General features: G+C 35.7%; 3 protein-coding genes and 1 non-coding gene across 4 annotated transcripts; 3 read left to right on the top strand and 1 right to left on the bottom strand.

Moving 5' to 3' along the window:
* Positions 1 to 4,444: 4,444 nt before the first annotated feature.
* On the top strand, positions 4,445 to 4,980 carry LOC149082615 (chromatin accessibility complex protein 1-like). The gene has a single exon (XM_089235881.1). It carries the CDS (start codon positions 4,445 to 4,447, stop codon positions 4,802 to 4,804), a length of 360 nt encoding a protein of 119 aa, XP_089092007.1. The 3' UTR covers positions 4,805 to 4,980.
* On the top strand, positions 4,684 to 20,036 carry LOC149082616 (molecular chaperone MKKS-like). Its single transcript, XM_089235880.1, has 6 exons — positions 4,684 to 4,824; positions 7,873 to 7,998; positions 10,093 to 11,131; positions 13,614 to 13,789; positions 15,837 to 15,947; positions 19,123 to 20,036. The coding sequence occupies exons 3-6, from the start codon at positions 10,117 to 10,119 to the stop codon at positions 19,558 to 19,560; spliced, it is 1,740 nt and encodes a 579-aa protein (XP_089092006.1). The 5' UTR covers positions 4,684 to 4,824; positions 7,873 to 7,998; positions 10,093 to 10,116; the 3' UTR covers positions 19,561 to 20,036.
* A 14,646-nt stretch (positions 20,037 to 34,682) lies between these two features.
* Positions 34,683 to 76,180, top strand: LOC149082617 (acid phosphatase type 7-like). The gene is made up of 12 exons (XM_089235882.1): positions 34,683 to 34,933; positions 37,767 to 37,958; positions 44,245 to 44,427; positions 44,775 to 44,800; positions 45,127 to 45,227; positions 45,455 to 45,517; positions 49,746 to 49,863; positions 63,312 to 63,425; positions 67,367 to 67,489; positions 70,627 to 70,698; positions 70,806 to 70,943; positions 72,535 to 76,180. The coding sequence occupies exons 1-12, from the start codon at positions 34,792 to 34,794 to the stop codon at positions 72,667 to 72,669; spliced, it is 1,407 nt and encodes a 468-aa protein (XP_089092008.1). The 5' UTR covers positions 34,683 to 34,791; the 3' UTR covers positions 72,670 to 76,180.
* Positions 60,922 to 61,009, bottom strand: TRNAY-GUA (transfer RNA tyrosine (anticodon GUA)). The gene is given in 2 exon segments: positions 60,922 to 60,957; positions 60,973 to 61,009. It is a non-coding gene; the product is annotated as a tRNA-Tyr (tRNA).
* Positions 76,181 to 130,980: the final 54,800 nt, after the last annotated feature.

Here is a 130,980-nt window from a genome sequence, read left to right on the forward strand (position 1 = left end):
TGAAAATTCAGAATCACAGAATTTATGAAAATTCGGAATCGCAGAATTGATGAAAATTCAGAACCAACGAATTCATGAAAATTCAGAACTAACGAATTGATGAAAATTCAGATTCAACGAATTTATGAAAATTCAGAATCGCAGAATTGATGAAAATTCAGAATCAACGAATTGATGAAAATTCAGAATCCCAGAATTGATGAAAATTCAGAATCGCAGAATTGATGAAAATTCGGAATCGCAGAATTGATGAAAATTCAGAATCAACGAATTTATGAAAATTCAGAATCAACGAATTGATGAAAATTCAGAATCAACGAATTGATGAAAATTCAGAATCAACGAATTGATGAAAATTCAGAATCCCAGAATTGATGAAAATTCGGAATCGCAGAATTGATGAAAATTCGAATCGCAGAATTGATGAAAATTCAGAATCCCAGAATTGATGAAAATTCGGAATCGCAGAATTGATGAAAATTCAGAATCAACGAATTTATGAAAATTCAGAATCAACGAATTGATGAAAATTCAGAATCAACGAATTGATGAAAATTCAGAACCAACGAATTGATGAAAATTCAGAACCAACGAATTGATGAAAATTCAGAATCAACGAATTTATGAAAATTCCGAATCACGGAATTGATGAAAATTCAGAATCAACGAATTGATGAAAATTCAGAATCAACGAATTGATGAAAATTCAGAATCAACGAATTGATGAAAATTCAGAATCACAGAATTAATGAAAATTCAGAATCAACGAATTGATGAAAATTCAGAATCACAGAATTAATGAAAATTCAGAATCAACGAATTGATGAAAATTCAGAATCAACGAATTGATGAAAATTCAGAATCCCAGAATTGATGAAAATTCGAATCGCAGAATTGATGAAAATTCGAATCGCAGAATTGATGAAAATTCGAATCGCAGAATTGATGAAAATTCAGAATCAACGAATTTATGAAAATTCAGAATCGCAGAATTGATGAAAATTCAGAATCGCAGAATTGATGAAAATTCAGAATCCCAGAATTGATGAAAATTCGGAATCGCAGAATTGATGAAAATTCAGAATCAACGAATTTATGAAAATTCCGAATCAACGAATTTATGAAAATTCCGAATCAACGAATTGATGAAAATTCAGAATCAACGAATTTATGAAAATTCAGAATCAACGAATTGATGAAAATTCGAATCGCAGAATTGATGAAAATTCGAATCGCAGAATTGATGAAAATTCAGAATCAACGAATTTATGAAAATTCAGAATCACAGAATTGATGAAAATTCAGAATCCCAGAATTGATGAAAATTCAGAATCACAGAATTTATGAAAATTCGGAATCGCAGAATTGATGAAAATTCAGAACCAACGAATTGATGAAAATTCAGAACCAACGAATTGATGAAAATTCAGATTCAACGAATTTATGAAAATTCAGAATCGCAGAATTGATGAAAATTCAGAATCAACGAATTGATGAAAATTCAGAATCCCAGAATTGATGAAAATTCAGAATCGCAGAATTGATGAAAATTCGGAATAGCAGAATTGATGAAAATTCAGAATCAACGAATTTATGAAAATTCAGAATCAACGAATTTATGAAAATTCAGAATCAACGAATTTATGAAAATTCAGAATCAACGAATTGATGAAAATTCAGAATCAACGAATTGATGAAAATTCAGAATCAACGAATTTATGAAAATTCAGAATCCCAGAATTGATGAAAATTCGGAATCGCAGAATTGATGAAAATTCAGAATCAACGAATTTATGAAAATTCCGAATCAACGAATTGATGAAAATTCAGAATCAACGAATTGATGAAAATTCAAAGTTCGAGAATTTGCGAAAATTCAGAATTTATTTAGAAGGACAATTCCAGATATGGTGAGAATTCAGAATTTATGAAAAAAATAATTAAATAATTATATCTTTCCAGATGAAAAATGTAGATTTTTCTAGAACCGATGAAAATTCAGAAATTAGCATAATAACATTAGTGTGGCATTAGACATAATTATTCGATTTTCATTAATTATCATGTAAATTTGCGATCATCACAGCCTCTGGATGATAAATATGTTTTTTTTAAACTAATCTAAATCTCTGTGTGTTGGAAATGGATAAATTTGATTTGATTTGATTTGAATTTGGCGCATTTATTTTCCGATTATTAGAATTTGTGCTGTCATCTATTTATTTTTGAAGTATTCAGAAACGAAAATTCCACTCGAATACATTCGAACACTAGATGGCAGAAGGTGTTCCATATCTTCAATCAATCCAGCTTATGTAAGGTAACCATACGTCCCGTATTTCCCGGGACAGTACAGGTATTTTCTGTTTTTTTGGCCGTCCCGACTTTTTGGCAAAAGTGTCCCGGTTTTTCCCGTATTTTACACGAAGCCTAGTTGAATTTTTATTCATTATTGAAGTCAAAGATTGACATTATTTTTCAACTCATAAATTATTTTATGATAGTTACATCTATATATGAGAATACTAATCTCCCACATTTGCCTTGGTGAACGTTTTTTTTTTCGTGGAATACATTTTAATCTACTGCAATTTGCAGTAATGCATCATTTCCCGCCATTGTGATTGATCCGTAATTTCAACGTTATTTGGCAACTTTGTGTGGTTTTGGCGTCGTTTTTGGCGATAATTGGCGATGTGCCGTATTTTCCCGTATTTGGAATCCCAATGTCCCGTATTTCTCACGAGGAAATATGGTCAGCCTGAGCTTATGTTACTATATATTGTAATATATATCCAGCTTGAAATCTTTCAGTCAAATTTTGTTTCATCAAGTTCTCAACAGATAGCAAAATGAGGGAGGGATTGATGAAATTTGCGACCATATTTTATCACAAAAACAATATTGAACTGTCGTTGTCAATTGACAGTGAATGAATATTTTTCTTCATTTTTTTTTGACATAACACGTGAAAGTAGCGAAAATGTTCCAAAAATGACTGTCACACCAAGTATCCTTCCGAAGGTTGCTTGAAAGATTCCTTCTATACATAGGCTGACCATATTTCCTCGAGAGAAATACGGGAAATTGGAATTCCAAATACGGGAAAATACGGGACATCGCCAATAATTGCCAAGAATGACACCAAAAGTGAACAATGTTGCAAAATATTGCTGATATTACAGAGAATCGCAATGGCGGGAAACGAAGCATTACTGCAAATTGCAGTGGATTCCACGAAATAAAACGTTCACCAAGGCAAATATGAGAAATTAATGTTATTACTTGTAGTTTTAATTATCATAATATAATTTATGAGTTCAAAAATAATTTCAATCTTCAACTTCAATAAGAAATAAAAATCCAAGTAGGGGCCATGTAAAAACGGGAAAAACCGGGACACTTTTACCAAAAAGTCGGGATGGCTAGAAAAAGAAAGAAAACCGGGACTGTCCCGGGAAATACGGGACGTATGGTCACTTTATCCATACTTCCGTACTGTATACTGAAGAGAAAGAGATATTTCACCTATAGCCTATAGGTGAAATATAGGTCAGCCTATAGGCTGACCATATTTCCTCGAGAGAAATACGGGACATTGAGATTCCAAATACGGGGAAATACGGGACATCACCAAAAATGACGCCAAAACCGAGCAAAGTTGCCAAATATTGTTAAAATTACGGTAAAATCACAATGGCGGGAAATGAAACGTTACTACAAATTGCAGTGGATTAAAATGAATTTCACGAAAAAAACGTTCACCGAGACAAATGTGGGAGATAAATATTCTCATTTATAGTTGTAATTATCATAATATAGTTTATTAGTTGAAAAATAATTTCAATCTTTGACTTCAATAAAGAATAAAAATTCAAGTAAGCGTCGTGTAAAATACGGGAAAAACCGGGACACTTTTGCAAAAAAGTCGGGACGACCAAAAATACAGAATATACCGGGACTGTCCCGGGAAATACGGGACGTATGGTCACTTCACCTATAGGTGTTTTTTCATTTGACTGACAGATGGAAGTAAAAGTCCATGAAAAATCTATAATCAACAGACTCATATATAATTTGAATAACTTATAATTAAGAAATAATATATCATAATATAAGAGAAAATATATGAATCCACAATAAATCAAAATTTAAAGACCATCGATTAAAATTAATTTTTCATGCTTGTCAAAAACTCAATCATCATCAGCATCTTAACAAAATAAATCTTTTTTTCTGAATTTCTTCCTTAAACCCCTGTCTAACGCTAAAGTTTTTTAAGTCCATTCCTATTGCGTAACAAAAAAGTGCAATATTTGGAGGTGTTTTTTTTTTTTACAAGAGTTTTAGTTTGACTTTATTCGCCATTGTTTGCGTTGTGTAAGACAGAAAGAAACCCTATTATTGTGCTAGTGTCACGTCCGGCCGGTAGGCACTGGCAGAAATGGCTGAAAGAGGCCACAGGGACAAGTATATGAAGGCATCGCGACTTCCAGTCTCACGTGTCAAGACGATAATGCGCAGTTCTCCGGAGGTGACGAACCTCAGCCCGGACTCGATCTTTTTGGTGACGAAGGCTGCCGAAGTGTTCGTCGGGCATCTCGCTCAGAAGGCTTGGGAAAACAGCGGACGCACCAACAAGGTCGACTACTCGGACTTGGCGAGCGCCGTCAGCACCGAGGAGTACCTGTCGTTCCTGGTCGACATCATACCCAAGAAGATCACCGCCAAGGAGTACTTCAACATCCTCAAGAAAGTCGAGGCCAAGGAGGCCGAACTCCGACAACAGGATGATAACGCCTAATTTCCTTTAAAATCATTATAGTATGTGTCAGATGTACTCTTGTATCATGGATTCATTATACATGTTATGTGTGTGCACGTGTCATTTACTATATACTTCAGAGATGTCGCTGCTCAAACATTTTTCCTATTGATGTTTCATTTTACAATGCGATTATTATAAAATGATTGATTTTAGGTGGTTTGAATTTACTCTTATTTTCGAATAGAATCCTTTTTTTTTTATGTCGGTAAAAACTGAATTTAGTCACCCTTCTTGGGCGTCAAGACCTTGAGTTGCAACCTTGAGCATAACTTTGGCAAGTAAAAAAAAGTATTTCTACCGCTCCCCTATATTTCCCCACTGCAGTAATCCAACAGGTATCCACAATAGCCACACGTGCTCAAAAGCCACAGAATTGAACAAACGGTACACATACTGGTACTAATCAATTTTAAAAAAAATCGAAAATAAAATTTAACATTAAAAAAAAATTGCTGGGTTTTTGACGTTGCGAAGCCCAACAGAAGTAGTTTAATATTGTAAAAGCAAATCGGTGCTGAAAGAGGACTGTGAGCAGAATAGGGTAATTTTCCGTAAACATGGTCATTGTCAACGTGGCGGTAACTTTTTTCCACACAAAAATCGGAAGCCGTGATTGTGGAATCAGTGTTTGCTAGTTCTGGCAACCCTTTATTGAACCTCATCACTGGCTTGCTGTATGTCTTTTGGAAATGATAAAACAAAGAATTATGTCTATGTTTATAATTATGGGGGGGGGAGGATTTGTACAGTAACTAAGATGGTGGGATGACCGTGTTAACCTGCACAATTCCCGTATTTTTTTATATTATAAGTAGCACGATGTGATTATATTATTTTGTCATGACGGCTGGCATTGGGTGTGTTTCACTCGGGGATCCACCACTTTACGCAGCAAGTGTATCATGACCATTCACAGCAGAATAAAAAAGGTGATCTTCCGGTGATGACAATGCTTAATATCAGCTTCGAATGTTTGTGAAAAATAGAGAAATGAAGCTGAAATAATCTAAAAAAAGTAAGTAAGAGGGGGGGGGGGAACACTACTTATGATCAGGATTCTAACCCTGCCTCTGAAGCAGAATATTTAGCATTGTGTAGCAACGAGCCCTCAGCTGACTGAAAATGTTCTGCATATTAGTGTTTTCTGCACTGGAAAAATACTATTGTTGCTGGAGGTGGTTTTTTTTCCCATCATTTTTACCTTACTTGGCTGGTATGAAGTTTTCAGGCAAGGATGCACAATTAAGTAATGAGCACTAATGACAAAAGGGCCAAGTCCTCCTGACAAAAAAGAATTTAAAATGAGGCTTAAAATATAGCAGGTTGGCTTGAGAAATATTTTGAGTACCTATGAAAATTTTCGAAGAACTAAAGCACCAAGGTAAACTATGGGGGTATTCAATTTGGCACCTCAATCTTACAGAGTCAAAGCCTCTCTGAAATGCTTAATGTTCACAGAATACGGGTCTCATTGAGAAAAAAACTTGTATCATAGTACACGGGAGGGCTTGCTAAGTCCCAGGTCGCCATGGTGACTGAAAAAATAATAGCCCAAATATTTCTGCGATGTGATTACTAGCTTGGGCAAAAGAAAAATGCTTATCGCCTAAGATATTGGTTGAAAGAAAATGATTTGTCGATTCCTGAAGGTGAACTGCTTTTCTTTCCACAGATCTGTTTCAGCATCACATCCAGAGGAAAAATCAAAAACATCTCTTAATGCAATTGCCACCAGGAGGACAAATTTCTGTACAGCGCTTCAGACTAATATTGTATGTTAAAAATAAGGAAATTAAAAGTGTCTCTGGTGCATTGCTTAGTGCACTTGCCCTGTATGCAAGAGGCGTCAGGATTTGATTCCAGAGAGGAGACAAATCACTTTTTTTTCAACAATTTTTTTTGGCATAAAATCTGGAAAATCGTATCTCTCAGTATATTTTGGGCTGAAAAACATCTCTTTAGCGGTGATTCTTGTTTTAATAAATTACAAAACCTTGAGCTGGAAATAATGTAACAACCTTTGGTTTAACAGAATACATAATTAGAAACATTCTACACTTTCATTCCCCAACCAATTGTTGGACATAATACACATTTGCAGAGTATTGCTGCCACTGGAGGAGACTTGGTAATTTTCTCGACAAACATTATTCTAACTAACTCAAATTTGGTGTTATACTTAACATTATTAATGATGGCTGTAGCGTGCCTTGTCGGGGCAGAAATTTTCTTCTAGGCCCGTTTAAAAGGGAAAAAGTTATGCCAAATATACATTATTTGTGAGACTTCCCATTCAAGCCGGGTCCATGAGGGCAAATGCCCTGGTTGCCCTAGCCTAGTTATGGCCCTTATCAGTGACCCAAACTAATACATTTATTAAAATGAAAGATTCAGACACACTACTGCAAGGCTTGGCAAATCTCAGGAATGAGGTTTGTATGAGCACTAGAAAATTGGTAGTATGATCTTTCGTAACAGGTTGAAGAAGGTTCAGGTGGATCATGTGTGCGTGCGATGATTTTTCCTATCCGCGCCTGAGAGAAGGTAGTAGAGGCAGGCATCTCCTGCTGCAAATAGAGTGTAGGCAGGCATCTTCAGCTGCAAATGGAGCATAGGCAGGCAGATCCAGGATGATGTGTCAGAAGGGGTGAATTGTATAAGTTCTCTGAATAATCCTGTATTTTATGGGACACATTTTCCCCCACTCTTATTATTCGGCTCTCGACGATCACCCTTCCTTTCCCCCTATCGAAAAATATATTTAAATCAGTTATCACATGGCCATAGAATCTTCACTTTTAACCCTAGAATACTAACTCCGAAAAAAAAACCTATAAAAATTACATGTTAACTGTCTATATCTCTACGTTTCTGAGATGCAGAGTTAGTATTCTAGGGTTGAGGAGTTTTGTTAGTTAAATGATAACCCAAAGATTTTTCATCTCCTAAGTAAATTGTTTGTTCTGTACTGCTTTGAAATTGATGTAAAATTATGTGGTATTTTCATTTATCTGACTCATCATGGCGTTTTTTATTGGTTTTAGGCTATATTCTCCCCTCCAATCAATGTTTACTATATCTTCTATGAAAGACCAGATTCTCTCAAGATACATTAACAATCCTACAATGTCTATGGCTTGATGTCAATTAATACTTAAAGCAACTGAAAGGTAAAGAATGTCATTTTTGCTGGATTGAAAGTGTGTAATCCTTGTATCGTTCCTGTGATTTTGTTCAGAAATACACTTATTCAAAACTGTTATCAAACACACAGATGCAGGGGTCTGGGCAGCCGAAATTTGTGTCTATTTTCTGGACCCTTTACAAAATTCCAAATCTGAAAAATTTGCCATTTGCAAAATACAAATTAATGGAACGAAAAGTTTTAAATTTAATTGCTTTTTTGTACGAAACTCATTTATTTATATAATTAATTCACGAAAAGCAACTCATGATGTTGCACTCGTATCAGGATGCAGATATTCATACACAAAATTTAAGCAAAACAGAAATAAGTGCCGAGCAATAATAGTTATATACATATATAACAATTATCGGAACAGATACCTTCAGGAAAGGCTACATATCAAAAGCCGGAAGATGCTTAAAATACAAAGAATATGTAGGGAACACAGGAACATGTCTGACAATAGGCTATTCCAAACTCTACCCACCCCATATAAGGAGTACTTTGGGCAGTTTTTTCTTGCAAAAGGGATATGTATATATGTTACCGCTAAAGCTCGAAAGCCGTTAATGTGCACATTACCTAGCTAATCTGCAGATTAACTGATTTGATACCTAGATAATCTGTAGAATAACTTATTTCTGCACTTTAGAGGTAACATATACACAATGAATGGCTTTTGACAAGCAGAGTTTGTCAGTTGCATTATCTCTGAGAAAGGTGAAGTATATGTGAGATCAGGAATTATTTGTACATGATGCGTATGTCGATATCAAGGCAGTGCCATTGCAAAGAATGTTCACTTGAAAACCTCGAACATTTGCAATGGGAACGGTTGTATAAGTAAGACAAATACTTAGCGAATAGTTTCTGAGTTTGTTAAAGGTTCTTTTGATATGATTTTCAACAATGGAATTTATTGAATCTTATAGCAATCAATTGATATTTAATTTCTCTATGCAAGGAGGATGATTCTACATGACCATCGCATCCTCGTCTACAACAAGTATACATACCAATACAAAACAGAGTATAGAAAGGAGAAAAGAGGAACTGAAGCTAAAGAGCGTGGGTGATCTTTTCCTGGAACGTTGTTGAGAGAGAGAGAGGCCCCTTCTGGGTGGTTTATCCTTCGTCTTCCCCAGTGTTTTGCAGCGAAGTCTTCAAAACAGCTTCAACCTAGTTCACGACCAATCTTTCAAGAACTTTGAACAAATCGGAATAAAAATTTAGACAAATTCAGTAATTTGACAATTCTGACAAATTTCTTAGGAGTCCAGCATTGTTTTTCCCAAGAAAAAAAAAATCATAAATATTGTATTTTCGACTTTTTGAGACCTAATGACCCCCTTTTCATGTTAGAAGACACAGTGATTATAAAATCGGAAAATTTTGTCATTATTTGACTCTGACTTGGCAATTGTGCATAGGAAATTTTAGGTGCCAATGATGATTTTTTAGCCACCACGGCAACTTGGTGTCTGGGATTTGTCCAGCATTGCTGTAAAATAAGCTGCACGTTCTATCAAAAGCAATGTGTTGTTCTTTAATGTGCGTGTGATTGTAGGTGATATAGTGCCATTTCACGTTCTAAGGGAGGAAGTGTCATAGTGACTGACTTGCATCGACCTGGGTTCAAGCCCCACCATTGCCACAGTAAATTGGTGGTCGGCTGAAGTTGGTTTTCTGTTATTCCCAGCTTTGAGGCGCAAATGCAAGCCGATCTCCCCATTTAAGAGTCTGGCTACAGAGAGCAACAGTCCTATAAACAATACAGGTATTCAGTCATTATACTTCACTTCTGAAATATAGATGGCAGCTCTGAAAAATCTGACGCAACACTAGATACACACTCAGACTATTAGGTACACACACTTACACGTCTGGCACAGCTCACTAGGTAGTAAATTGCCCATGGCGATAGACTTGAGTTGTGCTTGGTTCGAAAAAAAAATTCTAAGGTAGGAGTCCTTATAATAAGAAACAGTACTGCGGTCACCACATGATTATACAAACTGACTCATTTTTTGTGAACTTCATTACTTCTCGTCATTGAATTTTTTAATTAATGTTTCAGGTTGTGATATTCAAAGATAAAGATATGGCTGAATCTTCCGTTGCACCTGCACAAATTTTCCAATCAGAAATAGTGGTAGCACCTTTACGATTCACACCAAACATATCAGCGATTGACACCTTCCTGAGCATTTTGAAAACTTCGATCGGACCAAATGGCAAATTAAAAATGATTCAAAATTTTCCGGGCTCACATGTAACTGTGACATCATCATCATCAAGACTATTTCACATTGTTCCGGTGAAGAATTTGATTGTGAAATTCATCATCGCTGCAGTGAATGCTCATTTGAAACATTTCAGAGATGGTGGTTTGTATTGTGCATTGCTTACGATGTACTTACTGAGAAATGCAGAAAAAACTGACATAGACCCTATAATTATCAGTACCTTGTACAAAGAGTATGGAAAAATATTTTATGATGTATTAAATTCATCTCACAAACTTTTCTCGGGTAGTGTTGAATTGTCGAACATGAATAACCTGCTCTCTGTTATAAGGACTACAATTTCATCAAAACCAGGTTGTACCATTAAGGAATGTGAAAAAGAACATTTGACATTACTGTTGATCAAGGCATTCGTGAACTCAATTCCAGAATTCTCAGAAATGCATCCTGTCATCATGAGGCATAGCATTGTTTTCTATGCAAACTGTGGCCGTTCACCAAATCACTCAAGATTGTTGAATGGCCTGCTGTTGAAAACCGGAGATGCCAGCCAAAAATTGATCTCAAAATTCAATGAAATCTTTAAATCATCAAATAAGATTTTTAAATTGGCTGTATTTTCAGTCGATTTATCTGGTGGCAGCGACTCAATTCCGGGTAATCTGAAAGAGGATTCTTTGGTTTCAATTAAGAACGAAGTAGCCTTGCATCTCCAGAAAATAGCTGTGAAATTGATTTGTGATGGCGCTGAGGTAGTCTTATGCCAAAAGGGAATAGAGCATGATATGCGACAACAGCTAGAGGATAATGAAGTATTAGTGATCGAACGGTTAGGTGTGGAATTGACGACTAATTTGCAACATATGACAGGTATATACATTGAATGATAATTGATTTGATAATCTTATTTTTTTTTTTGCTCCACCACGGGTCTGGAAAAATTAAAATATTTTCGGTGCTAGCCAAATTTCTTGAGAGTCAAGCATTTTGTGTTTTGAAAGTGGAATGATCTGAAATAACATTTTTTTAGACTTTTCGAGGTCATATGATTTCCAAAAACTTTGGGTTGTCTTCAGACTCCAATTAAGCAATGGTACGTAAGAAATTTTATGTGCTGATGCCAATTTTTTAGTTGCGATGGTGACCGGTTGCTTGAAATTTATAAACCCTGGTTCATATTGAAATGTGTAAATACCATGTAGCGTGCATATGCAACCCTCTTTTCCCCAAAAATCGCGTCCTAAAAATAGGGGGTGGTTCTACATGGATATTGTTATAGATATTAACAAATTATTCAGTTCCTTGAAATTTATGCGATCAGGGCCACAACTAGATGTTTGTTCACCCCTTGTAATGTTGAAGGAGAGGTTTCAGAATGAAATTGCGCCCCCCTCGTGTCCAGGGCACGAAACCCGCCTGCTACCCCCTAGTTGTGGCCGTGTATGCAATATTTGATATTTAATGTATGCCGCTGTGGTGGTTGAGTGGTTATAGTGACGGACTCGCGATGCGAGGATCCGGGTTCGAACCCCACAGTGGTGGTCGGCTGAAGTTGGTTTTCTGTGGTTCTCAACTTCAAGGCGCAAATGCGAGCCGATCTCCCCGTTAAAAAGTCTCGCCACAGAGAGCAACAGTCCTACAACGATAAATCATTCAATCATAACACTTCACTCATAGTTAGAAAAACTGGTGGCAGATGGCAGCACTACACATAACAAGCATTACAGAGAAACAAAAAACTTCACGTCAGGTTTCACTACACGTACACGCACATTCCTGCATGTACCGATTCGTTGGGGGTTCCGCGGGGGGGGGGGGCGGGGTGCATGTGTGGTGTAGCAGTAGTAGGTAGGGCCTCCAAAAAATGGCTCGGGGATCCATGATGTTCTTAAGTCAGCCACCTCGTTGGGCAATTTGCCCGTTGTGGCGTTGTATTTGTATTTGTAAGTGAAGAACTTGTTGCATGGTGAGAAGCAATTATAATAAAGGTAATAAGCTGTAATAAAGACATAAGTAAACAAATGAAAGTCATAAGCAGCGCAATACAAAACTCAGAAATTTGCTGTACAACAATGGATGCAAACAGAATCGATTATCACACAGCTCTCTGTATTTTGTAATTCCAAAAATAAAATTATACATTTTAAACAGGTTTAAAATAGCAAAATTTAACAAATCAATGTTATTACCAATGTACATAGATCTTATATCAGAATAGAAGGATCAAGAGTTAGCAGTACACGAGACTAAGTTTCTGTCTCCAGATTGTTTGAAATTGACGGTGCAAATAGCCTGGGGTTTAATCCTGAGAAATTTTACCTTTAATAAAGGAATCTAAGTTGTGTATTAGGCTTGTCTCTCATCCAAATATCAGTTTCACCTTTTATAGTACAAACATACAAAATATATTTTTGATGATGTAGAAAATTTGAGGAATTCACAATTCTTGACACATCAGTCTGAGCAATTTGATTTAACAGTATTTAGGATCGATGGCAAATAAAATTTAATGTCTCTACGTTCAGGTGTGGATATGAATATGACAGAGAAATGGAAATCCACAGTCTCCAAATATATATAATCCAATCAGGAGTTTACAATCAGAGTGACTGGTGATGGTAATGAACTTGTTGATGTAGCTGATTGCGATGTATTTAATGAGAGTGATGAGGAATATAATGGTTTCTGTGAGGAATGAAAATTATCTTATTTTAAATAAAAAATATCTGCAATGAGAACATTTTTTCAAATTTTTTTAGCCCAAGTAATCGGGGAGTGGGGGGGGGGGGTGTCTTTAATCACATTAAAATATGGTAATAGCTTAATAAATACAAATACAAGGCCAAAACAGGCGAAATTCCCAATGAGGTGACTGAGAGAAAGATCCCAGTCATAACAAATATGGATGTCATATGTTTCTAAAATACAGCTGCCCAATTCAAAATATAATCATAAAAGACTATGTATGTATAAATCATAAAATGTAAACATTGTCCATGAAAAATATTTATGGTTGTTTAGATTGGAATCACATCATTAAATTTCAGTGCCTAAATTTCTGCCTTTTATTTTTACTAACATTAGCACACAGATAAAGTGATTGGTTGTACTGTGCTTTCAGTATACCAAACTTTTTCTTTGTCTCCTGAGTTCTCACATAACCCATATAACTAAGGGTTATTATAAAATTTTATCAGTTTATTTCAATACAAGGCAATCTTTGGCATAAACACAACATGTGTGTGCACATTTAATGAATCTTCCACTGTGTTCTACTCTGTGTTATAGCTGCTATTTTTGAAAGGTTTATTGTTGTGTTTTGCATCTCAATAATTTTAATAATTTTCAATAGGTTCTGTTCCAGTTTCGTCTCTGTCTGATGTAACAAGCATTACATATGGTTTTGCATCATCTTTCGAATCCATGGATATTGGAAATAAAAGTTATGTGCTGATCCAGGATGATGACAGACCTTTTCAAACTGTACTATTATGTCATTCAGATGAAGAAGCCTTAGATGAAATGCAGGCAAGATTTTTTTTGAAGCATTTATTGGCAACAGCTTGATGATTTTTTTCATCTACAGTTGTTATTTTCACAAATCTGTGCACGCTTGAACAATGAGTTCTTAAATGGAAAAGACGTTGAACAAATTGCATATTGTTTTAGGACCGGGTGACTAGTTTGTTGATCAGTTGAAAGTAGACATGTCAGTTCAGGCTAAACTACAAAGAATGGTTTGTATGGCCATCTCTGGCTGTATGAAAACCACTCACTCCTACTGAAGCACTCAAACTTTTACTCTGGATGTATCCTCTACACATGCATATAGAGGCTTAAGCAATCATCTGTTTGAAAAGATTCAAGAATTTGGATCATCGGAAAGAGTACTCACAGTACTTATTTTGGGGTGGTCTTGATGTAAATATTACACAGCATTCATATCTCAACATGGCAAGTGATGACATGCTTTCCAAATTTGCATTTAATAAGCCTTATATGGTTCAGTTCCCTTCTAGGGAAGACTGGGGCATTGCTCCTACTCACAGTGATAGAAATCTTATTTGGTATACTGATGGCTCTATGCTTGGAAACAGTCCGGAGCTAGAGTATGCTGTCCTGGAGATGGTACAGTTATATCCTTTAGGTGACTACACCACTGTTTTTCAGGTTGAAATCTTTGCAATTCTCATGTGTTGTAAAATTTGCATGGATAGAGGTTTTAGTAGAAGATGCATTTTTATATGTTCCAATAGTCAGGCTGCACTGATGGCTCTTCAGAAGTCTGAAATCACTTCTCATGTGATCTGGGAGTGTTACACTGTGCTCTGTAATTTATCCAACAACAACAGAGTCAAGCTTTGCTGGGTACCGAGTCATTCAGGTATCTCAAGTAATAAATTGACTGACAAGCTGGCTGGAAGGGGTTCTGGGACTCCGTTCATTGGTCTTGAGCCCAGCTTTGGGCATTCCATGGGAAATCGATCAGAAATACTGTTTTCAACTCATTCAAAAGAAAACAGTACCAAGATTGGCTGAACACTGATGGTCAGCGACAGGCAAAAGAGATAAATTGTGACTCTGCTCTAGTTTTAGGCAGAAGGATCTGATGAAGGTCAGCAAAAATGGTATTCGTATAGCTGTTGGTCTACTTACTGGCCACTGTACTCTTAAAAGGCATCTTAATGTCATAGGAGTTAGTAGTGACTCAACCTGTAAAGGTTGTTTATATAAGGAAGAAACGGCTACTTGCTTTCTTTGTGAATGTGATATGTGCTCTGCACACAGGTTTGAGCACTTGAGTCGTCATTTGATTGAACCATGGGAGCGGTAAGACATTCCTATTAGAACTCTGCTGAGCTTTGCTTCAGCTACAGGTCTCTATTAAAGACTTCTATTTTCTTTTGGGGATAGTACAATAGACCTCTGTTTGCAATGCTAGGTTTTGTTGAACCACCCACCCATAAGTCTATGTCTAACGTAATAAAATTCAACACACTCTTTCTTTCTCTCTGTGTGTTGATCACAGTATTTACTTGATTCTTATTTGTGAGCAAGGACTAACAAAGACTGTTTTTCTGGTTTTTGTTTTTTTTTCAAGATTAATTCTATGAATTCTCTGTTAGGTAGTGTTCCAACTGCTTATATAATCTACATAAGTTATAAATGATGCTCATATGAGTATCTTGCTTTTGCTAAAAATTTAACATTTGTAGCATTTTAATTGTATGTATTGTATTGAACAAAAATTGTTTTCTTACTTAAGCAAGATATGCAGCCAATTTTCACTAGATTGTATATCTAGATTCATCTCTAGATTTTATAAAAAATTCAAAATGCTTTTAGGTATAATTCCCTTGCATGTATTCCAAATAATATTCTTTAGAGCTGTTTACTCGAACCATTTCTGTGATAAAATTATTCTTTCATGTGAATACATTTTAGAAAACCCAAAGTTCAAAATTCTTGTCTGCATTCTCAATTCTTAGCTATTCAGAATGAATGATTCGTCTCTATTGTAAGTGAAATTAAAAGTGTCTCACAGAAGTTTTGAACTGCATTTTCTGCTTTGCAGGTTGTCTGTAAACAAGCCATGGATACTCTGTATCGACTTGTAAAAGATCCTCGTGTTTGCTGCGGGGGAGGGTGTACTGATATTTGCATATCACAACTGATGAAAAAAGAGGTTTGTGGCCATCTCATCTTCTAATTACTATGCTGAATTTGAACATTATTATCATTCAAATAAAAATTTCATTTCATTGATGCTAACTTGATATTTTACTCATGCATAATGTTCATTTACAGTCAGACTTGTTGTGGTGATAATGTGATCAATGTCTTAGAAGTATATGTATTGTTTAAATAAGGTCAAGTATGTTTAATGTTTTTACTTACACATCATTACCAGACACTTTAAAATTTTTATGCAACAATTAGAAGAACATCAACCCTTTTTGGCCCTATGTCAAGGTAGAACAGAAATTAAGAAAAAAATTATATTTAATTGTTATAATGACCTCCATACGATTACAGGAAGACTCCTTGCTAAATTGGTTTCTCAACAAAACTTGTGAGCTATTCAAAAAATGCAATAGCTAGCATCCAGGTGCCTTCCTGTAATCATGATTGCTGGGTGCGCTATAAAGTATAACTTATTAAAACCAGAGTACCTAAAAACCTCTAAGCTCAAAAGTCGAACCCTGTTTTGTAGTGCCCCCTGATGTGCCAAACCTGCTTAGCACCAGAAATTTTCAATGAACAAATCTTTCATTTCAAGACCTTACACATGTAAAACCCATGTTCAATAAAATGTCAAACTCGTCATAGTGCCAGAATTCTGCAAAATAAATGGTGCATTAAATCGGTGTTTGACTACTATCTAGCCTGAGAGCTTTGTTTTTAAACGTTCATCCAATCACGTTGTTTTTTATTTTTCATTTGTAAAGAGGTATACATGGCCTAAGTTTCCATGGTATATTCAATGGATTTGAGTAACCACAAAGACTGACATCCAAAGATCCAAAGAAATTGTGAAAACAATCATATACCATGATTCGCTTGCTTATAATCTGTGGCATTGTGTATAATTTGCACATGCAAGTTTTGCTGTTGGGAGAAAAAAGTGCTCTTTTATATATAACTCATAGCAACAGTTCATCTCTGAATGAAATATCACTACATGAATGTCCATTAACATATTGTGTGAAATAAAAGAACCACCTACAACATTTTAATTCAAACATACACAAAATAAGATTAGATCCTTAGTAAATCTTGATGTCAGTATTCTGGTACCATTCAAAAATTCGAATATAATGCTCGGTTTCATTCTCAAAAAAGGTCTTTTCACATTCTCCTTAAGTGATCCTTCCACTTTTCCGGGACTAGGTTCATCCTGGATTGGAGTATGTAGTCAGGTTTTGGAGACCATACTTACAGCCGGGCATTGCCTTAGTCGAGGGGTTGCAGAGAAGAGCCATGCATGCTCTTGATCGCACATAGGGCTTAAGCTATGAAGAAAGACTTGCTTTTTTAAAAATGTTTGCATTGGAAGAGTGCAGGTGTCAGGGGGGGGGGATTTGATCCCGTTGTTTAAAATTTTCAATGCGACGGATAAAGTTGACCACACACACACATAAGTTATTAATACATCTTCAATCAACTGCTTTGACAAGGGAACACCAGTATCGATTGGTAAGGGACAATTCTAGGTTGAGGTGTTACAGGGAGTTTTTCCCTTATAGGGCTGGGAATAAATTTAATAGCTTACCTCTGGGGGTTGAGAATTCTAACACAATTACATGTTTAAAAAGAAATACGATGAACATATTCAATCGAGAAGCTATCCATACTTTTATGAGATAACCATAATTTTTTATGGGCCCAGTATATTTATATTTTATCATAATTAGTTTTTTATTGCTCAAAGGGTTGCTGTATTTTTGATATAGTTTAGATATTTATTCGACATCTATATTTTTTTATGGGCATCTTTTTTCAGCCACGTCATTGGATATTTTGTCTGTTGTAGCCTTTGTGTTTGTATTTATTGTATTCTGTATTTGAAAAAATCTCTCTCTCTTAAAGAAGGGGTTGTTGATCACGTTTCTAGGGGGGGAAGGAAAAATGTTATTCTCTCTCCTCCTACTTGCTTCTGTAAGTCATATTTTTATTCCAACCTGAAAGCAAGAAAAAAGAAAAGTTGTAGGTAATATGCAGCAAATTATAATCCTCTTCAAGAAATTCAAATTTTTTTAATGTATGTTCACCAGATTCTAAGAGTCTAAGAGGCCATTCAAGTATTACGTCAGCATTGATGTGTGGGGAGTGGGTTTTCGATTTGTTGATTTTTTTTTATGACAAGGGGAGGGGTTGGATAATGCTTACGTCATCAACCACCCTTTATGAAAATATGAAACATTCTTAATGGCATCTTACTCTGTGCGCCAAAAATGAGAAAAACCTTTCGATAGTTTCTGCACACTTGAAGTAACATCCCCCCCATTAATAAGTGTCCTACAGAACCACTTTAGTCCGGGCCACTTAAGTGATCTGAAACTGTGCCACGCATCCCTCAAATGATCCGTAATTATATGCTGCGGATCACTTAAATAATCTGAGAATGTGCCGTGGGTAACTTGAGTGATGTAGAACCGCACTGGGGGGGGGGGCACTTAAGTGCTCTAAAACTATGTCACATGTCACTCAAGGGATCTCTGTGTCACGGATCACTTAAATGTTCTGGAACTGTGTCCCAGGTCATTTAAGTGATCTGAAAATGTGCCACGGCCATTTAAATGCTCTGGAATTGTACCACGGGACACTTAAGCGTTCTGTAAATGTGCTGCTTCGTTCATTTTTAGAAAATTAGGTTTGAGGAGGGCAGGCCGCATCGATAACCCCCAGGGCCATATTTGGTCCAAGTGCCTTTATGCGATTTATCATTATATGGCTTAGAGGGCAAGTCGCTATGAATTTATTAAAGGTAAATTTTGAGTTCATAGCCTTCAAATAACATTGAAATTAACAGAAATTGATTATAACATCATATAAAGGTATTTCCTTCAGAAATTTCAATTAAAAAATTTTTTTGCATTAAAAACTAAATTTTTGATCGTTGGGGGGGGGGCGGATACAGAGGGGAGAGCTGATGAAGAAGATTTGCTGACAAGGGGGGGTCAAAAATGGCTAAAAATTTGCTTACATAGTACTTGAACGGCCCCTAAGCAAGAAATTATGGTAGCCTAGAATGTTCTGCTTTTGTTAATTGTTGACAGATTATCTCTGTTATTATTGTCAAAATATTTTTTCAAATATTTAAGTATAATTATTTTGTTTATTCTCATCTTCTGTGTTAGGTTTTGAACAGAGCTACAGATTTAGCTGGTGTTGCAAGTTGCATGTACTCGGATGTTCTTGGTGCTCTTGAAATCTTTACAGAATCTCTAACCGATGTTGCTCTATCACTTTATAACAAACCAAGGTTCTCATTTGTTACTGACAAAAAATATAGACATTTATGGGAAATGAATGGAAGCGAAACTCCATCGGAAGACACAAGTTGCAAATGTGGGAGGTATATAGCTTCCAACATTGATCCTTCCGAATGGATATTTTTCACCAAAAATGAACCCATACCTACATTTCCATTGTTATCAGAAGAAGTGCTTAATTACTCTCAAGAATTCCCTTTAATTCCTGATGAGCTTGCTGTAAAAATCAATTCTTCCATATGTGCATTTGAGACCTCGTCATCTTTGCTGCAAATAGGTTTGTGTATTGTATCTGACTGCTGAATTGAGCCAAAATGGTCTTTCAATTTCTGGTTTTGCATTATTGCTCTATAACAGGCTTCAAAGGTGTTGATTTGTTATTCTGTTCTTTTCTGTGAGAAAACTTGTTGGCTAAAGTCAGTGCTTGACAAATAAAAAAAAAATAAAAAAAAATTCAAGTAGTAACAAAATGTCTTTGGAGAGATTTTTTTTTCATGAAAAACCGTCCAGAATAATCCTTTTCGTTAGGGGGGGGGGGGTGCTTGGTGATCATTGTCTGCATTGGTAGATACACTGTTATAAATTATAAACATTTTGTATTGTTCTAAGTCGTCAAAATAAATTTGCGTACTGGTGATAAATGCTTTCTGTCGTCATGACAACCTGACGCAGAGACATGTGTATGTGATGCCTTAAGGAGTTTGATATAAGTGGTAATAAATTGCTGCTTCAAGTTGTAAAACAAGCATGATCATTGAAATAAATTTATTTGTTTGTTACTCTTGATTATTCATTTTCTAATTCATGTGGGAATTAAGTTGTCTAATTAAATTGATGTGATTGGTTTCTTACCTTTATCTCTTCGTGCGTTTCAATTTGTATTTTTGTTCCAGAAAGAATCAATTTTGTGTGAAAATGTTAAGCAAATATTTTTCTCGAAATTGAAAATAACTGGCTAATGAATCAGACACATTTGAGTATTCTCCATATTTATAATCGGATAAGGATTTTTCCTCCCTTGTAGCAGAGAGAGAGAGAGAGAGAATTCCTTTGAATTTTAATCTGTCTAAATGACTAAAATTAATCCTATGATACTAAAAATTTCAATCAATCATCATTGTGCACTCTCTGAATTTTCATCCATTATCACCCATTTCCATCCACTGAGTTGCGAGATGCCATAAATTCTGCTGTTGAGCCTTCTTGAATGTTAGACATGCATGAGGTGCCTTAAAGCTTGATTCTGACCATCATGTACTAGGAATCTGTACATTTTTTCCAAACTTCAACCAAGTACTCAGTTGCAAAACAGAATAGAAAGTATTGTTTTCTAAAATGTTGCAGAAATTATTTTAAGACAGATGTAAATGTGATGAAATTGTCAAGTGACCCAGAAATATATGATAGCTAGGGATACGTAAATTTCGTATTTACGAAATAACTGCAGTAAATGTGAAATTCACGAAATAAATGTGAAATTTGCTAACTTTAATGAATAAATGCAAGAAATTTAATTTTTACTACTTTTCAGAGAAATCTTGATAATTTACACTTAAACATCGCTAATTCTTCAGTGTGCTCCCAAGCTATAATTGAATCTTAAAAAGAACACGAAATTGAATACTCTCAAGTAAAGGACCTAGTATCAGACACCTGAGCAGAAAAAATCACATTAAATGTTGCTTCCAAACATGAAAGCTTATGAGTTGAAGGTAACTTATGTGTATGACTGCATATCTCGTACAGTCAGAGCTGTCTTAATGCATAGACCATAAGCTTCATTTATAGTAATGAGATTTGGTACTATTATTTTCAACAGTTAAGTATGTAAATTGGTAGACAAGTGCTTCTAGCTCAGTAGGGACTCTAAAACATGAGTTTCCCTGAGCCCATGATTCTATAAGACAGACCTTGAGCACAGTACTTCCTTGAGTAATATCTGTGCATCAAATTGGTCCACCAGTCTTTATCTCCTTCTTTTCAAGGTGACCCAAAGTAGGAGGGTGTGCTATCGCAAGTCCCAAAGGGCAGTGTTGAAGAAGTTTCCAGCAGTCCTCCCACAACCCGTTTGAAACAAGTTTTTCAACAAACAGCAGGTAAACCTTCATTATGTGATTTTGTGATGGCTTCCGTCTACGCCCCATAGTTTTCAAAGTTCAGTCATCTTACAACTTACCTAATGGTCGTATTGACACTGTGATGTACTCATATCAGGAGGATCAACGTTTGAACCCCTCTGGTGGCGCTGTGGTGGTCAGCTGAAGTTGTTTTAATGCAGTTTTCCAACTTTGAGGAGCAAATAAGAGCCGGTTTCCTATTAAAAAAGTCTCTCTACAGAAAGCAGACGGAACTTGAACACTACTTACACAACACGAATATTCAGTTGCCTGTCACACTGCTAACTACGCTTAAAACAACCCTTCATATGTATGCACAACCCTTTCCGTCATCTCTAAGCGGATACAGGCTCTTTGAATCGGGGGGGGGGGGAGAGGAGAAGTGAATACTTGTACCTGCTCTCCCAGCCACGCCAATAATATCAATTTTTTCCTGAGTGGGGAAGGGTTCCTGACTATGCTGGCATCATAGGCAGATGCATCCTCTATTCATTAGAAAAATACATTATTGGCAGAGGTATCGGAAGTGTTGTGAACTTGTAGGTGCTCATCTTTAGTTTTAGAAATTTTGATTTCTGAATCGATTCTGGTGTGCTTTGGCCCATGCCACAAATCACTGTGGGTGCTCGAGCACCAGCAGCATTCCTCCCCCAGCTCAGACCGCACTGATTATTGGCATAAGTGGAGCTAGACAATCACTCCCCACCCCTGTTCACTTTACACACTGGATTCCAACCACCCCCTCCCCGCTGTTCAAAGAACCTGCATCCACTCATATCCAGCATGCACCAATAGGTTAGAAATTCAAAAGAGGAATTTCATGAGGTGCATGAATGGTTCAGCAACAGCAGTAGTGTGCAATCAGGTCTGTAACAAATAAAATTGATGCATATTACTACAGGCAAAATAACTCGCTGAGTATTTACTTTCAAATTCGAAAGACAGATGGCAGCATTTGTTAAACCCATAAAAAGCATTCCACTGGAACAAGCATTACGTTTGGTACAGAACATATACACAGCACATTCTAGCATGTACCAATTCGTTAGAAATTCTTGGAGGAAAAATTTACGAGTCACATTGTGTGGTAGTCGAGTGTTCATGGTGAAGGACTCATATCGCGTGGAACTGTGTTCAAACCCCACCGTTGCCACAGTGGTGGTCGGCCGAAATTGGTTTTCAGTGATTCCCAACTTTGAGAGACAAATGCAAGCCAGTCTCCCTGTTAAAGTCTTGCCACAGAGAGCAGCAGGCCTATAACGGCCAATAATTCATTCATTACACTTCATTCAAGTTAAAAAAAAATTGATGGCAGATGGCAGCATTACACAGAAACAAACCTTAACGGAGGTTCACTACACATACATTCCAACATGTACCGGTTCGTTAGAAGTTCTGCAGAGGAATGTGGACTACATGCACGTGTGGTTCAATAGTGTGCAGGCTCACACATAGGTCACATGGAACATTGATCGTAGATTGTAAGAAATCATGGTATACCTTCCATCTACGTCAAGGGTGCTCAACCTTTACGAGAGTGCAGGCCACTTCATTAAGTGGAAAACGTATCGCTGGCCACTTGAGTGATCTGAAAATGTGCTGTGGATAACATAAGTAAAGTTTAACTGCATCTAGGGCCACTCTAATCTGAAATTGTGCCGCAGGTCACTTAAGTGTGATCTTTCTTACAATGAATAAATGTGTCGCGAGCTGTTTCGGTGATCTGGAACTATTCCGCATGTGACTTATATCCCTTCTCACACGGGGATACTAGAGTGATGTGGAACTGCACCACATCCACACTAAACTGCTCTGTAACTGTGTTGCGGGTTTCTCAATGGGATATAGAAATGGGCATTGGGTGACTCAAGTAATATGAGAATAATCAAAAAATCACCAATGAATAAGCCAAATACCAGGAAATACTAAATCACTTTTTTGAGTATTATTTATTATATTCAACTTTGTTGAGTATTATTAGGTGAAGTCGTCTACTCTTGCATATATGGGAATATACTGCTGGTCCTTTAAGTGATCTGAAAATGCGCCATATTTACAAAATTAGGTTTGAGATCACGGGAATCCGAAAATTTGGCCCCTGGCACGTTTCCTCGCCTGTAAATTTCATCGCTTACCGTATGAGTGACCAAGTGAGAGTGACCGCATTAGTGACTGAGTAACCATATGGTCGCTCACTCACTCGTTCACTCATACTCTCACTTGGCCACTCACTGTCAGGGCAGGTGAAATTTCCGTAAACCGAGGTCGCGAGCCACACACACATCAGATGAATCCGCGGGCGCTGAGTTTTAAGCATGTATGGTTTACGTTGTGATAACAATAGGTTTCCGCAACAAGGCCAGATTGCTGATCGCACCTGATGTATTTTAATGTATATGCAATTCTTCAAAAAAAAAAAACGGCGATTCGGCTTGTTTCCTTTGCGTAGTAACTGGCTGTTTAACCCAGTATATGCCCTATACATTCAATTCACGCGAAGAATGAATAGAAATTGTACAATATCTCTCTCTCTCATCGCAATTGTATTTCTTTTTTTTCATTCCCTTTGAGGTGAAAAATAGATTCGCTGCTTGGGACGAGGATAGAGAGGAAAGTGTAGACTCATAAATAGGGACTTCACCACTTTTTTTTCCCTCTGGCTGAGTATTTGCTATTCTTTTACTATTGTAAATATTTATATTGCGTAATCACACCGCATCACCCCCCGTCATGCCACATTTAACACTTTCGCTTCTTTTGAATACAATAAAAATAGAAGTCGGGTGATGTGTAAATATGAGATTTTGGGATTTCCTGTGCTATGAATCGACCTGGTTTTTTTTTTTTAAGGAAATCCTCATGATGTTTTAACGTGAGTGTGATCTGTAGATAAACGTACGTACCGTAGACAAAGAGGAAACCGTAATGGTGAATTTGGGCTTCATTTGGTTCAATCGGTGCTTTTGAACGACGCCCTTTTGAAATAGTAAATTAATGCTTTCACTTGATTTTTTAAATTGACTACGACGTATATGTAGTACACGTAATCCTTTCAGAGCTAGGAAATTCATTTTTTTTCAGCCAAGATAATGTAGAGTGTATCCATCTTCGCATAAATTTTTTCCCCACAATTTTGTTGCTAAATTTTATTGTAATAAATCACACGTCTCCCGCCGTCACTTTCTTCTGGAAACCGTCTTAACCCATTAACGAAGAGTTTGATTTTTTTTAAAAAAACAAAAAATATTGAGTGGAACCACTTTCACTATTTATTGGCAAAGAAAAAACTTAAAACTAAGAATGGCGAATGTTTTTACCAGCCGGCGTTAATGGGTCAAAAAACCCCATGAAAGTTCAACTTTTAAGTGCTGCCCTCTGATGAAAAAGCCTCCAAAGTTCATACTACCATATTTCTAACTCAAAACTTACACAATCTTTTAAGCACAGCCAGTGCCGTCTTAACGCGTGGGCCTACCCGGGCCTCAAGAGAAGAGGGGGCCTCAGAAAAACGAGAAGTAGTTGAATGTTTCGAGAAGTTAGCAGCTAGGGCCTCAGAAAAACCACTTGGCTCGGGGGCCCATGATGCTCTTAAGACGGCCCTAAGCACAGCTTGGCTCTAGATTTTCTACAGTGAGAATAAACAACCCACACATCTGTGCATGCAGGGTCTCAAAGAGATAAGGCGCCTATAAGGGCAGGGAGTGGACTCGTCATCCATCTTTGAGCAAAGAATAGGTTTGCCGGTTCAAGTGATGTCCCGGAAATTGTTTTAATAAAAAAAGGTGCTGGATTGGGGATGGCGTTAATATCGACGTCACGTTTCTACTCAAAGATGGTGGATGAGTTAGCCTGGTATTTCAAGGAGCTGAAGGAACAACGATTTGATATGGGGATCTTTAAAATCCTAGGCTGACTTGTCCGTCATCTTTGAATGAAGAGTGACGCCAGTATATCGATATATCCAATAGCTGTTCTCTATCCTACTTTTTTAACGATTGGACCCAATCACTCTGAACAAAAACTGGTTTTTCCGCTCCGAGATGAGGAATGATGAATCCGCCCGCCTTTCCAGGCGTCTTACGATTGGTTACAGTGATAATAACATCGGGCCCGGTAGCCGAGGTCGATAAGACACTCGCCTAAAGTGCCAAAAGATGTTCAGAGGTGGCGCGATTTCTATACCAGGTTCGTCCTTGTCAGAAAACTTTCCTGACGCAGGAGTACCACAGAAACGGCGACATGAACGCAGAAAAAATTACTACCGCAGGGAGTAGGGGTTAGCCCACCACCCTCTTGATGAGTATAAAAACAAGCCTGCCGTTCGGAATCGGCAATAAATGGTAGTCCCGGTCTAATTAGCCCTCATGTGCAGAAAATGACCGTGGTGCGACAAAAATGATCAAATGGTAACAACGTCACACTTTTGCCGAAACGTGACGTATGATTCAGCCTTTTATTTCAAGGACAGAAGCTCTGGTATACAGTATTGCCTTTGCACATGGGCACATCTTAACAGTGCTTGGAGGCCTATAGAGTTTGACAGACCCGTAGCCAAAAATTTCGTTCGGAGGGACCAAAAAGTGATAGAACAATATATTTGATTATCTTTTCCCTTGGTTACCTTTTCGGTCATTTTCTCACATTACGGGGGATCAGACCCCAAGTCGCTCCACTCGCTACGGCCTTGGAGTATGAGGACTTCAATAATCAACCTAATATGGGTCCTAGTACTGTATTAAATAATAATATGAGAGAAGTTACAAACATAACAAATATATAAGAAGAATAATTATGTTTAAAGTGATAATTATCGTGATATAATTTATAATTTGTGAAAATATCTTCTCATCCACGATTTCAGTTAAGATCAAAAATTGAAATTCGTTGAAAAAAACTGAAGACTTTTTTTTATGGGAAAAAAGTAGCCAAAATCAAGAGGAGAATATGGTAACGACTCACAAAAGTACAGTCCACGCCGCCTAGTGAGATCACATCAAAACTTGATGTTTCTGATATCAAAGGCCCGGATGTTTTTGTCCTGATAAATCTTGAAAAATTACTAAAAAATTCCCTAAAAAATTGGAAAAAAAAGCCATCAAAATAGTAGAACAAAATTCTCTCTCGAAAAGCGGTTATGTTTGAATGTCGAAACAAAAGCTTTGACAGCATCAAAATCAAAATCATGTAATTTTTATTTATTTTTTTGTTTAGGTTTCATTTAAATTAAAACAATTTTTGTAATACCTGTGTTATAATTCATGAATCGGTTATGGTCTCCACAAGGGAGGTGATGACACTCTTCATCTTGGGGGCGGGGGTTGATGATTCTTATCTTTTTGTGTTTTTTTTTCATAAGAAATTCAGTAATGAGAAGCCAGTGAATAATCTGATCGGAGGGCCCAGTTGCTAGATATGGGGCCATGACTACTACTGAACCAGACATGCACCTCGTCCATATTCCTCTGCAGAACATCTAACGAAATGGTACATGTTGAAATGCGTGTGTATGTATAGTGAATCTTCCGTGAAGTGAGTGCCTGTGTAATTGCTTGTTATGTGTAGTGCCGCCATCTACAATCAAATTTTCAAACTATGAGTTTTTCTCAACTCATAGTGAGTGAAGTGTAATGAATGAATAATCGTAACGTTGTAGGTAGCCCTGTTGCTCTCTGCGGCGAGACTTTTTAACGGAGAGATCGGCTCGTATTTGCGCTTGTAAGTTAGGGACCGCAGGAAACCAACTTCAGCCGATCACCACTGTGGCGACGGGGGTGTTTGGACGCGGATCCTCGCGATTCGAGTCCGTCAATGTGACCACTCGACCACCACAGCGGCTGGGGGGCCATAACTAGCGTATTGGGTGAAGGGGGGGGGAGAGAATGTTGTTTTTCGAAGTAGGAAATGGAAAATTACCTCCCATCCCCGAGAGAATCCTGTGTAAGCCTATGGTTAGGAAGCCAAAAAACATCTTTTATTTTATTTTTCAAGAAATTCAGGCATATTTTTTCTTAAGTTCTCCCATTATTAATATAATTTTTTCAATCTTTTCATTGCCCTAAAATTTAAATATTAAAAAAAATATATATCGCGAAAATGTTTAAAAAAATACCCTAAATAAGTAGAGAAATGCAAAGAGATGGAAAAAAAATGCAAATGTCATCAACATCCGGGTCCTGCTGATAACAATAACCGAATGATAACTACATACAAAGAAAATACCATTTGCAAGTACGGTAACCATAATGCATCCCCGCGGAGAACGGAAATTTCTCTTTCTCGCACAATTAGTTGCAAAATTTTCAATCGTTTTATTATTATTATTTGTATTCCAAAACGGGACCTATTGTACGGAAATGTTTGTCAACAAGGGAGGGGGGCAGAGAACATCTTTTAAACTCCTTCATAGTCTTGCATCCTGGTAACGATGGAATCCGTTCTCAGATGGCGAAATATTATGTGACTTTTTTTTTTAAATTTCATGATGGAAAATTTGTAAATAACATTTTGCTTTTTGATACTTTGCTTTAGGATACTGTGGCTTTTTGACTCGTTACAATTTGCCCCCGTTGTTTCCTCTTAAACTGAAAGAGGAAGATGAAATTTTGACACCTTCCAAAATTTTAAAGAAAGAGACTCCGGAATGCAAACAACTCAATTTTCTTCGGAAAAGGGGCTTATTACATTTCGCCATCTGAGCACAGAATTACGGGGGGGGGGGGGGGGAAATAAGTTTTGTTAAACTTCAGCTTCAGAAGAAGAAGAACAAAAAAACCTTTCGACGAGAAAAAAAAATTGATAACATTATCCGAAGTCCCGATAAATATAAACAAATTTTCCACATTCTACAATATTGGTCTTCATTCCGTTCTTTGCAAAAGTGATAACAATACCCAAACCAAATGATAAAATTCTTCGTGATTACAATAACCGGCGTCGACTGTAATTTGATAATTCAATTCCGACAAACCATCCAAACGTTTTCTTCCGATTTCATTTTCTCTTTCTATTTATAGTCGTATGAACGTCGTTTTGGAAGTACATTATCATTAATTTAAAACCCAAATCAATGCTCTTTTCTTCTTGTTCTCTCATGGCGCGGCAAAGGAATGGAAAAGATTACCGTATAGCCAAGGGAATTTTCCAGAAGTAGGTCTCCACGAGGTTAACAGACCCGACCCGCACACGAAACTAACTATATGAGGCCTCTTGAATTCCTAATGAAATAAAAAAATAAAAAGCACCGTGAAAGTGGATTGGCGGTTTATTTTTATACTTTCCCTGAAAGGGGGCCATTTTAGCCTCCTTTCCTCTTTTAGTATCCGCAGAAAATGACCTCACAGCGTAGTTCTAGGCGGCCTTTCATTGAGAACGCAAAAATCGATCAAAAACTCTCTTTTCATTTATTTATACTCCAAATTAATTCTATTTACAGCTCTGAGTAGTAATTTCGGACACAAGTAAGGCGTATTTTAATTATGAACTACACACGAGAAATAATCTTAGTAGTGATCAGATGCGTATTTACGGGGGGAGCCTTAGCGGACTATTGCCCACGGGGGGCAATTTGGGTGGGGCGGCAGAGTAATGAGTGGTTAAGAAAATTAATATAATGGGAGAAGTGTGGAAAAATTTGTTTGGCTTACAGGCGGTAAAACCATAAATTCGCCTCTGCGAAAGAGCGAGGAAAAAGTTTAGTGAGTGACCAAACGCGTTACCTAGATGATTTGTAAGCATGTAAGTGACCAAGAGATCAAGACAGGTCAGTGAGCGGTCAAAAGAAGAAAGTCAAACTGTGACCTAAATAATGTTCAAGCATGTGAGTGACTTTGGGATGGGAAGCAAGGGCATTATTAGTGAACGACCAAAATAGTGACCTAGATAGTGTAGAACTTGAAAGCATGGGAGAGACAAAAACAGCGACACAGAGAGTGTGTAAGCACAGGAGTAACCAAAAGAGTGACCTTCAGAAGACCACCAAAGAGTGCGAGGGACCAAGTCAGTGAACGACCAAAATATGATTGATTAAAAAAGTGACCAAGAAAGTATGCAAGCATAAGTGTGAGTGACTTAGACCCAGAGGCTGAGCGTTGTATTGCTCAGGGCGATAAATTGGAGGCAGGGTCATCTTAAGAGCATCATGGGCTTCCGGGCTAAGCGATTTTTCCTGAGGCCCTTACCTGGCAAATTCTTGAAAATTTCGGTGAGTCCTCAATTTTGTGAAGCGCTCGGGTGGGCTCATGCATCAAGACGGCACTGATTGGAGGAATGAGTAGTCAAGAAAATTAGAGTGGAATAGGAAAAGGGCGGTAGAATTTGTGTAGCCCATAGGCTGGTAAGCCATAAATCCGCTTTTTGGTAGTGATATGAAATTCAACATATATGCCTCAAAATACAAAATTGAAACATCAAACAGCTGTTTGGAAGATAATGATAGCTAATTGAAGAGGAGGCTGCATTAGCCTTGAAACGGCTGTTTGTTGCTTTAATTTCTCATTTTGAGTCATATACGTTGGATTATATATATTTATGCTCAAAAGGTACTTACCTAATCATGTTTTTCAATAAAACTCGGCGTTTGCTCAGGTGTTTCTCAAGGTGTGCGTCGCGGCAGCCGGGTTTATGCTATATCAGCCTATTTATGCTTTGAAGTGGTTCTTTTGTAAAAAATATCTACCAAACTATTTTGGGGTGTCACAGATGAACCATAGATTGAGAAGCTTATTTTCAAAAAAGAACATTTCCACAATTACTAAATTTACACAGAAGTATAAAAAATCTTTTTTCTCCGGAATGAGCCGCTTTACGAAAGGGGGAAAATAGCCCAATTATAAGGGAGTGGTATAAGAATACTGAACTGTTATGTTTCTTGATCAACATTCAAGGGAGTTATCTACATTTAAATTATGAAAATTTTGTAAGCAAATTACGGGAACTGTGTTATCTTTTGATTAAAATTGGAGTTGGTTAAGTGGGGGAAAAATTGGAAATTTCCACTCTATCCGTTGATTCCAGAAGGTGTCACCTAGTCAAGGAAGATATCCTTACCGCTCTCTCGTGAGTAACATAAGAAACACGATCATTCTACAGTGGAGCCTCCCATGACGGACACTGCTCCACTAACGGGCACTTTTAAATTAAATCGACGGTACTCAATATATATAACTATCCACTAAAGGATACTCCTTGTTAGGAGTTTTTTTTTTTTTTCAAAATTTTTGGTCCATGCTTGAGGACCATCTATTCCCATACATACGGACCACCTTTGGTCCGAGAACCATAGGTTGAAAAACACTGACGTATGAGATAAGGCAGTGTTTACCAAAATGTGCGTCACGCCTCTTAGAGGCGTCGCGGCAAACTGGAAATTTTGATTTGTGCCTATTTACGCATTGGAATGAGTATTCTTGAATGAGTTCTTTTATAAGTAAAAATATCTACTAAACTATCTACTGGGAAGTCGCAAATGGGCCATGAATTGGGCAAGTGAACCGCGGGTGACAAACGTTTGAGAACCCCTGAGATAAGGAAATAAGCTTAGTGAGAAAGAGAAATAAAAATTGGTAATAACAGAGTTTCCATTCCTAGCGACCTGGAAAGTCAGGGAAAGGAAAAATGGGCGAGGAAACTGCAAAGTATTTGACGCATGAGTCCGGAAAAATTCTGTGTAGTGGAAAAAAACTAATTCTGGAAAAAAAAATTAAGATATATATTTTCAAATTAAAATTTAAACGCACACCGACCCCGGTCACATAATCGTATGACAATTTAGTACCATTGGAGCTGTGTGGGAAATGAATTCGCCATCTATCGGAGATCGCCCCAGACACAGTAGGTAAATAACTTGTTTTCTCTATGCTCTTCTTCCGGTTTGAACCCTGGCGGTAACCTTCATGGCGTAAGACGAGCATCTTACCACTGCACTACTCGGGCAGGTAATTATTTGTGTTCCTATTTACGCTTCAAAGGGGTTCTTTTCTTGTGAAAAAGACTAAACTCTTCGAGAGCCGCAGCTGAAACATGAATTGTGCAAGGGAACTACGGATGTCAAAAGTTTGAGAACAATGCCTTATAGCGTTATCTTTTGTTAGTCCATAGAGTATCGTTATATCGAGGTTTCACTGTATATTTTTTTATCTTCAAGGATTCTGTTCGGGGATGATTTTTCAATCAAAATCGCTCCTAATCATAACATTTAGCATCTCTAGAAACTACATGGAGTGAAAGTTCTGCATAATACTCAAATAATAATTTATTTCACCGTTATTTAAAACGAAGTAATTAAGAGTAACGTGATCATAGCTATTATGAAGGCTGCTCTTCGAGTATCGAATAGCAGTTCTAAAATGAAAGAATATAGAACATTCGAACACAGAAATTCATACAGAATTAGAAAGCAGCACAATAACTGTGAATTATACTTGTTTTTTTTTTGCCGATGAATATTCCTAAGAGGCGCTTCCTTAGAAATGAAATCGAAGAACGGATCGAGCCTCGAGGCAAAGAGGATGTTCATTTGATGGTGAGCCTCGTTAAAGTATCGAGATCACGGAGCCATTATCACTGACCCAATTTGAAGATAATTGCCCTTTGTCGCATTATTCTATGAATGCCATCATCCACCATCATTCTCGAGGCCCCTGTCATGTTTACCCATTAATTGAATAGAGCTGAGTCGAATGACATCGTATAATTGGCATCATTCTTACTGAAATGTTTTTTGTTATGTATTCGATATTATGTAGCGTTTTTGCTCGATTTTTGACGTACCCTGATAAACATCTACTTTGGAACAAAAAAAACCTGACCTAGTACCCTTTAATGTACTTGTTTTTTATTAAAGCATTTCTCTTCAACGGGCGGGATATTCTTCATGAATGTTCTTGTAGGTGTTGCCATTTATAAAGCTCTTTTTTCCCCGAAACTTTTGATATAATTGTCACCGACCCAATTTACATTTATCTTTCTATATTATCAGTGATATGGAAGGAATCTTTTGACATTCTATACAAAATTTATGCTTTAAAATAAGGTAGCCCTAAATAAAAAATAAATAAATTTTCGTACTCAGGGGTTGGAACAAAATTTAGAACGGAAATTATTCTATTTACTTTCAAAAAAGCATGTAATTTCTATCTTTATTTACAACGCTGCTGTCAGTTGTTTTTGTTGCAAGGTACCTGAGTATGGGAATGCGAAGGTCGAGTCGTCTTGACAATTTCTAAAGCTCAGGGAAACCCCAAAAACAATTTCTGAGCCTTCTCACAACTTCTTTGAAAAATGTCTTTTAGCGATTGGACACTGAGCGGAGTTCTTGTAAAATAAATTTATTTTGCCCAAAGTTCAAAGTATTAAAATTAAAAAAAAAAAAGTCATGTTTCATTTAACATGACTTTTTTTACGAGTTCTTAAGATACGAGGGAACTGTTAGGCTCCTGGGTCTAGGCTCTGTTCCTCCATTTGTTAAGACGTTACTGCATAAAAGTGACGTTAATGAAAGTTATTCGCTCCATCTACATCAATTGCTAATGAATTCGGTACTTTTTTTTCTCATTATTTTATAAATTCATTATTTCTCATTATTTTATAAATTCATTATTTCTCATTATTTTATAAATTCATTATTTCTCATTATTTTATAAATTCATTACTTCTCATTATTGTATAAATTCATTATTTCTCATTATTGTATAAATTCATTATTTCTCATTAATATATAAATTCATTATTTCTCATTAATATATAAATTCATTATTTTATCGATTCGTTGTTTATGAATTGATTATTTTATCGATTCATTATTTTCATTACCTTATCAACTACCTGTTTCTCTCAGAATTATTAATATAGAAAAATTATATAGTAAAATAAAAAAAATAGAGGAAGTAACAGAAAGTTAAGAGAAAGAAAGCATTAATGTGTCAATCAATTTAAATGCCTGCTACTTGGTTTTTTTTAAGTAAAAAAAGTCAGAAATGTGATAATTCAGTGACTCTCAACTTGTAGTACGCTTACCGTTGGGGGTAAGTGAAAACAACAATCTGCAATGACAAAAAAAAGATAATATAATATTACGCTGCAAAAGATCAGTATTGACGCAGTATAACAAGGGAGGTTGCAAGATTTTGACGTATTTCTAGGGATACGCACACCTTCCTTCCTCACATTTCTAAAGGCAAGAACGCCTACTGTAGATTTTAATTGATTTCGTATACCTAGCGCCGTTGCTCGCGAGCACCACGGTGCTCCCTGAACCACCCAAATTGCTCGATGCTCGTGTCAGATTTCGTTCTCGCGAGCACTTGATCAACAATTCCATTGAACGCCTTGTACAAATTGCATTCAGGGATTGAAATCATACTTGTGTCATGCATTATTATGTCAAACTTTCTGTAAGGGTGCTCTTCTTTTGATGATAAGTAGAGGCAGTGCTAACGACTAAGAAAAGTTTGAAGATCTCTGACCTAGTGATACGCACGCTCGTCGAGCATTCCTGTGGAAACGCATGCTTCCTATACATTTCTTGGGTAACGTGAACTTTCTACTTATTTCTGGGAGATATGCACGAGATGTGCATGTTGTTTTTTCGGAAGGGGTCTCCTGCGCATATCATGAGACATAAAATATACACGTCTTCTACGCATTTCAATGAATACGGACGCTTCTTTTGCATTTTGGGGAAGTGGGCGCAAGTTTTTTACTCAATTTTAGATGTACGCAAACCTCTTACGCATTTTGAATCCTTCGCATTTACGGGGATAATAGAATCGTGACAGGTTGGGAACACTGCTGTTATCTAACTATTCAATAGTAACATGCTTGTTTGTTGAAATTAAAAACCATTAATCGCTGCAAGATGTGAAACTCGTTCCTTCACCCATTTATTCTTGGAATACGCGGTGTATACATTCTCATCTTTGAAATGGACGGCGGACGAGACAGAGACGTGCCTATATTTCCTTGACATGCACGACGGCCTCAAACGAGAGGAAAAACTCGCGGTCAGGGTATGTTTATCCATCAACACGGGGCAACAAATTAATTTTTCTTCTATCTTTGTATACGTATGTACACACACAACTGTATATCAAGTAGTCGTCCCCGACGAGATTATTAAATTAATGATGTGGAAGAGAGTGAGAAAAAACCGGTCTCACAAATAAATTCTTTTCTTTTCCCAACCTCGGCACGTGATGGTGCAAATATACCTGCAGCTTTTTCCTCTCTTTTCCTCTTTAGTTACATAACCTTTCGAGTTTGTTTTTTTTTTTTAGTGGTGGATAGAAAAAACCAGGGCACCGCATCCCAAGCGAGGTGCTTAGGTGACGGACGCACCAAATAAACACTGTCCTTTCGCACACTCGCACACGTGTTGAAAGGACAACGGCAGACACGGGTACTGTGTGTGTGTGTAGCGTGAATGTTTGTGTGTTCTCTTGATATCATAGCTATGAAGTCCGACCGGATCATCGTGATATTACGATGGATTATCTCGATTATTCCCATGTTGAGTTTCGTTAATACTGATCCTGTACCAGAGCAGATACATATCTCTTTAGGAGGTAAGGAAATTTCATCGAAATTAGTTTCTAAACTGGAAATTCTTAAAAATATCATAATTATAAAAATATAATTCTCATTATATTCCATTTAAAATTTAGTACAATATTTAATATTTAGTAACATGTAATATTTAATAATATTTACTACCAGCAAAAATTCCCTGCCCTTCCCGGGTTTTCTCCTTACACTGACAGCATTGATGAGGATATAAACCATCGTGAAGGCATAAGCATGTCTGAGATGCATTGTTTGGGAACCAAGGTAACCAAAGTAAACAATCTAAAAGTCATTATTGAGGCTTATAAACCATTGTTGTCCGACAGTTTTTTGTCCATTTCTGGCATTTTCCTAGTTCTGAGTTTAGTATATATATATATGAAAAATTTGGCAATGGTCGGTCTAAAATTGTAGATTTCTATAGAGAACATACACACACAGAAAATAAATTTTATACATATAGATTCACTATTTAGTATTTAGTAATGTTTATTATTCAATGTTTAGTAATATATTTACTGTCTATTGCTTATTAATATATTTACTATCTATTGCTTATTAATATATTTACTGTCTATTATTTATTAATATGTTTACTATTTAATTTTCAGCAATATTTACTATATATTTCAAATACAAATACAACGAACAAATTATTAATATGTTTACTATTTAATTTTCAGTAATATTTACTATATATTTAATATTTAGTATATAAAATATACAATTCTCATCCTTCATTTATTGTGTACCAATTACGGGCATTACTGATCAGATTTGCCTTATAGTGCAAACAGAATTAAATAGCATCATTACAGAGAAGATAATAAAATAGATTTTATAGAACACAATGTTTCCTCGAAAATTTATTATGAAATTTAATACTTTCAAAAACACTTATGTGTCTTTTTCACTTGCGTAATTTCTAGTAATACTGTAATTAATAAATTTTTATTTTTCAAATAAGAAAATTAAGAATTATTTTCATTGATTGCAACGGCCGTATTTATGATTGTACTTTTTAATTACTTATCAGTTATTATAATTATTTATTTGCGTAATTCCTTTTTCATAGGTTTATATTCCTTATTCAAGTTTTTTAATCTGTGAACATGGAGGAAAAAAAATCAATATTCAATTGGAATAACTGTTACGATACAAAACAAATGTTTTACAAATTGGACATTTGATACAAGTTTTTCGAAAAAAGAATGCATAGAGGAAATAATGTTTACTATAAAGTATTAATTTTCGACGATATAATGTTTTTTAGATTTTTTTCTAAAAATCTTGTGTTTGATGTAATGTTCTTTTCTTTAGTTACATTATGTTAAAAAAAAAAAAGAATAATAAAAACAGATTTATTAATTGCGTAGAAAAATTTGTAGAAAAAAGTGTTTTGCAATTAAAATTTGCAGTATTGATAATATAAAATGTAAAAAGAAATACCCGGTGCTGCCGGATTATTTATTCCCTGTATACTTGGAGCGTAAACAACACTAAAGAAATAAATGATTTTTAAGAGATGGGCGTATTTCTGAATTCTAAATTTTTGGAGGAAGGGCATTGTTAAGTTACCATGGTAACCGGAGTGACCATTCAAAAATTCATTGTTAAAGTCAAGATGCCATTCTCACCAGATATTTTGTTTTGCCATTTCGAACATTTGTTAAGACATCTCAACTTTTTAAAGCAAGTTTTTTTCAGTCTTTTGGAGAGTGCGGATTATTAAAGTGGTTCTGGTGTATTCTGGTGTTCCAGGCCAAATAAAATAAAATGGCTCAAAATTTTCAGTGTTATTAGTATTTAGTTACTAGTATTTTACTATTGTACATGGCGTAATAATTTTTTATTATTAATCTAGATTCATGATTTTCGTAGAGCCCTATTTCCTTTGAAGTTATCATCAGTTTTCAAGTTTTCTCTAAATTTGTAAAATGTTATAAAAGAACAAACATTTCCATGAATTGACGAAAAATCTTTTGTGCTAGAACCCGGCAATCAAAGCTAATTTCTAAAAGTTATTGTTGAAGCCGAAAATCAATTTGTGTACTGGACAATTGTATTTTTCACTATTTCGGGCATTGACAAGCTATAAGAAAGTTCCAAATCATTCGTGTCGGGTTCTTTTTAGCTAGTTTTTACAAAATTTATACTGGATATCCGTAAAATATTACACAGGGTGATTAGATAATTCCCTTTGCCGCATTTTACTGGCGAACCGTTGATTCTAGAGACAAATTTCCTGTTGCAAAAAATTATCCAAATAACGCGTACGACTAAGATACGTCATTCATGTAGCAGGATGGTTGAATAGTTATTGAAATTAAAAAGGAAATAAAACTATTCATACGGACACCCTGTCCTCAAAAACTAGTTGAAAAATTGTTGTCCTGTCTCGTCTGAAGTCAACAATAAAAATTCCACTTTTTGAAGTGCATTATTTGCTACGATATTTTAATTCAAAAATCGGAGAAAAATTGCACTTAGAAACGTTAACGGTTTTTTTTTTCGCCCTCAGGAGAGACAGGACGAAAACTTTCTAACTGGGATTTCGAGGACAGGATGTTCATATAAAATGTTACGTTTTTTTATTGCGATAACTATACAACTCCTTACAACATGAATGATGTAGTGCTACACATTATTTGGATAATTGTTCTAATTGCAAGTGTACCTCTGGGATCGACGGTTCACCAGTAAAATGCGGCAAGGAGGAATTAAACAATCACCCAATATACATGTATTTGTACTGCAAACACGCGCACAAACAGGAAATTAAATATACATATAGATGAATGGATTTTTAAAAGTATTTATAATTCTCTTTTTCAGAGAAGATAACGCAAATGACGATCATGTGGAGTACATTCGAACCAACGGAGAAATCCATCGTAGAATACGGGACTCAAGACACAGGTCTCATCAATAATCAGTCTGGTACATGGCACATGCTCGCCAACGGTTTATCCATTCAATACATACATAATGTTAAACTGCAAGACTTGGAACCAGCGACTAAATACTGTAAGAAATTTTAATTAATAATTTTTTTCCCATAACTGCACACACATCAGTGCTCTCCAATCACATTCATTACGTTGCATTAATACGGCTTCCGTGACGAAAAAGAAGATAAAAATTTAAATTAATTTGGGTGATTGGCTCAAAAATAAAAATAATAATATTATTATTATTGGTGTTATATCGGTCTTTATTCATTAACCCATAAAAATTGATGCAAGTATTTTGATGAAATTTAATTCATATAATACTTTTATAATTTAAATATTACTCTATTCTGTTGAAAATTACGCCGTCGATTTTGCAGAATACCCAAGCGTCGCGTTGTTGGTAAATATGATAAATCGTATTACATTATATATGGCATTCCATACATGATCATTCATACATGTATTGCATCATTATACAGGGTAACTATCATAAAATTTGTTATCATTATATCGGGGTCCGGCTATATTCATCACACATACTAGACTCATTTAGAATTTTTCTCATATTCATCAAATCCACCTATTACACTATTATGCATAATCACAGATAAAGGCGATAAATTTCAAGTATTTATCGAATTTCCCAACGATACTTGGCTGTTGAGCATAATCGTGGGTGAAAATAATAAATTAGACGATTGGTAAGTATTCATAATAACCGATTTATATCACATTTACCGTGACGTAATTACTAGTACGTTGTTCCAATACTTTTCCCGAATGACACATTCTGTTAAATTTCTAGTTGCGAATATAAATAATAAAACTTATAAATTATTATAATTCCATTACGATGGTTTGAACAGTGTGTAATATTTGTAATCATTATTAAAATTTTTTTTTATTGAATATTGAGAAAAATATGATTCATACTACAATGCAATTAACACGATAACTACGTTTCAAAAATGCAGTAGAATTTTAACAATAGAATCATAGATAGTGGCATTATAATAGAAAGTTATGCTCATTCAATTACATTATTATTATTCGCAACAGGCCGTCTCTTTCATTTTAGAAAAAAGTAAATAATAAATTATTATTTCAATACAACAATATTCATACGAATTAATCAGTATCGAAAAGATTATAATCTGGTGCATGTTTCTTTACAATAGAATAAATATTAACAAATAATTAGTTTTTGGAACATTTTCGTGTTAATCTTCGAATCAATTAAATTTGTTTGGAGACAAAATAATGATTTAATACATGTTTCTGAAAGCTGTGTTATGGAATATGTAACACTTTTATTCCATCAAAATCAGCATCACAAAGAGATTATCTGAATATTTACAGAAACAAACAACTATTTAACATTTTTATCTGAAATATTCTGTGAAAACACATGTTTAGAGAAAAACATATAAATTCTCGAAATTTGTTTTTTTGTAAACAAGAAATCTCTTTCCTTATTGAGTTTTTCTTCTATATTTGCAGAAAACATCTTTGTAAATATATTTTACGTGCTCATCGGAATACGTAAACAGCATATTTTAAGTTTAATATATGGAATATAAGATAAGAAATGCGCCTTAATATTCAGATATAACCTACAAGTGATAAGAAAAATAACAAAGATTTATTATTATTATTATTGGTTGAAATGTTATGAGGAGAAAAATATTTCAATTCTCTCTATGGAATTTTTCTATTCAGAAACGTTCGAATACTTTGATATCTCTGTAGATAACGTTTTTTTAGTATTAAATACTTTTCTGAGTCAGACAGGATTAAAACTGTTTATTTTAAATAAATATTAAACAGAAATAATTTTTTTTTAATGCGATATATAGTGATACCTCGACTAACGAAGATGATTAGTTCCGGAATCACGTTAGTTAGCCGGAATCTTTGTAAACCGAAACGTGATTTCCCATAGGTTGTTATTATGGAAATCCGTTTGATTCGTTCCGGGCTCTGCCCAAATTTTAAAGATAAGTTCAGTTAAAACACTGAGGAAGCACTGTAAAAACGACAACCACTGACTGAGGCTGAAATGAAGAGCTTTAAAATTGGATAAATGAGATTTTACAGGATGATGTGAGATATATTGAAGATCTTTTTATTTTACACAAATGTATGCTCACACACATAACCAACACCAGCTTTAATCTGCTAAAGTGCTAAAGCTGGTGTTGACACAACCCAGTCGAGTTCGTAGGTGCCCCGTCCATTTGTGATTTGGTCAGCTCATTTCTGTGTTTGATGCATGCAGATAGAAAAGATGAGCTCCTACAATGTCCAGACTGATCAGTTTGTTGCTTAGAAACTTTCGCTGAAAGAAAGCGTGCTCTGTAAACATAGGCTCCTTTTTTTCAAAATGCATTTTCTATTTCAGCTGAATTTTTACATGAAATGGTTCAAAATTTTCTGAAAGAGAAGTGTAGGTAAATCTGGAAAATATTCAGAGGTGGACATGAGTTAATCGGACTCAAGTGAGAGTAATACCGATGATGATTGGCGCCGAAATTCATCACACGATGCGGCTGTATTAGGTTTTAGCATGTGTATCCATATCAACGATAATCTTCGTTAGCCGAATGCGCATTCGTTAGCCGAGGCAGAAAAATCAAAAACAACAATCTTCGTTTGTTGAAAAATTCGTAAGCCCAGGTATCGCTGTACAGTATTTATGGAATGTTTCACCATAGCTTCCAGTTCGGTGTATTATTTCTTATTTATTCAATTGCTTTTTGAATTTAAAAATTTTTGTACTCTGTGGAGATAGATTAATGAACATCAAAATACAGTATTTGTCGGTAATATGTTTCCGCAAAAATGTCTTTAAAAACTCCATAATGTGGTTTCACAATGTTTAAACTCTGTTTAAAATTATTATTTTTTTAAATTGTGGCAATGGTTTTTCAAAACTGTTACAAATACTTACGAAATTTCTCATGCTTACTGATCCAACTTTATTTCAGCCACCACGTTGGACATTCTGTCTGTTATGGCCTTTGTATTTGTATTTTGGCTATTACATGAAACGGGATATTTAAGATGAGGGGAAAAAAGAGTTTTAAAAATGTCTATAAAATTGAAAAAAAAATTAAATTTTGAAGAAAAATATAAATTTGAAAATTATTATGTTATCGAGTTTTCAAGAAAAAAAAACACGTTAATTCTGCAAAATTAAAAAATCTGCTTAAAAAAACAAAGAAAAAACAAATTCTGAAAATTTTTAAATTTTTTTGAAAGTAAATTGTGTTTTAAAATTCTGGAAAAAACGAAATATATTTTCAAATTCTAACAAAAAATTATATGTTTAAATTCTGAAAAAGTTTTATTTTTAAATCGATAAAAAAATACCTACATTCGGAAAAAAAAATTTAAATCGAAAAAAAAACATCTAAATTCTGTGAATTTTGAAAAAAATCTAAATTCTGTGAATTTTGAAAAAAATCTAAATTTCTGAAAATTCTGAAAAAATCTGAATTAAAAGAAAAGTATTTATAATCTGAAGTTTGAAAACAAATTATATGTTTCTAAATTTTGAAGGTGGAAAAAACTACATTTTCAAATTATGAAAAAAATCAGACTTCTAAATTTTGAGAAATGAGATAACTTGTTTAAATTTTGAATTCAAAACAATGAAAAAAAAATTAGTGTGCTTCATAAGTTCACAAAACTCAAACTATCTCTCTCACATGCAAAAGAAAAATATTACTTCGTATAAGTCTCCTAAGTTGTTATAGGGCAAGTTTTGGCACTTTTATTAACATTTTTAAGCTTTATTATTTGCACCTAATTCATTAAAATTATAACCCACACTCTGGGAGAAATTAAAAAAAAAATACACATCTCTATAGTAGATAACATTAAAGGAGGGAATTCTTTGTTTTTAATTTACCTACGAAATTATTACATTCAACACAGTCCCATTTCCCTTTAACAAGAGATGACTTATTCATATTATAATGGCTTTATGCGATTCGGGTTTCAATTGGAAATCCCATCTAGTCGTAGCATAGCTTGTCAGATTGAGATGTAATCAGGTGTTTAACTCGACTCGGGTCAGCAGTTTACTTCTTTTCTCTTTTCCTATGAAAAGTGTTGGCAACGGATGAGAGAACATTACGGTAACACCGGCAGGCATCGGATTTGGAGAACATCGTTTCTGATAGTTAATGGATACAATACGATGATCGAGAACGGACGAGTGAAAGTAAAATCACCTCGATTACGATTTCTTTTTCATTCTGTTACGCAAATTCTCGCGTGAGTTCTCTCTTGCGAGTGTTTTTCCTCCTCCCCTGCTAAACACACACGTCCCGATTTTTCATTAACGTGCATTATTGCTTCCGGATAGACTGTCACAATTTGGAACATCGTGATAACAAAATCAGCGTCGCATGACACCTCGAAAAGAAAAACGATGTTCAATGATACATAATACGCAGGAAATCATTAGTTCCTGTTTTACTTTCCGAAAACTGGGATCATTTAGTTCTTGTTTTCCGTGTTTATCATGAGCTAAATAAGTGTAAACAGCTGAGGAAATGATGGACAGCGGCAATCGTTGTGCTAATGAAGATGACTCGAAATACCATCAGATGGGAACGAGAGATTCAACATTATAATGTCATTAATTGTGACGCTTTTTTTGTTTTCTTCCCGTTCGAAAATGCGGAAATATCTCAATTGAAATGTTTATGTAAAAATAAATTTAATTACTCTTTCTTCCTAGTTTTTTTAAGCAGTCAGTAATTGTTCGACGCGAACACTGCACTTTTCCGAGAGGAAATTTAACTATTGTGTGTGTGTAATAAGTTTTTTTCTCCCCCATCCTACTTTGCAAACAAATACGAGTATTTTATTTAGTATTAAGCATATATTATACAAATACATTATTCACTAAATGCTCATAACCGATCCTTAAACATTTGAAAAATTCAATTTAATAAGTTGATTTTTGCACAATAATGTTCAAAATCAATTCCTTGTAGATTTTATTTTTTCGAACGAGAGAGAGAGAAAATTAAGTGCATATATCACTATATCATCGACATCTTTTGAAATTTTAAACCCTTCGATACACAAATATACTTTTATATAAGTTGCCGTGTGGCAATCACAAATTATGAACAAATAAAATTGATATCTCTGGCGCATGCGTACTTGAAATGTATTTTCCCTCATATCATGCTCATATCACCTTAATATCCGTTGTAAATTTAAAAATGATATTTTTATAACACGTTGTTGAGTATTCTGTAAGTTTCATAAAATTTGGTTGAAAACTTCGCATGTAAATGTATTTACATGTTTCATCATCTTCATGTTTTTTCCAGAAGAAAAATAATTGGGGTAGGCTGTATCATAGACACGGCCGCAAGTTTTGATGTGAACACGTCTTTTGTGCCTTGAATTTCTTGGTAGGTACTGACATAAATGCCATTATCATCGGCTTTGTCTTTCGAATAGCTGACAATTGATGCCAGTATCGTCTATTTTCGTTATGAACTGCTCGAGATATAGTGGAAAAAAATTTGTTACGAATCAGGGCAGCGAGCCTGGTGCCCAGACAGGAAGATATATTGAAACTGAAGTAAAATATCATTGGAAATGCATCTTTGCAATACGTATCTGACGATACTATCTATTTTTTGACTTGCATTGGGTGCTTCCTGAGATATGAGCGTTTGAAGAATTTCGACACGAACTTTTTGCGAATGCTCCAAGTATCGTCAGGTGATTTAAAAGAAGTATTCACGTCAAAAAAAGCAAACATAGCACACAGCAAGTAAAATATTAAATGTATGTTACGAATTATTTGCAGTTTCTTATGATACAAAGTTGATTAAACATCATTGTTTTTTTTTCTTTTCTTTCTTTTTTTTAATTTCTTGTTGATCCGATCATTCTGGAGAGGTTCCCTGAATGTACTGAATCCTCACTGGAAAATGTAAGTTTAATCATTGTGTTTACATGCCCGAAATTTCATAACAATTTTGCCGCCTGGCAGTTGAGTAGTTAGGGTGCTAGCCTCTGACTGTGTAGGTCTGGGTCCCGAACCCAGAGGCTATCTATCGGGCATAGATATGTCTACTAACACTAACTCATTCCCTGGACAGATCGTAAAGATCTCTTGGGAATACGTGACAATCGCATTTATTTTAAATATTTATTTCAAATTCGCAAAATATTTTTTTAGAAATTCGAAAAGATATGTCTAATCTCCGAAGTGAACACTGACTTTATAGTGTAGAAAGAATAAACTACGTGTCTCTACATATTTTGGTTTTATGATTGAAGTAAATCAAGCATTTTTTTTTTTTTTGTTTCAAATGTATAAGGGTACAGATGCGGAGATGGTAGTACTTGGAGCGCAGTGTACAAATTCCGGACTCTTCAAGATGGTACCGATTGGAGTCCTCAGATCATCGTTTTCGGGGATTTAGGCTACAGAGGAGGTACTTCGGCAAGGAAATTGGCTAGGGAAGCCGTCAATGAAACTGTCGACGTGATTTTGCATAATGGTAAATTAATTATCAATAATTCATTCGTTTTGTGACTGATTTTCAAATTAAATCTAAGTAATTTTCGAAATGTGTGTTCCATATCTATCGATAATATCGATTAAAGTGTGATTTATTCACAACACACACTTATTGATTTTAGTTTATATATATATTCAACTTTAAATACAAGATTAATCTAGAAATTTTAATTAAATTCCACTTTTGTTTTATTTGATTTACGTGAAATATAATTATCCTCGAGGAAAATTAAATAACTGATTAGTTTGGGAAACTGATTTTAAAAACTGTCGTATTTGCATTTCGTAGCCTGATATAATTAATATAATTACTATTTTATTCCGTAGGAGATATTGCTTATGACTTGCACACGGTAAGTGTTTTCTTTATGTTAGTTGGCAATTGTACAATTAATCATCGATGAAACAATTAACATTCTGGTGATGTGCTCTCTAATTTTTCAAAATAATATAAATATTTTTTTTTTCTTATAAGCAATCACTACAAAGCAATGATTTTTTTGCGTTTAACTATATTAATGAACGCTAATATTTGATGCGAATACAATTAGTAGATAATTAGTCATCATCAAATGGTGCATCAGAAATCTTTCATTATGTCGGTAATTATTTATCTTTTGTATAACCAAATAATTCATTCATCTTCAGTGTAATTATTTTTTGTTTTGTATGCGTTTAGGATAGCGGTCGTGTCGGTGACAAGTTCATGAACATGATAGAACCAGCAGCAGCGAGAGTTCCTTACATGGTTTCAGTGGGAAATCACGAAGCTTTCAACTGGTATGAAAACCGGAACATTAATTAATTAATTAATTGCCTTTCTATCGAAACGTAATTAATTAATTAATTGCCTTTCTATCGAAACTTATAATTATTATGTACATGTGTATATATATTTTAAATTTCTGGAATATTTTTTAAAACATATATATATTAAAAATTTATAAATGAAGAAAAAACTTAACATATATCCATATAAGCAGCAAATTTCTGAATATCCTTTTCAGGAATTACACAAATTATAAAGCGAGATTCGACATGCCTGGTACTCCGGACAACTTATGGTACAGGTACGTAATGCAACCACTTTTGTTCGTTCTATTATGTCAAATTTCCATTACCGTTTTCAGAGAACGATGGCTTTTCAGAATTTTTAAAGGACTTCTGTAAATAGATAATTAGGTACGAATGGCTTTAGAGGAATGCGAATAGCATATTATAATGATTTTTGAACACGAGCTTTTTTTCTGCAAAAAGAAACGAGGATATTTTTATATGTGCTTTATTCTTGCAAAGAATCATAGATGGCATTGCATTCGTTGCAAAAGTTCAATCAGAAGTAGATCACGCATCATTCCCCCACCCCACTTGCTAGAAGCACGAATGTGCGAATTTCACATTTTTTCAGCTGGTTAGATACCTTATTTTACTATCTAAGTTTTGCCTGAAACGTGAATGCGTATCCCTATTGAAGCGCACGTGAATTCATTTGAGGAAAATAACTTCCATAGAGTAACATAGGGAGAACAAACATTCAAACGTCATTACCCCGACGTTCTTTTTTTTTTCTCCCAAGGACATTCATTGCACATTTGTGCTTCTAGCATGAGGGGGACGATATACAGTCGAATCCCGTTATAACGCACTCCAAGAGACCGGAGAAATCAGTTCGTTATGACGAAATTTCCTTATAAAGAAACGTCAAGTTTTTGTAATGTTCCTATGTAAACTTATCTGGGGATTAGAAAAACGTTCGTTACAACAGATTTTTTTCGCTGTAACAGTATTCGTTAAAACGGGATTCAACTGTGTTCAGCAGTTCTGGGAAACATGGAATGAACACGGTGAAAAATATTGTGTGTGTGTGTGTGTGTGTGTGTGTCTATTAGGGCTGGTCCGATTAATCGATTAATTGTTAATCGCAGTTAAAAATTTTAGTTGAGTTAATCGAATCAATCAATCCGATTAAAATTCGATTTTGTATTCGGGAAACATCAGCTCCCCCTTCACTATCGGTATCATTTGGAGGCATGTTCTAGGCAAAAAAGTAAGAATATGTGAGGATCGACAGTAGTTTCGAAATCGGTGACCAACTTAAAATGACTGATTTTTCTAAAAAGAAAAATTACAAGATTATAGTGAAGGAATTCCAGGATCTGATAAAAACGTTCAGCGTTACTCCAAGCATGTACAGTCAAACCTGAGTCACTCTTGGGAGAGCAACAATATGACTTAGTAAGCGGAGTGACTCGTTAAACGGAGTAAGCCATAGTTGTACCAATTCCTGTCTGAGGACAATTGGGACTTCCAAAAAGTGACCTGGTAAGCGGAGTGACGTGTTAACCGGGTGACGCACTAACGAGGTTTGACTGTACAGCCTTCATTTTTTATTTTATCTAATATTTGTTTATATCCAGCGAATATGAATGAAATGATTAGTATACAGCATAGTTTCCCAACCTTTTTGTCCCATCGCCCCCAACGCAATCTACCCCATAGGATCCTATTTTATACCCGTAGAGCTTCTACCGCCCCCTGGAACATTCCATCGCCCACGTTGGGAATCACCGGTATACAGGGTGTCCTGTAAGTGCTGGCACGGCTTCATCAACCGTCCGTCGTAAAGATATGATTCCAACCAATTTAATGCGCAACAGGCGTTCAAAAATTACCCTGTAGTGGTTTTGAGAGTAAAAGTACAGTGAGTAACAAAGTGAAAAAATCTAAATTTTTATACAGTCCCTCTGTACTCCAACTTCTAATTAGAAAATTGTTGCCCTGTCTCTTTTGAGCCCCCCCCCCCCAAAAACAAAATCCATGGTTCCAAGAGCACTGAGATATTCGAATCCGAGAAACGGAGGAAATTTGGGAAAGAACAGCGTTAAATGCGAGTAAAATGGTTTTTCTGCATTTAACGCTGTCTTTTTTCAAATTTTCCTCTTGTTATCCCTTTGTATCCTTTTACGCCTTATGATTGTAGGTCTGTTGCTCTGTGCGGCGAGACATTTCAACTGGAAAATCAGCTCGCACTCGCAACTCGAAGTTGGGAACCACAGAAAACTCCATTCAGCAACCCCCTTCAACCTTCAACCGGAGAGGAAGTTCGAACCTGGGTCCTCATGATACAAGCCTGTCACTATAACTTTTTTTTTCTTTCAAATCGAACACAACTCAGGTCTATCACCCTCTATGGGCGATTTACTACCTAGTGAGTTGTGCCGGAAGTGTAACTGTGCGTGTGTGTGCCTAATAGTCTTTGAGTGCGTATGCAGTGTTTGATTTTTTAGTGCTGCCGTCTATATTTCTGAAATGAAGTGAGTGATGTGTTATGATTGAATTACGTTTGTACTGCTTGTAGGTCTGTTGCTCTCTGTGGCGAGACTTTGGAAACTTGAAGTTCCCAGAACTTAAGTTGGGAACCACAGAAAACCAACTTTAGTCAACCACCACTGTGGTGACGGTGGGGTTTGAACCTGGGACCTCGCGACGCTAGTCCGTCACTATGACCACTCGGCCACCACAGCGGTCGTCACTATCACTACACGACCGCACAGCTGCATGGCAGGTTGCTATAGGTTCAGTAAGATCCATTCCAGAACAAAGCAATATTGGATCGAAGAGCGAATGCGAACCAATCTCCCCGTCAAAAAGTGTCACCACAGACCCTGCATTGATTCATATAATATATTCATTCATTACACTTCACTCCCAATTTATTTTAAATATAGATGGCAGCACTAATTTCACGCACAGTACTACATACGCACATAGACTGTTAGCTAAAACACACCTCCGACACATCTCACTTCTCCAGGAAGGACGGAGGTAATAAATTTGCCCACCAGGGCGATGGATTGGAGTTGTGTGTGGTGCAAAAGAAAAGCAAAGCCAAAATTATGGAAAATGTACTTGCTCCTTTTGCGGGAGCGAGTGTGGTATAGACTAGGAGTCATTTGCAAAGTTGCTCTTCGGGTATAACTACTTATTAAGAACCACTTTTCTTGAACACGCTGCACGATTTCTGAAACTTTTGTGTTTTTAATTAACCAATATATCAAATACAACGCCACAACAGGCAAAATGCCCAACGAGGTGGCTGAGAAAAAGATGGATGTCATATATGTCAAAAATACAGCAACCCAATTAAAAATGCAATTAACACAAATTACAAACAATATATACACATGATAAAATATTATACAATGCCCATAAAGAATACTTATGGTTGTCTTATTCTAAGAATGTATAGCTTCTCGATTTACCCCAACATGTTTATTGTATTTCTTTTTAAACGTGCCAATTGTGTTACAATTTACTACCTCCGGGGGTAAGCTATTCCATTCATTAACAACCCTATTAGAGAAAAATTCCCTGCGACACCATAACCTTGCATTGTCCCTCACCAATCGATACTGGTGTCCCCTTGTAAAAGCAGTCGATTGGCGGTGTACTAAAAGTTCATTGTCCATCCTATCAACCATTATTATTATTTATAACAACCATAATGATTGAAAGTTTCATTTCACATAAAATTTGAATTGAATAATAATGGGGTAACAGTGACCCCCACCCCATGTCAGAGGAGACAAAAGTAAAGCTATACACCAAATACGCGATATAACCGACGTCTTTATTAACGTGTGACATTTTTAACAGCGCTTCTAACAAAAAGGGGAAGCGAAATATCCAAATGGGCGTTATAACGAGGCGCAACGTAACAAAGGGCTTAATGCATTAGGTCTATCAATATTAAAACTCCGGTATCAACATAATTTTATGGCACTCTTGGCATATCCAGTGAGTTTAATAAAGCGATTAATAATAATATCTTTATACGCAAGGAAGACTGACACATCCTGCGAAAACCACCGACAACAACGTCTAAATAAACGAACAGCCATCTGCGGACGAACAATGGCGGAGAGATTTTAATTTCCGTCACCGTCTAATATACATAATCTTCGTTACATACATCCACAACAAAAAGTAAGAAACAAATAAAATCTCAGTGCATTAATATCTGCTTCTATTACGGCTCACCGAATCACAGATAAGTAAGTACTTCCAGAGAGATCTCTCGAATACACCTTATTAAAAATTTCCATTTAAGCAACTGATTCTGATTGGAATCCACATACGCTTCAGTAGCTTTCAATTAAATCTTCTTCAAATTAATCTAGAGTCTAATTCCTTCGTAGTTTTTCCGATATATTCGAATGGAAATTTGGAATTGTATTTTTTTCTGCTTGTGTGGATTATTCTCTCACTATATGTTATTTTGTATTTATTTATTTGTAGTTTCAAAGTTGGGCCTATTCATTTCGTTATAATGAGCACGGAAGTTTACTTCTTTTTGTTATATGGCGGTGTTGAAGCGGTTAATACTCATTACAAGTGGTTGGAAGATACTCTCAAAGTGAGTATTTTCGATAATATTTGGAATTATATTCTTGTATTTCTCCATCGATTCGGAGATATGTAAAATAGTTTCGTCTTTCGGTAACAATGTGAAGTTGAAGTCTATAGACACGTATTTTTAAGAAATTTGCCAGTGTTCGGAAGATTGTTTTTAGAGACGTTTTCTTCGTATTTTAATTTTCAAAAAAAGACATTTTTATTCAATTATGGGAGTTTTAATGATTTTCAAGAACTTGTGTTTATCATGTTTTGTATTGCTATGTGTTAGGCGGGTGAGAAAAAGATGTCATAAAAAGTATGCATATCTAATATATGTATCTAAACTATATCAAAAATACAGCGTCCCAATAAAGCCAAAAAAATTAAAGAAACACTATAATTCTGATAAAATATAATACACTGCCCATAAAAAAAATTATGGTTGCCTAATTTAAGTATGGAGAACTTGACGATATATCTAAATATGTGTATCGTATTCTTTTTTGAACGCATCAATTGAGATAGAATTCACGACCCCCGGAAGTAAGCTGTTCCATTTATTAACAACCCTATTAGAGGAAAAACTCCCCGCGAAACTACAATCTGGAGTTGCCCTTTACTAAATGATACTGGTGTCCATTTCCATCACAAGGGTAGGGCTGACAGGGCTCCAACCCAATTTATATAATTTTTGGTTTTTTTCACGATATACATTCATTAAGGGCCCTAAATATTCAGAAGGGATAGTGAAAAGTCTGGCTTGGGGGTCCACCAAATACCCAGCCTTGGGGGTCCTTCTCCAGGACCGGAGCAGTCGATTGGTGGCGTACTAATAATTCATTGGCCATCCTATCCATCCCGTTGAAAATTTTGAACACGTTAATCATATAGCCCCGTGTGCCAACAAGGACACCCGTAGCTCTTCTCTGCACCCCCCCCCCTCCCAACCAACTCCATTTCTCTCTGTAGATAGATAGATAGAACCGCTCACAACCCCGGACTGATGCAAAGCACCTTACTTCGGTTTCCTCAAAAGAGGCAGAGTTGTGTCGGAAAAGTTAGCAAGTTTTTCTCTCTGTAGGTATTTTTGGTCTCCAAAACTTTACAGCATACTCTAAAACAGGACGAACTAAGCTCTCAAAAGCAGAAGAATGACTTTTGCAAAACTCGAAGAGACCTTTTTCGAAAAGGAAACCGAGCATTCTGCAAGCTTTTTTGACCATTGGTGAACAATGTTCAGAAAACCTAAGCCGCTCATCCATGATAATTCCCAAATCGTACGGTGATCCTAGTACATTAGTTATGTTATAATACATCTACATTTTTCAGCCCAGAAACGTACAACAATAATGCATTAGCGCATATATATATGCTCAACCCATAGCCAGTGGGCTAAATATGGCCCTAGGAAACACTGATGTGCCTAACTGACTCGTGGCACATTGATAGATCATTCAAATGACCCGTGACACACTTTCAGATCACTTAAGCGGCCCGCGACACATTTCCGGATTACTCAAGTGATCCGCGGCACATTCAAGGGGACCGCGCTCTCCTGAAAGTTGAGCAACATTGCAATAGCGTAGTAAACGTAATAACGTTTTGTAAAATAAATAATCTTAGTATTGAAAGATTAGGAAAAATTTGGTTGTTGTGGAGGTGACATCTGTTGCAAACAAAAGTAAGCTAATTTCACATATTTTCTCAACTATTATATACAATATATTAAAATTCGTGCATTCATATATATTACAAAATGACAGCTATGAGAGAAATATGTGGTCTTGTGTTGTAATTTTTCAAATCAACCAATCCTAGTTAATTGAAATTACATTAAAACTTCGATTAACCATCACTGTTCGGACCGGAATTGTGACGGATACCAGAAATCTCTTAATACACATGTACAGTAATGTGATTTCACTGCGGGATCGAGACGAAAAGGAAAATAAAATTTTTTAAAAGTGAATAATACATACATATTTTCATTTAATTTTACAAAACGATCATATAAACTTCATCAATATAAGGTCTGTCCAGGCAGTGGTGACATTGAAAACAGCAACCTTTATGCTGTATCTCTTGCAAAATTCTTTGGCAGTCATGGCATCATCAGATGAAAGCAAGCCTTCGATAAAAGCTTTTCTGCAACGTCGCTTCATACTTTCAATTATGCCCTGGTCCATAGGCTGGATAAGTGGAGTTGTATTCGCCGGGAGAAAGATGCATGCTATTTTGTCATCATCAGTTTTGAATTCACAAGAGGGTTTTGTCGGGGAATTGTCCATTAACAGAAGTGCTTCCTGCGGTAATTGTTATTTCGGCTATATGAGCTCTAGCTTGAGGAGCGTTGTGGAACCATTCTGAAAAATTTGTGTTGTCCATCCAAGCACTTTATTGGGCTTATACCCAATAAAGTGCCCAATAATAGTTCAGAGGCAATGCGTTCATATTCACTTTTCTGGAAGGACGTGGTTTTTTGGATTTACCAATTACAAGCGGGTGTAACCTATGATTACTGGTGGCATTTGCACAAACTATAGCAGTGATCCGATCTTTTGGACTTTAAAACCTGGGGCTGTTTTTCGGAATTTTTTTTATATGACGATGAATAACAGAAACTGACGGTTAATCGAAGTTTTACTGTACTGCAGAATCTCTAATCAATTGATGTGCATTTAGGTTATAGAAATAGGATACTGAGGAAAAAATTAAATTCGGTAGGTCAGTGATTGGTAATGTATGGTTCGCAAGATCGCTGCTAATTAGAATAATCCTTGATTCATTCTATGATAGTAGTTAAGCTATCATCTTGCCACGGCTTGAATTGGATCTCTAGTGATGGAGACGGTAAAGAGTATAGTGGCCGGTACTTCACACCCACTATCAACGGGATAAAAATAAGCTCTGCAAGAAACAGCTGTTGGAGGTTTGGTCATGTTCAACGAAAAGGTTGAATGTGTATAATATGATAAGACTATCACTGTCAAATCATACTGGTGTGGAGGGCCCGAGTTCACCTATCCCCAATATTAGCCACCATCTCCCTATTACCCATCGACACATTGGATTTGAGAGCTCTCACCAATATTTTAAATTCACTCGATGGCCTCCAAAAGAGTTGGTCTGAAAGAGATCCAACCGATTTTCATAATTTTTTGTTTTCTCACGGTATAAATTCCCCTTCGGAAGGGTCAGTCAAAAGTATTTCTTGAGGGGAGGCCTTTCTCCAGGATGGTGGGACCCATGCTTCACGCTTATGCAGGGTGGCCAGATCATGCAACTTCTCCCCAGCACGTTGCAACCCACAGGGGTAAAGGGCTTACATCCCGGAAGGGACAGAGCCCGGGTCGCGTCTGGTCTGACAGATCATGCAACCGGAACTCATCACAAATTCCTCAGTAAAATCCAGGACATCTGGAAAAATATTTCTCATAGGACATTATACTGATGAATTTAAGGCGTTGGCTAAAATTTTCCTTCAAGGGATGTTTTAGTCAACATCTCCCATACAGCTAAGATCTGATGTATGGGAGGTGTTGGCCTTGCACTGTTTGTTCAGTTCTCAGTGTTGAATCACTCTCCCAATTCTAAAAGTCTTCTCCGCACGGAGCAGGCAGACCTACAACACAATACTGACATAACATGGAAATTTACTCATTCTAATGTTTACTTCAAAATGTGGAAGACAGATGGCAGTATCAACAAGAACTCGAAAAAAAGCACAATTATGACAACATAAATACAGTATGTTAGGGGTCGCACACACGCACACGGAGAGGGAGAGAGAGAACAAGCATTCTGGCATGTGCCAATTCGTTAGAAATTCTGTAGCGGAATGTGTGTATGATATGTGCAGTTACGGTTAAGTAGTAGCTGTGTTGAATCACAACCATATTATGCAACAGAAATGCATTATGTATTATTGCAGTTATAGTAGCTACTTATTTGGGCGTGATGATATCGAAAATATTTGGGAGGAATATATATATATATATATATATATATATATATATATATACACACACACTGTTTATATATACGAATCCAACTACACATGTGAATATAGCCAATATATATAGCCATATATATATATATATATATATTTCAGGAAATGAAAATTACCAAAATTCAGAATATATGAAAGATATAGTTTCAGAATCGATGGGAATTTTCAACATTTCAGAATCGATGAAAATTCGGGATTTTTAAAAAAGTTATAATTTCATATATGGGAGAGAGAGTTAGAATTTATGAAAAAGAAATAATTTCAGAATTGTTTCTTTCTAAATGAAAAAACGCAGACTTTTAAAATTTATGAAAGAAAATGTTACCGTAATTGCGGGGCGCCAAAAACATGGGGGCCTGGTGCGACAACACGTGTCGCAAGGAAGGTGCCCATAAAAGGGGGCCCATATCCACTAGAAAATATCTATTGCAAAACCATTTAGTTTTTCAGAGCAAGGCAGCTGCGCCACAAGCAGGAAAATGTTATGACATTCTGAATAATGTAACAAATTAGCGAAAATTGTTCTCCCAAGAAGGACTTCTCGTGACTATTTTGCATTGAGCTCTCGTGTTTGGTGCGGTTGGCCCTGAGTTTGAGCACCAAGTTAGTCATCTGTACCGTGAGGATGCGCCAGATGAGCATGCTGTCCAAACTTGTGGCCATGGGCGGAGATACGGGGGGGGGGCGTGGGGGCATTGTTCCCCCAGCGTCAAAGGTGGAGTCGACTGATCTAATGTATGAGTGTATATATGAATTGACATCATCATCATCGTGCTCCCCAGCAATAATGACCGTGCCCCCCCCCCCAGACTTCCAAGTCTATCTTAGCCTATGCTTGCGGCCGTGTTTTATGGCACAGTCCACTGGATGAAAACCTAAAAATCCATGAGTTTGAATTTTCATAATTCAAACATTTCCGCAAATTTAATTTATAAAAATTGATTTTATTAGTTCTTACGCAAATTAAAAACCTGTACGAACTACCACAAAAATTCTGCATTTATTGGTAAAAACCGGGAAATTTTGGCCAACATTACACCTTCGAGTAAAATGTGAGGGAACATGACAGGTGAGAGGAAGGAATTTCAAAAGCCTCACTAAAAATTGTATTTCGGTTCATGTTATGAACCTAAAAACCGGTTTCGAATGTATAAAATTTGTTAAATTACAAAGAAAATTTCTGTTGAATAGGGATTGCGAGAAAATGAAGCTGCTGCCATCTATCACATTAAATTGATAACAAAAAATTAACCTCAAGTTACGCGTTCCAGTCACGCTTGTAACTATTGGTTTTTCAAAGATACCAACAGTTTTGTCCAATTACTTTACAACAGCAGACAACTTTTTTTACAATGATCAATTCTAATAAAAAATTGATTTATAATTAAGATGTATATATTCAAATTCAATTATACAATATTGCTGGTTATTTCTAAAAGACGAACTGTATTGAAAATGCAGTAGTTGATGTGACTGAACAAATTAAAACAGCTATTCAAGCCTCTACCAGGAAGATTAAGGCAAAAGAAAACAGATTTGGCATTTCGGAAGAATTACGGGACAAAATCAGACTAAAAAACCGGGTCCGAAAACTCTGGCAAAGATTTAGAAGACGGTCTGACAAAACCACTCTAAACAGATTAGAAAAGGAAATAAGACAAGAAACAACTGAATATGTCAATGAGAGATTCACCCACTTCATTGAGGAGGCCACAGCATCCGATGGCTCACTTTGGAAGGCGTGGAAAATCTGTAAACGAAAATCCCCAGCGGTGGACAAAATTACAAACGAACATGGTCAACTGTTGTATACAAATGAAGAGATGTTGAAACGTTTGCTGATAACTATGAAAAGCAATTCATGCCAAACAGTCTGCAATCTCGAAGTATTGCTTCAGCTCATCATGGAAAAGTTCAAGAATTCCTGGATAGAGTTCGCTCGGATGCCTTGCGCGGAATGGGTGCTGCCGGTTTGACCAATGTTGACGAAATCAGGGGCATGATTAACAAACTCAAAACTAAAAAAGCTTCTGGTCATGATGAAATTTCAAATCTCGCTCTTAAAAATCTTCCTCTTTCTATCCTCAAATCATTCACTAATATATTTAATAGCATGCTTCAGACAAGCTATTTTCCTAATGTCTGGAAACTTTCTATTGTCAAACCTCTTCATAAATCTGGAACTGACCCACTTTTCTCTCAAAACTTCAGACCTATCAGCTTACTCAGTAACATTTCTAAAGTCTTTGAACGTATCTATATTTCACGTCTTGACGCTTTCCTGTCCTTCAACAGCATTCTTCGAAGTGAGCAGCACGGATTCAGGCGGGGGCATTCTTGCGTTACTCAGCTGCACAGAGTTACCGAGTTTGTGATGACTGCGTTCAACTACAAGGAACATGTCTGTGCTCTCTGTCTGGATATATGTAAGGCCTTCGACAAAACGAATCACACGACCTTATTGTCCAAACTAATTGACCTGGGTTTGCCTGACTATTTTATCATCTTTTTAAACAGTTACCTTTCCAATCGAAGATTCCAAGTCAAAAATGGCAACTGTCTCTCAACTGTTAGACCAATAAGAGCGTCTGTCCCGCAGGGTTCTTGTTTGGGACCACTGCTCTTTGCGCTATACATCAATGACTTCCCAGCTCCTCAGCGCGGAATGCTTGGTCTATTTGCTGACGATGCCATCCTGTTGACCAATCACAAAAAAGTGAAAAAATGTATTGGAAATTTACAAGAATCAACTGAAGACGTTGAGGACTGGTGCCAAGACAACGATATAAAGTTGAATCATCAAAAATGTCAATATATTCTCTTCACAAGACGGTACAAGTTTCCAAGAACTCCCATATACATCGGCAATACGGTGTTGACAAGAAAACTCCAAGTCAAGTATCTAGGTTGTATACTAGATAAGTCGCTCTCATTTTCTCCTCAGGTGATGTACGTAAGAATTAAGGCCTCACAAGCAGTTGGGATGCTATCCAGAATCACATTCCCACAGGCCAGGCTAACGTTGAGGAATAAAGTAATTCTTTTTAAAACTATTATTCGTCCTATTCTGACATATGCCGCCCCAGTGTGGGCTCATGCCAGTCTTGCAAATATGAAACGTTTACAGACACAGCAGAACATCATTCTTCGTCAGTTTACCAGAGCCCCCTGGTATGTGAGAGGAAAAAACATCCGTAAAGATCTTGACTTACCACTAATCTTGGACTATATCAAGGAGCTTGCCAATGCTCATTTTGACAGGCTACGATCTTCTGAACACCCGCATCTTAGAGAAATTGTCTATTATGACCCTAGAATACCCACAGTACACTCTAGGCCAATGGACTTGCTGAGCGTGGATTGGGTGACGAATTGATGTAATTTGCAGAACATTTTCATGATTTTGATTTTTTTTTTTTTTTCAAAACAATTTATCAATCTAATATCAGTTTTGTTTGATATTGCGGATGCTGTGATCGCAATTCAGAGGCATTTATATGTTTTTGTTTTTTTTCGCAATTAATAATTTTTCTCATTTATTCATAATTTGCGCTTGCATAAAATGGTGCATTGGGTTTGTGTCGTGTTGAAACTGATGTTATTACAATACAGAGATGGTATGTGTCATGTCTTCATTATAACTTTTTCTTTGACGTTCTTGATTATGGTTATATGACTGATGACGGTTCAACAGTACCTCAAACGTCTCTGGTTAGTGTCTCTCGATTATGTAAATATTTATAATGTTGGGGTTTTTGGGTAGCATATCATCAGCTGCTTCCCTTGGGACATTTCCCCCTTGTTCTTCGATTGTGTTGTGTTTTATCTCGATGAGCATTCATTTCGCGAAGATTTGTAAACAATACTCTCCTGGCTCATTCATTCTCTACACACACACATACACTACATACCTTACACACATGCACAAACTTGTCTTTTTCCTTCTCATACCACCCCTGGTGATCTGTAAGTCGCCAGACAGCCTGCAAAGGCTGGGCAGCGACGGAAACGTTCAATTCTGGTCTGGTCTGGCTGGTTATTTCTAAGAAACATTTAATTCATTGCTTATAGACATATTATTACAAGGAACATAATAGGAGCACCATTAATAACAAGCATAATAGCGGCAGGACTAACAAGAAATGTGATAGGAGCAGGATTAATGAGAAACATAATAGGAACAGGATTAACAACAAACATAATAGCGGCAGGATTAATAAGAAACATAATAGTGGCAGGACTAATAAGAATTCCATGGAACTCCATTTATTGACATTACAGTCCAAGTACCATGTTAACCTAAGTCATTATAACCGAATCCAACCGCATTTTTGATCGAAAGCTATTTTCAGAGTAACAATTATAATTCTTCCTTTAGACATTAAGAACGTACTATTATTGTAGCGTACACTGTAAATGCAGTGGACACTAACAATTATGAACGAAACCCCGTTAGTAGACACCTTCCATTTCGGACACTTTCAGAATTTCTGTACTTCACAGACTATATCAGCAGGCATTCCCCGTTGGCAGATCGTAATTTTCGATGCGTGGGCGTCCGTTATCGGTCGAGAGGTCGTACTATATGGGTATTCAAAAAGGATCGAGAGAATCCAGGAAAAAGAATCATCCCACCCACATGCAAACATGTTAGATCTAAGAGTCTTCTTTGTAATATTCCCAGCTTAACCCGCCATTTACAACCTACGTAGGTTGCCTTATTCTTCTCGGAGACGTTGAGTGCATACATTACCCGCGAATACATTATAATGAGAACCTTCCAAGAGAATGTATAAAATGCAATCTCAGCGGGTTTGAATTAATCAAATCATGTCCCTCTTTCTCGAGCAATTTTCGCTGAACATCGAGCGCGAACTAAAAGCTACTTTTAGTGCCAAGCGATATCACTCCACCAACAATAGCGACGTAACACGATACACCTACGCATATAGATTCCGTTTTCTCAAGTTTCTTCTCACAGAATATTGGAGTAATACCCTTTCTATTGCTTTATATATACAGTGCTAAAGCCCGATCTCTCCCGCTTTTCGGAAAAGTGAGTGGGAATGAGAATAATGGGTTATCCATTACCCGGTAATTTAGTGAGGCATTTGTTCAAGAATGCAACGGGAATATTACCAGTGGCGTAAGCTGATAGTGGCTGAAGGCGTAGAATTACAACTCTTGGAAAAGAGCAGGAGTAAAAAGATGCCAGAGGTATTATATTAGTATAAATAAAAACGTAATGAACCTTTTGTACTCCATAGCCTAAATACAATTACTCTTCTATTTTCATTCAGTAATGGTTTTCCATGAAAATACACATAATTTTATGTTGTGCCCTCCGGAGGCACATTACAAAATGTGTATATACTGTAAAACCCCTCTTTTTCCCGGACACGGGTGACACAAAAAAATTCGTCCTATCTATTTTTACCACTGTTACAAAATGCTGCACTTGAAACCTACACTGCTGATATAAAATACCACGCAAAAACACTCCATTAACCTCGAAAAATAATTTACTTAATTAAATAATTGATTTTTTTTTAATTAAAGTAAAAACAACTAACCTATACCGCAAACAAAAACCAGGAGAAACGAAGCCTACGAAAAGAAACTGACATTGATGCAATAAATTAGTATACGCAGCGATATTCTTATAAACATTTCTTATATTCGAGTGATACCTTGAAAGACTTTCCTAGAACAACTTAAGCATGTCTTCAATAAGAAAATTTTAGTCGAGAGAATTGCATGCACTACTGACACCAACCAAGCAAAAAACAGCCGGTCGCCATTCTCATATTTGATTTTGGTTTGTTTATGGCAGATGGAACTTTCGACTCGCTCTGCAAAAAAGAAATTCATTTCCGTCAAGCTGGATTCGAACCAACGATCTATAAATACCTGACTACGATAGCCCACCGCTCTAACAACTAAGTTATCGACGGCCGTTTAGAAAGATCATGAAGAATGAATAATTCTGATTGCTATCGCAGATGTATCGTTTCGTATAAGTGTAAGGCAAGTTTCCATTCGTTCTGTAAAAAATAAACATCCGGATTCGAACAAGCGACCTACGGGTACCTGTCATTACTATTTCATAATCACACATTCACCTCGTTCACTCATGTACGGAATTTTTAACGAATTGGTACATGTCGGAATGTGTGCCCATAACTTATTATGTAGTGCTTGTTTCGCGTTCATGCTGCCATCTGTATTTCATTTTCTGAAACAAAGATGGAAATGTTTGCATTTTTCATGTATTGTCAGTATCGTGTTCTAAGCTTCTCTGCGAAAAGACATTTTACGGATACCTGCTATCTATTTCTACAGTCCACCGTTCTGCATAAAGAACGAATGATTTTGATCTGTTATCGCAGATGAAATTTCAATTTCTTCTGAGAAAACAGACTTCCGTCGAGAGAGAGAGCCGGAATCGAACCAGCCACCCATGGCGGGTTATAACTATAACTCTCTATTCCTACAATCCACCGCTCTGCCAACTGCGCTATCAACGGCCGGTCGGACGGTCATAAAGCATTGATTTTGATCTGTTATCGATGAAATTTCTAATTCGTGTGAAGAAAAAGCCTTCCGTCAAGCCGGATTCGGACCAGCGACCTATGGATACCTGCCCTCTATTTCTACAGTGCACCGCTCTGCCAACTGAGCTATCCACGGCCGCTCATAACTGTCATAAAGCATGAATGATTTTGATCTGTTGTTACAGATGAATTTCTCAAGTAAAAATTGACTTCCGTCCAGCCACCTATGAATACCTCATATTCATTCCTACAGTCCACCACTCTGCCAACTAAGCTATCGACGGTCGTTCGGAATGGAAATAAAGCATGAACGATTTTGATCTGTTATCGGTGATGAAATTTCTAATTCGTGTGATGAAAAAGGATTCTGTCGAGCCGGATTCGAACCAGTGACCTATGGATCCACCGCTCTGCCAACTGAGCTAACGACGGTCGTTCAGAATGATCATAAAGCATGAATGATTTTGATCTGTTATCGCAGATGAAAATTAAAACTCGTGTGAAAAAATAGACTTCCGTCGAGCCGGATTCGAACCAGCGACCTATGGATACCTGCTCTCTGTTCCTACAGTCCACCGCTCTGCCAACTGAGCTATCGACGGCCGTTAAAACCGGTCATAATGCATGAATGTTTTTGATCTGTTATCGCTGATGAAATTTCTAATTCGTGCGAAGAAAAAGCCTTCCTTCGAACCAACGGCCTAAGTATATCTGCTCTCTAATCTTAGTCCTCCGCTCTCCCAACTGAGGTATCGATGGCTGTTCAGGACGATCATATGGCATGAATGATTTCGATCTGTTATGGCAAATAAAATTTCCAACTCGTGTGAAAAAAAAAGACTTCCGTCGAGCCGGATACCTATGGATATCTGCTCCCTATTCCTACAGTACACCGCTCTGACAACTCAGCTACCGACGGTCGTTAGGAACGGTCATAAAGCATGAATGATTTTGGTCTGTTATCGCCGAGGAATTTTCCAACTCTCAGGTAAAAAAAGCCTTCCTTCCAGTCGGATTCGAACCAGCGACCTATGGATACCTGATATTTATTCCTACAGTCCACCGCACTGCCAACTGAGCTATTGACGGTCGTTCGGAACGATTATGAAGCATGAATGATTTTGCTCTGTTATCGCAGATGAAAATTCCAACTCGTGTGAAATGATGTACTTCCGTCCAGCCGGATTCGAACCCGCGACCACCTAACATCTATTACTACAGTCCACCACTCTGCCAACTGAGCTATCGACGGTCGTTCGGAATGGTGATAAAGCATGAAGGATTTTGATCTGTTATCGCTGATGAAATTTCTAATCCGTGCGAAGAAAAAGGCTTCTTTCGATCCGGCGACCTACGCATATCTGCTCTCTAATCCTACAGCCCTCTGCTCTGCCAACTGAGCTATCGACGACCGTTCAGAACGTTCATAAAGCATGAATGATTTTGATCTGTTATAACAGATGAAATTTCTAATTCGCGTGAAAAAAAAGCTTTTCGTCGAACCAGCGACCTACGGATACCTGCTCTCCATTCCTGCAGTCCACCGCTCTGCCAACTGAACTATCGACGGCCGTTCGGAACCGTCATAAAATCAAATAATTTTGATCAGTTATCACAGATGAAATTTCAGACTCGTGTAAAATTTGTTTTTGATCAGGGGAGACAGGACAGCAACTTTCTGAATGGAAGTTAGTGGACAAGGGGACCGTATAAAAATTTAGATTTTTTTTTATTTTGTTCACGCACTGTATTCTCACTTATAAATCTAGTACAGGGTAGTTTTCGAAAGCCTTTTGAGCATTTTTTAAATGGGAGTCATACCTCTACTTCGGAGGATTGATGGATGAAGACTATATTAGCCTTATAGGACACCGTGTTGAAATTTCAAGACCTTACTTGTAACATACGCGTCGGTTATAACATACGCTTCAAGAATCACCGTGGTGTAATGTTATAAACGATCTCAACTGCAATTATTAGAATCAACTTTCCTGCAGTTTAAATAAATTTTCCGGCACGTTTTTCCATGTTCCTCACGTCCTGACGGTGCATTATGGTGTCTGTACCCTATCCTACGATAGGGATTCTAGACCTGAACTCCAACGGCCTCCTTAGGGCTCTGGGATACCCTAAGGAGGTAATAGGCTATTTATATGAAATTAGGTTAAATTTATATTTATGTAAATTTTCTCAAATATAAATTTAATAAGAAAAGATGATCGCTCAGTCGGTCAGACTTTGTTAAGGTAGGTAAGCCAAAAAATATATAATATACTAGTTCAAAAGAGGCCACGAGCAAAAAAAAAAAAAAAATTGGAAATACTTTCTCTATTCGGGAAATGGAATTTTCACCATCAACCCTTCCAAGGTCTGTGTATTGCTTCTGTATTTATTCAGCCTGAATGAAATGTTCATGCAAAAGTTTTAGTATTGGGACTTAACCACTACCGACTACCATCGTTATCTGAGATACCGCGATGATACCAATTAAATTCCCTGCATGTTAAGAATATTTTGCTTGTTGAGGCTCTGTTGAGTAAAAAAAAAATCGGAAGATCTAGACAAATAGAGCTGTATGAGCTGTATGTTTTCATAGCTCCATAATTTAGGCCACAAACGTATCTACGAAATCATGCTTCATATGCCAAAAACGCATGATCTAAAATGGGCATGTTCTCACAAACGAAAGTTTGAAACCATTCGAATAGCACATATACGTACTTAATGACGTATTCCAATGTATGGACTAGTAATATTTTAAATTCAACGCCCTCTACGTGCAGTATATACATCCAATATTGCTACTTTATATTAGTTTATTCAGATTACGCCATAATTGGGTCATAATTCTAGAAAAATTCTCATTTATATTCATTTATATGATCGAAATATTTTCTTCACCAGGCAGCAAATTCCAAAGATGCCCGATCGAAATGGCCCTGGGTAATTACTCTTGGTCACCGTCCAATGTACTGCTCGAATGCTGCTCTGAGGTTCTGCAGGCTCGAGTCCAACCCCGTGAGTATACATTAATAATTCAGTTCAATTTTCACATTGATTATTTCATGCCTACTATGTTAGAACTTCTTTTGACTTGAACTATAATTGAGACACATGGAAATGTTAACCTTCTATAACATAATAAACCCTAACTATAACGGAAATACGTATATTCGCATAAGAATTATTTTGCGGATGGGGGGGGGGTGGCATGCCCGGAACTCCTTTGTCTTATACCCGTAACTGACATGATTTAACTAACGTAATTTCCTCATGACATCATCCTAACATCCTAACCGAACGGTGACCTAGTCCAAGGAATTTCTAACTGAAAGGTCACCGCCGGATTATGAGATACGGCCTCATGGCAGTAGTACTTGTGTGAATAGTTGGGAAAAGACTAATTTACGTGATCATTATAAATCTCACTGGCAAGGAAAGGTTCCCAAGGTTACGTTTTCAAAAAGTTTTGCAAAAAAAAAATCATTGATCCTACTCATATAAATATCTAAAAAAATCTGGCTTAATTATTAAGGGTCACTCACCGAAATGCAAATAATAATATTTTCAATGTCAATAGAGGTCAAAAATGAATTTAAAAATGCAGCAACCCTAGAATATTAGGGTGACGTCATTGAAACAACACATGATCGAATACAGCACAGACCATGAAAGAGAGAAAAAAAAGAGAGATCACTAGTTCCTAGAACAAAGAGGCTGGAGAAACGAAAGTGAAAATAAGCATTTTGTTAAGATAAGTAGCAAGAAATGCGAGGGTGGGGGGGGGGCTTCAATAATTGCATTCCGCCGCTAATTTATTTGTTTTTATGTGTTTTTGGGTGAGATGAATATACACTCTATTGCAAAAAAAGCGAAGCACCATGGAGAAAATGACTGTTTTTATTGAAATAAAATATATCTAAAGCTCATACACACACAGCAGATAATGAAATGATTAAAAATTCAATGCCGTAGAATCCATCAATGGCTATAAACTGTACATTGAATGTTCAAAAATTGGTGAACCTGTGACACAATCATCCGGTCTTGCCTCGCATTCATGCGCCTTGGTCTTCCAGACCTGTCATTCCGCTGATGACTTCATTGCAGTAACCATTGCTGCCAGCACCTTTGCACAGCAGTGTCCGTACGGTGCAGGTGGCGGCCTATTGCTCAGTATGACCAGCCAGCCTCACGCATCCCGAATATGCGACCACGTTCGAAGTCATCCAATTAGTTATAAGGTCTTCGACAACGTCGTAACGGCATTATTGGTTGTGTCTTCAGGGAACTGCAGCACCGACAACGAGAAAAGATAAACGTTCTGCGATTGTTACCTGTTTTATGCAATGCTAGTTGAACAGTAGAAACGCACGCCATGACCGAAGTTAAAATTCATTGGCCTTGGAAATTTAATCATTTGCATAATTGGCATAAAGAAATTTGCATGCGAAATTTCGACATGATCGGATAATATTTTAAAGGTGCTTCGTTTTTTTTGCAAGAGTGTACTTAATTTTTTTTTACAATTTTTTGAGCACACCTTGGAACCCTTTCTTTGTGAGTATGTACCGTATATCAGTTTTTTCGGCTCGGCACGACACATACTTTGAGAACCACCGACGAAGCTGACCATCCAATCTTTGTGTTCAAAGAACGATTCCGCAGAATTCACGTTGGAAAGACACGTGACAATACCTCAACAAAAACCAAAAATATATTTAAAAACCCGCAATAAAAGAGATACGCTCCCGATTATCCTTCACTATCTTGTGAATGCATAATATAAAAATCCATAAAAAACATAAATTTTTATAGCGTTGGTGGTTCAAAATAAGCAATCCTGTCATACATTTTATTTCCCTTTATGGCACTTTTTTTCATTTGGGCATTGTATTCTTGACTATGATAATCATTGCGAAAACAAAGAAAAATTATGAGGAAATTTATTAAAAAATAATAATAAGGTTGGAAAGAATAGAATTTCGTTCACGTGAAAGACTTTTGCCAAATTAATGCCATGAAAGAGGGAAAAATGGAAAAATCCTCTCTTAGAAAAAAGGACTTTTATTGATATGAGATTAAGAGCAAGCGTTGATTTAATAATGAGGTGCTCGTCCTCAGCTCTTTTCAGAAAATAATATAATTATGGCTCTCTGAAATCACTCATTAGTAGAACACGTTAATGTCCAGAAAGACGCAAAAAAGCTTGAGAATGAAGATCCCGAGCGGAAAAAAAACGTGGAATTTCACTCATTATCATAATATACGCTATGTTGAATTATTTCATTTCAGGAAAATGAATAAATAAATGAATATACAACTTGAGAAATCTGTTATAAAAATTAAATAAATCATATTTTTTCTTTAAAATTCAGTTTTTGTGTGAAAACTGTGTTTAAATCAGTTCTCAAATCTTTTTCCACGGGGAAAATGTTTTTAATCTGAAAAATATTTTCCCCCCTCTATTCCTATAGTGACGAAAATGATTAAACTTATTTTTAGAATGAAATTATATTTTTGGAATTTGTTTTTAATAATTTTCTTGTTTTAAAATGCTTATAAGACGAAAAAAATTAAATATAAATATTTTTTTGTATTTATATTGTTGAGAAATTTAAAATGAATTTCTTTTTCAAAATTCATGATAAAGATTTTTAATTTTTGAATTTATAATAGAAGTTTAGAAAAATTAAATTTTGTTTCATAAAAATTAAATTTTTTTCAATATAGACTTATATCCTAGGAAATGCATATAAATTTAAATTTTGAAATACGTAAGGATTAAATATATTATATATTATTATAATAACGGCCCTATATATTATTATATAATAATTATTATAATAATATATTATTATAATTCTCTCTTACGAGTTGAATGGTGTCACTATCCCGGATGCAACTAGAGTCACCGATTTGGGAATTCTCATTGACGAGCGACTTAAGTTTTCTGAACATTGTTCAGCGGTTGTCAAAAAATCGAATAGAATGCTTGGTCTCATTTTCAAAAAGGTCTCTTCGCGTTCTCCTAAAGTCATTCTTCCGCTTTTTCGAGGCTTAGTTCGTCCTGGACTGGAGTATGCTGTAAGGTTTTGGAGACCATACCTACAGAGGGACATAGACTTGGTTGAAGGGGTGCAGAGAAGAGCTACGCGTGTCCTTATTGGCACACAGGGCTTGAGTTATGAAGAAAGACTTCATTTTTTGAATATGTTTACATTGGATGAACGCAGGTGTCGAGGAGATATGATCGAAGTGTTCAAAATTTTCAATGGGATGGATAGGATGGACCATGAACTTTTAGTACACCGCCAATCGACTGCTTTTACAAGGGGACACCAGTATCGATTGGTGAGGGACAATGCAAGGTTATGGTGTCGCAGGGAATTTTTCTCCAATAGGGTTGTTAATAAATGGAATAGCTTACCCCCGGAGGTAGTAAATTGTAACACAATTGACACGTTTAAAAAGAAATACGATAAACATGTTGGGGTAAATCGGGAAGCTATCCATTCTTAGAATAAGACAACCATAAGTATGCTTTATGGGCATTGTATAATATTTTATCACGTGTATATATTGTTTATAACTTGTGTTAATTGCATTTTTAATTGGGTTGCTGTATTTTTGAAACATATGACAACCATATTTTTATGGGCATCTTTTTATCAGCCACCTCGTTGGGCATTTTGCCTGTTGTGGTGTTGTATTTGTATTTGTATTTGTATTTGTATTTGTATATAATTTTATTGGAAATTAATGATGGGAAATTGAATTTTTACAATTTATGGTAGAAATTGAATTTTTACAATTTATGGTAGAAATTCATTGTGGAAATTTATGTTGAGAATGTGATTTACTAAATTTATAATTAAAGAGTGTTTTCTAGAGAGGCGCCACATACAGTTTATTAATTACTTATACGGTGAATAAATTATTACTTCATATTTTTTCAGGTTCGTAATGGTATATTAAGAACGAAGGGATTGGAGCATTTACTCTACAACTATGGTGTTGATATTGCTTTCTGGGGCCATAACCATTGTTATGAAAGATTGTACCCAACTTACAGAGGAGACGTGAGTTTACTTGTTTTCTTTTTTTATTTCTGTTACTTTTTATGTAACTTATTTGATCACTTTTTAGCAGTACATCGAAATTATAATTTAAAAAAAAGAAGAAAAGTTTTAATGTTTTATATACATTGCTCGCCAAAAAAAAAAAAAAAAAAAAAAAACCAATAAACTGCATACTCTAATACTTAATAGAAACATCTTTATTCGTGGTAACACTTTTTTCATAAGGTAATGCATACTTTAGCACATTTCTAGTTTTCACCAGCACTCTTGGATAATCAGGAAAGGGAAGAATAATCCCTCGAATACTCTCTAATACTATCTATAGCAGTGATTTTAAACCAGGGTCTTGAAGAGGTTTCGGGGGGGGGGGGTCCCATGCAGGGCTATATAACAAGGGCCGTCTCATGCGGCGTTGGAGCGGCATCTCCTAGAGATAGAAGGCCTCCGCACGCTGCTTGTGACGTCAGTAGGTAGTCCATTTTCGCTCAGAATATTCAGGAAAAAAAAAATTCCCTGCTCGTGCCAGTATCATCGTTGTGCGGAATAGAAATGATCGGGCCCAGAATTGGCGATTTCTATGCCCTACATCTAGTCACTATGCGGTATTTGTGAGCCAATCAGATTCTACGCCAAAATAAGAAGAAACGGAATAGGATGATGTGCGTCAATATATGACAAACTTGCTAGGTAGTCTGAATGACGTTTATGGCACTCTGTGCGGAGGCCTTATATCTCCAGAAGGTGCTACCTGGAGCCGTCGGTTTGCAGAGGAATGACGTCACGCGTGACGTCATTCCTCTGCAAACCGAGTGCGCCCGCTTTGATACCTTACTAATTACGGCAGTTCGCACAATTCGCTGTGCTGTGTCAATTTCACTGAATTATTTCCAAAATTATCTTTTCGGTTATGGTCATTAGTATTATTTTAGCTTGCTTCGTTCAACCATTTAAACATTAAAATATAACAAATTTTGCATTTACTTATGAGGTAACTTCCAATAAGAATATTTTTATCTGATCTATTTCAGTTGAATCATATACGTTAGTTAATTTTTTATTGGGTTGATTAAAAGCCAACTCGAGACAGATAATTCCAATTGACTTTTGTACCATATAATAATTTTAATTATCTCTTTGTTTTTATTTCAATTAAGTGTAGCTTTAAGTGTTGACTTCGTTATTACCAATACAACTGCAACATAAAAACATGGGAAGCCAGTGGCGTCGGGACCTGGCGTGCTGTTGGGTGGGTGCTCGCGCGATCACGGTAATTTATAGCATGAGTATGAGCACCCAACTAAATTGATTAAGAAATCTAAATTTTCGTATGTAAAGATCAAGACGAGTACCCAGAATTTCCAAACACTTCCGACGCCCTGTGCGAAGCAAATATAAAGAAAATTCCAAACATAAAATGTTTGAAGTCATCAATGTTATTTTTAATGCAAATGTCAAAAGACATTATAACTCACCAACTATAGCTTGGATTTAATCCATTTCTTAGCTTGTGGATTACAAAAAATACTACATGCGCATACTCGAGGACACTAAAACAACACCGCAAACGAGAAATCTCTCTCAATCGTATGCTGACGTCGTCTGATATTAAAAAATGTAGCCAAGCCGTGACGTCACACAGCACCTCTGAGACCACGCCCACTGACCCAAGGTGGCAAGCCCAACATCAAAGCGATGAAACAGCCCTTACTACATAGCCCTGGGGTCCGTGAGGTTATATTGAGAAAATATATTTTTTTCCTTACATATTACATGCTGAATATTATTCGGTAAAAGAGATCGTATGGCCCCATCTTATAGGCTCCTTGGCCTTTTTCTCTATTGACACAAAAGGTTCCTAGAACACCAAAGGTTAAGATCCCTTGATGGCTCTCGATTGGACTTTATGATGATCAATCTGTATCTGAATGATACCTGGTGATTTTTAAACCAGTTTTTAGTGTATGAGTTGAATATATTTCTGCACTGTTGGCCTACAACGTCATTGCTTCCATAAAAGAAAATGTTCATTGATAGATATATGTGAACACATTTAATATCCATTTATTTATATATAATAATTTATATTAATTATATATCATGGAACTCTGCTGACTCTAGTTTGTTGACTCACATTACTATTGACTAGCACAATGACTCGCATCATAATACTTCCTCTGCTTGCAGTAAAATACGCTGATAATTTTCGGCGACTGAGAGTATATGTTACGGGAAATGTGATAAATCGGTTATTATTATGCTTATACTTGCCAATCATTTTGGTAAGTTTGATAAATGTATAACTTTTACATTCGAACATGCATAATACCCAAGCGTCGTTGACAAATTTGGCAAATACCGAAAACATTACAAATTTACCGGCAATTATGCATAATGATGAAGATTCGTTGTTAAATTTGATAAATACTTGAAATTTATTGCCTTATCTGTGATTATGCATAATACCCCCCTATTGTAATTGATGAATTTGATGAATATGAAAATAATTCCAAATAAGTACAGTATATGTGATGAAAATAGTCGGACCCTGATATAATGATAACAAATTATACGATCGTACCCCGATATAACGATACAATGCTCGTATGAGTTGTCATGTACCAAACATCTTATAGTACGAGTTATCATATTTACCAACGACTCGATGCTTCGGCTATATGCTTAATCGATGGTAAAAGTGATAACATTTTTTTGTACTTGTTAAATTTACCGACGATGCTTGAGTACCATGCATAATCGCTGGTAAAATTAATAAATATAGAAAAATTTATAGAACTTCACCAAAATGCTTGACAATATGCATAATAACCGGATTTTTCACGTCTACCGCAACATATATTGTACACTCACGAGTGATATAATAATACTTACTGTAACTAATCACAATTATCACATTAATTAGTTAGCAACTCCTATTATCTGGTAATTATGATATTCTCAGATAATATGGATTTCATTTTTATTGTTATTTTGTGCTTAATAATAATTCTATCAATTGATCTGACATTTTTAACTATCACAAATTCAGTTGAATCCAATAAACGTCTTATAGAAACTCTGAGTGATAATGATAAATTCTTTCTCTCTCCTATCGTTTTACTCTTGACAATAATTCTCAGGTCTATAACGGAACGTCTACAGATCCCTACTTGAATCCAAGAGCACCGGTACATGTCACGAGCGGCATAGCCGTAAGTTTCGCAATAAAGCTTGTGCACTCATTTCCATTAGAATAATCTGGAAGGTCCATATAAAGGAACCAGAAAAAGCACTAACGGTTCTTCCGATTCATTTACAGGGTAATCAGGAAGGATCGAGTAACTTCCGAGATATCAGGATGCCTTGGAGTGCTTTCGGTAGCATCGAACAGGGTTATACCAAGCTCATACCATACAACAACACGCATTTGTACTTCGAGCAAGTCGCAGCTGATGGAGTGAGTATATTATAACGCCATTCTTCCTCTCTTTGCGGTGCCGAATTGAAATTTTCCATGAAGCCTGCGAGACCACCGGGCCATACTGTGGTATTAAGAATTGTAAGATGGCATGCAGACTCAATATAATGTATAGTTTCGTCTTCACAGATTGTGGTCTACGAACTCACCCCCAAATTATTATAGATTTTTTTTTTTAATTCTGAAAATACCTCTTTCATCAGAAATTAAGTTCTTGTAATTCTGAAATTATTTATCGCACCAATTCTGAATGGTTTTTCTTCTATTACGTTACTATAAAATTACTTTCAAGAATTATGGAATTGTTTCTCTTATTGAATCTGAAATTATTTCCCAAAGTAATTATGAAATTATTTCCCAAAGTAATTATGAAATTATTTCCCAAAGTAATTATGAAATTATTTCACAAAGTAATTATGAAATTATTTCACAAAGTAATTATGAAATTATTTCACAAAGTAATTATGAAATTATTTCACAAAGTAATTATGAAATTATTTCACAAAGTAACCGTGAAATTATTTCGAAATGTAATCATGAAATTGCTTCCAAATGTGACTGTGAAAAAAAAAATTATTTCTTTCAGAAAAAAAATTTTCCTCAGTTGTGAAATTATTTATTTTTAATGAAATTATTTATTTTTAATGAAATTATTTATTTTTAATGAAATTATTTATTTTTAATGAAATTATTTATTTATATTATTTCTCCCAATATTTTTGCAATTGTTTTTTCAAGAATTTCCAAACTGGTTCTAAAAGTAACTTTGAAAGTATTTCCAAGAGTATTTCTGAAATTATTTCTAAAAGTAATTCTGAAATTATTTCTAAAAGTAATTCTGAAATTATTTCTAAAAGTAAATCTGAAATTATTTCTAAAAGTAATTCTGAAATTATTTCTCGAAATAATTCGGATATCATTCTTAAAATTAATTATAATGTTATTCCTTTCAATGGATGCTGAAATTATTTTTTTTTTCAGAAATTATTACAAACACTTTTAAAATAATTCTAAACTTACTGTTTTCATTATGGTGCTTTTCAGTAATTCTGTAATTATGTATAAGTGGTGGGAGCTGAAAAAAAGATATAGTATTTTATAGATGGGGGTTTAGTGATTTCTGCTGCGTGCCGCTTAAAGTGTTTTACGATTTCTTTTCAAATTTAATTCTCTTTCATTGGGAAGTAACTATTTTCTCAAAATGGCCGGCTGTCCACGGCAAAAACCTCCGAGGGGGACCATATATAGCTCGCGGGCGATTCGTTGAAGACTCCTGCTCGATTAAATGGTTCCCTCTTCGGCGCCAAATAGCTTAATATATAGTGAACGCTTTCTATTGATTTCAAACTCCGATTCAGAAATTCCGGATCATTAATCTTCACTATGAAGCCCCATCGAAGTTTCCCGCGTTTTTTATTGCGTGTAGGCAACTCCTTTTAACCATACTTGTATTTTTATGATGGCACTCTCATAATACATGAATAATGGATAACTTTCTTACGAAAGACGAGACAACGATATAAAATTCCAGACAGAGGGGAAATATAAACGAATATTTTCTTGTTTCCAGGATGGACGAGTAATCGACAGTGTCTGGATCATTAAGGACAAACATGGACCTTATCCAAAATTATTTCCCGGAGATCAAAGGAGACGGAAAGGCAAGAAACGTCGTTTCGGGATCAGAGAATTATTCGGTCTGTGAACATGTACGGAAAGAATCATGTGAAACTACTTATGTCGAAAATGATGATCACTCACATGATTGATGTCAACGCACAATGAACATATTCCGGGTGTATTCCGAGTGTGTTCTTTGATGATACCACTTAAGACAATAGTTTTATTTCAGTGAGGGATTCTTCAAGAAACTGAAACGATCTTCTATTCGAATGTGATGTTTTATTCATACATTTTGGTGTTTACTCCGGTGATTCATTTCTGATTTGAATGTTTGGTAGAAATATTAATGGATTTTCTATACAGACGAGAGGGCGTGTATTTTATCTATGAATATTATGAAAATTAGAAGTTTAACTTTTTATAAGTATAAAATGAAAAGAGACACACACACAGTTACGGAGAGATAGACAATACAAATATTATTTCACTTTGAAAATAGTGCCCTCAAATGTCCTTTTCTGTGAATGTACTATTCGAGGTAATGCAGAATGTCAGAATCCATTTCGTCTCTCATCATATACTTTAGCATAGTAAGTATTTCACGGCTATATATATTTTTTCAATCATCTGCAAAAGTTGCGCAATAACTCTGTCCTGTTGATTTCACAGGGCGTAGTCCAAATTTGTTAAATCTGAGTGTAATGGTCAAGTCAAATTAAAAAAACAGGAAATCCGAGAATTTTTAAAAAGTTCTTTCTAGGTCATCATGCTGGAACTAACTGACCTCAAACAATTGTTTTGCCTGCAATTCTGGAAACAATAAATTCTGTGACATTCCACGTTAGAAGTCAACATTCACAGTGAGTGTATGCCTGTAGTTGTCTTCAAAAAAAAAGATAAAGCTCCTACCAAGATTAACATTCCCATGCGTACACTGATTAGAATCCATTCCGCAACCTTTCAGCCTTGCTTAGGCTTTTAATATGGAAGTATGGAAGCATAAGATATTGAAACCAATCTTGACATCTACACCAAGCAATTTGTACCAATTTCATGACTTCCAAGCCTCAGTGGGTGTCTATGCGCATGTGCATTTTGGTTTTGTTGAAAAAATCAATGAAATTGGTAGATACGTCACTTGCCACGTTGTGAAATTTTGAGGAATTACGCTGAAATATGTTTTTCGAAATTTTATTTCATTTTCACTAACTTCAATTTGAAAATAAACTGCTCGATAACTGCTGAGAAACTGCGAGATTTCGTGCAATAACTTATGGCCGACACTGTTCGAATATAATTATTTCCTGCTGAGGTCAGTTTCAGCAACAACGTAAGCTGTGGTGCAAGAACTTTAATTCACTTTGTAATATGTAATCACACGAGTGTAATGTTATCATCCCAGGTTACCGTTTAACATCATTGAGGCTCAGTGACGAGCCTCAATGATGCTCTCAGAGCAGGGAGGCGATCGACGGGTGTTGTATGCGAGATTTCTAGATTAATCATTGTTATTGGGCCCGATTGCCCTAAATCAATAATTATATTTCGAAGTACATGATATCATTGTATGAAAAATTGCTGAAGCCACTAATCAATTTACTTTTGTCGCCTTTATTCGAAGAGGCTCTATGTTACTTGTTATTTAATAGAATTTCCGGACACATCCGTCCTTCGGGAACACTTCGATATCTCTCTGATAGATATGAAGAGGGGTGTGTTCGGTCCTTCAACGTTCCCAGATGAGGACCTCTGAGTCCCAAGAAATCAAATTGGTAGAAAGTCCGCAGCAGGGAAACATACAGGGTGGCAGAAAGAAATGGACTAAAAAACGTTATAGGATTCATTACAGAAAATTTCACTTTTGTCGTAAATGACGACAGTTCTCACAGTCTCGGTATGGAGTTGGCTTAATTGAACTTTTAAAACCTCGCATTTACAAGACCAAAAACTTCTCGATATAAGGTCGAAATTATCCCAGTAGATTTCTATCGTTTCAGGCTTTAAAATCTACAAATAATGCAATAAAATACGGGTGTAAGATTACACATTCATTAGAAATGAACTAAAATTCTGATTTCTAGAATATTTAATGAAACAAAATAACAATCAAACAATTATGCAAGTCTTACTTAGAAATAGTTGTTGGTTCTAATTGTGGCAGTTTAAACAAATTCATTTTTTTTTCGAAATTCGAAAGAACAGCTGTAGAATATAAAAAATTATGAGAATTAAGAAGAAAGAGAGCGAAAGAATAGCTGTAATCTAATTTCGTTTAAAATAAAATTCAAAAATTTCGAGTTCTTTAGCAATCGTGAAGCAGTGTAGAATACTGAAATTCGTTTTATTACCCATCAAAACTAAAAAAACATAAATTCTAAGTACTTTTAGATCCTTTTTATTCACATGATAAAAATCACTCTATAAAATACCCATCAATATTAATACTAAAAGCATTTATCTTCAGTTATTTCCTAATAAAAGTTCCGACCGTTAATTTACATCCAGGATAAGCTATCCGGAACATAGAAAAGAGGAACACGTTCATAATGTAAAATAATAGTATTTTTAAAATATCCAGCTTTCACTTCCGGCATCATATATTCCACTAACCAACCAGAAAAGACCTGTTCGCAGGATATAAAAAATTCAAGGAAAAATATTCCCGGAAGCCCTATCCTCTCACGTCTTCTCTTTCGGAAGGAAGTTGATTTAAAGCTTTATCATCATCACCACCACCATCAACATTTTCTTAGAAGTTTAAGAAAATCAAAATTTTTCTTCAAAAAAAAAAACTTGAATATTTTCTCACTTTTTTTCCAAAAAAAAGGGATTTTCTTTACATATTTTTCTTTTGAAGCTTCTTTAAACATTTTTACAAAAATTTAGATTGTGAAGCACAGTCTTTTGAGCTTCTGAAATACAGAGACAATTTGAAAAAAAAATTATATGCAATCCATTATAAAAGAAAAACTCCATTAAGGATAAAAGTCTTTTTTTTTTCATAAAAATGTCAAATACTTTTGCATTTTTTGCATCGATTTTTATCAGTTTATAGCTATGTCTTAATCTTTATGTAATCCAATTTCGTGCTAAAACTGTTACACGGCTAAACCGTTAAGAGAATAAAGATTATAAGTAAGCTCTTGAGATTTTGATTTTTCCTATTTGTTCCTTTAGCTTCGATGTTGAGCGTTTTCTTGGAATTCCTGGAATTCTTTTCTTATTAGATACAGCCTTAGAGTGAAAGTGTCGAAAAAGCTCCATCTTGAATGGTCGTAGAGAGAGTTGTCGGAGATAATTATCACCGTTTGAGCTGCATTTAGTTGTTTTTTTAAACTTATCGTTATAGATAATTACATTTGGGATATCCGTGTTCATCAACAACAGTAATGAATATTCATTATGAATATTCTCTTTGTTTTTGAATTTGTCAGCATTTTTACTTCTGAATGAATTGTATAATAATGTTTTATTGAGTATGAATGTCTAAGTAATAGACTTTATAGATTCTAGTCATGGAAACTTTTTGTGTATGTGTGCAGTGTAATATTATCAATTGTCTTTACTAATAAAGTAATTTCTGTATTTATCACTATTCAATAAACTTTTGTTTTGTTTTTTCCTAAGTTGACGAAATAAGATACAAAAATGTTATAACTTGCAAGCATCGAAATATCCAGAGGAGAAAAACTTTTAAGGGGCTATATATTAACCCAATTAACGATGACTTTGATTTTTTAAAAACAAAACACAATGAGTGGAACCCCTTCCACCATTTATTGGCAAAGAAAAAACCTAAAATTTAGAATGAAACATTTTCTTACCAACCGGCGTTAATGGGTAAAGCAAATAAGGTACCCTAAATGATGTTACGTAACAAAAAATAATTATTGTCAATATTTAGAAAACAATATGGGAACACGCTATATTTATATGATTTACGTAGATTTGAATAGTTTAAAAATATCATTTATTGTTTGCCAACTAACTTTTGTATCATTGTTGAAGAATGCACAGCAATATGTCCCCTTCACACATGATTTTTCCTTCCAAAATGCAAGGGTCAAAAATCATTGTTGCTTGGCTTGGCAAAAAACACTGACATGCATACTTTTGAGCCATTCTAGTAGTAATTATAGAAAATTCATGTGAACAGCTCACAAATGAAAATTAAATATTTAGGAGTAATATATTAATCATCAATGTCAAAACAAGATCAAAATATATAATGACTTTATTTAAAAAATATAAGGAACTCATGTTGCTTTTGAGAGCAACACTACCAAATAAAAGGTAAAATTACTAAAACTTTAATTAAATAAAATCAATAATTTTCAGTAATCAAAGTTATCTATTGCTGATACTAATTACGTAGTGATATCTTCAAGCAAGAACAATTGACAATTATCATTTTTTGGAAATTATAAATACATTATTTCAAATTGATTGAAAATTCAATTCAGATTCTACATTGGTATGACATCAATGTAACCATACAATATTAAAATTAAAATGAAGGAAAAACGGTTCATTTCATGAAGTGGACTGAAAGACTAAAATTTTCATTCTTATTCAAAATTTGATTTCAAATTTAAATTTTCTTAAATTTTAAAATAAATTTATTTTTCTATAAATCAAATATTTACGAATTGAACTGAAATATTTTAGTTTACTTTACGAAATGAACCTTTTTCTTCATTTTAATTTCGATATTGTATGGTTACATTGATGTCATGTCATTTTATCACACGGACAAGCTGTTTCTAATGTAAGTTTTTGAAAAACTAAGCATTACAGACATGTAAGATTTTATACCAGCATAGGATAGCACGATCCCTACATATGATATGATTCCCAGCATACGATAGCACGTGTGGGCATCGTACTGGACTCTCTCCCTGAGGAACCAGTTTCGAACCCCGTTCACGGCACAGTGGTGGTCGGCTGAAGTTGATTTTCTGCGGTTTTCCAGCTTTGAGGTGTCGGCATATCTCTACATTACGAGGTGCGAATGCAAGCCGGTCTCCCATTTGAAAAAAAAGTCTCTCCGCAGAGAACAGGCAGACCAACAACACGATACTGATATAACATGAAAATTCAAGCATATCCATCTTTACTTCAGCAAGTGGAAGACAGATGGCAACACGAACAAAAAAAAAAAAAACAAGCGCAACTCAACAACATAAATACGTTAGGCCCACACATACACTCATTCTCTTCGGCATGTGCCGATTCGTTAGAAATTCCGTAGAGGAATATATGCGAGGGGCATGTCCGGTTAATTAGTAGCAGCATAGGATCGCATATTTAATCAAAAATATGTGAAAACATTTCTAATAAATCAATGGTTAAATAGTATTTTCAATAATATTTTAATTTTTTCCCATGTTAAGAGATATGCCATCCACTTAAGCCCTGGAGCTATGATGCTGTTAAGACACCAGTTGGGACACTCATTATTTGGGATAAATATTCAAAAATTTGTTCGAGTTCCGTAGAAAAGCCTCATTATCATTAAGGGTTCCTTGAAATAGCCTCGTTCTTATGAAACGTTGAGCAAGAATTTTTACATTGGAAATCCCGCTGTAGTGTACCAATATCGAGATTTTGGAATAGTGTAAACAGGCAAAAAAGTAAAAAAAAAAAACCCACAAAATTTCGAAAACTTAATTTGCTAACAATTCCACTAGAATTTTTTCCTAAAAACAAAAGTCACACGAATAGATGTTATTTATCCGTTAGAAATGAAATGTTACAATAAAGAGGATTATTTGGAACAAAATCTCCTGAATGAAGACTTACGCCTTCATTGATTTATGTTCCGCAATTATACAAAACTACGAAATGCGAACATTTCATTACAAATTTCCGAGAGAACGAAAACTACATAAAGATCTACTCTCTGGTAGAAGAATGCCAAGAAAGAATTCACCGTTTCACTTTCAATGTCGAAGAATTTCTCAGAGAATAGTTGAGATCCCAAAGCATCTCTTTTCTCCAGGGTAGCTCAAGTTTATGTTTCGGTATAAATTCAGAAAAATGTTTCGGTTGTACATATGTGTGTGTGTGTTCATTTAAATCTAATTAAAAGTCCAAACTCACAACGAATTATTCTGGTAGAATATATTATAAATAAATGAGCTGCAGAGATTCTTTAACGACACGAATATCGCGTAAAATAAAAAAAAAATATTCCCACTCGATGAAGTTTCGCCAAGTCTTGCCGCCGATACTTTGATACCTAAATATTTAAAACAACCGTGATTCGCATATAAAATCAACATAAAAAATATCATATCACTTGAGATTTAACTCAAGTGCACAGCAAAATTGAGAGAGTTGTTCTTACAAAAGCTCCAAGGTTATAACGCAGCATATATGCTCAACCCATGGTCCGTGAGCCAAATTTGACCTTCGGAGTTGTCTGATGTAGCCCGCGACCCGCAACCTAATTCAAAAAATTGAACTAATCGGTGCATTTCCAGATCACTTAAGAGAGTAGTGACGTATTTAAAGTTCACTTGAGTGATCCGCTGCATAGTTCAAAGAGCACTCAAGCAACCCACGACACATTTCCAGATCTCTCAAGTGACCCACGGCATATTTATAGATCTCACTTAAGTGACATGTGGCACAGTTCCACATCACTCTAGTTGGCCGCGGCATATTTACAGATTCAGTAACCAGCAACACATTTCCAGATCTTTTAAGGGATCCGCGGCACATTTTAAAATCACTAAAGTGGCCCCTGCTGTCTTAAAGGTTGAGCACCCTTATGATACAGGGTGTACGTATTTAAAATTTTCCTGCTCTAAACTGTCCACAGTTCTGACTATTAATTAGGAAATTATAAACTATAGAAACGTCTTAATAAAAGGATAAAGAGAATTTCAAAGCCCCCGCCTCCATAACCATTGAAATAATCGGGAATTGAAGTGTCCGGAAATAGTCATAGATATGATTCTTCTTCTGCGCAAGCGAAAAGAAATTTCCCCTTTTCCCTCAATTTTTTTAATGAAAGATAGATGGCGATATAACTAAGACGTTGCAAAGATTCAATAAAATCGGGAAATGGGGAAGGGCCCACCTTGTATATACAGTACATGAATATCTGATATTTCGTTTCATTCATTACACCTGATTCCTTTGTGGTTCCCAACTTACTTCGAGGCGCGAAAGCGAGCCGATCTCCCCTTTAAAAAGTCTCGCCACGGACTGCAGAGTCATAGTTAGAAAATTTATGGCAGGTGACAGCACCACTCACAGCAAGCATTACACAGTAACAGACTTCACGTCAGGCTCGCTACACGTAAACTCACATTCCAACATGTACCAATTCATAAGAAATTTTGCTGAGGTATGTGGACGAGGTGCATATACGGTTTAGTAGTAGTAGCAGCTGATTGCTGTTGTTGACGGTAATTCCGGTCAAGTCTGACCTATAATGTTTCATAGAAAGATAAAATAAATGATCGATCACTTTTCTTGCCGATAAATCAACAAACATGTATAAATGCATAATGTCACTCATCCGAGGTTGATGCTCCCTTATGTTGCTATTATTTTGTTGATCAGAGATCGGCCAAGCACGTATCGATCTCTCTTTTCTAATATAACGTTTGAGACCCGCAACCAACAATTCAAATAACAACCAAGGAAGAAACACGCCCGTTTCTCTTTTCTACCCGGAAATTGGAAGACGGGAGTCTATTATTTCACACACACGCACACACACACTGTTATTATATTTTTCCTTAAAAATCAAGCTATGAAATAGAAGAGTTTCCAGAGTAAACAGTAATTATTTGAATTATTGAACTTAAATGAAATTCATTTTCTCCCGCAGAATATGATCGTGATGTAGTTAAGTATAAACAAGGCTATTATATTCAGTTAAACTGCGAGAAATTGCTGTTTTCGAAGAATATTTTTGGAACTCGAATATGGCGTTTTTTTTTGTGTTATGGTTTCTTTGATATAAATTATTCATTTATTGTTTGAAATTCCACGTTAACTTCTTAGTATAAATTTATTTCTCATGAGTACTTTTTTTTCCCATGTGTCAATGTTTTTTTAGAACATTTTCTCTTTTTTTTTCTTTTCCCTATTTCAATTGAGCTCTCCATAAAATTAAAAGGAAAACACTACCTCATCACTCAAAAATTTCTAAATCTCACTTTCAGTTGTAGCTATTATTTATTTTAATGATTATTATTTCCTGCATTTATAATTTATTTCATTTCTATGGATGAAAAACAAATCACTCATCTCAATTTCAATCAATGCAACATTTTGGGTCTGTGTATACGTGTGTATATTCCATAGCGTCGGTGCTACCACAGTCATTCAAATCGGGAGTTTTCTGTCCAGTATAATAATAAAGATGGAAAAGTAAAGGAGCCTTTAGCCGTTTAAAAGTATAAAACATGCACAATACTTTTATTTCCTCCATCATTCAACACTCCTTATTATGGTCACTTAAGGGGTACCTTTGAAGATTACGTAATAACCTCCCGTATTCTTATTCTCTTATATCTCCCTAATACTGAAAACTTATCCCTTGACCATTCTAATGCCACCCTTAGGCAATTAAGTTTTATGGTTTTATTTCATATATTTACGCATCCCTTCCATGGGAACATTTGACGTTTTCCTGATCATTTTCTCTTTGCTCCCTCTCTTCTTTTCTTAGATTTGTTTTCCTTCTTTACCTTTGTACAAACCACCTACAGAAAAAACGTCTCCTCCCAAATGCATGGCCAAAGCATCAAAGATCGTAGGGGGGGGGGGCGTGAAACTGAAAAGTGGTGTTAATTTTAATACTAATTTGTGTATATTGATCTCATCATCCAATAGAAGGATCTTTTCTGGAAACCAAACTACCAATGGAAGAAAAAGGGGTTGTTGCCCCTTAAGTTTTTACTTTTGGAGAAAAAAAATGGAAGGAGTAGATTGAGTAGTGGAAGCTAGAAATTAACTTGTGGTAGAAATTAACTGAGGTAGTATTGTATGCCCATACTGAGTTGGCCTCTGATTTTGACGCGCGAAGGGAGGGTTCATTTCCCAAGGAGGAGAAACGGGGGTAAAAAGGAAAAAAAAAAAAAAAAACTCACTAAAATAGTGCAAAAAGACGCCAACGGAAAGTGCCAACCTGCTCCATTTCCCTGCGACTTTTTTACCGAAAGAAGATAAATGGAATCGACCATCGTGACGTTTCGTGACGTAGCCAGAAGATGTGTTTTTGCAGACATCGAATTTGTTTTTGGATCGGACGTTCGGGGATATGAGGATGAAGGAAAAGGTAGGAGAGTAATTCTTGCCACATTCTAAGTAAAATTATGGAGATTTAAGTAAAACCCAAATTTTAAGATGAAATTATCGTTGTGTGATATAGATACATTATTTTTGGAGCGGTATTCCTATAACTCTTTTGGAATAACGTTTTATTTGTTTCTGGCACTTGATATCTATTATCTAATCTAGATGAACCTCTATTTTGTTTCTTTCCTAACCATTTATTGTTTAAAAATGAATATTTTATTAGCTTATAAATGTAGTTTGTCTCACAGTTTGGCTTATGACATTATGTTTTATTGTTGTTTACAGTGGTGTTTGTTATTTGGGATCTTATGTTGTTATGCATATTATCCAGCTTTTGTATATTTACTTGATATACGCCTCCCCAGGCAGTGATTCTGTATGATACTACTGAGTATATATCAAGCATAAAATAAATCTTTTTGAAAGTTATTGTGTCTGTTGCTATCTATTCATAAAAGTCGCAGAGAATTCCCCCATAAAAATAGACGGATACTAAGGGATGACTGTGTAAAACTTCTTTCTAGGAGTTGCCACCGTGAATCTATTTCATTTTTTACTTTATATAAATTTATTACAAAATTAATATATAAAGTAAGTGATTACGTCCTGGTCTGCAACGAGTGGGAGAAGATCGTTAAAGCTTCAAAAACTAATTAAAAAGCAACCAATAATGAGAAAAATAGTAGTTTACAAGAATGTAATCATAAATAGATCAAATTTTTTATTAAATTTAAAAAAAAAATTCATATATCAATGATAGACGGCGCTGACATGCAATATATGAAGCCGATAAGCAAATCGGGCTGCCGGCATCGAATGAAGAATGTACGTGCATTCATCCGATTTTTTAACGGGGTTCGAAGAGTAGTGCATGTTAGCGCGACTGTCGTTGACTTTTGGAACTAATTAAAGAAGGGGGGGGGACAGCAACAATTTCACCGATATTTTTCTTAAACCATTCGCACAAAAACCACAATTTTTATCATCATTCATCCTTTTTTAACTTAAACATATTTTTTTCTATGGAACTCAGAGGGACTTTACCCACTGATTCGGGGGATACGTGTATTCACTTAATTCAAAAGTCACCAAAATATGTCAGTCCTATTCACATCACGAGAGCCAAGATGAAAAATTTCCTCTTTCCAGTAAAAGGATGGTATGTGTGTGTGTGTGTGTGTGTGTGTGTGTGTGTGTGTGTGTGTGTGTGTGTGTGTGTGTGTGTGTGTGTGTGAACAAACTAGTTTTTTCCCTCTTATTCCCAAAAACTTTAGGACCATCTCTTTTTCTCAATTTTTTGACGCTATTGGCTAAAATTCCATGTTAATATCTGCTTTGTTTCTTTCTTCCGAACCGAGCACATCTGGGGTCTATCCCAGTGGGCAATTTGCTACCGAACGCTAATAGCCGAATGAAATTACAAGTCATTTGCAACCATTGGTTTCATCGGAAAAATTGTTTGCCTTGGATCTGTACCATCAACTCTTCAATTTTTGTCGTAAATATTCTGAAATACTCTCCACATTTTAGACTTTATATATATACTATAATAGGTAAAGCAGCCTATTTCACAAAGCCCAACCACAAATTTTCTCTATAATTCATGGCTGGAAAAATTTTGCATCGGCACATTTTCGATTTATCCTCCAAAGAGGGTTATCAGATGAACCGACAACGAGAGGGAGCAAGAAACGCTGATGGAAGTAGATATTCGACGAACTCCCCGTGTTTGACTTATTAGTTTGAGACCGACCTCAAGTTTCCACGACCTGTCAAACCGAAGTTTCGGGAAAATTCATTATCCTCGATTGGAATCTTCCTATATCATGTCTCTATTACCTCAGCTTCACTGATCTCTCATCGATTGAATTCTGGGTACTATCTCATATTCAAGGTGGATTCTCATTAACTTCTCTGGAGTTGTTTGACGGTTCGGTTGAGTTAACGACTTTACGCTGAAACCTCCTTACAGATCTGGTTGTCGCTGTCATTAGTCTTCATTTCACAATGTAGTCATCCATTCCGGTATACGTATAATCATCATATTCTTCACTAATAGAAAAGGCAAGATACTCATCCATAACAAACATTTCGTTTTTCCATTGTCGTAGTTTCACATTAATTTTTATCGTACCACGGTCATTTTCGGCACACGAGGGCTGTGTTTTTTAGACCGGGACCTACAATTTATTGCCGATTCCGAACTGCGGGCTTGTTTTTATACTCATCGAGAGGTTGGTGCGCTAACCCCTCGATGGGGGACTCGCTGCGGTAGCAATTTTTTCTGCGGTCATGTCACCGTTTCTGTTGTACCCCTGTGTCAGGAAAGTTTTCTGACAAGGACGAACCGGGTATCGAACTCGCGACACCTCTAAACATCCTCTGTTACTTTAGGCGAGTATCTTATCGACCTGGGCTACCACGCCCCATTAATTTTTATACAGGAATTCATGTACGGTGATACTCAAAAGATGATACAGGACATCGGAAAAAAAATTATACAGATTGCATGGGTCGTATCAAGGCTCTAATATCGAAAATTAAAATTGGTGGAATGAAATAAAATTGAAATTGTCAAAAATGAAATAAAATTGGAATTGTCGAAAAATGAAATAAAAATTAAAATTGTCAAAAATGAAATAAAATTGAAAATTGTCAAAAATGAAATAAAATTGAAATTGTCAAAAATTAAATAAAAATTGAAATTGTCAAAATGAAAAAAAATTCAATTTTCAAAATGAAAAAAAAAATTCAATTTTCAAAATGAAAAAAAAAATTCAGTTTTCAAAATGAATTTTGAATTTTTCAATGAAAAATTGAAATCGTTAAAATGAAATAGAATTGTAATTGCGAATGAAACAATTCATTGTAATCAGTGTACAATTTTACTGAACACAACATTGTGATTCACTAACGCCTCTATATGTGTTATTGTCATCCTCCAAGCATTGCTTTCCAACAAAACAATTGCTTTAAAGCGTGCTCATCACCCCTTAAAGTTTACAGTACAAGTTCAGAACATCATCCGGCATAATGATATTATAGCGTAAGTCATTTCCTACTCGGTGGCAGAATACTTCCAGTCAGTAAATGCTGGTGGGGTGATCTCCAACTATTTCACAAGATAACCAGAGAAACGTCTTTATTTCACTGCACACCTCACAAAACAACCTTCCAGGGCGGAACCATATTCCAACTCACGCTCTGTCCTCTCATGGGAGATTTTTTCTGGCCCTTCTTTATCAACTTATAAACAAAACAAACCACATTATGTGGTATAAGGCTAAGACAGTTAGTAAAATGTCCACACTGAAATGAAATGGATTTGTTACAATAATACATTTCTACTAAACTACACAATTGCACCTCGTAAACATTCTTCTGAAAAATTTGTAACGGATCTGTACATACCGGATAGTTTTGTCATATTTATATGGCCCTAAAGTATTTTTGACTTAATGTTTATGCATGTTTCGTGCTTGAAAATACGCTACTGCTTTTTTTGAACCAGGTATTCGACTCGTAAATATTCCTCTGAATAACTTTCAACGAATTGGTGTACGCCGGAATGTGCAGGGGGGGGGGAGCGTTGTGTAAGCAATGTCAAGTGAAGTTTGTTTCTGAGGAATACTTGTCGTACATATTCATGTAGTGCTGCCGGGCTATTTTATGCGTCTTGTACTACGCATGAATCTTTTGAATGTTGTAAGCCTGCTTGCTGTCTATGGAGAGATTTTTGCAAATAGAATATCAGCTCGCATTGGAAGAAAACAAACTTCAGCCGACCAAAAAAAGTGCTGCCATCTGTATTCTATACTGGAAGTTGAAGGGGCAGATTCCTGAATTTCAAGTGTATCTATAACGGGCATGTTTAAGGTCCGCCTGCTTTCTGTGGAGCGTGAAATGATACTGTCAAATTTTTATTTTAATTCTAACTACACTGGATGAACTGGAAGAAAGTCCAGACACGCACATTTCATAAATATAACACCTTTCTCAAATATTATCACGTCATTAACGCAAATGCATTCATTAAGACGGGCAGCTGGTGCGTTCATTAGTGCAAACTCGTATGTTATTCGAGCATCCGTCTGAAGACTGCTAGAAATGTTCAATTAAGGAACGATTTTCAGAAATTATCGCGAAATCATTTCCGATTTTGAAATACATTATTGAAGGGAGTTTATCCATGAGATTTTATGATTGAGAGTCAGGATATCTTAGCTTATATGGATGTATATACAGGGTGCATAGCAAACAGAAGGTATGGCAATTAACTAGTGAATAGTTGGTCCTAGAGTTATAGGCCTTCTTCCAATTAGAAAAAGTTTTCACATAACATGTAGTTTTTAGATGTGTCACACAAAAAAGAAGAAAAAAACCAGCGTTAAATGCGGGCAAAACGGTTTTTCCGCATTTAGAGTTGTTTTTTCCCTCAAATCTCCTCCATTTTTTTAATCCGAATATCTTAGTGAGTAATGCACTTAGAAAGGTAGAATTTTTTTGGCATCAGGAAAGACAGGGCAACGACTCTCTTATTAGGTTTTGGACCACACGAAGACTGTTTAAAAAGTTATTTTTTATTTTAGTAACTGTTCAACCCCTTGCAACATAAATGACATATCTGAGTATTACAAGTTACTAAACAAAAATCTCTAATTGGAAGTATACCTCTCTAGGATCAACGGTTAGCCAGTAAAATGCCATACCTCCTGTTTGCTATGCACCCTGTATGAATAATCCATTATGCCGGTATGATAATTTTTTTTCCGAAATCATTAGTTAAAAAATGGCATTGAGTATTAGAAAGAGTAATTAAAACTCTAGTCGGATAAGCGTGAAAAAACACTGGAGCAGAGGTTTTCAATCAAGGCCAGCGGGATCACGTGTAGCCTTGGGGCTTTTTGCCATGATAGCTACGTACTTAACATTAAAAGACGATTGAATCAACACAAAATGTGATGATGGCCCGCAAGCAAAATACCTTAATAAAAATAAAGTCACTTTTTTCAAAATTTCACTTGTAAACAATATTTTGCCAAAAACTATATTGTGGCTTTTTGAATTATTATTACAATTTGCCGCCGTTGTTTCTTCATAAACTGAAAGAGAAAGACAAAATTTTGCCGAATTTCAAAATTGTGACGAACGAGACTCGGAAATGCGAAAAGCTCAAATTTTTTGGGGGAAGTGACTTATGACATTTCGCCGTCTGAGCACAGAATTAATGTTTAAAAAAAATTATTTCAGAATTATTGGATGCAATTTTAAAGTCAATAAAAGAAATATGTAATGAAAAAAAAATTCCAGATTCGTTGAAAGAATTCATTTCAAAATTAAGGGAAATTCATTCATATTTAATGAAATAAATAATTTCAGCATTAATGAAAAATTAATATAAATTAATATAATTTAATTATATTCCATGGAAATTAATCATTTCAGAATTGATGAAAATTAATATTCCATGGAAAAAATTGTTTTAAAATCTCAATGGAAATTCATGTTCCATTAAACGCGAAAGAAATTTTAATCAAAATTCATATTCAATGAGATATTATTTCAGAATTAATGAAAATTCATATTCAATGAAAGAAATTATTTTAAAATAATTGGAAATTCATATTGAATTAAATTAATTATTTAGCAGTTAATGAAGATTCATATTCCTTGAGAGAAATAACATGCAATTTCAGGAGTAATGAAAATTCATATTTCAGGAAAGAAATGATTTCAAAATCAGCATTCATTCATATTAAATTGAAAATATAGTTTCATAATAAATTGTAATGAGTGACCCATGTTTAAATTGTGTCTTTTAAAACCATTACTGTACATTAGATAAGGTCTTTGTATCCGAATATCATCTTACAATTCTAAATACCACAGATAGACCTTTGGTGGCCTTCGGACTGCGTGGAAATTTCAAATTTGGCCCGAAATGTCTGAAACGTTGAACACTCCATCATTATTCTATAGCCAAGTAGCCATCATTATTCTCTAAGATAACACATTTGTCTGTATGGTTTCAGGTGGAGTAACCGTCGGGCGACACCTAAAATACCAGATTACTAAAATTTCTTTTAATTAAGATTCACGTCAAAAAATAAAAAGAGAGAGCTTAATTTTTATCGCTTATCGACACCTACGCCGAACCCGAAACCTACAAAGTCAGCAGCAGCGGCATGTGGCATGCTCAATACGCATGCGCGGTCTAAACGCGTGGGTGGAATTGAACCACGCCAAGGAAATCAATGCACAAGCTTCGAGCCCTTGGAAAAAGAAGAGGTAGACATACATGTATAAGGCAAAAAAAAAGGCATTTTCATCGACCCCCCCCCCTCCCCATAAACGCCAAAAAATATGAAAAAAATATTTCTAGATAAAATTTAAGAATTTGTATAGAAATTCAAAAAAATAAATGGCTGTTATTTTAGCTGCTTAATCTATCGGAAGCAATGAGTCGCCGTCAGTAATTTTTTTTGTAAATAGTATTATGGATACAATAGAGGCTTTATTCGGAACTTTATATTAGATTAACATCTGAAAATACCAATTTCAATTGAAATTCTTTGAGTATTTCACCAAATAAAACTCCATTATTTACCTCGTTGAAAAAAGAAATTTCTTTGATTCATCAAAACAAAGAAAATCAGAGCAAACTAAACAGAATAAAATTTCTTTCCGTGTCTTCAAAAAAAATAAATAAATTCCATTCGGAAAATGTCTGGAAAATATTCGCATAGAAATTTGATGAAATTTTCAGCATTGAATTGTGTCTTTTATAAGTGGAAATCAATGGAAAGAGAGAAAAAAAAGAATCAAAGTGTTCAAAAATGTTTGTTCTAAATTTCGTATAATAACAGTTACTATACGACAGCAGAAAAATTCATTTTAAATTTTGAGAAGTTCCTATGAGTTCAAAATTCAAATGAGTTCAAATTAAAACAATTGGCATTTGTGCAACAACGTAATTATGTAATACGAAGAGCAGACGTAGCAAAACACACTTTAAAACGCATACTTGCAAGCAGATCAACATTGAATATCAAGAACAAATTAAATATATACAAAATGGCTATCAGATCCATACTTTTATATGCTGCACCAGTGTGGCTCTACTCGAGCAATCAACACATGGTTAAATTTGAACAATATCAAAACAAAACAATAAGAGCTATGCTGGGAGCCAATTGGTTCATCAGGAATAGAAGTATAAGAATCGATATAGGAATGCCCACCATACACGCCTTTGCTCAAAAGCTGGCTAATAATCTCTTCCAAACTCTTGAAGAGTCAGAATACCAACATCTTAGGGAAATATCCACTTACCCAAAAGATCAGATATCAGCTTTTTCCAGACCCAAAAACTTTCTGGTTATGAAAAGACCGAAGGTACCGGGATTGTGAAAAATGTATGTAAGAAACTATATATAGTGTAAATAATTAGACCAACTGCAAAATATCAAATTTTGTAGATAATATATATTTAATCAAATAATCATAATTAACTGCATTTAATAACATATAATCGCATTTATTAATATGATCTATAGTTGACGCTGAACATAAAAATGAGAGTAGGTAATATATGCATTATGATGAATGATTAGTGTTAAAAGAATAGCATTAATTATAACTTAATGACGTCCTAACAGGCTGATGAAGTGACATTCTGTCACTGCCCTGTTGAGTGACACTTTCTGCTTTTTATTTCCCCTCCAGCCTACTTAAGCTTTCTTTTCCCCCTAGATTAATAACCCAATATGGGTAATATTAAACTTTAAGTAGTTTAAAAATAAAACATATACAACCATGGCGAAAATCGCACTACTAGTCCAGGATGGCTAAGAAATGACTCAGGGGTATGCACTGTTTGCCAATTTCAGTCGGAACCCACAGGCCCCTATGTCATATTTAGGATTCAGGATTAGAAATGAGTTCAATAACAGGATTTTAAAAGTTATTTTTTTAAAAATAATATCAACGTACAGCTAACATACTATGTCTCAAAATTATTTGCTATTTTGATGGACTCATATATTAGTTACATTTGCTTACAAAACTAGTCGTAATGGCCGTATTCACCAACACAGTTTAAACTGCAATCGCAGGTTAAAGGATTAGCGATCGACACGGATTGGTTAAAATCCTCAATTTAACCAATCCGTTTCGATCTTTATCCTTTCACCAGCGCGATTGCAGTTTAAACTGTGTTGATGAATACTGCCGTAAATATTCATATATTAGTTATTTAGACTAGTTTCTAGTTAGACTAGTTTCTAGATAGACTAGTTGTTTAGACTAGTTTCTAGATAGACTAGTTGTTTAGACTAGTTTCTAGTTAGACTAGTTGTTTAGACTAGTTTCTAGTTAGACTAGTTGTTTAGACTAGTTTCTAGTTAGACTAGTTGTTTAGACTAGTTTCTAGTTAGACTAGTTGTTTAGACTAGTTTCTAGTTAGACTAGTTCAAGGTGACTTGTTCTTCAAGCTTCACACAGAACTGGTTTATTGCCATTAGCCTTTTAAGGATCAATGTTCCCAATTGGGAACATCGGTTTTATTGACTAGAATAAAATATTTTTCTTACATGAAACCACTTTATTTACTTTATTTTATTCTTGTTCTAAACATGTGAGATTCCGGACTTGATTTAGAAAACAAAATTTTCGTTCATTTCAGCACTTACGAGTTAAATTCAAAATTTTTTAACCTCTTTGCGATCACGGACAAATTATTACTCCCAAACGCCAGTGGAATAAATTCTAAACCAGTTCCCCGCGTTTTCTTTCTTCTCTCTCCACCACCGCGAAGCTCTACAGTAACGCTATCTACGGGAGTTGTTTTTTCTTTCCATTTGCTCATTTTGGTCGCACCACGGTCATTTTTTGCACTCGAGGGGCTAATTACACCGGGACCTACAATTTATTACTGATTCCGAACCAGAGCCGAAACAAGAAGATTGTTCAGCAGGGGCAAGCATGCATTTTGGCGCCCCCTTGTAATGTTGAAAGATAGGTAAAAGTGAGAAATTTTCGCCCCTTCTGGTCCAGCGCCCGGGGCGGCTGACCCGCCTGCTCCCTTCCTAGTTGTGAAGTGATTAAATTACCTATTTTTGAGGAAATAACAAAATTTATTTCTCTTTTTTTTCGTTTTTAACTTTAATGTTGTTTCTATGGACATGGGCAAGTCCAAAAAATATACACATATCAGGAAAAAAAACACATTAATTTTATCGTTGATGTATTTATAAAGTATAGGATCAGAAGGGGGGGAAATAACAAGGAAAAAAATTAAGAAAATCTATTCAAATCTCTTGATGCGGACAGTAAAAAGTGATTTATTGCTATTTTTTTTTAATTAAGGCTGATGTGACTCAGCTGCCAGACAGCTAAAAATTAATTTGTCATGTTTTTTCTGTGTGGTTCAAGCAGTGAAATGTTCGTAAATACGACGTGAAAATTATAGCAGTGCTAGTATTTGTGGGTAGTATCACCCCCTTATATTTTTTGCATAATTTTTTGCAGAGTTAGTCACTAACAATAAACAACGATATTTTTGCTAACAATGTTGTTGGTAACTATAGTAGTCAGGTGATTACTTTCCAATTATATATATGTACAGTCAAACCTTGTTAGTGCGTCACCTGGTTAACACGTCACTCCGCTTACCAGATCACTTTTTGGAAGTCCCTATTTTCTTCAGGCAGGAAATGGCACAGCTATGGCTTACTCCGTTTAATGAGTCACTCCGCATATCAAGTCATATTTTTGCTCTCCCAAGAGTGATTCATTAACGAGGTTTGACTGTATATATGTGTGTGTGTGTGTGTGGTTTTCTACTAAAAATTAATGTAAAAGTGGTTTGTAAAAAAACATTAATGTAACACTGGTTTTCTACAGGAAAAAAAGTCCGTAGGCACTAGGGCAGAAAGTCCGTAGAAACTTTAAAAATGAATAAAAACCGTAAAAATAACCGAAAAAACGGTTTTCAGAGTTAACATTCTCGCTAGGTCAAGGGAATTTTTTTAAGACTGGGAAAGAAAAATAACTCAAAAACAGCCGGTAGGTGGCACTGGTACGAGCGACTTCGGTGAAAATATGCAAATGAGATGGTTATAAGAACTTGCGCTCCTAATCCACAATCAGTTCACCGTTGTAAATCGTGTATGTGAACAAGGATGCTGAGTGCGAAGAATAAAGCTTTGTTGTTGAATGCAATGTGATGTCCCCTGTGGTGTTGGTCGTGTCGAACACATACTGCTGTAATAAACGATTTTTGGAAGCATTCTGTTCGTTATTTGGGTATCTTTTCTTTGACTTGTGTACGTCAGCGCCACCTAGCAGCTGTTTTTTGAGTTTTTTCCAGTCAAAAAATTCCCGTGACCTAGCGATGCTAACCCTGCCAACCGTTTTTTATTTCGGTTATTTCTCCAGTTTTATGAATTTTAAAAGTTTTTACGGGCTTTTTGTCCACCCTGTATTTTGTTTCATGACAATTAATTTTTTTCAAAAATGGCTTGGTTTTTTTTTCAACAATGGTTTTTCAACAATATTTTTTGTCAATGGTTTAATGGTTTCGACAACAGTTCCTAAAAAACTTTTGACTTTACTTCCATGAAAATAGTTTCTTTATCATTTTCATGAAACACATTAACAATGGTTTTCCTTTTTTTTTTAGAATTATTTTCTGACAATAAGACAATAATTTTTCAATAATAATTTTCAACAATAAGACAATAATTTTTCAATAATAATTTTCAGCAATAATTTTTTATAATGGTTTTGTAATAATTTTTTATAATGGTTTTGTAATAATTTTTTATAATGGTTTTGTAATAATTTTTTTGTCAGTGGCTTTCTAACAATAATTTTTACATCTAAGGTTTTCTGACAATGATTCTTACAACAATTATTTTTCAACAATAATTTATCCTTAAAAAATCAAATATCAATAAAAAAACAATAATTTACCGAAACAAATTACTGGTTGCTTAACAAAATTTTATTCATTTGTATCAATAACTTCAAACAATTAATATTTTTCAAAAATGATTTCCAACAATAACTCTTTATTAGAATTGTTTCAAACGGTAATTCTTCTAACAATGATTACCTTACAATGTTAAATTAACAAAAATCTTTCCAACACTTTTTAGACACTTTCAAACTGACCATGATACTATAAAGAGTCTTAATCAAATATAATCATGAAAGTTTTAACCATACTAATTTACACAGTAATAAACTAATCCCTTATTCAAACATGTAAAATCATGGGGAAAACATTAGATGCAATTTTTATAATTATATCTGTCTAGATCTTTCAAAAACGTAACAAGAAAACAACTTTAAGAATTTTCTTTAATTTTCTTAAAATAATTCTTGACTTCACGTTCAAGAATTTATTTACAAATGCGAATGAAAATTTTCTCTTTCAATGTTATAATATATAAAATTATATTCTTTCACAAAAAAAGTGAAACTCTTGACATGTTCAAACATTTCCGAGCATCCGAATATTTTCTCCGACGAAACAAAAAGAAGTTACTGTTGACAGAGAAAACAAATGATTCCGCAAACCCTGTCAACTCGGAAGCTGTTATGAGACTTTCTCCATCGGGATAGAGAAAGACCAACAACAAAAAACTATGTACTATGTGCTTCGCAAAATAACGCTAAAGTTATAATAAATGTTAGAAGCAAAAAGAAATAGATTCTTCCGTTTATATTAGTGTCGTCAGGAAAAATTCTGGTCACGGCACTTTCCGGTTCATTGTCCTTTTCCCAGGAAATTTCTCCACACTTCTCGCTCGTTCCTTGTCCTGATTTATGTCTTCAACGTCAACAACAAATCAATTCCGATCAATCGCTTCCTGAAAATCTCATAAAAATTCATTAGTTTCAATAATGTATTTCCCATTATTGAAATTTTAATGCACTGGAAGATTTTTCAAGTGAAAAGAAGTTTGGATTATTTTTAAAAAAAAACCATTTTTTTTAATGTTACTGTTTTTTTCCATGTCAAAATTTACGTAATTTGGAATGTTTGTAATTATATTGGGGAAGGTTTTCCATAGATTCTCAAATAGTTCAAAAATTCATTAAAAAACTAAAAAAACTGAAAACTTGATGTGGTTTGCGAAAATTTTATTTTTACGAAGAGGGAACTTTTTGTGGGTAAAAGGTGGGTGAATAGTTGAAATTTTTGTCGCTAGAGGAGGCTGCACGAAAGCAAATAGCAGTGATTGGACATTAATCACTTTTTTTCACTACCACAGCGGATCAGTTCGCAGTAACACATATAATATGTAGTTGAACAATTTCATTCCATCATCTATTAAATTAACAAAATAATATATTATCCGCAATTTTCCACGAAACGTTTCCGAATAATCCCGAATTATGGTGGAAAAAAAAGCATAAGTGATCATTTTCGTCGCACCACGCCCATTTTCTGCACACCAGGGCTAATTAGACCGGGACCTACAATTTATTGCCAATTCCGAACGGCAGGCTTGTTTTTTAATACTCATCGAGAGGTTGGTGCACTAAGCTCTTGATGGGGGACTCCCTCTGGTAGCAATCTTTTTCTGTGGTCATATCGCCGTTTCTGTTGTGCCCCTGTATCAGGAAAGTTTCTGACAAGGACGAACTGGATATCGAACTCGCGACACCTCTAAACATCCTTTGGTACTATACTTTACTGTAAGATACTTTTTGGTGAGTATCTTATCGACCTGGGCTACTGCGTCCCTTATTATCGGTGTGAAAACACAGAGTTCTTTTTTTTATCACTTCAAATATTCCAGTCACCAAATCAGCCAATGTTAAATGACCAATTCACAAATATCGATCTCCTCACTACAAAAACGTTTAGAGAACTAAACACGTTATTTTCATAATCATTCAGGCCGAACAAACATAGAAATTACAACAAAGAAAAATTTTTCTGTTGTTGCATACAGTAATTTGTATTTGTATTCTCATAACTTGTGAAATACCATTTTTCTTTGAAAAATTGTATTAAATAATTTTATATTAAACATTTTTTTTTTCAATTATATCACTAAAAAACTGAACTAAAATATTCAGGTCAAATGAAACAAAACTGGTAGAATAGCAGGCAAACATCAAACTCGCGCGCTCACAGTATCACATCACAACGATACATTGCATAAAAATAATGATATCTACATCTCTAACACGAAAACTTTCTTTCATCCGCGCAAATGTCTGATACCAGTACATAAATAAGCAAAATTCTTAGTTTCTAGTGAATGATCCGGAAAACATATATTTCAGTCCAAAGTAAACTGGAAATAAGAAAAAAACGTTCCCGAAAAGAAAAATTGCTGGAGATTAGTATAAACATATACACGCATTCCTTATGAATACGTAATATATTTCCCAATAAAAAAGTAAATGCATATCTGGTATGAGATATATGTCTCTTTTTTCCTCTTCTTTATGGAATATGCATATGCAAAAACTCCACTAAAATAGAAAAAGTCGGTGTTATTTTATTGACATTGAACATGATAAGAAGTGATATGTTGAGAATATCTTGGCGTTTCCGCGAGATGCCGCGCATCTTTTCTCCTTCTTATTTATGCCACATAACCTCAAAAAAAGAAACAGATTTCCATAGAAATGTTTTCTCTCAGATTTTAATAGAAAACCCGACGAAAAAGTCCAAATCTTTTAAATTTCTTTCCTTCTTGAACGTTTCGATATTTTTTTCCAATATATTCGAGTCCGTAAAAACTGATGTGAAAAAATTTTATGTGTTTATTGTCTACGATATTTATTTATTCATTTGTTGTCGAGACTTTCGTGCAAAAATTCGTGGATGCAATCTTTCTGACAACTTCATGATTCTTCTCGTCTGTTAGCACTAGAAATACAGGAATTTTCATCCCTCCAAGAATTAACAATCTGCCAAAATGACCGCTATTATAAAAGCCTATGCATGTGTTACTACTACTACTACTACTAAACCACACATGCATGTCTTCCGCATTCCTCTGCGGAATTTCTAACGAATTAGTACATGTTGGTATGTGCGTGTACGCGTTGCGAACCGAACTGGAAGTTTGTTACTGGGTAATGCTTGTTACGTGTGGTGCTGCCATCTGCAGTAAATTCTTTTAAGTATGAGTGAAGTGCAGTGTACCGTTATAGACCTGTTGCTCTCTGTGGCGAGATCTTTCAAAGGGAAGATCGGTATACTGTATGTGTTACTGCCAAAGCCCGAAGTGCGGCCGATTCGTGAAGTCACCGGAGAACCCTGCCAAAGTTTGAAGCGCTGATGCAAGTCAATCCGGTAGGTGCCATACATTCATCGCCAACGTGTGATGCATGGCTACATATAGTATCTGTATTGGCTTAGCTCCGTGTGACGAGAGAAAATAAAAAATCTAAAAATTTGAGAAAAAAAAACTATAATAGTATAGGCCTATAGTTTTTTCTGTGAAATTTTGGAGAAAAAATTATTACCGCATCGTGACTGTGGTTTCATGGCTTGCCATTGCTAACGTGGACGATTATCACGCCAACGGAAAATACGCCAACTTGGAGATGACCTCGAATCATGTCTTTTATTATAGGACTTAGCTCATCGGACTGTGGCAGTTACCTCCGGCCACTTCACGTTTTTCCACCGTGGTCCACGTCTCCTGTGACAAACAAGCTTATATCCCCTACGGGGACAGAGCGGGGCCACGGTTGGTCTGGAAGCCACTTCGCGAACTGGCTGTCCAAAGCCCGAAATTCAAAATTGACCAGATCAATATTCAACGAAATTGGCCAATTCGTGAACTGGCCAATTTCAGGCTTTTGCAGTAACATATATAAAACAGATTTTGTGTGCGTGCGCTGGTGTGTGTGTTCTCTATGTAAATCCCCAATTTTGAACCCATGTCATATTTTGCATAAAATTCACCAAACAGGAACCGACTTGAACGATATCGTTTACTTTAAGAGTTCTTTAGAGCTGGGCACAAATGCCCAAATAGGGCGAAAAACTATCGGAAAACAATGGTTCTTTTGCCTCAACAATGACTTTTGGAATGTTTCCTTTGGTCACTGTGGTTCCATAGCAATGCGTTTCAGACATGTTTAGTCCTTTAAAATGGTTTGCCACTGTTTCAATGGTCTCATTACATGGAGCTAACCTGGGCAACTCCAGGTATTGTATGACTATATTGAGTTGGTCTTCGACTTTGACGCGCGAAGGGAGGGTTCATTTTCCAAAGAGGGAAAACTCGCTAAAATAGTGCAAAAGACGCCGACGGAAAATACCAACCTGCTCTATTTTAGTGCGACCTTTTTTACCGAAAGAAAATAAATGGAATCGCCCATCGTTCATGACGTGGCCAGAAGCCAACTCAGCGGGGTGTACAATATCATAGCTTGTACAATATGCAGCTGTAAGTATGGTTTTCTTTCGGTTAAAAACAAGTGCCATAATAACTGAGGTTGCTCGTGTTGAAACATTGCCGTATGTTGGGGGTTACAATAAATGCTTTTTTCCGACTATAAGAGTAAAATCTTTGATAACGTCATCAAAATGTAATTTTTGACTTATCTCAGCTTCAATACACAATAAAGCTAATTATGACAGTTTTTCCTTGTAAAATACGTGAGCGAACTGATGATTTTATCCTTTTATCTAAGGCTGGTCTGATTAACCGATCAATTGTTATTCGCAGTTAAAACTTATTTGAGTTAATCGACTCGATTAAAATTTTTAAAAGTTTGAGAACTAAATCGATTTTATTTTTGAAAAAAACCTATTAGGTGTCATAAAAACCATGTTCCATACAGAACATTTTGGATAAGTGACCATATTTAAAAATATTTGAATCAATATTTTGATCAAATTATATTCAATGAAAACTAATGATTTCAATTTCAAATCGAGTTCGATGGGAATGTTGATGTCGCTGTGAGAATTCTGTATCATTATTGTCTTCACTATGAACAGTAGCTTTTCGTATTCTTGTGGAAGCATCAGCTCATTTCCACACAAGTACCATTCGAGAGGAGGAAAAGAAGCAACACACACACACACACACAGAGTACAATCGAAAGTAGTTCCGAAATTAGTGGATAATAACCAAAAATGACCGATTTTTTTTTTTAAAAAATGACAAGATCCAAGTAAAGAAATTACAGGTTTGGGCAATTATTTTCAGCATATTAAGTTGCTTGAAGCGAGCATGCTCAATTTTTTTAACCTATTCCTATATTTGTTTACACCTACCGAATAGGTGAATGAAGTGAATAAATTATATTTTTATGGCATTTATATTATTATTATTTGTCCGCAAAAATATTCGGTTAAAATTCGATTAACCGATTAAAAATTTTTGATTTACCAGTTAAAAATTTTAATCGATTCCCAGCCCTACTTTTAACTCAACATATTTTATTATTAATTAATAATCACATTGGGATATATCGAGAAGCTATCCATAGATGAAACAAACATAATATTTTATGCAGGCAGTATATTTATATTTTATCATAATTATTGGTTTTTTCATTGCTCTTATTGGGTTTGCTGTATTTTTGATATAGTTCAGATATGTTCTCAACATCTATATTTTTTATGGGCATCATTTTTCAGCCACCTCGTTGGGCATTCAGTTTGTTGTGACCTTTGTATTTGTAATAAAAAGTATGATCTTTCTCTAGAACGCTAGAACAATTTGATATTGGTGATGTTGTCAATGGTGATTTCAATGCTGTCTCAACATTTGGAAACGTCTATTGATCAATTCAAAGTTCAAAGCCACTTGGAAAAGATTCGAGTCTTTCAAAGTTTGAAATGTCCAATATTACTATCCGGGATCTATAAAATGGCTATAAACTGCGAAATAATCACCAACATTCACAAATAGGATAATAATTATTAATTATTAAAATTTTATCATCAGTTTCCCAAATTTTAATAATTTATTGCTCATAGTAATTGATCTTAGCCGCTATATACATTATCCCACTGTTCTGGAATCAGCATCACTGCAGAATTTCTTGGCCGGGTTCAAAGCCTAATTTAAGAGTTAATGATTATCAGTTACGAAAGTATTTTGTAAATTTTCTTACCATTCTTTATGCTTTCAAAGAATACTTCCATTCACGCATTACAATCTGAGCATTTTGAGCATTTGAATACTTTCCATACTTTCTTAATGACGACAGAAAATTCGAATTTTGAATGTTACAACTTGAACTATAGGTTGGAAAGCATAACCTGTATTAAGTGATACAAAGTCTCATTGCACTCTAGCTGAACAAAATTAAAATAGGCATTAGATTGTCAAAAAAGTGAGCAAATAATTTCAATATTAAATTAGATAGACAACTCAAGGAGAGTTTGTTAATGTTTGTATTATCCAAAATTCGAATTAAGCAAGTTCTATTGCATCGCAAAAGTTTTCACTCATCATAATGTACAAAATAACGGGAAACCCCCTTTATATTAAATTCATTACGTTGATAATTTTCACAGCAGTGGATACAGAACAGAATAAAATTTTATTACCCGAAAACAACGATTGTTTTCATTATGGGACAGAATTTCCCTCAAGTTAATTGAATTTGTTATGGATTTTGAGCTACATAAAATGTAACTGGCATGTTATTGAATACAATACAATACAATACATCCATTGTTATAAGTCGGTTATCTCTTTCTGTGTCCCCCCATGGAGTGTCTCATCAATGACGGTGACATTCATGGTGATATCTTCAAGGTCAACGCTATAACAACGTATAATGATATCAATAAAGTGTTTCGCCCGAATTGTCTCCATGTGCCCGAAAATATTTTCATTCATAAAATATGAATGTGTGTTGTATACATGTACATTCAATATACGAGCGGAGGAAAACGGTCATAAAAAAGAAGCAAAGAATTAAGTGACGTAGGGAACGGCCGTCAGAGGTGGAAAGAGAGCGTCATTTTGGCCCATGGCAGCATTTACGTCACCATCCGACCGTAATACGACTGCATCTTGGCTCCCCATTGATACAAGTTCATTCATTGCTTTTTTTTCTCTCCCCCTTTACCTCGCGCGAGCGTGGGAGTTCTGCGGCAAAACATGTGAATGGAACGAGTCGAAGTGCGCGATGGACTTTACGCGCACATCCAGCAGTCGCCAAGATTCTGGCGGCCTGTTGAGATACAAATTGTTCCTTCTCACACAATCGGATCGATGGTCGACGACATTATTATTATAGTTGTTACAGCAGAACCTCTCAAATCCGGATTCGTCAGGACCTTGGTGATTCCAGATCCGGAATTTTCCGGATTATGGGAGGATCACTTCTTTATTTCCTAGGTTTTTCCGTTTAAAGCATAACAGAACTTTAAATTTATACAAAAACTGGCAGGTTTTCAAGACAAATAAATTCAATCGGTCGAGTGGTCGACGCGTTTCGGCTCTCCATTGAAGAGCCGAAGCGCGTCGACCATTCGAACTTATTTGAATCGAAATATTGGGAAAGAATTGCATAAGTAAGGGTCAGTTTTTACTGATCTTATCCAACTTTCCTCTATAATTTGAAAGCAAACATCTCAGCGAATATCGCATTTAGAAACGCGTAATTTTTTTTATTGGCCCCAGGACTGACAGGGCAATAACTTTGTAATTGGGTTTTTGATGTAACTATTTTATTTGGTTTATAATACAGTCGAGCCCAGATATAACGAACTCCGATTTAACGGATTTTCTTTTTTGAAACTCTGGTGAAATCAAAGCTCACGAATGAAAATCTTCGATATAAAGAATTTTTTTTTTCAAACTACCCTTAATTTTTTTTCTCATTTCTCGTCACTCAAAAACACAATCCGAAGATTTGACTTAAACTGTGTTTTAGAAACAAACGAACTAATTCGGGGAGTAAGAATCTGTTTCTTTTTGATAAAAGGAGGGAATAAATCCATTTAGAGTGTGCGTGCGAAGGTTTCAGTGGCTAATTGGTGTACTACTATCATAGAAAATTATGCTGTCCGCATGCTTAAAATTAGTAAAGAAATATTACTTGAAAAGTTTGTGCCTGTCTTGACAAGCAAAGAATAGTAGATCATCTGAAGAAGAAGCGTTTTTCCGTTAGCAAGAAAAAATGGTAATTTCGACAGAATTTGATGAAAATGTGAATACGTATACCATACAAACATCTATCAAGCAATTTTTTCATGACCCAGATTTTATTCTCAAGTTTGTGTATCAGTAGAATGTAGATTATCCGGCTTCAAATCAAATCATTGAAAATGTCGCCAAACTTTGGTAAGTTTATTGCTAATTTGGCGATATTTACAGAGGAATGCAATAATTTTAATTTTAACATAATATAATGACTATTTACAGGCAAAAAATGACATAATAAATGATAAATAAGAACTATTTACATAATTTTCGTAACAATATTTTTATTCTTGGAATTTCTTTTCCTGTTATAAGTTTTTAAAGCATGCAATATAGAACGACAAACATTTACATTACGTACACATTTATGTACAAAGTACATTACATCTATGTATAAAGTACTGACCTGTACCAAGAAGTCACAAAATATGATTAGGAGTGGTTTTGGTATTAAAAATGGTGTTTTTGATGGTATGGGGCGGGGGTAGGAAGTGAGCATCTATAGAACTCCGACGTATCCGGCTTTTGTGTTATCTTGCCCTTTCGCCGCATTACAATAGAATCCAGAGACTATCCAGCCTATATATATTTTTTTTTCAATTGGTGTCAGAAATGAGTTATAGCAGAAACTCCGAAGCAAGTAGCTTTTAAAATTTGCCGTTTCGAGTGTGTTTATGTTCTTGATAAATTTTACACCCCGATTTAACGATTTCCTTTATTTAACGAAATAATATAAAATCGGGTTCTTCGGAATAGTTGAACCGGGGTTCGACTTTATAACTTTCTATTTTGGTTTCTAAATATTTTCACGTAAATGAGTTATAAACTGAGCAAGCCATTAGTACGTGAGCCAAGGTCTCAAGCTCGTTGGAATTATAATATGAACACGTTAACCACGATACAAATTGTTCCTTCTCACACAATCGCATCGATGGTCGACGTTGTTATTATTATTGTAATTACAATTTACCAGGTGACCTTTTTACATGCGTTACATTAATACAAAAAAAATATCAAATGGCACTTTCGAAATCAATAAGATAAGAGCGCATGCATTTTCTCCTCTAAATAATTTGAATGGAATCAATTTAATTAGCGTGATGTGATGATAAAAACACCCACGCAATCCTTTTGTTACAAACTTTGGCATGGCATCATATCGGCTGCCTTAAGACATGTTTAATTACATCCTTTTTAATTAATTTCACACTTCACTTGATTCAAGCCAAACAACTGACGTTTTAGTATGGAATAGACATACATGTGGTGAATAAAATATGAAAAAATTATATGGTATATCGCCTGGAAATTACTTCAAAATTTTGTATAAAAAAGTACCGTACTTGAAAAATGAAAACTCGTTGTCTCTCTCTCTCTCTCTCTTCATTTAGTTTTTACAGTAAGACCTAATAATTGCTGTATAATCTATATATATAAAATTGATTTTTCTGTTTGTCTATCTGTTTGGGCAAATATACAATTTTAGACTGATCGTCGAAAAATTTCTTATATATACCAAACGGAGCCAAATATATAACTAATATGTAAATATATGCCTTTATAATGGTTTGTCACTTTTTCAATCTTCCCGGTAATATAAGAAGGTTTCGCAATTTCAAATGTGGCAGTTATAATGCAGATCAGGAAATCTTTTAAAAACTGCTCAAAGGATTAAAAGGCATTGCGAGAGCAAATGAAAGGGATTATTTTTCGCTTTCGCAAAAAAGTTTATCAATTACTATGACTCAAGTTCTCTGTAGCTAATAATAATTTTAATTGTTATTACTAATTGGATTATTGGCTAAAGATTCGAAGTCCAGTGGAATTTTAAGTTCCAGATATAAAAGCATAGTAAAAAGTGTAATCGTTAGAGAATTCTAAGAAAACACAATGAAGGATTTTAAAATACGAATCTAAGAATAGGAGTTTTTTTGCTGAATAATTATCCATTTTTTTTTATAGAACGCCTGCGGAATTCATGGGTAACATTAACGTTCAATACGCAATCCCAATCGCATGGAATTTCATACTGCATCAACACTAATATACAAACAACGATTTCTCTGTGAATGTGAAAGGTCACTTTCGCGACTATCACAAAAAGGTCTGTCACAAAGACTATCGGGATTTTGGATAATAGAATAAAACAAAATAAAGTGATTAAATCAATTTCTCAGTCTACACATTTTTCTAATTTATTTTGAAACTCTACTTGAAAGAATACATTTTCCTTTTATCATGCAAAAATAAGTAAAGCAAAGAAATAAACTCCTGCGCCTGTTGTTTACTTTCTTTGCATATGTATTGCTATTGCAGTGAATCCTCCGTAGGAATTTTACGGGTTATACCAGAATACGTTTTCATACCTACTAATCTAATTGATACAAAAAAAAAATCCTCTTTTTTTTCTATATTTACAGTCAGTTGCGTGGGAGAGAAGATTTATTTATAGAACAATAAACTTATGTTTATTCTTAAAGTGCTAAATATAACTAGATGTTATGATGAACGTCTTTTTTTCCTATATCCTATACAGTAGAGGGCGTGGCGATTTTTATTTTTTGTTATTTTAGTTCAGCATTTACCTAAGTGGGTGATATTGTCCCGAGAGTCGCAGTTGTCTCCTAAGAAGGAGGAAGTAAGTTTGGAAAATTCTGCTTTTTTTTTCATACCCTAATTCATAAAAAATAAGAAATTACTTCTGCTTGCCGATAAACTTCGATATGGAAAAAAGTTGTTAATGAAAGGGGTATAAATTTTGAATGATCTTAGTTCATGTAATCAAGGGTTTTGAAATTCCACTGATTCACCCAGTTTTTCTATCGATTCCGAATATAACAGCAGTTCTCGTTATAACGGCCATGCGTTATACCGATCGTTACGACAAGGCATACGTGTTTTCCTATTCATCCCATTTTCTTTTTCGTCAAATACATATCATGACACACAAAGACTATTCAATCTAATGCAACGTTCCGACTCCGTTCTCAGCACTTTTTTTTTTTTTTTTTTTTTTGCAAAGAAATGAACAAAATCCATCCTTGATTGTGTTTGACCTGGACATTGGATAATTTGATACATAAGTACGAGTAGGCAATTCATAAAAGTATTAGAATTTTAGTACTCCGTGACATGATGCACTTTTTTTATCATTGATTATTTGGTCATTTTTGTCGCAACACTGATTATTTTCTGCACACGCGGGCTGATTAGATCGGGACCCACAATTTATTGTCGATTCCGAACGGCAGCCTTTTTTTTTATACTCACCGAGAGATTGGTGCGCTGACACCTCGATGTGGACTCTTTGCGGTAGCAATCTTTTTCTTTGGTCATGTCGTCTTTTCTATTGCATCCCTGCGTCAGGAAAGTTTCTGACAAGGACGAATCGGGTATGGAGACATTCAAGTATTACGTCAGCATCGATGCGGGGGGGGGGATTTCGATTTGCTGACTTTTGATGACAAGGGAGGAGAAGGGGGGGAGTTTGCATGATGCTTACGTCATCAACCACCCTTTATGAAAACATGAAATATTCTTAATGACATCTTATTCGGTGCGCAAAAAACGAAAAAAACCGTTCCATAGTTTGTGGGCACTTGAAGTAACATTCCCACTATTGATAACTGTCCTACAGAGCCCCTTTAGTGATCCAAGGGGTCCCTTTAGGGATTCCTTTAGTGATGTTTCGTGGATCCAAGTGCTCTGGAACTGTGGCACGTATCACTCAAGTGATCCATAATTATGCCTCGGATGACTTAAATAATCTGAGAATGTGCCGCGGGTAACTTGAGTGATGTAAAATCGTACTGGGGGGCGCTTAATTTTTCTAAATCTATGTCACCATGTCACAAATTAAAAGAAAACAGTATAATGCATAAGTGCAGATAAAAGAGTAGTTATACGAGATAGACTTCTCTTTTCAGCCTCACTCAACCAGTTCTTTTTTGCTCTTATACGTATATAGTAGAAGAATGCATCATATGTGGGGAAAAAGTCACTAATAATTGCATAGAAATAAAAAGAAGGTAAAAAGAACAACTTCGTGGAGTTACATCAAAGACTGACGGTGATAAGGGAGGAAAGAAAACTGCGAGAGCTTGTTCGACTTTATTCCAAAGGCGTTTGGAAGCAATATTACGTCTTTGATCGTAAAGTGGTTAAAAAACTAGAATCAATCTCACAACGCCAATACCAGATTCGGAATCAGCGCCCCAAAAACCATCATAAAATATCTGAAAAAACCTTTAAAAACAAAATCAGTGTTGAGTAAGCAGTGTTTTCAAACATCATAATTATCAACCGGGAATTATTAATTTTTTAATGTTTACAGCCGATTTCAACGTCACATCTCAGAAGCACATTTCATTCATTTACTTCCATATAAATCTTATTTTAAAACACTTGGAGATTACGTTATAGCAAAGCAATAACGTAATCATTAAAACGTATCTCATAACGTCTTTCAATACAATGAGTAGCGATTCATCAGATTAACGAGAAAAACATTCGTATGATCAGAATCGTAGTATCTTTCATCCTTATGTTACGAGTATATATATATTGGAACACGTTTAATTCTTTTTTCTTTTCTAATCTTTGTAATCGTCACTCAACAAAATAAAAAAGCACGAAAGTACTCTGGAGTAATTGCTTTTCATGCTGACAAGTCAGCTCCTTACATACAGCGGCACGAGATCTCCTTTGATTGGTCTCATAAGAGTCCTCTTTATGCTTAGCTTATGCAGTTTGTTTTCTGTCGGATTCGATGGCGATCCTTTCGAGAGGATATTCTCCCTTGAGTTCGTTCTTGAACAAGCAGGGGGGAAAAAGAAGTACCTACTCTCTCTCTCAAACAGTAAGTAAGGAACGGACCAGAAAAAGAAAAAACAGCATAGAAAAAATGTTCTCGAAGAAAATAAAGAATTGCAGGACATGAAAGCTCTTAAACTGATGGATTTTCTTATCTGATTTTTTTTCTTCTTTTCCATCTTGTCTTTTCTGACGTCCAAATGTATTTATCAAGCCTCAGCAAACTCAGTTTCCATCCATTTTTTATCGGAACCCACCAGTAACCCATTTTTCTGTACATGCGTCAGACATAAGAGAATTTCGGGATTAATAAATGTCAATTTCGAGGAGAACTTTCCTCAATTTAATTAAATACTTCATAGCCGTGTCGGTTTTTTTTTTTTCCAATTTGATGTACAGGGTTTCCCATAAATTCGTAAGTAGGTTAAAAATTCATAAAAATTGAAGGAATTGGTGTCTCTTAATGTAGTTTGCGAAAAAGTTATTCTCGCAAAGGGGAGGGGGGATTTTTTTTTTGGTACAGAGAAAAAATTTTACAAATTTTTGGTCGATGGAGGGCGATGCACGAGAATCCGGCTAAATCGATTGGACCTGTGATCCTATCTTCAATATCTTCCGCGTTCAAAACGTTCGTAGAGTTTTAGCCCGTGATTTGTTGCTGAGGTAAGACAACTTCAAACATTCAACAGCAAAAATTGCATGGTTCGTGTTTAGGTTCTACATGCAAATTTAGGTGCTATCAAGTAATGACGGCATAAAAACGACAAATTCCATACATACGGCATTTCTCAAAAATCTGTACTATTACAGTATGTTTCACATTTTCAGTTTATTAAACACTGATAAAGTGCATGTTTAGCTTGGCATGCAAGCTTAATGAAAGCATGTCGTCCTCTTTCTTGGATTTCTTATACTGGGTGTGCAATAAATTCGAAAATAGTTTAAAAATTCATAAAAATTGGAGGAATCAGTATACCTGAATCCTGTTTATTCTCACAAAAGGGAATATGTTTTGTTTATTTTATAGAAAAGAAAGTTCGCATTTTTGTTTATAGAGGGCGCTGCGTGAGAAAAAATCATTGAAAATTTGCAAATCAGAGTCCTATAAAATGCAGAGTGTACGATTAAAAACTCATTCCTGAATTTTCTTGTTACTGAAGCTTACATACGTTTCCCGTGAGGTTTTTTCGAGCTGTCATTTGTGGTAATAGCAGATACATGGAACAAGTATTCTAGTGCTGTGAAGTACTCTACATATTAGTACTCTATATCAGCATTTCTCAACTTATGGTCCACGGACGAGAGGTGGTCCACGTTGATGGAATAGCTTCAAACTTAGGTACACTATACATCATTGAGGAAAATGCAGGAAATTGCGATCCCCAATACGGTATATCACTAAATTTCGCCAAAAACTGTGATTTCTTTAAATGCAACTTGCTAATTACCGCTAAAATTGCTGGAATGTGGAAATAAAGGGCTGCTAGAAGTTTAAGTGAACAAAAATGTATTTCACGACAAAAAATATTCAAATGATCTAATGACCATATTTCATTGAGAAAAATAAAATTCAGTAAACTGGGATCTTAAATAATAATTTCTGAAATATACGGGAAGTAGTATATTGTCATCAAAAACACTGTAAAAAGTAGGCACAATCAACAACTTTAATTAAAATTCCAAAAAAATTGAGAACAAAATGTTAAACCTGATGAATATGTGAGATAAATATTTATAATTTGTGCCATAATTATCATAATATAACTTATAGATATTATGCAAACGTTATGTATTCACGACTTCAGTTAATATTTTCATATTCAAATGAATATCGTAGAAAAAAAAGGGGCGAATGTATAAAACAGAATCAGATCGACGAAAATTACAGAAATATCCCATAATACGGGACACAAGCGGTCTGTCGAATTGTTTAACCCATTTTACTAGTCCTCGTTTATAGATAGGTTGAGAAGCACTGCTCTATATGCTTGTAAGCATCTGTGCGCATACAAATAAACGTTCGGAGAAAAGTTGGGGAAAGAATAGCTTAAATGAGGGAAAGGAGTGTTGTCCGTTAGCTTTTGCTGTTCTTTCATATCTCTCTCTCTCTCTCTCTCTCGCCGATTTTTAAATTCAAATATCTTGGCAGACCTTGAAGGAAATAATTGTTCACGCAGTGAATGAAACAGGCATGGCTTGTTTTACCAAAAATGTGTTCGATTGGTTTGACGATGCTTGGAGCTATTAAAAAACGGAATGATACTCTAAGCCAAATCCACAAAACTGATTATGATATAAAAAAATCTATAAATTTTTCTAGAAAAAAGCTTTGTAGAAATAAAAGGGGAAATTTTATTCGTTCAATGATTACTGAGGGGTAAACAAAAATCTTTAGGAAATTCGTGGGGCAGTCCCGATTTAAACAAAATATTTCCGCTCCTTCGGCGTTACCTTGAGCTGACTATTTTACTTGGCTTTTCAAGAAAAAAAAAACCAGATTTTTTTGGAACTTAGAGCTTTCAACTTCTGCTATAACTGGCATGACCAGGACCTGGATAATGAGATTACGACATCTGAGGTATATAAAACCATGAAAAGCGTCCCTATTGTTCTGGCATCGACGGAATCTCTAGCGAATTCTTAAAGGATGACAATTTTTTTTTTTTTTACATCGCTATGTAACGGTGAGGAAATTCCTCAGAGAACAAATCTTATTTTTCCATTATTCAAAAAAGGATCTATATAGGTCTAAGATCACCAATTATAGACCCCCCCCCGTCCCTCACCCCAGCTTGTTACAAACTTTATACATCAATCCTTCATAATCGATTGATCAATTGGTTGAGTGAAAGAGATGTTATCTCAGAATATCGGGCCGGCTGACAGAGAGGAAGTTCAACACTTGATAACATTTTCATTCTAGATACAGTGATTAACAAAGTCTTGAAACAAAAACGACGAAAATTATTTGTTTTTTTTTCGTCGATTACAAGTCCGCTTTCGATACGATTAATCGGGATTTGTTATGAAAAAAGACTCCTTATAGACGGTATAAATTATAAATTCGTCAATGCCTTAACATCTTTGTACCATTATGTGCGCGGTAACCTTATCACTGATTCGGGTCTTTTCTCACAGTTTCCTATTGATAATGGTGAAAAACAAGGTTATATTTTAAGTCGCGTACTATTTAATTTATTTATAAATGATCTAATTACCGATATTTATAATTCAGATGCGGCAGCTGTTCCGATCTTAGATGTGGAGATCAAGATACTTGCTTACGCAGATGATATAGTAATGATCTCGGACTCTATGGTCGGTCTGCAAAATGTTAAATTTAATGCTAAAATTTAATCTGCGATGCTAAATTTAATGCAGGTTAATGTGTCTAACACCAAGATAGTTATCTTCTGTAGGGCCACAAGCTCCCCAAAAATTTTAAGTGGCTTTATAGGGGAAACGAAATTAAGATTCTTAATGAAAGCATTAATAAATCTAAAGTTATATCGCTATTAACCGTGTTGATACACTTCGTCGTACACAGTCCATGAAATATCTTACCGGATTTCGTGATGAATTCAGACTCTTTGTAGCTCTGATTCAGCCGGCTGTTTTGTATGGCTGCGAAATTTTGGGTCTGGATAATCATGATTTGGAGGCAGTGCATCTAAGATGTTTAAAAGCATGTTACTCTCTTACACGCTACACCCCGTCATATTTATGATGCTTTAAAACTATATATTTCTTTGCAATGTAATTTTTTGTACAAATTCTGGGGCTCCGGCCCAAAAAAAAAATTATTATCGTAGTAAATAATTTCAGAATAAATGTGTCTTCAATTATTTTTATCCCTGTTTAACTTAGGGCCTCGTTGACCCCTTCTATGATGGGGTTTCAAAATTACATGAGTTGGTGGCCAGTGGTTTCTGAAAGGTTGAACAGTCCCCTGGGTTAGATTATTAAACTACTTCCACTATCACTACCGCACTTGCAACTCGTACACATTCCTCTCCGGAATTTCTAATCAATCGGTACATGTCGGAATGGGTGCTTTGAGTGTATGTGTGTGGCTTCTGAAGTATTATGCTGACAGTGTTAAGCTTTCTTTTCTGTGTTCTGCTGGTGCTACCATCTACCTTTCATACCTTAAACTAAAGATGGTAAATGCTTAAATTTTTGTTATGGCGATGTCAAGTTGGATATCTATCTATTCTCTGCAAAGAGACTTTTTCACATTGGAGACTTTCTTACATTCGTCGAGATTATTCAACTGTGTAGTAATAATTCAAAATCACATATTTTAAATTCAATGATTTCAGATTTAACTCACAGATTGAATGATATATTTATAAATATTAGCTTTTTTTCGAAATCAAACTCGAGTGACTATACAGAACACAACATGAACATAGACATTCTCTATGCGAGTATCAATATTAAAATAAAGGTAGTAAATGCATAATAAAAAACTTCATACATATGCAAATTAATATGTTCAAACCCATATTTACTTTGGTTTACTAAACGCCTCAAAGAAAGTCTCAAACTACTTAAAAGATGCTACAAATAAAAGTGAATGCGTGCTTTTGAGGCGATTCCCATTGAAATCTCAACTCCTTCAACTTCTTGAAAATTTCAATAAAACTTCTTAAGATTTGCATAAAATGACTCTTACATTATTTTTTTCTCAAAAATGTAAATATTTAATCCTCTTTATGCAATAGGAACAACACAAATTTTACAAAATGTTGACGGTGCAGAAGAAAAGCTCGTGTTTATGTACGTGGTTTTCTTTCGTCGGAGCCTTATTATTCTAATGGAAATTATTCCAGGAAAGCCGTCATTTCATCTACTTGTGTAATAAATCTGAATCGGCGAATTTAGGAGAATTAATCACAGTAAATTATCTCCGTGTTTTAAAATCTTCTGTTATCTCAAAACGTGGTAATAATTCATTGAAATTTATTGCCTTGGAGTTTATCCGAAAAAATTTCTGTTACACGAGTTTTGAATTGGTTTGAAAGCACGTATATTAAAAATAAAAAATATCCATCCTCATGTATAGGGTGTCCTGTAAGTCCTGATTCGGTCTTTATCTCATAAACCGTTCATTGTAGATTAAAAATACAGTGTGTAACAAAATAAAAAGATCAAAATTTTTATATGGTACTCCTGTCTTTGAACTTCCAATTAGAAAGTCGTTGCCGTGTCTCTTCTGAGGCCAACAAAAAATCCACGTCTCTAAGTGCAATATTCGCTTCGCTGAGGTATTCGAATTCGAAAATTGGAGATAATTTGGGAAAGAAGAGCATAAATGAGAGGGAAAGGAATGTTTTCCATTAGTTTATGCTAATTTCCCTTTTTTTTTTCTCTGTGATATTGAATTCAAAAACGTCTCAGCTAATATTGCACTTAGAAATGTAAAATATTTTTCGTTGGCCTCAGATAAGACAAGTGGGTAACAAATTTTTAATTGAAAGTTAAAGAAAGCGGTGAACCGTACAAAAATTTAGAACTTGTTTTATTTTGTGTTAGGCACTGTATTTGCACTCTCAAACCTGGTTCAGGGTGATTCTTGAGCGTTTTTTGAATTGGAAACATACCTCTACGACTTATAGTTGATGAGATAAAGGCCGAAATTAGGACTTACAGAACAACCTATAAATGCGATTTTAAATAACGTACTTATTTTTTAAACTGTAAATATCACCTAAAATACAGAAAGGAATTTTCCGTTTTGTGTGATGGAAAAAATGTGTATATAACCCTTTGAGATCCTGGTGCGACAAATGTGTAGGTCGCTTCTTCTCACTGTAGAATTTTTGCATTGATGTCAGGGAGTTATGTCCTAACTTAACGGATTGTGTAAGTTTTTAGTTGTAAATGTTGTGAATGTGAACTTTGAGGTTCTCCACCAGAGGGCTGTACTTACAGACTTGACTTTGATTTGCAGGAGAAAGTTCCTGCGGGGAAAGTTTGGCTTATTACTCGAAATTTAGCCATCAAATTCTTGAAAAAATTGTGTATGAAGATGAATATACCCCCGCAATCATCCCGGCTGAAAAAACATTGAACGTAGTGAATTGTTCTTTCACACAAAAAAAGCTGAAAGATTGAAAAAAATAGAAAAAAATGATTTGCTGCATTTATGTTCTTAATGCATTTTTTGAGTATCAAAAATATAAAAGAAAGAGTATTTAAAACATTCCAGAAAACAGGGCCGTCATTTCAACTTTTTCAGGGGGACAAAGCACATGTACTCAATGTATGTAGGCTAATATATATATATATATACCATTTTTAGTTATTTTCAAAAGCCAGCCCCTAAATGACGGGCCTGCCAGAAAATGAATACTCGGGTCTGAAAGAGATGATATTGATCTAGAAAAGTTTGCTGAGAAATTTGAGGGTATTTCGTTATGCTTTGATATCTACCATTACTTTTAACGTTCTGTTACGTTACGACGTAGTAAGTATAAACAGCGGAGCGGCTGTTGCATGAATGTCAAATTTTGTGACATTTGCTTACAACATCACAAATGGGACTTTCTCGAAATTTCCATGGTTGTAGAAACTTACTAGATGCCTTTCCAAGTACGCTGCATTAATAATGTTTTCGCTGTATTAATAAGATTTAAAAATACAAAAATGCTTTTAATAATAAAATAATTTTCATAGTGAAAATATTATTTTTATATAACAATTTAATATTATTTATTTATATATCATTAATATTTAATGCTTCAAAAACTATAAGATTCTAAGAGATACAAAAAAGAAGCAAAAATCAATCATTTCAATCATGATTTTAACGGGATGAATCATGGCGATAGTAAGAGTGACCATCTGGGCCGTCTACAAATTCCACCACTTTTCATCACTGAAGAATATACGCAGCCATTCGCTTCAATACGACATATGGTCTCGAGTCCAGTCCAATTGCACTTGTGTGCATGGTGATGTTTTAAAAAGGATACACGATTGATTTCTCTGCGTAACCTTTGAATCCCCATTATGACCCACTTAGGTGTCGAATTTTGAAAACCCCCTTCTTAGTGAGCTTAAAAGGGGGTTTCTCTTTTTAAATTATAAAATGAAAGTTTTGAATAAACTTCATATTTATAGCTTCAGTGGTTTTGGCTCGGCGATGATGAACCAGTCAGTCAGGACATACAGGGTGCATAGCAAACAGGGGCATGGCATTTTACTGGCTAACCGTTGATAATAGAGGTATAACTATTATCGAATCAGAAAAAGTTTTCAGATAACGTGTAGTACTCAGATATGCCATTCGTGTTGCAAAGGATGTTGTATAGTTATTGGAATGAAAATGTTACCTTTTTTATACAGACACCCTGTGCTCAAGAACCAAATTAAAAAAATTGTTGCCCTGTTTCTCCTGATGCCAGCAAAAAAATCCATGTTCCTAAGTGCAATATTCACAGAGATATTCATATTCGAAAAACGAAGAAAATTTGGTGAAAAAACAGCTTTAAATGTGCGGGTAAAACAGTTTATTTGTATTTAATTGTTTTCACTGTATTTCCACTGTGTGTGTGTTTTTTTTTAAATTTCCTCAGTTTTTTAATTCCACACACACACACACACAGTGTCTCTGTGAATATTGCACTTAGAAGCATGGAACTTTTTGTTATCATCAAGAGAAACAGGGTGACAACTTTATAATTGGATTATGGGGTACACGGGGACTGTATAAAAAGTTAATTTCTTTATTTTAATGACTATACAGTCCCTTGAAACATGAATGGCATATCTGAGTACCACACGACGTTAATTCGAAACTTTTTTTTTATTGGAAAGTATACTAACGCTTCACCAGTAAAATGCCGTATCTCCTATTTGCTATGCAACTTATACACTGAAGAGCCAAAAAAACTGGTACACCTGCCTAATATCGTGTAGGGCCCTTGTGAGCACGCAGAAGTGCCGCAACACGACGTGGCATGGACTCGACTAATGTCTGAAGAAGTGGTGGAGGTAATTGACACCATGAATCCTGCAGGGCTGTCCATAAATCCGTAGGAGTAAGAGGGGGTGGAGATCTCTTCTGAACGGCACGTTGCAAGGCATCCCAGATATGATCAATAATGTTCGTGTATGGGGATTTTGGTGGCCAGCGGAAGTGCCTAAAGTCAGAAGAGTGTTCCTGGAGCCACTTTGTAGCAATTCTGGAAGTGTGGGGTGTCGCATTGTTCTGCTGAAGTCGTCCAAGTCCGTCGGAATGCACAATGGACATGAATGGGTGCAGGTGGTCAGACAGGATGCTTACGTACCTGTCACCTGTCAGAGTCGTGTCTAGACGTATCAGGGGTCCCATATCACGCCAACTGCACACGCCCCATACCATTACATAGCCTCCACCAGCTTGAACAGTCCCCTGTTGACATGTAGGGTCCATGGATTCATGAGGTTGTCTCCATACCCGTACACGTCCATCAGCTCGAAGCAATTGGAACCGAGACTCGTCAGACCAGGCAACGTGTTTCCAGTCCTCAACAGTCTAATGTTGGTGTTGTCGGGCCCAGGTGAGGCGTAAAACTTTCTATCGTGCAGTCATCAAGGGTACACGAGTGGGTCTTCGGCTCCAAAAGCCCATATCGATGATGTTTCGTTGAATGGTTCGCACACTGACACTTGTTGATGGCCCAGCATTGAAATCTGCAGCAATTTGAGGAAGGGTTGCACGCCTGTCACGTTTAATGATTCTCGTCAGTCCTCATTGGTCCCGTTGTTGCATGATCTTTTTCCGGCCGCAGCGATGTCGTAGATTTAATTTTTTACCGGATTCCCGATATTCACGGTACACTCGTGAAATGGTCGTACGTGAAAATTCAAATTTCATCGCTACCTCGGAGATGCTATGTCCCATCTCTTGAGCTCCGCCGACTATAACACCACGTTCAAACTCACTTAAATCTTGATAACCTGCCATTGTAGCAGCAGTAACCGATATAACAACTATGCCAGACACTTGTTGTGTTATATAGGCGTTGCCGACCGCAGCGCCGTACTCTGATTGGTTCCATATCTCTTTATTTGCATACGCATGCCTGTACTAGTTTTTTTGGCTCTTCAGTTTATATAGATACACGTGATTTCTGATCGTTGGTAATATTATTAGCAAAATGAATATATTGTGTTCCTAAAATTTTGTGGCACACTATATTTTTAATGGTAACAAGTATATTCCTTCTCATGTAGCCGCTGGGATTGAAAACGAAATAAAACTGATATCAAAATAATCTTAATTTATTCTGTCCAATAATGCGATTTTTCAATATTCACCTTTTCAGTGAAGATTTTTATTCATTTAGTCTTTTTGTTAGTTTAAGATATTTTTCGTAAATTATATCTGAGCAAATATTTGAGGTAATTTATGTTTCTGGATAAGAAAAAAACTAATTTCTTTTCTGAAATGAAATCGATTTTTTTCCGTTTATGTATAAAATATTAATATAGATATTACTTTAATTGGTTTTTTTTCAATACTTTAGTCCACGTTATTGCATTATTTTCAGCCTCAAAAAGCTCTCATGTTATTTGCCATGACTTGTACGTGATTGATTACTTTAGGGGGAAAAAATTCAAAAATACCATTTCAAAAACATCGAAAAATTTATTTTCATTCTCTTTTATATAAATAATTTATATTTTTATCGAAAAAAAAATTAGGAAGTTTTAAAGGAAAATTCAATAGTTAGAGAAAAATTTATGGTTTTTAAAAAATAATAGAAATGATTATATCATCATACTGGAGTGACATGTACGGTATTGTGTTTTTACATTTCATGATTAATGACCTGAATAAGAAATTTAAAACTATTTATAATGAGTATTTACAGACGATGAAAAATTTTCCTCTGCTTATAATTAGCTGATAAACAATACTATTCGATAATTAAGTTTTTTTCATCAGTGTAATTAGAAGAAAGCATTGTTTGACGATAATAAAAATTCTAATTATTATTCAAAGAGTATAATTACGAAAATAGTTTTTTTAGGAAGATTAATTTCACAACACGTTGAAGGTGAAATAATTACAGATTGTATAAGAATATCGTAATTTAGGCGCATCCAGTGTAAGATTCAGTTCCTGTTAGTTATAGTATGAAATGCTAATCCATGTACAGGGTGTCCACTTTTTATTATCCATTAGTTAATTCCTTACCCGTTAGTCTTAGAGAAAATTTAGAGAGTTTAAAAAAATGTCTCAAAGGTTGTCATCGTCAAGTCGTTTAGATTAAAAAAAAATTATTTCTAAAAAAGTTACGAAATTTAACTTTTTTGTTATTTTCTCGACCTCTCTGAAAACGTAGGCCAGTAAAATGGCTGAGACAATTCGATGGGCCCATTGTGTCCCATATTATGGAACATTCCTGTAATTTTCGTTGATCCGATTTTTTTTATATGCATTTGTCCCTTTTTTTTTTCTACGATACCTACTTGAATTTGAGAACAATTAACTAATTGATTAAGTCGTGAATATTACACTGCGTTTCTATAATACGTATAAGTTATATTATGATAATTATGGCACAAATTATTAATATTTATCTTACATATTTGTCAGGTTTAACGTTTTGTTCTCAGTTTTTTTTTTGGAATTTTAATTGCGATTGGTGATCGTGTCTACTTCTGATAATGTTTTTGATGACAATTGACGATATCCCGTATATTTTAAGAATTATTATTTAAGATCCCAGTTAATCGATTTTTATTGTTCTCAGTGAAATATGGTCATGGAATCGTTTGAATATTTTTTCATGAAATGCATTTTTGTTTACTGCTATTTGTAATTGCCCTTTATTTCCACACATCCGTCATCAATTTTAGCATTAATTACCGAATCTCATAAAATGCAGTAAATTTCAATTTTCGGCAAAATTTATTGATATCCTGTACTGTAAAAAAACAAACTTGATATAAATTTACCTTTCTTTTTCCTTTTATTTTGAACTAAACTACGAGGATGATGTCACTCTCCGCTATCCATATGAAGGTTTTTATGTTATTATCCACGTTAGGTTACGGCTGGCTGATGCAAAGATATACATACTGATCATGCCTGCAACATTGTTTCGATTGCATAACAAAATTTTGCACTTTTTGGAATGCAACAGTTTCTGCTACTGGGAGAGTATTCGTTGCACTATAAAAATGTTTAAATAACATTTAAGGCAAATGATTATAAGACCTGTTTAACCTGTGTTCAATTTTGCAAGATTCCTAAAGAAAGGGAAGAGTAGAAAGGATTTTTCAAGTGAAACAACAAGGATGTCAAGACACAGATCATGCCCAACCAACACACTCGCAGATAAAATGATGAGTGTTTTTCCCCCTTCTATATAAATCACAGGAAGATAAGATGTGGTCCTCTTATCTATGGGGGAAGTAACACTGACATGCCCCGTTTATAAATGTTACTGCCAAAGCCTGAAGTGTGGAAAATTCCCGAAATGGCAGAGAGGTTTGGCCAAAGTCCGATATTTAAAAATGATTAGAGCTTTGACCGGCCAATTAGTGAAGCGGAAGGAGATCTATGTCCAAAGTTCTATGTGCTGTTGTAAGACTATCCGGTGGGTGCCGAATCCATTTTTTTTTCATTCCCAACGTGTAGTCCCTGGCTATATATAGTAGCTGGGTTGGATTAGCTCCATGTGACGAGAGACAAAAAAAGTGGAATTTGAGAGATAATACTATATGATATATAAACATTTGTTTTTTTTTTTTCGACAAATTGTGAAGAATAAAAAGAAAAGATTACCTCATCGTGACTGAGCTTTGATGGGTTGCCATAGGTGATGTGGACAAAAATTATGACGAAAAAATACGCGAACTTGGCGATGACCCCGAATCATATCTTTTGTTAGCGGACTCTAGCAAGGGATCTCCGGCCACTTCACGAACTGGCTTTTCAAATCCTGAAATTCGGATATTGGCCAATCAACGATAATGGCCAATTTCGGGCTTTGGCAGTAACATAAACACCTATGAAAAGAGAATAAAAGAGATAAAATAAAATGTCGCTCTCTTTGCAGTCTATTTTATGAATAACTCTTAACGCGTGCGCGAAAGGGAAAGGAAAACATGTTTTTTTCAGAATCTCCGTTGTCGTTATAGCGAATGTGTTCTCATTTCCGTTCATGAGTCACTCGCCATAAGCGGGTATTTTTCTGTGTCTCTGAAAATCACTTGCGAATTACTCGTTATAAGCCGCACTCGTTATAAAGTAATTTTACTCGACTTTAGATTAATTTCTTGAATAACTCTTATTCGATATAACACAGATCAATCCCAAAAATCTTCTAAAAACATCATTAGAAAAGACTCATTATGAGATGCATCGAGAGGTGAAATGAATTTATTTTCAATTAAATCTCTCACCCGGGAGGTATAACAAGTTCGGAATAAATTTCTCTAGAGAGTGTGAAATTTTCTCTCCGTTCGTGTCTTTTTTGCAGCGTCATCTTGGTTGGCGCACTCGAAAGGTCAATCTTGATCGATTCGACCCCCCGCATTTAAAATATCCACGTGGGTGTATTTCGTCTTCTCCGATCTCTCCTTGGGATTCTTTTCTGTTTCTTGTAAAGGTCTCACATCAAAAGATAAGATCAATTTTTTGGAGCTTCGAGGTCTCTGAAAAGACGTTTTGTGTGAGATCAAGACGTAAGAGAAAATCCGACGTTGTAGTATATGCACCATATTTTCCTACTTGTTCGAGCTGTCAATAATAATGATGGAGCTGAGTGTCAATCTGGTTGATGGATCACGTGTAACCACGTTTGAAAATAAATGTGACAACGTCATCAATATACACGTACATATACATCTTGATTCAGAAATATATATAACATATTTCTGATTGGTTTATTTATGTTGGTTGAACTTTATGTGAGTGTTGCGCATGAGTGTGGTTTCGGAGATAAAATATATGTTGGATTAGAATTTAAAGATTAGGATGACAACAAAATAATAGCGAAGGAAGAGAAGCAGCTGTCAGAGATTTTCTTTGCTTAGTATGAAACCAATGCAAAACTCCTACACGACTTCCAGTATTCTGGCTAGTTTTTTGAGTTGTTCCGAGTAAATGTTTGACCATATTATCAGTCATAAACTGGCCATATTTGTAAAAATATTGTGATATTTGTATGGATATTTGAACTTATTGTTAAAGCGAAAATTTGTCATGTATTGAGAGAATTGATTATATGTATATCTGGCACACACAAGAATTAGATTGCCAGAATTAAATTTCTACCTTATATACTATCAAAATATATTAAATTATTATAATTTATATTGATAGTATAAGGTATTTAGCCGCTATGGTGGTCGAGTGGTCATAGTGACACACTCGCATTGCAAGTACCCGGGTTCTGACAGCAGCGTTGTCACAGTGGTGGTCAAGTTGGCTTTCTATGGTTCCCACCCAACTTAGAGGCGCGAATGCGATCTGATCTGCCCCCGTTTAAAAGTCTCACCACAGAGAGAAACACGCCTGCAACGGTTAGATCTTCAATCTCACTTTATTCATAATTAGAAAATTAGATGGCAGCACTATCACAAACATTACACAGAAACAAACGTTACGTTAGGTTCACAACACGGATACATGCATTCCAACGTGTACCAATTCGTTAGAAGTTCCACAGAGGAATATGGATGAGGGGTGCTTGCGTGGTTTAGTAGAAGTAGTATATTGTGGTGGCGAGAATATGTGATACATATATTTGATTGAAAGTGGAACGATGACTCCGTTTCTTCTTGTTGGAATCTGACTGTGGCGAATCGTACTTCTTATAGGGTGCTATTGCATTTACAAAAGAAAAAATTATGTGGATGTTCTTTGCATGTGGAATAGTCTACAAAATGGTGATCGTTCCTTATCATCAGGTGCAAAATCTATCTTAACCACTCGCTCCGATTTAGCGCCAATATGAGACAAGTTTCTGAAGGCGAAGAAATACTCTCTCTCTCTCTCTAGGAGAGGTTATAATTTCAAAAGAAGCGAGACCCTTTCTGTTTATTGAATTGATTTTTTCCCCAGCACTTTTACAGGAACAAACATTTCTATAAATTAACCGATCTTCGGACCTCTGAGTTTCTTTCTTTGTTTTAATGTTGGGCCGTCTAAAAATGATGGGCTCATGAGCAAAGTGATGTTCTGGGGAGCCCGTGCTTATCTCGACATTTTTTACATACTTACCCACCAAATTCACAGTACCAGATCTTATCCTGGTACCCCTCTGGACAGAAAGCACCTCTCCCCCCCCCCTCCTCCTTTACACTCAGATGGACACATGCGTTTATGCGTTGAGATGGCTTTGGCTCTACAGGCAGATCTGTTGAATACTGAAATTAGTTACTTTTTCCGCAATATTTCCCTCTTATCCTCTACGTTTCCGTGTAAATTTGAATATACATGGCTAAAAAACCCATTATACTTTGTTCTCAATTTTTTTCATATTTCAGAAAGCTAATTTTTCAGTATCATTTAAGTGCAAAATACAGCTATACAAGGTGATTCTAAATTCATAGGACAAACTTTTAGAGGTGATATAAGACTCCTAAACAAGCATTTTTGGTCATAAAATGGGTCGTCAAATCACAATAGCAAAGAGTGTTTTTTAGAGAGTGCACAACAGCACTTAACCAAAAGCAAATTACATATTTGTCTGGCGGATTCGCTGATATAAGTGAAATCAGCCATTCGAGGGTGCAGGGTATTGCAATGTTATAGGCCTTCTCATGATACAACCTAGGTAACGTAAATTCTACCAAACGTCATTATAGAGCCCGGTCGTTGTATGGCGTGGCTTAACCATGATGATCCTTGCATCAATGAAAAACTGTAATTCAATCCGAAGGTGCATGTGCATCTCTCGAATGGTAGATGGCACTTATAGCAGAAATCCATCAGAAAAATTTTTATTTGCTTTTAGTGCAGTGATGTTGTGCACTCCCTAAAAACACCCTCTACCGTCTTTGCTATTGCGATTCGACAGTACGTTCTATGATCAAAGATGCTTGTTTTTAGGTGACTTACATGAACTCTTAAAGTTTGTCCCATGAATTTAGGATTACCGTGTGTAAGTACAATAAATTTTTTTAACCAAGGAACAGTTGAGCCCTTGCCCGTGTGATTTTTTTGAGAGCTGCTGAAATTTTACTTGTTTACAGAATCGAACCAAATTGAAGAATTGGAAATAGAATTAAGGGAAACAACTACTCAACTTGGGCGCGGTAGACCAGGTCGATAAGATACTCGTCTAAAGTACCGAAGGATGTTTAGAGGAGTCGCGAGTTCGATACCCGGTTTATCCTTGTCAGAAAACTTTCCTGACACAGGGTTACAATAGAAACAGCAACAGGGCCGCAGAAAAATTTGCAACCGCAGGGAGTTCCCCCATCGAGGAGTTAGCGCACCACCCTCTTGATGAGTATAGAAACAAGCCAGCCGTTCGGAATCGGCAATAAATTATAGGTCTCCGTCTATATATAGTTAGCCATCTTGTGCAGAAAATGACCGTGGTGCGACAAAAATGATCAAACTATTCACCTTTGCTCAACAAGATTTCATTTATAAGTAACATAAAAATCTAGGCAAATTTTTATTTTACCCTTAATTAGCCATTTCAGATTTTAAATTATCCACTAATGTGTAATTAATTAAATTCCAATGTTGATGTATTATTTCAACAAAAAAAAAGTTATCTACACTGCAATTTACATCCGTTTTTGCGAAACAAAAATGAAATTCATTTTTATGAAAGTGAACCCATATAGAAGGTTAAAAGCTTTATTTCTTCACAAATACTTTTTTCACAGCTCTCTGCGACTAGCTTCTTAGCTACTAGTCATGTCCTGTTCCCTTTAACTTGATTTTTTTTCATGGACCACTTTAGAATATCCCAGGATTACAAGGGTGGATAAAACACAGTTGACAACCACTATAATATTACTGTACCGCACACCAACTCCGGTCATATCACCATACGGCAATTTCCTGTGGGTAGAGTTGACTACTACTAATTATAAACCACACACATGTACCTCGTCCATTTTCCTTTGCGGAACTTCTAACGAATTGGTACATGTTGGAATGTGTGTGTCCGTGTTGTGAACCAAACGTGATGCTTGTTTCTCTGTAATGCTTGCTATAGTGCTGCCATCTACCACATATTTTTGAACTATGAGTGAAGTGTAATGTTTGAAAATTTAATCCTTGTATTCCTGTTGCTCTCTGCTGGGAGACTTTTTAATGGGGAGATCGGCTTGCAGTCGTTCCTCTAAATTGGGAACCGCAGAAAACCAACTTTAGCCGACCACCACTGCGGCGGTGGTGGGATTCGAACTCGGGACCTCGCGATGCGAGTCCGTCACTATGACCACTCGATCACTACAACGGTCGGTGGAGTTGACTGAGAAATGAAGGTAAAGAACTTGTTTTTCGATGTTCGCCCGCCCCCCGGATCAGACTCGTGGACTCTGATGGTAACCTTCATGGCGGAAGACGAGCGTCTTACCACCAAAACCACTCGGGCGAAAAACATAAAAAAAAACATGAATTAGAAAAATTTAAATTGCACTCACAGGTGGCGCTGTAAAACGAAAACCCTACATAACACATAGTTGTGTTTGAAGTGAAGTCGCCATACCTCGGCGGTCCCTCCAGCTCTTTCAACAAGCTTCTTACCACCACACCACTCGGGCGTCTAGGCCGTAATAAATTACTTTACTGCAAACCGAACTTTTGTTTTAATGTCAATCGGTTGTTTTACTATTTATTTTCAAAATGTGTCTACGATTTCTCGTCAAACCTGTATTGGTGACAATTACTGATGTATCGCGAGAATTAGTGATATTGACACCGAATCGTATTGGAACCTATTCGTAAGTCGGAGAACGCCTGTATTTCCTACGCATTCCCGATAGAAATTCCGTGTAGAAACATCATCATCAATCAAAAAAAAACAAAAAAAAACGATCCCACACAAAGTCACTCAAGAACCATCCTGATCCATTAACTACATCAGAAATACAAAATGTTAGTTTCAAGTACCATATACATTGTATACTGGAAAAAAAAAAAAGCCTCGAGCTAACGGCAACCATTAGCTTCTGCGAAACCGATAAAAATGTGGACATAGACAGTACCTTATCTATATATTTAAAAAAAAAAAGAGAGTTCGCCATTAATTAATAATGATGCTACAGTGGTGTATGTGCAAACAACAAAAACTACCAGCGCAAACACAACACAGAACGTAGATTACGCTTTCAAAAAGGAGCGTTTTTTTTTTTGGTGTTTTTTTTTCTTTTTGCTCTTTATTTTTGGATACCAAATGGGTTTTTTTTCCAGGAGATTCCCATTCGATTTTCCAGGAATCGCATTCTTTTTCTTCACCTCTCACTCACGGCATAGCGAGTAGTAACTAAGGCAACGGACTCATTCCGAGGAAATTACTAAATATCGCGTAGGTGGACACGTGCCGTTTGAAATCCTTACATGATAGAATTTTCTATTTCATGTGTGTCCTCGTCCTTATTTGCCTATCCCTTCCCTCTGCCTTTCTAATGTGACGTGTACATTTCGTGACGCTGAAATTATACAACAAGCGTGTTGTCCGTATCGAAACAAACTGCGTACGATTGAAGAGGGTGATCTGTAGGATATAGGGTACATTCATTTCTTATGGGAATAGTCGGGCAATATGAAATACTGGGTATTCTACCCAGATGCTACCTTGATGCTATAGAGTCACTATCACTCGGGTTCTTTGCGCGCGAGTGGCGCACTGGTAAGAGGCGCCGCTATGGTGGTAGGGTGGTCATAGTGACGGACTCGCATATCGCGGGGACCTGGGTTCGAACCCCACCATCGCCATAATGGTGGACGGCTGAAGTTTCTTTTCTGTGTTCCAAACTTTGAGGCGCGAATGCGAGCCGATCTCCCCATTAAAAGTCTCGCCACAGAGAGCAACAGGCCTACAAACAGTACAAATACTGTCATTACACTTCACTCGCTTTACCTCTGAAATATAGATGGCAGCACTGAAAAATAAGACACAACACTAGATACGTACTAAGATGGTTAGGTACACACACTTACACCTCCGGCACAACTCACTAGGTATTAAGCACCCGCGCTTTCCGGGTTTTCTTCAATTACTGGGAGGATTAAAAAAGAGACAAACCATTGTAAAGGAATAAACTGTTATACTACATAATATTGGCAGCATCAAAGGCGTGACAAACCATTGTAAAGGCATGTGCATGTCTGAAACGCATTGTTAGGGAACCACGATGACCGAAGTAAACATTCCGAAAGTGATTGTTGGGGCCCAGGAACAATCGTTGTCGGACGGTTTTTTGCCCATTTCGGGCATTTGCCTAGCTCTGATGAACTTTTAAAGAAGATTATGATTCAATCCCGGTCCTGTTTGGTATACTGTATACGCAAAATTCACCGACGATCGGTCTAAAATTGTAGATTTGTATAACGAACAAACATACATATATACTTTCATATTTATATATGAGATTATAAAGTACATGTAAGACGTTCCGGTAGTAGCCAAATACATTTTTTTTTCATCGCCAATGGTTATACAGGATGTAACTGAACCGGATGGTAAGAACTGTAAGGGTGATACAACTCGTCAAAATAAACAACTTTCACCACACAATATGTGGGATTGTAAAGCAAGTGACGATCCGTGAAACGGCACCTACGTGAATAATCTGTCATGAACTACGGAATGTCATGAACTACTGTCAGACGTGATTTCATCGTGTATTCCTTATTTTTCTCATTTCCAGAGGAGGATTTCCACTTCATACTCGTGATCCCATGAAATAACAGAAAAAAGTAGAAAAGAACTTCCAGGAACTCATTATGAGAATTCATTAAAGATCTCTCCCGTACACACACACACCGTATATGAATAGGCATTGTCCAAGAGGCACACAAAAGCGTGGATTCGTGGCAATTCTCATTAGAATGTCCTATTCAATCTTTTATTTATTTATTTTTTAATTTTTCTTTTTTTTCCGTATTCTTTCAAGGGTCCGGAAACTGACATGACTTTAAGAATGAACTTTTCCAATTACGCATAAAATCTCACAAAAGTATGAATACTCAGCTATTTCGACAAGAGTACTTACGAGAATGTTCTTTTTTCGTGCTTCATATCGACAATTCACGGTACAAAAAAATGTGAACGTGTTTTGAAGCGATAACCTACTGTTAAAAATGTCGTTTTTCTGGAATGAAAAGGGTCTCAAAGATAATGATATAAATGAGAATTTTTGTGTGCTATGGGGAATTACAACGTTGAAATTTCTTATTTAATTACTTCCTTGGGAATGGTTATTTTTATGATATGAATTTTGTATTGATGCATTCAAAAAAGAGTAAATCCCTATAAGGAATGAGATGGTAGAAAGTAGTCATAATGCTGATGCCATAATGCTTAAGTCTTTAATTGGCAAGCATTGAAATATCCAGAAGAAAAAAATTTTGGGGGGTTATATATTAAGCAATTGAGGTACTCTGAACACTATTACATAAAAACTTTTAAAGAAATTTTTGAAATATCGCTTCAAGGCGTTATGACACCCCTCCCCCCTTGAAAAATTCTGAGAAGATTCTCGCAAAAGTTCTCTGAACTATGGACCTGCATTTTTGGAATTATTCTTATGTATGAGGAAATGGCAGAGTAGTCTAAAGGAAAGAAATAACCAAAATTTTGAGGAATTTTCGGCTCTCGGTATCCCAGTTAAAATCACATTTGGAGAAACTCCCAAATATTGATCTTGTTACTCGTATCTGGCAAATTTTATCCAACCAAAAACCAAAAGTACTCTTAAAAAAATAAAAGTTATAAAAATTAATAAACAACAATATATATGCGAGTTACAGATGTTTCCATGAAATGCTAAATTTACTTATCGAATCGTTATTGGACACATCATTTGATGTTTGCACGTATTGCCATCTTTTGTATCCAAGATTCATTCTAGAAAAATCATAAATATCGCCACTATTTGCATCGTAAGCTCAACTTTCCGAAAACGTTGTATGTGTCACGGTAAATGTTATAGATCAGTAACTATGCACAATTACCAAACATCTCGTTACTTTTGATAAATTTTCGTACGTTTATCACTTTTACCGGTGATTATGCATAATTCCCGATTGAAGTTGCCAAGTCCTATAAATATGGAAGGAATCATGCGGAAATGCCACTTAGCCGACTGACGGTCCTGCACGTATATGTACGTGTGAAGTTGATGCCTTCCAAACGGTCTGGGCCGTATTTTCACGTGTGAACTTTTCGACTTCCAAATGGTCCTGGCCGTAAATATACTGCCTTGCTTTCCCCCCTATAAAGAATCACTAAGCTGGCTTAGCATACGCCCCTCTCTTTTCTCCACAAAATGACCATTGTACTCGCAACAGCGCTGAGCGTTGAAAACGACAAAATGGCTTCTGCCTCTTCGGCGGGAGGGGACAGTTTTCAATTAACTTAGCAGATAGACGTTTGACAAGGAGCTCTTGAATAGTCAGTTCAAAGAAGCCTTAATCCTTTTGTAAACGAAGAGGAATGTTCAGAAAGTATAAAAAAGGCTGCTCTTCAGCAAGAAATGCCCCACCTAAAAGGCACGTCTTTATCTTATTATAGAAATTCTTATCGCTTGATTGTAGGATATGTACTGGCATTCACTTTTATTTTGGCATGAAAAAAAAAATTACATCGTATTAAAACTCATTGACTGCGAAACACTGAATGCAAGATAGAGATAAACAGGATCCCCCCCGAATTGTGTCATCCTGGCTTTCCAGTGATTTTAATTTTTTACTGTATAGGCGAAATTTTTTAATTTTATTTTTCATTTGTTTATCTTTACCTCTTTATCACTACTCAAGTACGATACGGCTGAACCTCAATTATTCGATGTGATTGGAAAGCCCTATATCAGAAAACCAAAAAAATACAGTATCATGTTTATTTACGCAGAGCATAATTGATACCAGTGTTTCTTAACTCCTCTACCCTACCCTCTGTAACCCTCTTTGGACCATGTTTTCTTCTTACTTCTTGCTTTCTTGGCCCCCGCCTTTGCCTGGGCCCCTAACCTCACCCAGCAGACTAAACCATTTCTAAGTATACAAACTATTTTCTTTTTGAAAAATTATATAGTGAAAGCGAAAATTTTATAAACAAAGACTGTAATAGTCATGCCCCCCCCCCCAAAGGGGTGGGCTGACAAGGCTCCAGCCCTGGGCCCGGTGTGATTTTATCTTTTTTTTTGTTTTTCACACTATAAATTCATCATAAAGGGACCCCGTGAAAGTCTGGTCGGGGGGGGCCCGTAAAAGATCCCAGCCTAGGGGCCCTGCTTCAGGATGTGGGGGTCATGGTCATAGTGTCTGTCAAGACTGTCCTGTCTCTAGAGTCCAGCGAGCATCCCTCTTATGAAGGTTATACGCTGGGCAGTGATGCAAAGATCGCGCCAACCCACCCCCTCCCGCGTGCAAAGTGATATTCGAGAAGGGGGTTCAGTATTTCGATGGAAGTAACAGCTTACATATTTACATACTTTCGAAAATTATTGTGTGCCAGAATTTTATCATGTAGGCCCCATGAAGACATTATACCCCCGGACTATGCCTGGATCATCCCATACTTGTGAACCAGAGTTGGGCGAACGTACACAGAGAAAGCATATGGGAACGTATGCGCATCACATTTGTGGTAAGGCGTACATAACATGTATGAAATTCTATTAGCTTTGCAAACTATGCCATGCTATCGTGAATGTTCAGTGAAATCGAGAATGCGGCTCATTTGCAATACCTAAATCCACGCATGTATTCAATCTCTGCAACATTTCATTGCTCAGTTGATAATTTTCAGCTAGTACCAGTACTTATACAAATATATACATTTTTATATCATTGTTCATCGCTTCTCTGAGCAATGCTCTAAAAAATAAATAAGGCAAGGGCACTCGTGTGTGGCTTTTTTTCTTTTTAATTTTATCGGTTATAGTAAGAATTTTAAAGAAAACAGTTGGAAGTGAAAATAAATATAATCATGTTATCACATTGTTGACCGGTCATGAGTAAATTCGAACTTTCAAGCAGGATAAACCTGTAACCCAGCGATTCTCAACCGGTGCTCCGTGTACACTTCCCAGGGGCTCCGCGGTGACAAAAGAAAATAAAACAAATCAGTAACTTTGATAGATAAATAAAAAATAAGAGGCCTACAAGATTCTACCATAAAAATTATATGCAAAAAGTGCTCCTCGAGTGAAACAAGGATCCGCCATAGAAATTGTATACTGAAAAGGGCTCCGCGAGTCCAAAAAGGATGAGAACCGCTGCTGTAACCATTCATTAAGTTGAAAAACCACAGAAAACGAAATTCGGTAGACCACCACTCTGCCGCCAGTGAGGTACAAACCTGGATGCTCGTGATGAGATCCCAGAATGATGTCCACGCGACGACACAGTAGCTCTAGAATATAATAAGTGGCCACGGGTGAAAATCCAGTAAAAAAGTATTGTGCTGTAAAAGCTGAGCCACGGCTTATGATTAAGCATTCCATACAAAAAAAAAATGTTCAGCTCATCTATAAATTCCTCACACTTATGTGACAGGACATGAATAAGCTTGTACGTGTTCATCAAGCACAATGCCTCAATATTGAACGGAAAAAAAAAGTACATTTAAATTTAAAAATAAAATAAAATTTTTTTATTGTATCTTTTGGTCATTTCTCACACTTGTTATAAAATGTGTGCTGATTGTACAAACGAAACATCCAAATGGTTGACTGACTTCTTTTTTTTCCATCTAAGATAGTGATCTGGTGGCCCAGCCATTAGATACGTCGGAAGAGTTACTAAACCGTGGGTGTTTGACTTGAGCTTTACATGGAAACTATTGATCCCTGAATGAATTTTGGGGGTGCTCAGATCAGTGGTACAGAATACTGTAGGTACTCGACCACTCACTGCACCCTCTGGCTCCACCCCCACTGCCAGTCATCGCCCTAAATGCCAGAATTTTATTTATATATTGTGAAATCTTGACTAAGTACTGCACTGTCAGTTCCCTTCCCCCAACCCACAAGAAATTTCTGGCTACGGCTCTTCCAATAGCACCATTGTCCACATAATAGAAAGGTCTTGAGGTCAAACAACCTAACATAACATTTATTTGCGCAATAATGCTTTTAGGAAGAAATTTAACGATCAAAAACAGTTCATCTCCTGGATGTAAAACGGGCCACAGAAATTGAATTCAATTAGTGAGAAAAACTAATTTCTTAGTAAAATAATTACCGTACTCCCCCACATTAGCTGGCATGCCGGGAAACAGTGAGGCAGACCAGCATGCTGAAAATATCCGTATTTTCCGGAATGCCGATAAATTCGATTCACGGATTCTGGAAAATTCTTGAATATCTTTATTTTTTATTAATTTCTTATCAGGAAAATAGATTATGCATATCTACGGAGCCAACAATGATGGCTCTTACTGGATGTTAGTGAAAACAAACAGTTGAATATTTAATATTAGAATGAATAACTGAATGGGAGGAAGAAGGAAATGAAACATTTCAGAGAGAATCACAAATATTGTTCAATGTCGGTACTGTAATTGAAAAAAGGTAAAATTTGATTAGTCTTCTATACATGTGTATGAACAGGGCCGCAACTAGATGCTTGGTCACCCGGGGGAAGCGCCCATTTTTACGCCCCCTTGTAATGGTAAAGGAGAGGTTTCAGAATGAAATTTGCACCCCCTCGGTACGAGACCCATCTGCTCTCCCAGTTGCGGCCCTGGGTATGAATGAAGGCTGACAGTTGAATTCATATCAGATGGCATAGAGTTATAAAATTCAGGAACTATGTAAGTAAAATACTTTATTTTCAAAGTTTTATGAACACAAGGTAATGAATGCATAGATTCAATTTATTCCTGAGGAAGAACGAGACAAATTAATATCTAAAGAAAACTGATTTTTTTGAAAATGAGGAAGGGTGATTTAGAAAAATATATACATATATATAAACTTTATTCGGAAAATCCACTGATTCAGCTGAATGCATGCTATGATCCTATTATAACCTCACTTTTTCCGGCATGCCGAAAGTGGCCAAGACCACAACATACAAAAACCTGGTGCCCCTCGTGTTTTGCGGCATGCCGGCCAATGCGTGGGAATACGGTGAATTTATTGAAACTTTTGAGTAAAATAATTTGGTAACAGATCTTTACTTGAAAAGTAAAAAGTATGTTCGCAGAGGAATGGGAAAAAAGACGAGCCCACAAAAAGCCAAGTATTGTACTTAGTTTGAACCCTTTTACGAGAGAACACACCTTTTCTTTTCCTCTCCTACAAAGAAGCATTCAACAGTGGGCGGAACAAAAATTTTAAACCACACAACACTAAATCCGATGTCCCGCTGTTTGTACGGGGGGAAGGAAAAATTGTTGGATTTTTTTCGAAGCAGTTTTGTGACAATTACCTGAACCTTTTTCAAGTAGATTTTCTCAGCACCCTCAAACCGTCAGTCGGTTAAATTAATCCACGCATCAGTTTGTCCCTTACGTGATGGATGTACCGATCAAATTTTGCCGCCATAAAAATTAAATTAAATCAAAATAAATGTTATAAGGATAAAAAACATAATTTTTGTTGCCAGCTTTGTAATGCTTGCTTTCCTCACATTCATTAACGTTTTGAAACATAATCAAACACCCCTGATCAAAAATCCATCATTCCAGCCTGAAATCTGAACAAAATTTCCGGTGATTTTAAGTTATTAATTGACGATTTATTCGATTTACCAGTACCAGCTGGGGATTATACATAACACCGGTATATATGACAGAATAGAAAAAATTATCAAACTTACCAAAATGGTCGGAAATTATGTTTAATAATCGGTGATTATGCATAATAACCGTATTTATCACATTTACCGTAACATATACAGGGTGATTACTTAATTCCCCTTGTCGTATTTTACTGGCAAACCGTTGGTTCTAAAGGAA

Source organism: Pholcus phalangioides, unplaced genomic scaffold (assembly GCF_987345545.1).
Source record: "Pholcus phalangioides strain wild (caught in Gottingen) unplaced genomic scaffold, Ppha-v1.0 ptg000009l_1, whole genome shotgun sequence".
In the NCBI taxonomy this organism is placed as follows: domain Eukaryota; kingdom Metazoa; phylum Arthropoda; class Arachnida; order Araneae; family Pholcidae; genus Pholcus; species Pholcus phalangioides.

Excerpts from the sequence above, each read along its gene's own strand:
- LOC149082615 (XM_089235881.1), top strand. The coding sequence starts at position 4,445 with ATGGCTGAAAGAGGCCACAGGGACAAGTATATGAAGGCATCGCGACTT.
- LOC149082616 (XM_089235880.1), top strand. The coding sequence starts at position 10,117 with ATGGCTGAATCTTCCGTTGCACCTGCACAAATTTTCCAATCAGAAATA. Across the intron at positions 11,132-13,613 it reads TAATTTGCAACATATGACAG|GTTCTGTTCCAGTTTCGTCT; the intron begins GTATATACATTG and ends AATTTTCAATAG. Across the intron at positions 15,948-19,122 it reads CACAACTGATGAAAAAAGAG|GTTTTGAACAGAGCTACAGA; the intron begins GTTTGTGGCCAT and ends CTTCTGTGTTAG.
- LOC149082617 (XM_089235882.1), top strand. The coding sequence starts at position 34,792 with ATGTTTGTGTGTTCTCTTGATATCATAGCTATGAAGTCCGACCGGATC. Across the intron at positions 70,699-70,805 it reads ATGTCACGAGCGGCATAGCC|GGTAATCAGGAAGGATCGAG; the intron begins GTAAGTTTCGCA and ends ATTCATTTACAG. Across the intron at positions 70,944-72,534 it reads AGCAAGTCGCAGCTGATGGA|GATGGACGAGTAATCGACAG; the intron begins GTGAGTATATTA and ends TCTTGTTTCCAG.